The sequence below is a fragment of the Liolophura sinensis genome, chromosome 3 (genome assembly GCF_032854445.1).
Source record: "Liolophura sinensis isolate JHLJ2023 chromosome 3, CUHK_Ljap_v2, whole genome shotgun sequence".
Taxonomy (NCBI): Eukaryota; Metazoa; Mollusca; class Polyplacophora; order Chitonida; family Chitonidae; genus Liolophura; species Liolophura sinensis.
Genome location: NC_088297.1, coordinates 27,355,214 through 27,489,247, shown reverse-complemented (window position 1 = coordinate 27,489,247; position 134,034 = coordinate 27,355,214). Strand labels below are relative to the sequence as shown.

General features: G+C 42.0%; 7 protein-coding genes across 13 annotated transcripts; 3 read left to right on the top strand and 4 right to left on the bottom strand.

Annotated features, from left to right (window-relative positions):
• Positions 1–5,688: 5,688 nt before the first annotated feature.
• On the bottom strand, positions 5,689–16,806 carry LOC135464200 (uncharacterized). The gene is made up of 5 exons (XM_064741704.1): positions 16,665–16,806; positions 11,123–11,282; positions 7,798–7,928; positions 7,203–7,356; positions 5,689–6,127 (listed from the first exon to the last, which is right to left on the bottom strand). The coding sequence occupies exons 1-5, from the start codon at positions 16,708–16,710 to the stop codon at positions 5,887–5,889; spliced, it is 732 nt and encodes a 243-aa protein (XP_064597774.1). The 5' UTR covers positions 16,711–16,806; the 3' UTR covers positions 5,689–5,886.
• Positions 16,807–20,717: 3,911 nt separating this feature from the next.
• LOC135463531 (angiopoietin-related protein 7-like) lies at positions 20,718–28,307 on the top strand. The gene is made up of 7 exons (XM_064740790.1): positions 20,718–20,856; positions 23,858–23,919; positions 25,625–25,792; positions 26,301–26,414; positions 27,045–27,150; positions 27,539–27,703; positions 28,060–28,307. Exons 1-7 carry the CDS (start codon positions 20,718–20,720, stop codon positions 28,305–28,307), a joined length of 1,002 nt encoding a protein of 333 aa, XP_064596860.1.
• Positions 28,308–44,851: 16,544 nt separating this feature from the next.
• LOC135464065 (APOBEC1 complementation factor-like) lies at positions 44,852–67,834 on the bottom strand. Of its 3 annotated transcripts, none has more exons than XM_064741547.1 (11): positions 67,755–67,834; positions 53,556–53,984; positions 52,870–53,050; positions 51,812–51,867; positions 51,355–51,450; positions 50,243–50,316; positions 49,112–49,208; positions 48,490–48,597; positions 48,076–48,211; positions 47,479–47,584; positions 44,852–46,518 (listed from the first exon to the last, which is right to left on the bottom strand). In XM_064741547.1, exons 2-11 carry the CDS (start codon positions 53,955–53,957, stop codon positions 46,407–46,409), a joined length of 1,368 nt encoding a protein of 455 aa, XP_064597617.1. In that variant the 5' UTR covers positions 53,958–53,984; positions 67,755–67,834; the 3' UTR covers positions 44,852–46,406. The 3 variants fall into 3 exon arrangements, with proteins under 3 accessions (XP_064597617.1, XP_064597616.1, XP_064597618.1); XM_064741546.1 differs by lacking the exon at positions 67,755–67,834 and adding an exon at positions 67,595–67,660; XM_064741548.1 differs by lacking the exon at positions 67,755–67,834 and adding an exon at positions 67,595–67,660 and having other exon boundaries at positions 49,112–49,205.
• LOC135463530 (zinc finger protein 862-like) lies at positions 63,728–64,579 on the top strand. Its single transcript, XM_064740789.1, has one exon. It carries the CDS (start codon positions 63,728–63,730, stop codon positions 64,577–64,579), a length of 852 nt encoding a protein of 283 aa, XP_064596859.1.
• A 270-nt stretch (positions 67,835–68,104) lies between the features above and the next one.
• Positions 68,105–80,839, bottom strand: LOC135464066 (uncharacterized). 3 transcript variants are annotated; one of them, XR_010443625.1, is made up of 7 exons: positions 80,669–80,839; positions 77,037–77,196; positions 72,743–72,873; positions 72,149–72,302; positions 70,627–71,069; positions 69,255–69,349; positions 68,105–68,711 (listed from the first exon to the last, which is right to left on the bottom strand). XR_010443625.1 is itself a non-coding variant. In XM_064741549.1 (5 exons), the coding sequence occupies exons 1-5, from the start codon at positions 80,712–80,714 to the stop codon at positions 70,829–70,831; spliced, it is 732 nt and encodes a 243-aa protein (XP_064597619.1). In that variant the 5' UTR covers positions 80,715–80,839; the 3' UTR covers positions 70,554–70,828. The 3 variants fall into 3 exon arrangements, 1 of the variants encoding a protein (XP_064597619.1); XR_010443626.1 differs by lacking the exon at positions 69,255–69,349; XM_064741549.1 differs by lacking the exons at positions 68,105–68,711; positions 69,255–69,349 and having other exon boundaries at positions 70,554–71,069.
• Positions 80,840–84,380: 3,541 nt separating this feature from the next.
• LOC135464064 (exostosin-like 3) lies at positions 84,381–104,532 on the bottom strand. 3 transcript variants are annotated; one of them, XR_010443624.1, is made up of 11 exons: positions 104,411–104,532; positions 102,186–102,330; positions 100,787–101,037; positions 97,756–99,459; positions 96,352–96,453; positions 93,044–93,198; positions 91,707–91,834; positions 91,202–91,346; positions 89,912–90,040; positions 88,876–89,560; positions 84,381–85,026 (listed from the first exon to the last, which is right to left on the bottom strand). XR_010443624.1 is itself a non-coding variant. In XM_064741544.1 (10 exons), the coding sequence occupies exons 3-10, from the start codon at positions 101,004–101,006 to the stop codon at positions 89,351–89,353; spliced, it is 2,793 nt and encodes a 930-aa protein (XP_064597614.1). In that variant the 5' UTR covers positions 101,007–101,037; positions 102,186–102,330; positions 104,411–104,532; the 3' UTR covers positions 86,376–89,350. The 3 variants fall into 3 exon arrangements, 2 of the variants coding, with proteins under 2 accessions (XP_064597614.1, XP_064597615.1); XM_064741544.1 differs by lacking the exon at positions 84,381–85,026 and having other exon boundaries at positions 86,376–89,560; XM_064741545.1 differs by lacking the exons at positions 84,381–85,026; positions 102,186–102,330; positions 104,411–104,532 and having other exon boundaries at positions 86,376–89,560; positions 100,908–101,002.
• Positions 104,533–121,885: 17,353 nt separating this feature from the next.
• LOC135463529 (angiopoietin-related protein 7-like) lies at positions 121,886–129,167 on the top strand. The gene is made up of 8 exons (XM_064740788.1): positions 121,886–121,931; positions 124,608–124,841; positions 125,641–125,777; positions 126,392–126,559; positions 127,068–127,421; positions 127,782–127,887; positions 128,277–128,441; positions 128,798–129,167. Exons 1-8 carry the CDS (start codon positions 121,886–121,888, stop codon positions 129,043–129,045), a joined length of 1,458 nt encoding a protein of 485 aa, XP_064596858.1. The 3' UTR covers positions 129,046–129,167.
• The last annotated feature ends 4,867 nt before the right edge of the window (positions 129,168–134,034 follow it).

The window sequence follows — 134,034 nt, the reverse complement described above, 5'->3', positions numbered from 1 at the left end:
TTTTCCAATAACCCTCAATTTCTAATGCCAGTGTCCACTGCATCTTGTAAAGTATTGGGTTTACTCTGTTGAACCTGCATTCCTCATTTTATAATCTTCCAGAGCATCAATGAAGTGAATTTTAGCCAGTCTATCCTGGTGCTCAGGCGGACATACCAGGATATGCCATAGTGGGGAGTTTATGGATGGCCTGCCCTGACTCTCGTAGACCCTCCCTTTCACCACGCCGCCTTCCCCTTAATTCGGCTAAATACAGTTCAGCTTGACCTCTGGACCAAATCTGTCATCCAGAGCAGTGACTAAGCTATCATAATCACGTTGCTTCCTTTCAGATAAAGTACAAGCCAGTTGTCTGGCTGCTCCTGTTAAATGGGAAAACCAATAATCAGCCTGTTCATCTTTACTCCAACAGTTAATTCTGGATATGGTCTTGAATACTTTCAGGTATTCTTCCCAGTTAGAATCACCACTTAAAACCTCAGTTTCAGGTGCTGACGATTTCGGCGATACATGTGGGGTGCATCGCCATTACCAACCCCACATGGAGATGACCTTGGATGCCTATCATTAATGGTTTCAGCTCGACGGCGAAATGATATGTCATCATCACTGTCCCGGGTATACATAAAGATCTGTATCACGTTCCATGACACTGATCCAAAGAGTTCCAGATAATTTATACAACTGTAACAGGTTTGTTCTCTGAGTATGAGTCGAGAAAAAATCCCCCCGCTGCCACCAGTTGTAGCGGTTCAGATGTTGTTTGGTAGGTATTTGTCTTATGTGCTTTTGTTTCTTATGATGTCTTCTCAAGCATGCAGGTACCTATGCGTGCGGACACCATTCAATCACTTTAATCCTGTTTGATATTTAACGTGCCGAGCGAAGCTTGTTAAATGAACAAATGAATCAGGATTCTTTCCCCTGAACTCGGAGACGCCGCTACTATTTGGATCCGATTTCATAACATTCCCTGAACTCGGGCTATTATCCAGTATGACTTACGCATGAGATTTGAAATTCCTCTACGAAATGAAAGTTCTCCAACAACAGATTTTCAGTAAATCAGATGATGGAATATTTATTATGACGAGGGAGGAACCAGCAGTTGACACAAGTACCAAACAGTTGAGTGTCATATGATACAGATCTCAGTTAAGTGTCATATGGTACAGAGTCCCAGATGAGTGTCCATATGAGGCAAAGTCTCACAAGACTCTGTCTCAAATTATGATGCCAAAGTTCAATTGATTTATTCTGGTATGTAGTCCACTGTGGTCCACTTTTGATATCTCAGATAATTTCTACCTGCATGGCACTGGAGCTGGATTCCCAGCTTTCGTGAGACTGGAGGGTCCCAGAATTTTGGGACTGGGAAAAGTCTCATGAGACTCCTGCTTCAAATTATTGGTACCAAAGTTCAGTTGATTTACTCTGGTATATAGTGGTCCACTTTTGATATCTCAGACAAGTTCCACTTGTTTGAGCCTGGAGCTGGATTCTCAGGTATCGTGAGACTGATGAGTCCCAGAATTTTGGGACTGGGAAAATTCCGAGATTTTTTGACACTGTATTCCCGGCTTCCTGGGACTGATTCCCACCAAGTGTCAACTGTCTCTCAATTCTCAAACTGGATCACAATCACTTTTCCTCATACTGGGACTATTTCCCAATTCACGATACAAGAATTTTCCCACTCTTAATAAAATACCTACTTACTGCGAATGCTTATCAGCAATTTGGTGGGACTACTCTCGGCAAATTCAAGGCCATCTGCAGACGCGGAAAAATCCGCCTATTTATACATTTCCACATGGTGTGGGAGGAGCCATGAACCGAATCAGGAGACTCTGATTGGTCACAAGAGACATTTCCCACAGTTTGTAAACACAGATGACACGATGACATCATCGCGATCGCAACCAAGAACTCCAAAATAATGGCTTTGTTTTGAAGCCAAAATGTAAATGTCAGTGTCTTGAAAAGTCCATATTTTTATCCATATTACTCAAAAAGTATAAGCAATTTCCACACAAGGGGTATTAAAATGATAAATTCCTTTTCAACTGTGGTGGGAAAAATCCTGGTCCGCTTTCTAAAAGCCTATAAGTGCAGGTTCTACAGACACCCTAATGACCATAAATGTACAAAAATGGCGGCAACACAAACTTCTGCTTTTCGAGGTTGAACTGAGGACAATGCATATCATATTTTATGTGTGAAAACAGGAACGAAAATAGAAGGTAAATACTTTCCAGATAAGGCAATAGCATAGAATTTCGTAACTTCTACATTATCATCATTACATTGCTGAAAAAAAATATTTATAATTAATCCCAAATATGTAGGAACGCCGATACTACTACAACAACAACAACATCACTCGTCCATGAAACAGATAAACGTAAGTTTAAAACTTCCTACGCGAATAAATGAACGCTATATTGTCAAAATATTGACTTTGTAAATTAATTAGTATGGCCTCAGATAACTAAACACCCTGTAAACTAAACACCTGCCTAAACATGCCTCGTATGAGAAAGGTTTGTATTATAATGTGTTATAATAAAGACCGCATATTTTGACAAATCGAGTTAATTTTTTTTTTCTTTTTTCATTTTGAATTTCACTTTAATTTTCTTTCATCTGTATCGATCAATTATACTGCTGGTTTAATATACAGAACCTGTTAAGTATACATGACACGCCTGAGAAAAAGTCAGACTTACCTGGTGACCACACCCGCCTTGATTACTACAGGCTTGATTCTGGGATCGATCATGGCTGTAAGGAATCAGTGCTCACGTGTGGATGCAGTGGGCGCCTGCGATCAGTATAATATGGAATACGGGAGGTAATTGCTCCGTCTGTTGTTGATGTACATCCGGCCTTATGAACGTCTGCTGTTCGGTACTGTTGCCATGTTGCAGAAGGACACTTTCATCTCAACAACAATATACATGGGGAAACTGAAAACAGGCCTAAAGAAATACTGATTTCTCTGAGACACGCGTCCATTTTTTTCTTACATACCCTCTTCTCGCGCGGTGATTGGTCCGTTTTGGGGGCCATCCATTGGTCCGTTTTGGGGCAAATCCCGCCTCACCCATTGGCCCGTTTTTGGCGACAAAGCGCTGCCACACTCAACTTTACAAGCCGACGTTTTGCCTCTTTTTTTCACTCCCACTACCACCACTACTAGCCTATACTGTACTTGCGACACTCCACTCTAGTATACACACCCCGTCGTGGAAAAAAACCCACCATCACCACTACCTGACACACACCTGACACGTCAAAGGTGTGACCCACACAAAAAACACCCTCCTCAAAACCACAAAAACTCACTCCTCAATGCGACACCAAACGCGCATACTCTACTACTGAGGTAGAGCTCTTGCTCTAGAGCAGGTCGGTTTTGAAGCATAATTGTTGTCAGCTTGGGGGAATCTGGCTGATTTGTATGACTTCTGTTTCTCCTACCCACTGCTACAAACAAAGAGGGAGAAAGCGTATGCATCGAAGATGTAGAGTGTATATGAGTAAAAGTCAATCTTTTAATTTTGGACGGCCCTACCTTATGAACTTATTATTAGAGCTCCCACAATGTTTGCAGAGAACAACATAAAATTCTTTCCTGTTTAATTCTCTCAGCTTCATACAGCAATGGGTTACAACTCACGTTCTTTCAGTCACGTGACCTCCAAAACGCGAAAAAAGAAGAACCGCCACAGTTTCCCCTTTGGGGTTTCTGTGCCCATTAGGGAGCGGCACATCATTATAACTGTTGATGTATGCATCTGGTGCAAAATGATTTCCTGTGTCGACTGCATATCTAGTGAAATAAAAAAATGAAATGAAAATTTAAAAATTAACAAGAAAACTAAATCGCGGTCACAAAAATAAAACCAGATTCGTATTCAATATGCCAAACCACGCCCCCGCTGCATAGTTTTATTTAAAGATTCAAATGTAATAGGTCGTTTTTAAGCCGAAGCTTCAACAGTTTTCAGACCATTTGATTAGGTTTGCACTTGCACATTATATTTAAGACGACCAGATAAGCGGTTTTTTAAAAGAATTTCTCCAAGGATTTCTATGTAGGCCTATATGTCTTTAATATGGCGGTCAACGGTACTTAAAACTTCCATATACCATGGCCTATAGCGCAAGATATTTGGTAATAGAACAGTGTAAATGAATACCAGGTCTGGTCTACAGTTTTCCACAAAGAAGACAAAAATCAAATTTTGAAAAGAATAATAATCCGACCAAAAACAAAAGGCTCCAGCTTTCAGTTTGGCTGCCTGAAATTCAGTTGTACGATGGCGTTCAAATTTAATGGTGCAGGAAAACGGAGTGCTCGTGCTAAACCACCTACCTTTTGTAAGTTACTGACGAACTTTCCGACCTTTGACGAGCTGACTTGTTTCAGTATTTATGGAAGATAAGTGTATCAGCGATGGTATAGATTGGCTAAAGGGGGGAGAGAGGGGGAGTGTGTAAATTGCCTGTCTGAGGGTATCATTGAACACGCGTTTAGTACTTGATTAATTTTACAAACAATACATTGCAGCCAAATCAGCCAGGGATAGATTTGATCTCACGTCTCACTGATCACGAGTTTACAGTCCACGAGTGCAGATAGCACTTTAAACCTCTCTACCTTTCAGCAAAAGTTTATTTCAATAGATGACAAAACTAACAAAAGCACCTTGTACAAAAGTAAACATTATGTAATCAAATAAAAGTTATGCTACCTAAAATTTATCGTACAGAAGTTGCACTCATGTAAAGACGTTTAAGGCTATATATGCACAAATAGTTTTGTAATATTTTCAGAAGGTCACAAAACCAACAAAAATTCATTATAAACAAAGACAACACTAAAATGATGTATAGATATAGAAAATGTTGGATTTATTTTGTTTGAATTTGTTCAAGATGGTAAAATGCTTATTAAACATTAGATTCTATGGTGACCTTCATCATTTAAAATGCATATATAACATTATAGATCTATGAATACATGTCCGGAACATTCCTTGAAACGAGTTTTTTCACACTACCATACAATCTAATCTTATTACATACTTTTAATCTGTAAGAAAATCTTTAAAGAAAGAAAAATAACTATTTTCCTGGAAAGTTTTAAATGGTTTTTCATCTGATATACACTTTATTTTTAGTGTTTTTTGTTTCTCTTGCCTTAAAAATATGAGTGATGATTAAAAAAAACATATTCTACATCAATACATAACACAGTCGCTGCATCAGTCTACCGCTAATGTTATTCTCAAGTAGATAGTATTCATGACATGATGTAAAAACATGTAGCATTTAGAGCTAATGGAAGTCGACTCGGATTTTTTAAAAGAGCATAAGATGGAAAATTATTGAAATATGAACTCTACATAACACTCCAGTGAAAAGTAGACTGTATATTCTTTTGGAAGCAATCTTTCCGTATTAGTAGATTAGATTTGCCTTCCAAACGTTTGTTTTAAGCCATTCATATTGTGTCACTTAATCTTCGTTGTCCGCAAGTCGGTTGTTTCCTGGTCACGATGTTTACCTCACGGGGTGTTATATATATATATATATATATATATATATATATATATATATATATATATATATATATATATATATATATATATATATATATATATATATATATATATATTTTCCCGTACATTGCTGTAAACACCTTCAGTTTCTTGAAGTCAACCCTATGTCTCATTGGAATTCGGAGCCCCTGATTAATTCTGACTTTTGACAGCTCATATTATTTCCGTGCATCAACATTTGAACCCAAAACGCAGGATACTATGAAGACTTTCCACTTGTATGAAACAATTTACCTAGGATGGAACGATATTTTTTTTAAAGTGCGATTTTTGACGTAATGCAAGTAGCAGCAGCAACCAATGCGACTCGAAGAATGGAAGAACCAGGAGTAGCCCCCTTGTTTGGGTCATCCGTGACGTAGCGTGACGTCAGATCGTATAACTGGCGGCAATAGGGCGTCAGCAGAGCCACCTGGTAGTCTTTGAAGTAAAAATAATAGTCCCGACAGTTGGCGTATATGACGTTTTCTGTACATACTTGGAAGGAGCGCTGAACACTGGAGACGAAAAAAGACAAAAATTTATGCATTACTGAGATCGATCCATCGATTAACATTGTAGGGTTTACATTGTAGTACATGCAAATACAATATCATTTTCACTGAATATTTCATATTAGGAAAGAACAATTCAAAAGTACTTAGAAAACGGAGAAACATTTATTGTCACCATTTATGTAATCGTCGGTGATTTATGTCGAATATTTCACTTATACGACGACGGCCAGCATTGTAAGGGAAAAAACTGCAGATGAAAATAGGAGAATGGTTCCTTTCTAGTATATCTCAAATCGTCTCCCTCCGACGTCAGTTGACCCATTTTCAGAAGTCCTTGCTATAACACTGTTAGGGAATGAGCCCAAGACGACCGACGTAATGATAGCTAACTAGTCTGACCTATGGGTCATCCTCACCTAGTACATAGGTCTCAAATAAAGATACAACTCGTAAGTCTAATTAAGGAAAGTTCCCTCGCTATGGTGACTCGGTTCCAAGCTGCAAAGCATGAGTACTGCATGTATAAACGTTATCAGTTTGCCGACAAATCATCGCCAAGGCATGAATAAATAGCATGACTACACAACTTGGACCCGAATGCACTTTAAGTGGGAAAGTTTTAATCATTCCAGTTAGTCTGAAACTCATGTAACATGCAACGGGCCTTCCTCCGGGGATACCTAATTACCCACAGGGCACGTTACTCCAGGAATAACTAATTACCCGCAAAGAGCGTTCTTCTGGGGAAACCTAAGTAACTGCAGGGGTAGTTCCTGGGATACTTAATTACCCGCAGGGAGCGTTCCTCCAGGGATACGTAATTACCCACAGGGAACATTCCTCTGGAGAAACCTAAGTACCCTCAGGGGACCTCCTTCCTGGGATACTTAATTGCCCCAGGGAGCATTCCTCCAGGGATACGTAATTACCCACAGGGAACGTTCCTCTGGAGAAACCTAAGTACCTGCGCAGGACCTCCTTCCTGGGACACTTAATTACCTGCAGGAAGCGTCCCGCCCAGGATACTTAATTATATGTACCTCTGGGAAGTTTTTCTAAGAGAATACTTAATTACCCGCATCGCGCATTCCTCCTGTCAAATTCCGATTTGTACATTCCGGAAAACTCCGTTCTAGTGAAATTCTGTTTGTTGAGATAATGCTCCCGTTGGCAAACAGCGATGGCGTCCAGCAGCTGAGCCTGCAAACAGCCTTTGTATTTCTGCCACACTGAAGGTGCCAATAATAATACAATGTAATATAATTATAAAAAATAATAAACATGATGGTCATGATAATTATAACAGTGATGAAAAATAATACAAATGGGAAAGGTAACTACAATAATGACGCAAATATCCACCACCCAATAATAAATGTAAAAAAGGTAAACAAAAAGGTAAACAGAGAAGCCAGCTAATGCATTGGTGAGACGCTCCTGGTTATTGCGCCGTGCTGAGGTGCTAACCACCTAGGCCACAGTGGTCATGGTAACCACAAATGTTGTAAGTAACACAAAAGGCATTAATTTCCAACGTACCTAAAAATCTGCATAATGCATGTCAAAATGTGCTCTGTTTAAGTTGAGTATTTACAGTGAAAAAATAACGATGGAATGTGAAAATTGTGGCAAAACTACAATAAAAAGTTACTATAAAACTACATGCATACCGTCTATTTCACGACAGAACCCCCTGAGGGCGTTCACACGTGCATGGTGCATCTCTTCTTTAACATCGACTCCCTCACATTGGTGATCCGTTCCGCTCTGGACGGCTTTTACGCACTGCTCAAACCTATTCCTAAGGACAAAAATGGATTCGTGATTCTACATGACATATAACTTATCCTACAGTTCAAACTTTTTCACGAATGGAGAAATGCGATAATGTATTGTGAATCTCAAATGATCTTCTAGAAAGACAAGAACGTTCGAACTGACTGTAATGATCTAATGCGCTCTACAAAGACAAAATGACTTAAATAATTCCAAAAGTCTAATGTGTTCTACAAAGACACAATTGCATAACTAATTGAAATCGCCTAATGTTTTCAACAAAGACAAAATGGCATAATTTATTACAAAGGTAAAATGACGTAACTAATTAGAATGGTCCAGTGTGGTCTACAAAGACAAAAAGGCGAAAATAATTAGAATGGCCCAATGTGGTCTACAAAGACAAAAAGGCGAAAATAATTAGAATGGTCCAGTGTGGTCTACAAAGACAAAAAGGCGAAAATAATTAGAATGGTCCAATGTTGTCTACAAAGACAAAAAGGCGAAAATAATTAGAATGGTCCAGTGTGGTCTACAAAGGCAAAATGGTGTAAATAATTAGAATGGCCCAATGTGGTCTACAAAGACAAAAAGGCGAAAATAATTAGAATGGTCCAGTGTGGTCTACAAAGGCAAAATGGTGTAAATAATTAGAATGGCCCAATGTGGTCTACAAAGACAAAAAGGCGAAAATAATTAGAATGGCCCAATGTGGTCTACAAAGACAAAAAGGCGAAAATAATTAGAATGGTCCAGTGTGGTCTACAAAGGCAAAATAGTGTAAATAATTAGAATGGCCCAATGTGGTCTACAAAGACAAAAAGGCGAAAATGATTAGAATGGCCCAATGTGGTCTACAAATGCAAAAAGCGAAAATAATTAGAATGGTCCAGTGTGGTCTACAAAGGCAAAATGGTGTAAATAATTAGGATGGTCCAATGTGGTCTAAAAAGACAAAAAGGCGAAAATGATTAGAATGGCCCAATGTGGTCTACAATGAGGGAACAAACTCGTCCTGGTACAAGCAGACAGAGTATTTGTACACACACCTATAGTCTGTTTCTTTTAGACAGTTGCCTGTATTCAGCTGCCTGTAAAATCAGTCATACACCAAAAAAAACCATTGTCTCGGGTGACGTCATAAAAATTCAAAAGCAAATTACATGCAGGACAATGGGCGTGGAGAGTAATTTGTTTTACAATGGCTGAACCAACAAGCGGTTAGAACAAACCCCACGCAGTAACACAGCCTACACCACTGTCTCTGTGAATTGACTACATGGCTTTAATTTCCTAGCTTCCATCTCCAAAAAATCCCGCCGTGAGATCATATACTACACGAGATAAAATAAAATTCATCTGTTACGGTTATATTATCCTAAAACGTGTAAACATTTTCAAATATGGCTATATCAGTGACAGGGTTTACGGTTAAGTCCATAGCAGTTTAGGTAAGTGGTGTCGCCCTCCGTCAAAACACGTTGAACTCCGACCAATATCCAGCATGCCATTGTTTTTTCTTTTAAATAATTATGACGTCACCCGAGGCAATGGGTTCTTGCAGTCAAAACCGAGCTTATGGACTTATGGATTAGAAAAAATGTTCTAGCTTCACTTTTCTTTGCAATAATATAGATTTCCAACATAACCATGTGTAGAGCTTGTGTTGTTACGTGTTACTGACTAAAGGCAATTTTGGCAGCGAGTATAACTGAATTTACAGAGAGCTGAATATAGGCCACTCTCCAAAAGAAATAAACTTTACTCCCCATCGTCATATGACTGAAAAAATGTTAAGTACCACATAAAGTCTACCCTTCTGTTGTTAATAAACATACTCATTTACTTCCGTTGACTTGTTATGTTTTTCGTTAGCATTTAATTGCAAATCGTACAATAGGCTTTCTGAGGATATGTTCTATTAGGTATTATAAGAGATTATGCGTGGCCAATACTTCATACAGTTATAAATATTGGCAGAGACTAAGGGTTACCTTCCACATTCTGTGAGGGCTATTAGGTTTAGTCCTAGATTTCTCTGATATTAGGTTTGCCAAAATTTTGTTCCGCCCAGGATGGCTGCAAACCAACCCCAGAACGCGCTCCATTTCAAAACCTGATGCTGTTGCCATGGCAGTGTGTAACGGCGTTTGAGACAACAATTATCTATCAAGCAAATTTCCACAGCCTTAAATTTGCATACACTCATGTTCCTTATCTTCTCGTTTGACGATTTATCGTAAGCATGGGTCTGAGATTCCTTGGTGATGTTAAAAGCGAACGACTGTACTGACAGCCTCGACGTATTTGACAAAGGACGGGTAACTGCATCAGGATTTTAAATGCAGCGCGCTCTGACGTTGGTTTGGGGCCATCCTTGGCCCAGCAAAAGTTTGCCAAACTTAACGTCAGAGAAATCTCGAACCTGGGAGGACCACTTCGAACTAAATTAGGTTGAGAGTTGATCTGTCAGAACGAAGATACAGTTTCCTGCAGAACGAAGATATAGATATAGAACGAAGACATAGTTTCCTGCAGAACGAAGATATAGTTTCCTGCAGAACGAAGATATAGATATAGAACGAAGACATAGTTTCCTGCAGAACGAAGATATAGATATAGAACGAAGACATAGTTTCCTGCAGAACGACGATATAGTTTCCTGCAGAATGAAGATATAGTTTCCTGCAGAACAAAGATATAGTTTCCTGCAGAACGAAGATATAGATATAGAACGAAAACATAGTTTCCTGCAGAACGAAGATATAGATATAGGACGAAGACATAGTTTCCTGCTGAACAACGATATAGTTTCCTGCAGAACGAAGACATAATCTCCTGCAGAACGAAGATATAGTTTCCTGCAGAACGAAGACATAGTTTCCTGCAGAACGAAGATATAGTTTCCTGCAGAACGAAGACAATCTCCTGCAGAACGAAGATATAGTTTCCTGCAGAACGAAGACATAGTTTCCTGCAGAACGAAGATATAGTTTCCTGCAGAACGAAGACATAATCTCCTGCAGAACGAAGATATAGTTTCCTGCAGAACGAAGATATAGTTTCCTGCAGAACGAAGACATAGTTTCCTGCAGAACGAAGATATAGTTTACATGCCAAATAATGAACATGTTCAAGCTTATTATGTGTTTTTTTTTAAAACGCCCATACATCTGAGTAATAGGTGAAGTACTTGTGTTATAAATGAAGAAATCCTACCTGCAAAAGTCTTCTCTATTCGTCTGTCCGTCCAAAGGGTCCTTCAGTATATCAGACATTATAAGTATGTCGAGCTGGCATCCCAGGGCCGCTTGATTAATGTCGTACGTACACACTGGTTTACTATCTAACTGGCCGTCACAGAGACAGACCAGTATGGCTGTGAAGAAATAAGACGAAATTGGGAATTGGATGAATTCATGAGAGACTAGACCGTCAAGAGATTGCTGCCGTAGCTACACACGTTTCTAACTAGCTCTGTAATGCTGTGATTACGTATACTTGATTATATCTTGAACACCTCTGTGCTTCCCTTGCTGGCTTTAGTATACTGGCTTTAGTTGGAGTTAGAATTTATCCAGATTCCAGTAGTTTCATGCTTGAGTGCATTTACTAGAGATCACACTTGGGAACATGTACTTGGAATTGATAGCTAAGACGACTGTGCCTTCGGACAGACAAGCTATTTGGTACCCAGCAGTAGTATACTAAAGCCAAACTAAGGGTTGGGGCGTCGGGGGGGGGGGGAGGTTCATGAGAGACTAAACCTAAATGAAAATTGATCGTGGTAAAATCATAGGCGTCGGATTGACGGATTGTCTCACTGACCGTACTGATTGACGGATTATCTCACTGACCGTACTGATTGACGGATTGTCTAACGGATGCTACTGATTGATAGATTGCTTAACTGATCGCATTGATTGGCGGATTGTCTGACTCATTGCACTGATTGACGGATTGTCTCATTCATTGCATTGATTGACAGATTGTCTAACTGATCGCACTGGTCGACAGGTTGTCTGACTGATCGCAGTGGTTGAGGGATTGTCTAACGGATGATACTGATTGATAGATTGCCTAACTGATAGCATTGATTGGCGGATTGTCTGACTCATTCCACTGATTGACGGATTGTCTCATTCATTGCATTGATTGACGGATTGTCTCTTTCATTGCATTGATTGGCGGATTGTCTAACTGATCGCATTGATTGGCGGATTGTCTCATTCATCGCACTGATTGGCGGATTGTCTCATTCATTGCACTGATTGGCGGATTGTCTAACTGATCGCACTGGTCGACAGATTGTCTAACTAATCGCAGTGGTTGAGGGATTTGTCTAACGGGTGACACTGATTGATAGATTGCCTACCTGATCGCATTGATTGGCGGATTGTCTCATTCATCGCACTGATTGGCGGATTGTCTCGTTCATTGCATTGATTGGCGGATTGTCTAACTGATCGCACTGGTCGACAGATTGTCTCACTGATCGTACTGATTGACGGATTGTCAAACGGATGATACTGATTGATAGATTGCCTAACTGATCGCATTGATTGGCGGATTGTCTCATTCATCGCACTGATTGGCGGATTGTCTCGTTCATTGCATTAATTGGCGGATTGTCTAACTGATCGCACTGGTTGACGGATTGTCTCATTCATCGCACTGATTGGCGGATTGTCTCATTCATTGCATTGATTGGCGGATTGTCTAACTGATCGCACTGGTCGACAGATTGTCTAACTGATCGCAGTGGTTGAGGGATTTGTCTAATGGATGATACTGACTGGTAGATTGCCTAACTAATCGCATTGATTTGCGGATTGTCTCATTCATCGCACTGATTGGCGGATTGTCTCATTCATTGCATTGATTGGCGGATTGTCTAACTGATCGCACTGGTTGACAGATTGTCTGACTGATCGCAGTGGTTGAGGGATTTGTCTAACGGATGATACTGATTGATAGATTGCCTAACTGATCGCATTGATTTGCGGATTGTCTCATTCATCGCACTGATTGGCGGATTGTCTCATTCATTGCATTGATTGGCGGATTGCCTAACTGATCGCACTGGTTGACAGATTGTCTGACTGATCGCAGTGGTTGAGGGATTTGTCTAACGGATGATACTGATTGATAGATTGCCTAAATGATCGCACTGATTTGCGGATTGTCTCATTCGTGGCACTGACTGACGGATTGTCTAACTGATCGCACAGGTCGATAGATTGTCTGATTGATCGCATTGATTGGCGGATTGTCTCAATGATTGCAATGACTGACAAACAGTGTGACTGATTACACTGATTGGCGGATTGTCTGACTCATTGCACTGATTGACGGATTGTCTAAATGATCGCAGTGGTTGAGGGATTTGTCTAATGGATGATACTGACTGGTAGATTGCCTAACTGATCGCATTGATTTGCGGATTGTCTCATTCATCGCACTGATTGGCGGATTGTCTCATTCATTGCATTTATTGGCGGATTGTCTAACTGATCGCACTGGTTGACGGATTGTCTGACTGATCGCAGTGGTTGAGGGATTGTCTAATGGATGATACTGACTGGTAGATTGCCTAACTGATCGCATTGATTTGCGGATTGTCTCATTCATCGCACTGATTGGCGGATTGTCTCATTCATTGCATTGATTGGCGGATTGTCTAACTGATCGCACTGGTTGACAGATTGTCTGACTGATCGCAGTGGTTGAGGGATTTGTCTAACGGATGATACTGATTGATAGATTGCCTAAATGATCGCATTGATTGGCGGATTGTCTCATTCGTGGCACTGACTGACGGATTGTCTAACTGATCGCACAGGTCGATAGATTGTCTGATTGATCGCATTGATTGGCGGATTGTCTCAATGATTGCAATGACTGACAAACAGTGTGACTGATTACACTGATTGGCGGATTGTCTGACTCATTGCACTGATTGACGGATTGTCTGACTGATCGCACTGGTTGAGGCATTGTCTCACTGATCCTACCGATTGACGAATTGTCTGATTGATCCTATTAATTGACAATTGTCTGGATGATCGCACTGATTGACGGATTGTTCCGCTGATCGCACTGATTGACGGATTGTCTAACAAATCGCACTGACTGACGGATTTTCTAGTTGTTCGAGCTGAATAAAAGATTGTCTAACTGCTCTCACTGACTGACGGATTGTCTGACTGATCCTATCCATTGACGGGTTGTTCGACTGATCGCACTGATTGAGACATTGTCCCACTGATCCCACTGATTGTCCCACTGAATGCACTGATTGACGGATTTTCTGGCTGATCGCGCTGATTAACGGATTGTCTGACTGCTCGCAATGACGCATTGTCTAACTGATTGTTCGACTGATCGCACTGATTGAGAGATTGTCTGACTGGTCGCACTGATTGACGGATTGTCCCACTGATCGCACTGATTGTCTGACTGACTGCACTGATTGACGGATTTTCTGAGTGTTCGCACTGATTGACGAATTGTCTGGCTGATCGCACTGATTGACGGATTGTCCCACTGATCGCACTGATTGTCTGACTGATTGCACTGATTGACGGATTTTCTGAGTGTTCGCACTGATTGACGGATTGTCTGGCTGATCGCACTGACTGACGGATTGTTTCATTGATCGCACTGACTGACGGATTGTCTCACGAATCGCACTGACTGACGGATTGTCTCACTGATCACACTGATTGACGGATTGTCTCCCTGATCGGTGGATTGTTTGGCTTATCGCACTGATTGATTAATTGTCTAACTAAGTCTGCGTCGATTGACAGACTGTCTCATTGATATTGCACTCATTAACGCCGCCGTGTCTTACTTACTGCTTGTTTGATTTACTGATTGAATGCTTGATAGGGTGATTGAGTGTTTCAAAACCTAGGAGACTACATGAACCATCATTTGTCATGTTGTCATTCATTTATAACCTATTTAGTGCCGATAGGTAAATAGCAAGCTGCGGATGGTCGTGGGTTTCCTCTCGCCATAATGCTAGCGGCCGTCATATTAGGGAGCTTTTCTTGAGTATTTCGTAAAACGCCAATCAAATAAATAAATAAATAAATCAAAACGTATTACACTGATGTCAGCTCCACTTCAACCTAACCCACGAGACCTTCATACCTTGACTGAGAAAACTGACGCCCCATCGTTAAATTGTGTCTCACCCGAAACGTAAACCAGTAATAAAGAGGGGCTAATGATTTTCAGTTTTTTCAGTATAATTAATAAGAATAATAATAATCCTTGACATAGAGTCGCAGCTAGTGAGAAAGAGCTGTGGATTGTTCGTCTATAACTATCATTGCTAAAACAGTTGATGTGCCGAGCACTCCATCGATATTCGTTCGGTTTAGGTGCATGCGCTGTGAGGAGTATGTGTTTTCCCGTCATTTTGTGAGTCAGCCCGCCCAGGTGCGAGCTAAAAACCTGTATGTGATATTTATGACAGCACACCGCACATGAAACATAAAACAGATAATATAATCTGCGCGAGACAAGCTTGTATATAGGCCATGCTGATATGACGGTATTTAGTCAATGCTAAACGTATCATGTTTGCAGCGCACAGGACAGTGCGTAAACTGTCCTATTTTCCGTTAATACACAGCATAGGTGTGCTTTGTGAGAACTGAGCAGGCTAACTGTAGTTTGAAGGAGAAGGAAGGTGCGTTAGTTGTATTACACTTCCTAGAGAAGACATCGAATGTTACACCACATTTAACCACCGCATATCCATATCGGGGGTTTCATCCTTCGGAAACCATCAGTTTCCTCTAAAGGTCCCCTACCAAGTGATGGGCATCGCGATAAAAAAGGGCATACCGATATATGCCTTTCTCAATCTCACTATTTCAGTAGTGACCCTCCCCCCAAACAACAAGAAGAAGGGAATTCGGGGTTATAGAAAAAAGGTACAGTATCGATTTCATCCTAGATGATGTCTTTATGTGAGGAGCTGACCAATCAAATGCAGGATTGTCCAGTTCAATTTTTCGGTAGATCTTGTCATATCAGGAAAGAGGATGGTCGTGCAAATGGAATGAGTCGTGCTAGTTGGAACACCTGTGCATTGTACCACTAGTGGTATACGGTCTTCGGATTTAGTGCTTAGATTAATTGTGAAGTCTTGGCATTACTAAGACAGCCCAAGGACATCTTCAGCAATATTGCTATCCAAACAACTAGTAGACTGAAGTCAATATCGATGCTTTGCTGGAGATGTCGATATTTCTAAAGCGAGTATCTTCCAAACATTGATAGCCACTTATACGTTCGACGGTGTTACTCGTGGTTCAGTTATACGATGGCTATCAGATAAATGGGTGTTGATAAACCGGAGGGTGTGTGTGTGTGGGGGGGGGGGGGGGGGGAGAGGGGAAGTGTAGGGGATGAAGGCTGCACGCCGCAGGGTACCCTACAAACCCCATGATGTAAGTCTGCAGCCATACTTTAGAGAGAAGAAATGCGACTCTGCGCCAGATTCTGATCGCTCTTTCTTCATATTTTGGACTAAACGGGATAATCCAGTTTTAAATAGGGCAATAGCTGGAGAACTTCATTGATATCTTTCATATTTGAACTGTGCCTACATCTACCTATCCAAATCCCATATCTTTTTGACCTATAAGACATACAATATTAAAGGGATGTGCGTTATAGTTAAGTGCGGGTCATAATGAAGAATATGGACTTATGCTATATATACTCATATTACATTTACCTGTGATACCGACAAACAGTTGTATATTTCCGACTCTCACAGCCATGGTTCTCGCACCCACAGGCCTACATATATACACGTATATATCATACGTAATCCCTGTGTTGTAGTCCGCCTCGGATCACGAAACTCTCTCTGTTCACTCTACAGACTTGACGACCTACATATATCCGTACCTCTCACCTGTGCTGTGGCGGGCTTGGTGTTTTGCTCAGGTTAAAAAAAAATCGATTTAACACGGTCGCTGTGGGATACCGGTACTGATATCATATCCGCGTCATATTTTGGTTGTTAGCAAATAGTATGATCTCACCGCCTATCTTTTCGTGTGGAATGCCCCATGTGACTTTCTTACACTCAAAATATTCATCTGCTAATTTTAACAGGAAGCCTGTTGTCTTGAGTGATGTTAGAATTTATTCTGTTATTATAACACAATATACTGTCATATTCTACATAATATTATGTTAAATTAATAGCATCTTTTTGTTGAATTACTAAAATATTTGTATTATACTGAGCAGAGCAATCCCCTGTAATAACAAATACATTTTGGCATCACTGACAAACTTAACAGATGAAGTTTTTGAGTGTATGTCGTTTTTTGTCTATATTTCTGTGAGAAAGGATAGACTTAATCCGCGAGAAGAATAAAGGATTAGCACAAAGTGTAGGAAATTAGCGTCCGTGTTATAAAGACAAAGAAAACACTATCATGAAGTACATGTCACGTTAAAGACCATAAAGTACTGTTAAGGGAAAGAGTCCGCTTCATTTTCTTTTATAGAATTTTTCAACCGAGTAAAGTGGATTTACTCATTATGTATGATCATATCAGATATCCTGATAATCATGTTTTCAGGATAAAAACATTCAGCTGTGTACATACTGCTTGTTTCCTTTACAACTTTCTTCTTTCTGCATGAGAATCTACGCATGTTAGTGCTATTGTCTTCTTTGATTTATCGGAAGCCTTTGATACAGTGAATCACACCTTGTTCCTACAGAAAAGAAGTAAAAATGGCTTCATTGTGGCGTCTAATGTTTATTGTTTTACTTGTTTGGTGTTTTACGACGTACTCAAGAGCATTTATTTCACTTACACGACAGCGGCCAGCATCATGGTGGGAGGTGGCTGATAGACCTTCCCGGGAACACCCGGAGAGGAAGCCAGAATTAACTGGATTTGAACTTACAGCGACCGCATTGGTGAAAGGCTCCTGGGTCATTGTGCAGAGCTGGCGTGTCAACTGCCTCGGCCTCGGAGGCCCCTGCATTTTATGATTTGTTGCCGGGTTACTTAGCTGGCAGACAATAAACTGTCAAATTTGAAGGATTTCTGTCTCCATTTACACCAACACACTAAAAAAAATTTACCTGTTTCTTTTAACGGAAAGTCTGTTGACTGAGTGATGCTACAATGTAATCTGCTATTGCAGCAGATTGTTCTGTTAGATACAGCACACACATTCCATTAATTCAACATAAAGATTCTACAAGACTAACAGAATGTTTTGTGGAATATGACAGTATATTGTGTTATAATAACAGAGTACATTTTAGCATCACTCAGACAACAGGCTTTCCATTAAAATTAAGACAATTTTTTTAGGGTATTATATGGTGTCTCAAAGGGCTCAATATTGGGTTTTCTTCATTTTTTTTAATGCACCAATGACATGCGCTCATACAGTATTTTGAAATTAGCCTACTCGCTGACCAGTGCCTGTTCGTCCGCTCCATCTGAAGACGTCAGAGTTTGCCAAGATCTCACAATTGCTGTGTAGCATCCATCTTCCTCTTAATAATAAAACTATTTGCACAGAATTAGCCGAAAGTCTTGATTGTTAGGACTGTCCTCAAACTTCCTCCAGGACAATCAATCAGCCTGGACGGGGCGTCCGTGGCCAAGGAAGGTTAGCAGGCACACCCCTCATTAATGTGGTCGCTGTGAGTTCAAGTCCAGCTCATGCTGACTTTCTTTCCGGCCATACGTGAGGTCTTTCACATGGTCGTGAGTTTCCCCCGTGCCCTGTCCGCTTTCCTCCCACCACAATCAGTGCTGGCCGCCGTCGCACAAGTGAAATATTCTGGAGTATGGCGTAAAACAAATAAGTAAATAAATAAATAAATATATCATGCTGGACTGAGCTCTTCTGACCGTGGTGAGCGAGCACAAATTCCTTGGCCTTATTTTCAACAACAAACTTTCGTGGCTCTTTTAAATTTCACGTGCATGAAAGCATCTCAAAATATTGGGATGATAAAGCCTTCACATGAGAAAGCCTTTTAACAAGAAGATCAATACTTTACTCTTTTCTTGATCTTTTCCTGCCTGAACGACGACAACGCACTTTGGGGAAGTATAGATACCAAACTCACCTGCTGCCACTTACTCAGCCTCAAAAACGTAAGGTGCGAGTCGTTCCCTTTTTGCACAGGCTGGAACACACTTCTCATTTTTAAAGCCTCTGAAGGTCCTTCCTTTGCCTAAATTAAATATTTATTCTTCTTTTCTTACTGCCCATAAAGCTATGCGCCACCCATATCTCCTACCCTATCACTTTTTTTTTACAGCTTTTTAAGCCACAATCTGCTATTCATAACTATAACATAGACCTTTCTGACTTTTTACACTATCTCAAGTCCAATACAATATGGCTGACGGTGGTAATGCAGAACTACGAAAATTAGGGTTGGCCTCGAAGTCCGGAGGCCCGGGATCAAACCAAGGTCGGGTCACGCCAAAGATTTCAAAAAATGGGACTTGTTGCTGTCATGTCTGGTGTCTTCGGTATGATACTTCACCGACGGCAGCACTTTGGCAGCATGGACTCACCCTGCCACAAGAAGACACAGTATATATAAACACATCGGATGCCTCATCGTTGTCACATGACAGCAAAATTGTCAAGCACGACCGAAAAATCCCGAGCATACATGCACATGTGGTTATATACTCAACGCCATTCACAACACCTGTCAACACCTCAATGTAAAAAAGAAAAGAAAAAAAAATCGTTTTATTTGACACCAAAATTGGCAAGCAATTACAACCTTGACGAAGCATAATAAACGATGACTGCTGTTTGTGTAAATGACACGGACTTTTGTGTTGAAGGAACAACAACCAAATTTAATATGTGTCTAATCCAGTCAACTGGGTTCCACGTACACAAATGTACGGTACATGTGTATACGTGCACAAAATACACAAGCGTAGGTGTACACGTACATGTATTTACAAACATGAGATTCAAAACGATGACAATAAAATAGGCCAAAATAAATGGGAGCTACGTTACATTATAAAGGCAAAGAAAACACAAAAATGAAGTATATCACATGACGGACCGTTAAACAGTGCCCAGGGAAATAGTTCGATTTATATTTTAAGAATTCTTCAAACTCAATAGGGTGTTTTTAAAACATTATATTCTACAGTGGTCTGTAATGACCCAGAGGGTATCATATGCATATTTTTGCTGTTTCTTGAATATTGAAATTTACGCCTGCCATGCGTGTTATGTGGCAAACAACCCTGGCCCCAATAAGGTCAGAAAATGTCCCTATAGAGCCCAATGTTTCAAATGCATATACCTAGGTTGAACATTTTTTAAAAAATATAAATCTAACTATTGTAATGGTCTTTCATCAGACATATGCTTCTGTCGTTGCCTTTAAAAATCTATGATATATTGAATAGATAAGTACAAGCAAATGGATCTTTGGTGATTATACATTGCGTACATGTAAAGGAGTTGGAATTCACTATCACACTACATCTTTGCTGACTAGAATATGTACAAGCTTTGGATGTTTAAAAGTGAGAATTTGTTTAGAAAGTACAATTACCACATTATTCAATGACCTGCAACAATCAACAACTTTTCACGGATGCCGCGAGTCTGAGGAAAACGGAGTGCCCACGTGGTAAACCACTTACCTATGGCAACTAACTGACGACACGTTTCCCACGTGCGACAAACTTGTATGCCTTCAATACTCTGGTGGAAGACAAGCGGCCTACAGCGAACAGAAGACCGGGCAAAAATGCCATCGTCGATCCTTTATTGTCACCAAGGCCTAAAGAACAATGAGGACTTGTCCAAGGCCGGGATTGAACCTTCCCCTCGTGTGCCTCGTCGTTACGGGAGTCCCATTCACAGAGCCACGTCCCGCTATCCATTTCGTAAGACAGGAAGCCTGAATTTCAAGCTCAAAATTCGTTTCTGGAGACACACCAAGGGACTAAGTGAAAAAAACAAAAACAAACAAAAAACAAAAAACTAACGCAATTTAAAATTTAAAAAAAGGTTTAGATGATTATTTCAAAATTTAAGACACAGGACAAAGAACGCAGTAGTCTAGATAACGCTTCATTTTAATTCTGTTTTAAATTTCAGTTCAAACCCCTCGTTTCTCTTGTCTCAATCGTTATGATTGTGTGATTGGCCTGTTACAGCTGAACTTTTACAGAAAAAGCGGTATTGCTATGCGGCAGAAAGTTTCACCCAACAGAAGCCCTAGTTACATAATGCCTCACAGGAAAAATTATTATAGCGATGAATTTACAGTCTCTCAGATGTAATGTACAATGTAGACCAAAATAATACAAACAGGTCTCAAAAATTGGGATGTTACAGTCAAAGAATCTGGTGAAATCCTCAGGGAAATGTAATGCAAATTTCATGACTTGCGCAGCGGGAAAAAAAATACATCCGGTTGACTTTGGGAGCTGTTCCAGCGGATATCGAGGTCATTATAATGTGCCGAGTCGTCTGTAAGCCAGAGGCTGAGTTTACGCACACTACCTCAGTGTAAAAGCTTATAAAATTTTAAGCACCACTCCAAATGAATGACGTTACATGATGCAGGATGATGTTACATGATGCAGGATGATGTTACATGATGCAGGATGACGTTACAGGATGCAGGATGACGTTACATGATGCAGAATGACGTTACATGATGCAGGATGATGTATGTATGGTATGAAAACAGCACAGCATGTCAAGTACCGGTACCCAGTAGTACTAAATATCTCCCCCATCCCCCAAAGATATACCTCCAAAACTCCTCTAGGGCCTGTTACAGAGTTCTACTCAGGGGTTTTCTGCACAAGGCGACCAAAGGCCAAGTCGATTCTAACTACCATGGCATCATCTATTTTTTTCTTAGCCCAGTTACAACATGCAGGAAACACAATATCATTGCACTAATTTGTTTTCCGCAAATACGAATTGGTCGGGTGCAAGACTTGAGGGAGTAGTATACTATCTGTATTGCCACATATCCCGTTCAAAGCATAACAACACAGCGACTGCAGTAAAATCCTGGATCTGTTCAAGTATCCAGCGACCTGACATACAGTACAGTATACATATGGTGGCCGGCTAAAGATCTCCTGAGAGCTTCATGCGTGCAAGACATGTAAAACATGTAAAAGCACCCCTGTGCTGGGGTTGTAGCAAAAGAAACTTACTAAGGAGCAGTTCGACTAAGATACGTTAAGTTGTATCAAAAAGCCAATTGTAGCAAACACGTTGTCGGACGATAGGCGTTGTAGCAAAAGTTGTGTTGTCGCAAAGGTGATCTTTGGCTATAAAGCGAGTTGTAGCAAACGCAACATTAGACTATAGGGGATATAGCAATGGGTGATCTTTTGCTATGACAGCTGTAACACAAGTGACTCATGGAGTCCTTGTAAAGTTGACCTCACACAAGAAGATTGCAGCAGTCAAGTTAATATTTCGCTATAAAGAACGTAGTTCTGTTCTTTGGATGGAATATTTTTATAGCAATGATGCCTGCATCCTTATGATGAAGGTGATCTTGGGTTAAAAGAGTTGCAAGAGGTGAAACACCTACTGGACATCATATGGTGTACTCTCGGAACTAGGTCAGAGGAGAAATTGCCAACACTACTCTAATTCCTCAACCTTTTCGCATATGAAAGAGCAACTTTCAGCACGATTTATGCACATTTTCAGTTCCACTTCACAGACAAAACTACATACGATCTATAGTTTTCTCGCTAGAAATATTTAAATGACACCACCCTACTTCAGACATAGACATGTAAGCCTGTCCATTTAACATATGCTGTAGGTAATCTGCACCATAGATCGGCCGGCTGTCACTCAAAGCGAGAATTGAACAACTCTCCTTACAGTCTCCACAGTTATCAATGAACAATTTTCAATGTTTGCACGTAAAGTCAGCCCAGTTCGCAATGCATCATGGGTAATCCGCAACAATCCCGACGGCATTCCCCCATACCCCGTGCTATCACCAATATAACTCCAAAGCCAAGGCGAAATATAGGAAAAATGTCTATCCACACAATACCTTGTGTCATGACAAGCCGAAAACATGGTTCTCTTATTTGACCAAAATCAACCGTTAAAGAAATATCGCGGATTCCAGTTTCTATTCAGGTCTAGACCTTACACGTTCGTAAGGAAGAGTCGGGCTTTAGAATGCCGCACAGAACCAGGTGCGGTGATCGACAAGACCTAACTCAATAAACACGCTGTGGTGATTTTCATCATTAGACGTATTTTATATGATATGATATCTGGTGGGGTTCAAATCCAGTCGATCATCTTTCATTTTTGTCATGCTTTTTCTCCATGTTGCCTGTTTTTGTAAATACTGTTACAATTTGTACATGCAGGTTGATTGTGTCGAATTTTCCATTGTCTATGTACTTCGGCAGTTGAACAAAGCTATTCGTCTTTATGTGTGTTAGCATCTGTTGGTTTTCTTTTTTGACAGTCAGCTGGGCCTTGATGCTTGGCCACTGGTATCGCTTTATGGAACATAACAGCCATGATTTTGTTTGATTTTGTTTGTTCTAAAAAAATCAAATCGTTTACAATCTCCTGGTTTTAACTTGTTCTCGCCACGATATGGCTGAAATAATAGAGAAATAATTTATTTAGAACTCCAACTTGTAACTTCTAATTTCCAACTAGAACTAGCTTACCTGTTCTATAGTTTTAAGTTACAAGTTGAACGACATGTAGATCTATTGCCGCAGTGGCGTTAAGCTATAACCACTCCATGTATACTCATGTGGGTATAAGCCTATCTCATCATACTTCATACTTTGCCCATTGTAGAATGAGTAAGGTATGTCCGTTGGTATTATGACTGCGTAACCATTCCCTTATGCATTTTTTGTGTAGCCGTGGAGAAGTTCTTTGTCGTGCGGAACTCGGTGATTGACGCCCAGAACGACCTTGGGCGTGTGAATGACGCTGAGCCAGAAGACTAAGCCGCTAGGTGTTTGGAACTTGACACCTGTCAATCATTTGAGTACAAGGCGGAGCACCGGAAGTGCGACCTGTCGTCTGCTCGCATCGAGGACAATGAGCTGATCCGCAGCGTCCACGGCTGGGAGATTTACGCCATGTTTCCAAGTAAACCATTAAGTTAAATAAAATAATAACAAAAGAATCTCTAATAAAAAAATAATAAATAAAATGCAGGTATAAATGATGCTAATAACACCTTTTCATCCATGACAGCAAAATTTGATTAGTCGCATCACATGCAGATTTCAATGAGAAATCAAGTTTTGTCATAAGCAAATCAAAAGCGGATTTAAATCTTAATGCTAGTGACATCTTAATGCCAAACTAAAGCTGTCCTGAAGACTTTGTTGAACGACTGGACATGCATGTTTTCAGCTTCGAAAGTTTATGAAATCACGTACAACTTGTAGGCCCTATAAGACTTCTGCTCCCAGATCGATTGCAAAATGACGTCATTATTTCTCAGCACGCTGTGTATTTTGGGATTAAAAGTGAAGTAAAAGTTAATTGTAACATAGGGGTGCTTTAGACACAATTGTCAATATTCTTCATGAGAACTTGAACATCTCACAGGGTTTCAGCGTTGTTTGGGAGGTTGGTATGGTGTTTGGTTCATCATGTGCTGATAGCGCATGTTCGAGTTTCCGTTTGTCACCAACCTCTTCCCTTGTATTTTTGTCGTTGAAAGTCTATTGTACAATTTGTGGGATAATCTGGGACGTTGCAGTTTATCTTGTTGGTCAGATCTAAACAACCAACCATCTGCTGTTGTTTTTGTGGATTGTTTGGAATACGCCATATTTCTTTACAGTTTGCCACTTTCCTTACTTCAGTCTCACAATACATTGCAGATTTTTGACACTATATTCTAGGTATAAAGCTGACATGTTTCTCAAATTCCTAGACAGAGCTCAAGTCGCCAAACTCACCAAAGACCATCGATTCTCACGTCAGTGAAACTTCAGGCAGCCCTGGAAAGCGTCCAAGCTGATATCAAGAAAACGGAACGCCTCCTTCAGAACGCAACTGCGCAGGTTAGGAAGTCATATAATTATTTCCGCTTATGACGTTAAATGGTTAAGTAAGATATTGCACTGCTATTGTGCGGCGATGAAACATTTGCGCAGTTTCATGATATTTTTCACTAGGCTTGACTGTGTTAAAATCGGATTGCTTATAAAAAAACGAAAAGGTGAACTCTGTATCGTGGGTTTAAGTGACGACATATTTTCTATCATATTTTATTTATTTATTTATTTATTTATTTATTCGATTTTGTTTAACGCCATACTCAAGGAGTTTTAACACACCTCGCGGCAGTCAGTTTAATGGTTAGAGGAAACCTGACTGCCTGTAAAGTGAACCAAATACTTTTGGCAACGTACTGACAGACATTTCAGCGTCTGACGTGCTTACATAGACGCCATATAGTAGCTGAAGACAAGTTCAGAGTTTATAAAATGTCCACAGCATAGGGCGAACCATTTATGTATGCATGCTCAGGGTTTTGAGTGGCACTTAACAATTTTTCAGTCATCTAGCGACGGGGAGTGATTAGGTGTGTGTAAATATACTGTACACGTGGCAGGGCGAGTCCAATCCTGGATGAATAATGGCCCTGGCGTCTCTGTTTTTCAGGTTGACACCATGATGGACGAGCGGGACGGGTTGGCTCAGGATATGGACACCCTCGTGGCTCTGCTCCAGTCCTCTAACGACACTCTTGCCGAGGTGATGGCATCCTACGAGGAACTGACCCAGGCACGTGACGATTTGGAGGAGACCCTCAGCCAACAGGAGGCTCAGGTAATACTCATTCGTGTCGCTGATTGGACACTACGTGGTTTCGTGTGGCATGCCAAACTTCTCATCAGTATCTCCCATCACGCTGTCTCGGGGATTGGTCAGTACGAGGTTTCGTCCGACTTGCAAGTCAGTGCCTCAGCGATTGGGCATGATGTGAAATCCCCCGTGTTTCATCTGACTTGCCTCACCTATCACGTTGAGCCTTTCATCAGAATCTCCCGGTGAATGGTCGGCCAGTTAAACCGGCGACAGCTATTTTTCATCTCAGCAAATACTGAGAGAGCGAAATTGTATTTTTAAACCATCTGTATTTAAAAAAAAAGAAGTATTCACCGGTGAAAGATTAAAAACTGGGCTACATTGCATCTTCAGTAAAGATCCATATATGTTTGAGTGTAAATGAGTGGACTGGCTAAATTCAGCGCTGTTCCAGTTGATAATATTCTGACAAATTTTATAAATGAAACTTTACGATGTAGTAGCATACATATACACTTTATGTTGTCAGATCACCGACTTGGAATCCTCTGCCGAGTCGGTCGGGTTCAAGGACGATACCCTGAGGAAGATCTACGCAGCCAAGGCCGATACTGAGGCCGAGCTTGCAGAGGTCAATGGCGAGGTCAGCATCCTGCAGTCACGTGTCACGAGCTTGAACCAGCAAATACTCTCGAGACTGAGCTAGACGCCGCAGACGACCCGGAAGTGTACACTGCACGTGACTGTTACGAGTTGTACAAGCTTCATGGCGTCAGGGAGGATGGTGTTTATGACATCTATCCATTCGGCCTCACCGGCAAGTCTGTGAAGGCTTTCTGTTACATGGGTGACGGCGGTGGATGGACGGTAAGACGTCAGTTATACTTACCATCCAAATATTTTTCGATTTCAAACACTAATCAGTCTTTTACGGTAAACTGCGTCTGTCAACTGAACCTGTTAAATGGCAATTTATCAAACTTTATTTTTGTAATGATGGCAATAACATTGCTTGGCTTAACAACAAAATATAACGTTTACTACTTCGGGAAAGAAATGCCCTCAGAATTTCTTTTAACAACCATACCAGGAAAACATATGAAAGGATTTAGCAAATAGAGTATAAATATACATTGTACATTTCCATGTTAAATATTGCTGTGGTAATTATAATCAATTTAGTGAAAGATATACATGTATTTGTTGATCTCTAACTGCTTCATATGATGAATCAAATAAGGATGCCTCGATTCCATATTGTTTTTCCACACAGGTTATTCAACGCAGAGACATAGCAAGTGGATTTGCCCAGAAATTCGACAAATCTTGGAATGAATACAAAAACGGATTTGGAGACGCCTGCAGCGATTACTGGCTGGGTAAGTTGTTCTGGTCGCCGGTCTTCTTGTTCTGTATGCGAGGTACCAACTATTATTTCGGCCATTTCACAAGAGCAGACATGATTCTAGACTAGAAAGTCATGGTGCCGCCTCACTGGTAAGGCATGCCGCTAAGTATTCTAAAAATGTTCAATGTTTGTCCTAGGCGTGACTTGACTCATGAACTAAGAAATAAGGTGATAACTGGTTTCTATCATGCAGACAGTTGCCAATAGGAAAACAGAGAAGAAGTTTTAAACCACTCCACTGAGTAATTTTTGGTCTCTCTCTTTCTCTCCAGTCATGACGTCAGTGATTACACATATGTCCTTGGCTTGACTCGGCCTAAAGTATTAACATGGTGATTTATCCCTCTCTTCTCTTTCAGGTAATGACGCCATTTCCTCCCTGACGACGCGTCACTCCGAACTGAAGGTGTACATCAAGACGAGTGTTGGTCAGCTCCGATACTCGCATTACAGGGATTTCCAGATGGATTCCAGCAGCCGCAACTTTAAGCTGAAGTCAGTTCGCTACACCGCAGGAAATGCAGGTGCGATATAAACAAACATAGTGTGTGCCACTATAGTGGCAAATTCTTTTCACAGAAAACAACCACATAACAAAACTATAAAAACAAAGCTCTGTTTGAGGAAAAGGTTCAGTGTTAATAATTATTTATGTTTCTTTGAAAAGTCACAACGTCCAGCTGAAATATGGTACATTCGCTATTAGCTAAGGGGAGTAAGTTTTGCCCTAAATATTCCATAACGGGGACGTTATATTTTTGACTTCCTATATAGATCTATGTCTGTAGGTTTTGTTAACCTATGCTAAACCTATGTAAAACTTCACGTGCTAATTGTTTTTAGTACAACTGTTCTTTATGAAGGTTTATTTTATTTGCAGGCGATCAATTGACTTACCTGCGAAACTACAGCTTCGGCACAAAGGACAGAGAAAACAACAACAACAGATGTAGTAGTACACAAAATGGCGGCTTTTGGTTTAAGACCACGAGATACTGCGCCAAATCTGGCTGGTGGGGATCCTGTAGTCGCTATCAGTACAGCTGTTCTACCACCAACGTGAACGCCAGGACGCCATCTTGGTCCCAGGCCTCTAACTGGTCTCTCATGAGGATCCGCACTCAGTAAACAGCTACGCTGCGCGGGAATACCGAACTACTTTTGATCGACAAGTGCTAAAGGCGCATTCGTCAAAAGCGAAACGTTGGCGAGTGGATTTGTATATCAGTTGTTAACGCCGATGGTGATGAGAGATATGCCTTAATTTCCATCAATAACTGGAAAAGTTTCACTTCAGCTCATTATACCAAATGTTTATGGTGGTTATGTGTGAGTTTTTTTGTTTGTTTAATATTTATCAGTCGAGGTATACGGTCTTTCTCTTTCCTCTCCTCTTCCTCTTAATGTCAGCCGCCGAGATATGAGCGAAATATCTTGAGTATGGCATAAAAACACCAATCAAATAAATAAATACGAAATATTGCTGAATTTGAGGTAAGTAGTAGAGTATGCACGATTGGTGTCGCATTGAGGAGTGAGTTTTTGTGGTTTTGAGGAGCGTGTTTTTTGTGTGGGTCACTCCCAGCCCGGAGGTGTGTCAAGTGTGTGTGAGGCAGTGGTGATGGTGGGTTTTTTCCACGACGGGGTGTGTATACTAGAGTGGAGTGTAGTATAATAGAGTACAGTATAGTAGTGGTGGTAGTGGGAATGAAAAAAGAGGCAAAACGTCGGCTTGTAAAGTTGAGTGGGACAGCTCTTTGTCGCCAAAAACGGACCGATGGGTGAGCGGGATTTGCCCCAACACGGACCAATGGATAACCCCCAAAACGGACGAGAAGTGGGTTATGTAAGAAAAAAAGGACCAATCAGCGTGTGGTTGAGTTCCGCGTGGATAGGATAAAAGCCGGTGAAGACGACGACCAGCAGCCTCAGATTTACCTGACGCCCTACCTGCCTGCCAGCCTCCTGACGACCCGACCTACCGACCTACCGAGAGAGAGGAGAGAGAGAGAAGAGAGAGTCTGCTACACTACCTACCTGCCTGCCGAGATGAAACGCTCTACGACCGTGAACCCCCTGCATGCTGCCATCAGAATGAAACGCTCAGCTTCTGTATCACCTACAAACCCGAACGCTCCACCCAAACGCGTCAGGCTTGACGGGGAGGGGTGGATCCGGCTCAAGACCCTGGCTGGTGATCTACCTGAGGCGGGTTTACCAGTGCGGGAGCCGTTATCCAACGGGTACTTTCTGTCCACGCTGACGACCTCGGAGGGTGTCCTGTATGTTTATGTGAAGAAATGGCGAGCCTACCGTCCGAACGGTCCACTCTACCCGACGAGTACTCTATCACGCTCAAGTACCGGACTTACTGGCAAAAACTGGTCCAGTCCATCCCCGACATCGACGCCTTGTTGCTGGTGGTGGTAGAGGCTGGAGATAACGACGACAACCAAGAGCCGGGGATGGAGATGGAGGAGGAGGAGGAGGGGAACAATGGAGAGGTGAGTGTTGCTGTGAGTGCCGCTTTGACTGCTGCTGTGACTGCTGCTGTGACTGCTGATGATGAGACTGCTGCTGCTACTACTGCCCCCATCATCCCCGACGTCCCAGTGGAAAAGGTGGAAAAGGCGGAGCCGTTAAAGCCAGAGCTTGAGACGGCGCTAACAGCCTTGCTATGGCAAACTTACGATGCGGCTCTCCAACCCCACCTCCTCAAGTTACAGCGCGATGTGTACGGTCAACAACCCACCAACACCACGAATGATCCATCTCCTCCCCGACCTCCCTTGCTGGAGAACCGAGAGCTGGCCCTGAGTATCGTGGACGAGGCTCGTATGCGTTACCTGAAAGAGGGAGCTGTGTTGGTCAAGTTCATGCGCCAGGCCCGTAAGGCAGCCTCCCTCCCGTGGGCTGTGGAGAAGAGTTTGAAAGACCAACTGCGGCAGTTTTTAAATGAGACGCCGATCAACAGATCGGACCCGGCATTCGCCCAGATGTACGTGGAGTATTTGATGACAGCCAACAACCTCCCTGTACCTGACGATAAGCCTACAATCCTACCTAACAACCAAGCCACCCAGGCCGCCCAGGCCACCCAGACAATGACTGAGTGAGTGTTTTTTTTTAACCGCACCACCCTTACCCACTTTTACCCACTTTTTGTTTTGTTTCTTTTTTCCCCTCTCCCTTCATTCATTCTTGTTTTTTTACCTATGTGTTTTTACAGGGAGGTGACTAGGGTGGTGTGCGTTATAAACATTGACCAGTGTCGGCACCATCATTTTGGTGATTCAACCGTCATGACGAGACATATCTCACCGTGAAAAAAATAATGGACACATACAGCATGCATTTATTCATTCGTTGATTCGTTCATGCCTTCACTGTTCGAGTTCGAAAAAAAGTTTTCAGGTTGAAATTTCACCCTGGTCTTTTGTGTTGGTTATGTCTTACCTGTTGTTAAGTGATATCTATCTATCTATCTATCTGTCTATCTATCTATAGTTTGATTGATGTGGATAGGGTTCGGTCGGTGACGGCATTAGAATGACGACGGTGTCTTCTTTATGTCTTTTCTAGCCTGGCGAAGCTCCGTACAACGCCTCAATGGAAAGACTGGGTAGCTGTCGTCACCGACCTACAAAGCTACACGGGTGTACTTCGTAGTATGTTTGCGGATGGTAGGGTCAATGAGGGGCGACTGCAGGTGCTGCGAGCGTACACTGAAGACGTCTGTCAGCATGTCAAGGATTCCCGACCCATTCGAGCGTATTACGTAGAGATTGTTCGTCCCACGTTAATGTACGAAGTCCCTCCCAACCACACAGAGGTATATCAACGCTCCGTGTTACATACCTGTACATTGCTGTAAATAATAATACCGTTTTTTTTTGGAGTCAACCCCGGCTTTTGTGTTTCTTTTTTTATCGACTGGGCCAGTGTGTCAGTGTGTCATGCTAGGGCTGATATCTATCCAGATAGCTCCTATGTATTATGTATTAAAAAAAATTTAGGTTCGCCCATCGGCTCCTCATTGAGGGGATAGGGTCTACTCCATGTAGGTGGTATGTAGATGTGTTTTCTATCACATGTAGATGGTGTGTAGATATGGTTTCCACTCCATGTAGGTGACATGTATAAGGGTCTACTTCCCAGCTGGCTGGCTGGCTGGTGCACCGGCTGGCTAGCTGGCTGGCTGGCAACAATGTATACAAGGCGCAGCCGATCAAAACAAAAACCACGTGTCAAAACAAAGTACAGCTGACAACATTGTTGGCCTGACTGCGGGCCGGCTGGTGGGTAGGATCGCTCAGCGTGTCTTTGCAACACTGTTCGCCCAGGAAGGCTCACTGCTGCAGGGAGAGGGTCGGTGTTATGAACCGTAGAGCCTGTCGGTGGGAGCGTTATGATGGAATTTTTAGGGAGGGTAAGGACTAAGCGGCCCGTGGCTTCATTCAATCCCAAAGAAACCCCATGCGGGCGGAATATGTCCTTGTCCAGCGTACAGACATTGTAGTAGCCCGTCAGCACTTCCACACGTTTGCGCTCAAGCAAGAAGCCCACTCCGGTGGGGATATTCACCCAGGCCTGGTAGAAGGTTATCTCGCGAAGGGCGGTTTTAAGACGGCCGTCGAGGTTGTTAAGGGCATGAGGCAGCGTGTGCTGTGCCCCGTTTAGAATGTCAGACAATGTGATGAACATTTTAGCCACGATGAACAGCGACGCTTACAGGTTCAATAGAGAGGCCACTTACAAGGCCGGGGCATTTCATAGTATCCAAACCCACGCAGAGCAGCTCACGCGATTTGACATCTACATCGATGAAAAGAAGGCCTTTCCAGTCCAGTTCACAGATATGTTGGCCAAGTACCGGCTGCCACAGATAACCAGCAATGACATTGTTCGGGCCTGGAACATCAATCCTATGCAATTCTGGCAGAACCAAGTGAACTTCGCGGTCTGGTGCGCAACCACGGGCTGCGGCGTCTCTGTAAAAGACCATCTTCTCGCCCCCGACAAACAAATAAGGGCTCTGTACACGTTCCATGTGTATTACCAAGTTAGGCGGACCTTGGAAGAGATCCAGGCCCCACTGCCGCAAGACAGAGCGTGGGCGGCATTCAAAAACCCCCACGACGAGAGGGCCTATGAGAGGATTTGTAGGGAATTCCGCGTAGATAAGCACACAGACTGGAGGCGCAGGGGGGTGAATCACGGCCTCGGAGTGGCATATTACTATATCACGAGAACGGGTTACAGCCCCGTTGGCGATGGGGCCTTCTATCCGAGCAGGATGTCGTTCTCTAGAAAGCCTACAGCGCTCCACGTCGACTACATCCAGCAGGACGCCGAGGAGGCTTGGGCGTCGCTCATTGCCGACAAATCCCAAGGATTCACGCAGCTGGGCGTAGAGCGCCTAAACGATTCCATCTGGACATACGTGCGGGCTTTTCTAGGCGCCCAAGCGCATACAAGGGCGCGTATTCTAGGCACGGGCACAGCCTTTGACGCGCAAAAACAGTTTGCCGCGAACGTTGAAGACGCTATTTCCTCTTCGATCGACCTTCCGTCTGCTATCAAACGCTACCAGAACGTGCTACAGTATGCCGGGAGCGCTGTAGACTTTGTGTATGGCATAGGCCTATATATGGCCCCCAGCGACATGCTTCTGCAGATCGGCCATGTGGCGAACTACAACAACAAAATCGTCGTGGCCACAGAGGACCAGAAGCTAGGCGCCAATGAGGGTGTCAACGCTAAAGTACCGCCCACTTTGCACAAGCGCGCACCTTTCCACGGGATCGTTAAGCCACAAGAAAGCGTCCCACCACCTTTCCACGTTAAGCTGCAAGAAAGCGTCCCACCACCTTCCCTCGTTGAGCCACAAGAAAGCGTCCCACCACCCACCGCCGCCGAACCCCTAAAGAATCACGATGCGGAGAAGACAGCCATCGTCGTCGCTAGGGTTGGTATCGGCTTACTGCTTCTGCAGACTATGCGTTAAATAATTGCGAACAGCCACGAGCATTAGGCCACCTACTGCAATGACTAGAGCCCAGACAATATCGGCCAGCCACCCAGCTGCTTTCCCGAGAAGGTTCAGTAGCCAGGACACGATACTGCCAATAATACCCGGAATCGCAGCGGCAGCCTTCCCAGCCAGCTTGCCAAGGGCGCGCACCAGGGACTGGAGATGCCTTATCACCAATTCTTTAAGACCACGCCCGTCGGGTGGAGGTGGTGTTGGCTGGATGCCCCCGCCGGACCCGCCAGTCAGCGCCAACTTTATCGCTAGCCCCAGTGTCGAGATCGCCATCCCAAATGCCGTGAGAATGGAGACCACTGTTATTCCCTGCTCCCGGAAGAGGGTGCGGACGCGCTCGGCCAGAGTGGTATCCTTGTGTAGGATGCGATCGATCGTCTGCTTGATGCGGTGTATTTGCGTGCGCAGGGCTTCAGCCGTTAAAGAGGTTGCTTCAAGCCGGTTCACCCTATCGTCCTCGAGATTTTTTATCCGGGCTTCGATCCGTCTCCGCAAGTCTTTATTATTATCATCATTAGGGGCCTCTCCCAACTTCTGTTTTTCTTCTGCGATTTCCATATCTAATTTTGACAGCCTGGCGTTGTTATACGCGTGTTCGCCTTCCAAGGTCTGCAGTGCCTTGTTAAGCCCCAGAAGTTCTCCCATGGGAAGAGGAGGGTCGTTCATCTCTTGTATGGGAAGAGGAGTGTTGTTCATCGTTTCAATAACCCGCCCGACCTCACTATCCGTCAAGCTTGTTTCCAGTGTGTGGACTGCATCAGCGACCTTTTTCGCTGCTTGGTTTAAATCCTTCAGCCGCGGCACCGAGTTCTAAACTCGCTGTCTCCAGAGCTGCAACTGCTGCTGGATGCAACGATGGCTGTTTTCTGTTTTTTACTCTGCTTTCTCCATTCCAGTCTACAAAGCCCAGCCCATCCACACTCGTAACAGTCCTTCTCCCTCCTCCTCTCCGGGCGATTGTTGTGAGGGCTAGTGGTTCGCCATTCTTTTCGTTGGTGAGTTCCAGTTCTGGGTAATTCACGAGTCGCAGACGCCCATTGACAAGTATAAACTTATTTTCTTCGCTAAAACGGAGTGGGGGGAAGTCGGGATACCAAGAATCCTTCGCCATGATTTTGTAATAAGACATCACGGCGTTCTGGACCAACCTTGGTTTTTGAGCTTCGTAGATCGTACCCAATATTGGTGCCTTGGGAACAACATCACCTGTAAAGAGAGAGGTCTGTTCGACGACGTCGTCTTTGGCGTAGTCCTCTTGGGCTTCGAACGGATCATCAACGTCAAAGTCTGCCATAATCCTCGTATTGAACATTGCAAGGTATACCTTCAGTACACACAATGGATGCATACGGACGCAAGCTAAACCCCTTCAGAACACTCCGTAAGCCTCGGGGGGTACAAGGTGTACGGCAGTCCTTAGTCGTCACCAACAACCCGAGTACGATCGACAAGAATCAACAACTCTTGGTCCGCTTCCCCAACCTCGGCCCAAATGACGTCATTGTGCCCGGCACCGTGCGCTTGGCCTTCTCGATCACGATCAATTCATCCGACCCGAACGCCACAGTGGTCGGGAATCTCGGACGCGCAGTAGTCAAGAAAACCACGATCAGAATAAGCGGGAATGAGGTAATGTCCATCGACGACTCTGATGTGTTTCATTGCTACGACGACTTATGGCTGACCAAAAACGAACGGAGGAATGCGGCCTACCAAGGCATCGGCAGCGAAAACATGCTTAAACTTCGAGTCGGAGCGGAGGACGCAAGTGACGACAATGCTGGAGAAAAAGCCATCGCTCGTGCCTTTGGCAGCCGGTTCCACATCCCGCTAGACATTGAGCTTCTAGATGGCCACATGCCATTCTACCACGACTTACACCATCGACAACATCAGCCTGGAGTTCGATATGGTCACCGATGAGGAGCTCGCTAGACAGATCCGCACCCAGTTTGCAGGGGGCGTCTCTGTTCTGTATGATTGCGTCCTCCGCCACCGAAAGTTTGTTAAGGACAAGTCTGATACTCTCTGGAACATAAACCTGAACACTCGAGAGAGCAATGAAGGGCATCCTCATGCTGTTCGAGGCTAAAAGAACCCCGTGGGGGAGGAGGTCGGAATCCTTCTACAACCCGAAGATCACCAAAGTAGAAGTCACAATAGAAGGGATCCCCAATCAGCTGTACAGCCAGGGCATGCGGGCGTACCAGCAATGGGGCGAGGTCCAGAGGTTCTTCGCCAGCTCACCCCATAAGAAGCGGGACCCTGACGTGGCCAGGGTCGTAAAAGACTTAGGCCTGGCAGATGTCTCCCATAAAGAGTTCTTGACCCACAAGCACGCCTTCTGGCTTGACCTTCGGCCAAGCGACGATGACGAGCTGCATGGCAGTGGGAGGCGCGTTCAGAACGCCAGAGAAGAGATTATGATACAGGTGACAAAAGAAAGAGAAGATCCCGGCGTGTTGAACGTATATCTCTATGTGATTATGGACGCAATGCTGCACATCCAGAATGGTTGATTCGTTAACGCGTTTTATTGATGACGCCCACTGCGCGATTATCTGTGGGCAGACTATATCTCTATGTGATTATGGACGCAATGCTGCACATCCAGAATGGAGCACATCTTGGGGCGCAGACCAATGTATTCGGTGATCTGCCGCCCCACGCAGTCGTCCTTCATTTTCCCCAAGACCTTCATATTTGCTACGCTGTGCAGGGGGTGGTCTTGTGGGTAATCTGAGGTGTCGTACAGGTTTGCATTCTCAGCTATATCCCTATAAACATCCTCAGTCTGAATCTCGAGTAGCAGACTATCCGTGTAAGTGTAGAGGAGCTGGCATCGCTCTCCGTACTGGGCCTTCATGTGGTTGTAGTAGAAGTCGTACATCAGGTGCTTGGAGAGATCTAGAATGCTCATGCCCACGTAGATAGGTCGGTTTAGGACTAGACGGGTCGTGAGCATCTGAATCGCTGCGAGGTCATCATCAAATATGTTCGCCCGTGCGAAGCTCGGGCTGGCTATCAAGCGCCGGATCTTATCGTCTTCTCCAGAGCGTACCAGCTTGACGCCCACCCGCTTTCGAAGGTTCTCCATGGTTTTTCCGAAGACCGAGTTGTTCATTAGCTTGTACAGGTTCTCGAATTTACTCGCGGCCGTTTTTCGGAGCTCGGTGTTCATCCTGATATAAGGTTCCATCCAAGGGCTCTGGGCGAATCTCAGGGCCCGGTGAACCTTGGTCAGGCGTATTCCCAGAGATAGATACAGCTGTAGGTTCCGGTAGTGCAGGACGTACCGTTCCTTGTTGCGGAGGTTGGGGACCAGCTTTTCGACCTCGGTAGACCTACCGAGAAGGCCGTGCTGATAGTCTGACATCCACTCCTTCTGGACCACCAGACGCTCCGGGGCTAATGGGTAACTGTTATGTGCGTTATGTAGGCCGGCCGGATACTCTAGGTCGACCTCGAGGATGTAACCGGAAGGACTGTCGTGAGGGTGGGTAGCAATCGTTTCGCCGAGACGCCGCGCGTCATCTACCCACTGGAAGACGCCCGTTGGAAGGAACTGACTTATAGCCCAGCCATATACATTATTGGCGTCTAGGTATTGGATGTAGCTGTTTGGACTTTCTGGGTTGTATCCCTCCACCTGCGGATTATTGGCTTTGGCGTATCGCTTACTTACCATGGAGATACCTCCGCGCAACCCCTTGTCAACGAAGAGATGTTGGTCGTAGTCTGTCAACAGCTCCAGCTCTACCCCGAACAGCGCATCCAACAAGAGACCTGGGCTCGTAAAGTAGTGTGCAGGGTCCAATCCATACTGCCGTAAACAAGTCTTCCGGAAGGCCTCAAACACATCGGCCAACAGGAGCACGTCTTTGCGGCAGTAAAGGTCTGTGTAGTCTCCCAGATTGGTGTAGTCAATACCTACCTACCTGTTGAGCGTGGATGTAGTCCTCATCGCTAATGCCTCTGACTTTGAGCTTACTGTAGAAACCCTCTTTGGGTGGGAGGCTTGACTCGTCGAAGCGCTCCCAGGAGTCCATATACTCACAGGGGTAGACACCCTTGCGCATGAGTAGCTTTCGTTTTTCTTCGGCGGGTTCATACCGGAAAGCCTCAGGTTTGTTGGCCTCTACCAGATTGTCAAGGGAAGTCGGCAAGAACGCTGTCGATGAAGCGGAGCTGCCCCAGCGAGAAGGAGATGTACTTTTCCGTGTTGTTGGGGATGCAGGAGATGCGGCCCTCCGCCTTACTTATGGCTTGCATCAGGAGGTGCCCGTCGTAGCCCCGTAGGTTGTGGAAGACTACTGGTATGGCTGTCTTGGGACCCAGCCGCAACCTTAGGTTGCATGCGTTATGGGCCGCGCCTCTGTACTTGCCGGTGATATGGCAGTGATCGCGCACAGAATCGGCGCCTAGAGGCTTCTCACACACGTGGCAGGTTGCGGCGTTGTTGTGGGTCTGCCAGTCCTGGGGAGTCATATTCATGGCTATAGGGTTGGCTAGAACATTTTTGATTTCCCGCTCCTCCTGTTGGAGAGCTCTGAGGAAGTGTTCCGTCGCGTTAGGGCCTCTGTATTCCACGGGGCGTTTTGTGCGGCCGTCGCAACGCACCACAACATAGCAGTAACTGCAGGGCTCGTGGTGCTGAGTCTTTTGAGTGCTGCTCTCTGTAGGTGACGGCGGCGGGCCTTCAACCTTTCTGTTCAGAGCCTCGTATATAAGTCGGCATATATGATGAACGGAGCCGGTAGCTATTTGTGGTGGTTCTGAAAGGTGAACTTATTTTCCCCCTCCTGGGGGATTTCCACCCTCACCGCCGTCTGGCCAATCCCTCAGCATTCCGGCTTATGCGCCTTGAGAAGATCCTCCCTTGTGTAACCGTGTAGGCAGCGCTCGCAGAAGTGTTTGCAATGGTGTGCCTTACTCTCTTGGAACAGGAGACGGTTGAGGTCTTTTATCCACGTATAATAGAAATTGCCTGCCTTCCCAATCAGCAGCAGATTGATTCGCGGCATGTCGCCGGGCTTCTTGCTGAGGCTGTGCACGATCACGCCCTTGTCCCACCCGAACACGTTGATGGCGAGGTCGTTCTTTTCCTCCACTTTAGGGATCTGAGAGATGGGCGTGGGGGTGTCGATCCCCCCAAAGTCAAGACCATCATTGGTGGGGTACTTTGTTGGTCTCTGAGGGTGCCCGGCGGCTGGAAATAAGGCAGACCGGAGTGCCCATCGGAGGCAGTCGTCGTCTTTGTGGCTCAGTGGCTGATACCTTGCAATGTCAAGCCAGAGTGTTTGCACGCTATTGACAATCCACCCTGACCCTCGCTGTGTCCATGTTTCTAGCACCTCCTGGATGGTGAGGAAGGCCTTTTCTAGAGCCCCGTCAATGTCACCGGCCTCTAAGAGGGCCTCCTGTTTGTTGTGAAGTACTGGGCTGGTAAACTCTTCATTGCCATCGGCGTTGTCCTTTCGCAACTGAACCCTGAGGCCTAGTTGGAATTGAACCCTGTTGAGTGCTAGGATCTCTTCTTCTAGCTTCTGGCGAATAATAGCTCGAATTTCTTCTAAGAAGGCTACTGGGTCCGTCCAAATGCCTTCGGGTACGCCCATCTGCCAGGCCCGGAGGAGATTCCTTATAGCCCGGCCGGTGTTAATGAATTCTAATTTCTTTTCACCTAGCAATTCATCCAACTCCTCGTTACTGAGGAGGTTCTTGACGTCTTGCTTGAACTCCTCGTTACTGAGGGGGTTCTTGACGTCTTACTTCAACTCCTCGTTACTTCGGGAGTTCTTGCTGTCTTGCAGCCGCTTCAACTCAGCCACAGCCGTTTTATACCTGTAGAGGATCCCCTGCAGTTCTTCCAAGGCAATGCGGGACCGTGGGTACTTGGGCCGCACACCTAGGAGCGTCTCAAACTCCTCCCGTAGTGCTTGCGTTTTTTGATGATGCTTCATTGTATGCCTAGTGGCGGTGCCTATCCAATATGAAATTTCGATAGCCGTTTGTATTCGTCGTTGTGCAATATCATCACATGCCTTGTGGTGGTGTCTCTCTAATATGAAATTTCGATAGCCGCCAGCTGTTTGAACTCGTCCAAGAAAGCCTTGTGCCTCTGCTGCATTTCACGCGTCTGGACATTATTATATCCGCAGGCCCCCCAAAGCTGAAATCGGTTTTTAACGCCCCGACCACAGCCAATACATGGCTGGGTGCCAGGACCCTTCCGCAGACGGTATAGGTGGAAGCCGTAGTACTCCCGCAGACAACTCTTACCACAGAGCTCTGTAGAGCCGATGAGAAGCCACCGGCACATATTGAGACTCTTTGACATGTTGTCTTCCTTCCCTGTCGTTCTATACCTGTCGAGGAACCCCTGCAATTCTTCCAAGGCAATGCCTGACCGTGGGTCGAACCCGTGTGTCGGCTTGGCTGGCTCAACAGGACACGTACACACTCCACCGACCTGCACGCCGCCATTACCCGCGTACCGAGTGGTGGTTGGGGATATTGACAGTCAGTGGCAGGCGGACCCGGTCGACATGACAGCGTTCGCCAAAGAGAATGACAACAACCGTTACCTACTGACCTGCATCGATGTCCTCTCCAAGTATGCCTGGGTGATGCCACTCCGGGCCAAAACCGGGGCTCGTTTGATCGAGGCGTTTCAACAGATTTTCAAGACGGGTCGCCGACCGTTCTACCTGCAAACGGACGAGGGGAAAGAGTTTCTGAACAGACCGTTTCAAGCCTTTTTAAAGGACAACGGGGTGTTTTTCTTTCACACGTTTAACGAAACCAAAGCCTCCGTGGTAGAACGGTTCAACCGCACTTTGAAAGGTCGCATGTACAAATATTTCACCGCTCACAATGTAAACCCCCAGGTCAGATCTGCCCAAATCTCCAGGCCAGATCTGCCCTGGGTGTTCACCAGTAAGCTAGTCACATCAGTAACCAAGCCTTATGCTTGTGGGGGAGTGCCCATGGCCTGAGAGGGAGTGGGAGGTCACATGACCTCCACACCCCAGCCTTGCCATGCGGCCCTTTGTTTTAGCCCCATTCCCTCCAAGACAGCCGAGCAGTCAAGACGTGTTTTGCCAAGATCACAGCCAGTCTTCATTCATACATTTCACCCAGGTAAGAATTTAACCCTTGTGGTCTCAGAACACTTCCATAAATTGATATATGTAATTGTTGTCACATATGCAATTATCTGACTGTGCCATATAGGATATATTATGCACATCTTTTTGAGTAATTTAAGTTATTACTTTGGTTAGCCATTCACAAGTTAGTGTGATCTCTGCAAAGAGATACACACATTCTAAAAGGATTGGCTGAATAGATTTCAGGAATTTACACTAAGAAACAGGTGGGATAACTGCTTCTCCCATCAACTTGTTTACAGTGAAAATATTTGGTTAGCTGTGTTAGTTTGGGATAAACCCCCACATTGGAACCATTAACCCACTTAAGTTCACTAGTTTTAAAAAGTGACCACTGTTTACTTAAATTAATCTGGAATTTAAGGATTATATGTATCAATTACTAGCTTTTGCCTAAACTTAACTTGATCTCCAAACTTCCAAAGCAGATAGTGCCTCTTACACTGGTTAACACATGGTCAAGCCTAATTCCTTTGTTAGAGCTGACCATGCCAGCCTCCAGTAGCTACAGACATGTGTATTATCCCAGTGTATGTAAGCAAGGTGGCAGCACATCTGGAAGGGATTAATTTCTTCTTGGCATCTATTGCCCCTGATGACCCCTGCTGGTTAATCTCATCCTATCAGCCCAGCCTTTATCAAGTGGCTAAACAAGATGGCTGCACCAGCAGTACACAAGCCAAATGAAAACTCAGTACAACAGCAACCACTTGTAACTGTTCTGAGTTTTTGTATTTAGTTATGCCTGGGATTGTCTTAACACAACACAGTCCTCCGAAATTACATATCACTGCAGATGCACATATACTGGAATTTATCATGCTTTTGGACTTTGACATTTTGAGTCCAGTGTACATGTTCTCTATGGCCAGTCAGTAAGCATTTGTTATTATTGTTGATAGATACATATATATAGATATTAACTTTGTATATACAGTTAATAGCATTTAGGCTATCGCGTGGTAATATTGTATTTAGTTTATAGATATTATCAAAATACCCTGCGTGACCCGTATCATTGTTCCTCATGCGGTAACCGTTCTGGGTTGTACAATATGTATACAGCCCCTAGCATAAAAATGTACCACTCAGATTATTATTGCATACAGTAGTCTACACTATTGATTTGTAACCTGCATGTTAAATGATCAAAAGAGTAACTTACGAATGTTATGTTTTGGTTGGAGGTGAAGGTCAGCTGGCATAGACCAGTATGTCTATATATATGAGATATGACCTGGCATCATAAAATGCATTTGTACCCATCATGTGGATACACTGAGTCATCTAAATTTCTAATGCGAGCCTGGCCCCTTATTAGCCTGGCAACGTACTCGACATTATGTTTAGATGCCTCTCTTAAACAGGATACCGGTAACCCTGTGACCCTTGGCCTCTCTAGTATTGACTATATTGCAATCATTGTTAGCATGATGTCACTTGGTTTCTAGATGCCATGCTTAAACGTTACATGCATTATGGTCTGACTGTCAGGCGGACCTCTCAACTTCAACCTACCTTGACCTACATGTATGTGTACAGGTCGCTGTGTATACATGTGGACACACATGTAACATGTCTTATATAATTGGGTTAATAATCATGTCCAACACCTTAACTTGTTTAACTTACCTGTTATGATCATATGGCACTTCTAATAAGTCTTTAAAAGCTAAGTTCTAAATTATTTACTCATTAATACTTGAAAGCTCTAGTAGCTCTCCCCATTCCCTCCAAGACAGCCGAGCAGTCAAGACGTGTTTTGCCAAGATCACAGCCAGTCTTCATTCATACATTTCACCCAGGTGCTGTACCGTCTTGACTGCCAGACGTTACCCTCTAGGCTGCTTCTCCTTGTGAGCCCCTCAGCGGGAACACTATCCAAACTCGGAAGGAAGGAAGGAAGGGAAAGGAACATATTTACAGATACTCCTACTTTTATACTGATTACCTCTGTCTAACATAATAAATTCTCAGGCTGTGGCACGTGTGAAAACCCACCAGAGCATTTGCGTTCTTTGTCCAGCATATATTTAACACTTGTTTCCCCAAAAGCCAGTCACGTGTCCACCCGACAACGTAAGATAGTCTCGCAGGTGATTCAACCGCAGACAAACAGGTCTTACAACAACACTCGGCGATACCTGGACGCCTCACCGGCGCTGGTCCGCGGTTACAATCAAGCCTACCACCGAAGCATACGACGAGCCCCTATCGACGTCACCCCCCAGAACCAGAAGGAAGTCCGGCAAGTCTTGTACGGTTCACCCACAACCAAACGCTCGGTCCACCGTTATCGGGCCGGTGATCTCGTGCGTATCAGTAAAGTGAAAGGGAAATTCGAAAAATCATACCTCCCGAATTGGAGCACGGAAATGTTCCGCATTGTTCGTTCCCACCCTCGACAGCCTGCTGTGTACACACTGGAGGATTTGAACGGGGAACAATTGCTAGACCGAAATTTGTTTATTTTACTTTGTCAGAAAATCGAAAATCTTACTATGGCCGGAAGCTGATTCCCCGAATTGTTAAGCAGATAAAGCACCCGGTACAGTAAGGCGGAGAATCGGTCCCAGAAAGGTACGATAAGAAAGTGCAAATTTCAGCCCAGCACAATTCTGTGAATTTCCAGATCAGAAGTATAAATCTCGGTCGAAGCACAAATAGAGCTTATATGGCCATAAAAGAAATGGTTTTTAGTAACACCCCGCCAAAAGTGCACTCTCGATCAAAAACCCCAGTAATATAGCTAGCGTTGCGAACTTGTCGTTTTGAGGAGCCGAGTCTGGGGTGTCGTTGAGTCCGCGCTCTGTCTCCGTTCGCGTCAACACTGAGTAGAACAGAGCAGAGTAGGGCATTGCCTTGTGTACTGTAGTATGTGGTTTGTCAGGCTGGCTGACCGGCTACGTCAAAAGGTTGGATAATAGGCTGGAATGAACTCAAGGGTCCACTGACGACCCAGTTGTCTACTCTTGGATCAGAAAATCTCGAAGCTTATAAGAAACTTGGAGGAGATCAATGTGATGGTATTTCGCACATATTTTCAGCATCTGTATTTTCACCAACATCCACATATTTAAGCAAGATATGTAACAGCCATTTCTTAAACGGTTAAATCCAATTATTCTTTATCAACTAATCTTAACACATATATACAAGACAACCAAATGACCATGAAGGAGAAAACAACTACCAGGTTATATTAAAGATTTCTTTTTTTTTTTTTTTCAATGTTTTATTCTTTTCTATCAAAAATCTGAAATACGAAAGGATATACTGAAACATACTAATATCTTCAACAGAAACTTGCAGTACTTGCTATGGGGAGCAAGTCTATCTTTTCTATCAAAAATCTGAAATACGAAAGGATATACCGAAACATACTAATATCTTCAACAGAAACTTGCAGTACTTGCTATGGGGAGCAAGTCTATCTTTTCTATCAAAAATCTGAAATACGAAAGGATATACCGAAACATACTAATATCTTCAACAGAAACTTGCAGTACTTGCTATGGGGAGCAAGTCTATCTTTTCTATCAAAAATCTGAAATACGAAAGGATATACCGAAACATACCAACATACTGAAATACGAAAGGATATACCGAAACATACTAATATCTTCAACAGAAACTTGCAGTACTTGCTATGAGGAACCTAACAGAACCCATACGTGTAAATGATAAATACATGATATTGAAAATAAATGATAAATGGTTGCACTGAACAGCTAATTAGACTTTGAAAAGACAGGTCAAAGCAGGTGTCAAAATGTCTGGCTCTATTAGTACAGATGTGGTTTCCTAAACATCTGTAATCAGAGGCCAGTAATGGTGATAAATGCACAGATATGCAGGCAGCGAAATTTGGCCTGCCGGCGAAACCCAGAAATTGGTTACGTCATTTCCGCCTCGCCTAACCGATCATTCGGTTACGCCACATATGTTTATCAACCCGATCGGTTACGCTAATTGTTTACGTGGTTTATGTTTCAGGCATCATTCTGGATCATTAATAAAAGTATTCAGCTCAATGTTATGTTTGTTTTTCTTTTCTATATCTAGCAGCTCATACCGTAAGGTTGGTGAACAAAAGAAAGAGAAATTTTACACTCACACGATGTTTCAACGTTGTGTGTTGCCTGGTTGGTACTTGACTCCTGTGGCACATTTTTACGTGAAATTCCGTTATACAGGCTTATATGTTTGCAATATGCCCTGTCCAACATTAAGTACTTCCAGTAAGTGTCATTACGGTATTGGGGAGCGAGTTTGGTATCCCTGATTACTGATAATTAACGCAGTTTCCAACGCACGTGGTGGGAGTCTTACCACAGTAATATATATATATATATATATATATATATATATATATATATATATATATACTCGCTACAGGGCCAGGAGAGACCTTGACGTCACAGGCCTGTGCTCTAAATCAGAACGCAGCCGGTGAGGTCCCGTAAGGGTTCCATCAATCTGTACGGTAGACTCGACTAATTTGGGCTGGAGTAGCAGTTAAACTACATGTACATGAAAAGGTAACCTTGTTTTATTTACTTGCGTGATCGTGAAAAGATAAGTCAAAATAAATAATTTGAGTATTATCTCAAAGCCTGTAAAGCATATATGAATGATTACATTTCCATGTGACCAGCACAGGCAGCTGGCTGTGGCTGAAATCGATGTTTCTATTTTTAGACGCGTTGCCATACTGGCCGCGTTGTGATTATGAAAGCTGTTCAGTCCAGTTTATCTGTAGTTACCTAATGCACACTGACTCTAAGGACGTTCTCGTTGGACAGTTGGCCTAACCGATTTTCCGGTTAGCCAAATTGAACCGCACGTAACCGTTGCGCGACCGACGGTTTCGTTCGCCGCCAAATTTCGCTGTCTGGATATGTACACTCACAGGGACAGACCCTCAACATGAGACAAAAATGGAATGAAATGCTCACAGCACGCCATTTAAAATACAACAATGGTTTTCCAACACAAACGTCAACTGTACACAGTACATGGGTCTCGCACTCAAAAAAATCACAGCCACTGTTTGTCGTAAGAAAAAAAAATAAAATGCTACACAAAAACTAGTCTTCTTGCAAAATGAAAACGTCAAGCAAGCTGTTTTCTTAAATGGATTAAAAATAGTAAAAAAAAAGATGAATCTTTTAACAGCAAGAAAATGGAAACAAACAAAAACAACAACTTTCAAATGCTTGATGATAAAGAGTTCCAGTTAAATCAATGCGAGCAGCGAAGTCCCATACAGTTAATGTTAGCACTAATACCCAAGTAGGGCATGTATGAAATTGCACCATAAAGAACAACTTCTCTTCAATAATGGAAATATATACCTCTGCAAAATGAAAATCAAAACGAGTTCACAACATAATGAAACAATCAGTCAGTCCTGTTAGTGGTAAAACCCCTACCGCTTGTGGTAAGCTGGGTAGCAAGGCATGGTAATAATGGTAACCAAGTATCACACTGTGATCGCTTCACGCCTCTCCGTCTTGCAATGACAATCACATGAACACAAGGGCACGACGACAGGTAATGTACAAGCTTTCAACACTGTAGTAACCGCAGCTTTCCAATAAGCTGCTAATTCGCTCTCTCTGTATTTGCAGTTCTGTCAACATAACATTTTGCTTCGTAGTTAATTCATGAATGTGGTCTGTGGCTTTTTTCAATATAACCACTCTTGGTACCCTTTCCTGTTGTATGAGCGCTGGAACTGCGTCTTTTAATTCCAAGAAGCTTTGTTTCAAGTAATTCCTTAGTTGCCTTTCTCGGTTCACGTTGTTGGGACAGTATTTGACGGTGTGTGCGTTATCCCCGACTGCCCCACATATAGGACAGGTGTAACGCCAAAGGATTGGACATGTCACACAACCGGAGTCATCCTGCAAAACGTGCATACCATACACCGACAGCATCTCGCCATTATTCTTGCATAACACACAAAAGGTGTGCTTTGTAGGATTGACCTTTCTCTTGATTCTTTTATTTTCCATTGTCCTCACAGGTTCCGCCTCCTGCTCCAAGGAACACGGCTAGGAAGTCAATTTCTTCTGGCTGATCGAACAAGTGATATCTTGAAGTTGCCATGTTTAAACTGAAATAAGAAAGAACATAAATTGAAGCTGGTTAAGTAACCAAAGCAATGTCCAGATGTTCAACATTTTACATTGATACAGTAACGCCTGATTGAATTAAAGCTCTGACATTCCTATGTTTTGCTCCATAAAATTCAAAGGGAAGTAACTAATTATACCATGATACTACACCCCCAGATTTATTCCCCTTGTTAAAACTGTCCTAAATGTTTCGCTCCATAGGCCTACTAAACATGTTTGAGCCTTATCATCAGTGCTTTAAGATTCAAACCACATAGCAAAACAACTGCGGACCAAGAGAATGGCTAGAACATTATATCCAAACCATTCTGAGATTTATTTATTTATTTGATTGGTGTTTTACGCTGTACTCAAGAATATTTCACTTATACGACGGCGGCCATTTTGAGACTTCAGGAGATAGAAGCAATCTGGTGAAACAGGACTCTCCGTGCCGGGTGAATTAAACCCATGTGAAAAAGTCATGTTTGCCTGTCAAGCCCATGTACACGGCTGTCAGTTACACACAGTAGTTCAGATGATCAGGGATCACAAGATGTAATCGACCAAACAAAACTATTCGCTACATACTTGGACAAAATGATAACTTTTCTGTGTGTGAAGAAACAACAGCTTCGCTCCGAATTTGCTTCTTAAACCCCAAGTTTGGCGACTCACTGATATCGCTCAGGCGCTTTGACTTTCCTGCAAGGCCGCTTTTACGCACCTTGGTTTTGAAAACTTTTGGCGATCAATAACAATATTATAAGACGCAAATACTTCAGCCATTCAATTAATAGCACAAAACATGACCGGTCAATATGCGGTCTTTATTATGGCACATTATAATACAATCCTTTCTCACGCGAGCCGTGTTTAGGCAGGTGTTTAGTGTCCAGGCCCTAATCTAAGTTATACATTGTCTTAGAGATTGAAGTGCCTGATCAATATACATGTACCTTAGGTCCATCCATGGCTTTTCACATGATCTGTTGGAAGGTGGGTCGGGGTGGGCGACATAGCTCGGCTGGGTGTAAGGATATGGTGGGCCAATGTACTCTAGGGCTGCAGCACAAAACAATAAACTCTGACAATTCTAGTTATGCAAATAGTTACTTTCCTGGCTAATATTCATTCAAAATATACTTGGGTAACCGCATGCATGTATGTATGTGAGTATTTAACCATTCATTCTTCAAACGAGTTGCTAAGACACAGAATACCTGATGCATGTCACAAGTGCTTACATAACGGCAAACAGCTCAGCTATGAATAGTAATTTTCAGCAATTAAGTTTTTGCAGCATGTCTTATTACATATTATCCAGTAAAGAAGTTTTTTTATACTTTTCATATACTGTTACAAACATGTAAAATGAGATAGCTCTTACTTTCTTAAATTAACTTTCAAGAAGCAAAGCTGGTTCAGGAAAGAAAGAAGAAATCAAAGCATACAATGGCCACTTATAAAATGATGTATCATTTGGGAAAAAGGGTAGAGCTTGGGCTGTGAAGCATTTGTTTGTCTTTCCTTTTTTCTCTGGACACTAACTTTACCTTCAAGAGGCACACCTAACTGCATCAAAGTGTACTCTGCTGCAAAAACCTTTGCCCCCTCAACAGTAGAACACAGTTTAATTGGGGTAAATGGGTTAGGATTTGGAAACCGAGTACCGAGAGCTGGTATGGTGATCTGAAAGACAAATGTACTTTACCATAGATTACCAATGTAAATGTCTAACATCAACTTCTACATGACACTTATACATGTATAAATCACAACCACGAAATTCTTTTTTTTCGATTTACTTCAGATCAATTATTTTTATAAGATAATTTACTTCTTATTCTTTCTGGTACACATGGACATGATTAATTGTATAAAAAAAGTTACATTCCAGCAAAAAAACTTGATTCTTATCTCTTCAAACAAGTTTCTTATCAACATTTTGTTGAAACCTATGGTAGTACCTTGTACAAAAAGAGCTGTTGGGCACCACTTCCATCCCCTACCATGGGAGACTGAAGCTCGTATACAGGACTTCCCCATCCATTCTTCTGGCAAAGGTCATCGAGCACCTATAGTGAACATCGTTACATGCATACACTTTTTGACACTCTTGATTTACTGAAGCCTCACTCGGGCAATCAGGCTATAAATTAAAGGTAATTAGTAAAACAAAAATTCTTCCACAAAACAAAATCATGGTCAAAGGTTAAACACAGAGCCTTGCATTATGACAACTTTCAATGATAACAAGACAGCCAATTTTTTTTTGGCTATTAACACACCTGATTAACGAAATTTAATTCAAAACTCATTACATGTATAGGAAATATTAGATAAGAATTAGTTTCTAAGTATGTTACCTGTTACTTCAAAGTTTAAACAAACACCCATCTTCAACGAAACTGAACTAACTCACCTTCTGGTTAATTGCACAATCGGTTCATGTCTTTTAGTACGGCGTAGGCAGATTGTAGACTTTATGACTGCATAGTCCTTTTAAGCATGCTTCAGAATATGTTGCAATGCGCAACTTTTTAATGGGATATGGGACCAGAAACCTTCTGCATTGACAACGATACACACCTCTGCTGGATGTTTCCTAAAGCCCCACCCACTCATCATCCCTTGGCCTCCCACAGGGCTTCTGATGCCCATGGGACCTTGCTCTGCCAACCCCCTGCTAACAGTACAAAAAGCACAAATATTCAAGCTATTTCATGGTAAAAATTATGTGACTGAGCCTTCTTAAAGTTTCTTCTTCCTGCTTTTCCTACTGAGATGTTCACATAAAATCAAATATATTGAGCTATTAAGGTTCGGTTGATGAAACCTAATGCTTCTTTGTATACTTACATGTAAGAAGTTCATAGAACGTTTTTTTTTTTTGAGGACATCGCATGGATAACACATAAATGCAACTTCTTTCACGTCAAATGACTCTATCAGCCACAATGGCAAAACCACTAAATATGGTAGTGTACCTTTCCTACATGTATGCTGATGAATGGAAAGCTACAGAGTGACAATTAAAGAATATAGGTCACAGGTGGTACGAAGTTCATATTAATTCTTGGCAAAAAGCAAGCCCCTACCATTCAATAAAATCGCCTGTTTTCAATAAAGCTATGCCTTGCACAGTCTTGCAAATATTTCTGCTCCCTGTGAAGCACCTTCCAACTGAAATCCGTCATTACCTCATTTTGGATTTCAGTTTCCAAAGTAGACTTGCCCGTGTCATTTTTCTAGTTCTCACTCTGTACTCTGTATCCATTAACATATCAGCAGGAGAGCTACAATACTGTACTTTGTAAAACCCACTTACCTATGCTTATTTACAGTTACAGTTATTACAGACAAATCATAAGGTAAAATATAATCTTAGGTTATCTAAGATTTCATCTTAGATGATCATAACTGAAATGATTTAAAACCAAAGACAAATATCCTGTCCCTGGTCTGAAGCACACAAATGACGGAGCATCTGACAGTTCTGAGAACCCTGATATTAAAAAGACAAACTGGACACACACGGTGGAATATGACAACCTATGCTCCTAATTCTTCAAAAATTGTTCTAAGCTAACCGATTTTTTATAAAAATTCCAAGAAAACAACTCTTTTCTGACTGCAAGATCATCTGCTGTGCTGGATTCTCATCTGTATTCTTATATTGGGTGAACAGAGTTGTGGATTTCAGGCCAAAATAGTTCTTACCTTGCGGGTGGTGGAGACATCGGGTTGTAAAACGATGGTGGAGAGTAACTAGGATCAAAATCATAGCCATAGCCCTGAAAAATTTGTCACAGTATCAAGTACACTTGTCATACAACCAAAGCATGCATAAAAGCAGATTCGCTCAAACGGTTGAACAGCTGACTTGCTTCCACTTGACCTATAAATTCATGTACAAATCCAGGTCTTACTCCAATTTCCTCCATCCATAAACCTGATTGTGGTGGAATAATGTGACAATTCTTGAATATAGTATTATACACCGATTAAAAAAGTTATTATAAAAGATTTTTAGCATGTAGTTCTAATCATTTTTTTAATCAACTGCCCGAAAGGCTAAGGCACTATACTACACATATGAGCCTTCAATATTACTACACACTGGAAAATTTCAACATCATAAGCCATCAGTGGCATTCCCTACCCTTGCATACCGGATCTGAAACCCCTATGCTTACATACCAGAAACTCTTATGCTGACATATGAGAACCCCTTACCCTAACATATGAGGAACTCTTACCCTGACATATGGGAACCCCCTACCCAGGTATACGAGAACCCCCTACCTTAACATACGAGGAACTCTTACCCTGACATAACAGAGCCCACTACCCTGACATACGAGGAACTCTTACCCTGATATAACAGAGCCCACTACCCTGACATATGAGGAACTCTTACCCTGACATATGAGAACCTCCTACCCAGATATATGAGAACCCCCTACCTTAACATATGAGGAACTCTTACCCTGACATAACAGAGCCCACTACCCTGACATATGAGGAACTCTTACCCTGACATATGAGAACCTCCTACCCAGATATATGAGAACCCCCTACCTTAACATATGAGGAACTCTTACCCTGACATAAAAGAGCCAACTACCCTGACATACGAGGAACTCTTACCCTGATATAACAGAGCCCACTACCCTGACATATGAGGAACTCTTACCCTGACATATGAGAACCTCCTACCCACATATATGAAAACCCGCTACAGATATATGAGAACCCCCTACCTTAACATAGGAGGAACTCTTACCCTGACATAACAGAACCCCATGTCCTACCATATGAGGAACTCTTACCCTGACATATGATACTCTCTGCTTCCAAGATTCCAATGCTTCCTGGCCTCTGTTGTATGCTCTATCAACCTCATCCAAGTGACAGTCCTGATTAGCCTGCAATAAAGAATTTTCATCAGTAGTAAAATTCAATTATTTACCAGATATAAATATATATAAATAATTTGGTGTTTATATGCAAAGCTTACTTCACACATACACGACAGATGAGTTTACAATGGTGAAAGAAAGCTGATGGGGGAAAAATGTGGACAGGTCCCGGTTCCCGACCAAATACCTTCCACAAACTCTCAATATGAAAACATTTGAACCCTTCCAACTTAACACAGTTTACTTCACATACTATGTTACAGACAAACTTAACCTATGGGAGAGGATGATCGCTGGGCTGTCCTGAATTACACATTTGAGATGACTTTCACGATGTGGCAGTAACATTGACCAAATCATTTCTTACCTGATTTCTTCCTTTTGCCCATACAACCTCAATGCAAGTGCCTTCAACATTCATTCCTAGAGAGAAATATATATGACTTATTATATAATGCCTTCTCACCTTGATCTTCCTTTAGTTTTATTTCTTGAAAGAATGAGGACGTAGTACAAATGCTACACATCAGTTAAAAAGTGTTCCAGATACAGTCTACCTAGAGTTTTTCCCAAGAAAACTTCTTATTTTCTCAAAAAATTCCTGGCAAAATGGTCCTGGGAGCTTGGGTTCAATATTCAGCCTATTACATGTAACTGTTGAAACAACTCCCCTCTTTTAAACATTTGATCATTTAATGTTCAACAGCTTTTTTTCATGCTGAATGATTTATTGATTGGCGTTTTTACGCTGTACTCAAGAATATTTCACTTATACGACGGTGACCAGCATTATAGCATGAGGAAACCAGGCAGAGCCTGGTGGAAACCCACAACCATTCACAGGTTGCTGGCAGACCTTCCCATCCATGTTGAATGAGGGATGATATTAAGTTAATAATAAGCTAACATAAAATCCAATTTATACAGAAATTTATCCAAACAAATATTCTAGACAATGCCCACACCTTATGCTTTGAAGTGTGAATTTATACTGTATGTGCTCTTCTGTAAATATATGTAAGTCTGTCCCATAATTGTGAGCCACTTCCTGTACGTAGTTGGAGTATTAAACATCCTATAGGCAAGCGATGTGTCAGTTATTCACTGTTTCATCTTAATTACTCGAGTTAGCATGTTTTCCAAATACTCTCCCTTAGATGTTGGTGGATATTCTATCATGTAATTTTCTGTAAACATCAATCAAGTGAAAAACTAGTTAAAAAAATGCGACCACATGCGACTGACAAACGAAAATGAACTTTTACTTATCAGAAACAGAACTATCAGAATGGAAATATATCACACTCTATAAATGCACACAAAAACTACATTCGCCTACCGATAGAAGAAATATACTTCCATTAATGCATTTTGTATTTATCCAAAACCAATCAACACAACTCCAAAATAAATAATTTTTCTCACCATTAAGTTTAGTCATGGCCATAATAGCATCATCTCTGTCTCTAAAATGAATGAATGCAAAACCTCTTATCTTCTTTACTCTTTCCACAACATTGTCTCTTCCCACAACTTGACTGCACAGCTCTCTAATTTTGTCTTCTGTAATTCTCGACGTAAGGTTCCCCACGTGCAAAACTCTCCTCTGTAATACAAATATGCACAACATAAATATTATTCCAGCCATACAAATATGCACAATATTAATGGACAAGATGACGATGCATCAGTGCTTTCAAGCCATAAGTGACCATATTAATTATTACCGCAGCCTCCCACACAAAAGAAATCACTTGTTGTAAGAAATGTTGCGCGCGCGCGCGCACACACCACCTTCTCGTGACAGAAAATGAAAGAGCAGACGATAAGAAATTTCAAGAAGTTACGCAACATTTTACACATATCCACCCTCACAAAATACCCCTTTCATACAAAAAACTTTAGTTCAATTATAACTTTTCAAATAACGGCTTACATAAATTCAAATTTGGTCAAATTTGTTTGGACTGTGATACATACTCGTGAATTTTACAACTAACCAACCAATATTTCCGACGTCTGGTGCTGTCTACATTGGCAATTAAATGTGTTTTAATTTGCAACGAAGAGACAACCAATAAAGCTTCTATAGTGGAAATTACATGACTTACGGCAGATTTGCAAACACCCAAGAGCTGGCCTTTACGAATTTCGTAGTTGTTAAGCTCCTTTACCGCTTGATTCGCGTGTTCTTCGTTAGTGTATATAACAAATCCATATCCTCTATGGGATCCAGAGAGGTAGCTCATTATGAGTTTCAGTTCGTAAATCTTCCCTATCTTCTCAAATACTGGAACAAGCTCGTCTTCGTAACAGTCTCTTGGAATACCTCCGATGTAAAGTTCGCAACCCTTTAAAGGAGGCGGGCTTTCCCAGTCGGGAGGTGGACCGCCGTACTTTCTTTGCCCTTTTTTATGCCGTATGGTGTATCCTGTTCTTTCCATAAGTTTCAGCAAGGCTTCGTTTTGCGCCCAGGTCACACGATACGGCAAAGCCTTCTCCGCGGATGCCATACTTACACCTTGTTGCTGGTCTCACTGCTGCAAAATAAAAGTAGGAAAACTGGACTTTACCACACACGTGAGTGGGCTTAGAAGAGCAATACAGCGCCATGTATGATGTCCAATAATTATTGTTTTATTCCAATTTACATAGAAAAGGCACCAAATCCAGAGAATATGACCGCAGAATCGTGTAAGGCAACATATAGGTAAAAAAATAAGCTGATAACTTGGAGGCATACGGTTATGTAGCACTCGCTGTGCCACTGCGAAAGCAGTTCACCTAGGGGTCTCATGTATCGAAAATTGAACCATTCATAGTACGAAATATGGCATGTGTTTATACTTCAGTGAGTGTTCGGTTATACCAACTTAAACAGGTGGGCTTCGATTAGCCATTCAGTGCCAAAGGCTGTTCCCCGTCTATAGTCGTGTCAACAAGCGGCCCAGAGTTATTCCCCCTGAAATTCGCTGAACGAGTAGTATACAGAATAGGAGTTCTGGCACACCCTCCCCCTGGGCCCTCCCCAGAACAAAATAGAGGCCCCCAGCCCCCCCAGCGGAGGGTCTGGCCGCTATCGAAATTTCTTATTAGGTATACAGCGAATACAATGAATAATCATGGGATCTCCCGCGATGGAAACGACCAGCCAGCCTATTTGGGCGAAGTTAGTCGGCACAGTGCAAGACTTGCGAGGCTCCAAAGAAGTCACCCACAGCATGTTTGAAGACAGACGCGTCAATGCGGGCTGGCTGCTCGTGCTGAAGCTCTTCACCAACGACGTGTGCGCTTCGGTGGATCACCCCGAGCCAATCCGGCAGTATTATGAAAACCGGCTGTTGCCCGAGCTAATGAGGCAACAACCCTAACGCCCAGAACATCATTCGGAAAGAGCGTTTTTCAGCTCTTGCCGAGCTAGTTTTCGGCCGAGATCTATAAGCTGTTTTTCGAGCTTTCATCGATCTCTACGGCGGTGAATGTCTTACGAGACTTAGCACTGTCTCCTGCTTTGGATCAGAGTAGTTCTGGTGTTCCTGAACGACTTGCGTGTACTCTACGTCCGAAATAACACCATCAGATAATGCCGTAGATACCTGCGCACAGATGCTGTTAAGTTTAGCCTCAGCCGTATATCGTTATGTTTCTTGGCCTTTGCGTGAAGTCGGCGGCTAACGAATTTTACGGCGGTATTTAAGACACCGCAAGCTATGGCCGCAGCTTCCATAGCCAAGACAGCAGGGGCTGCAACTATTGTTGTGAGTAGTCCCACACCTGCAACCCCTAGTCCCAAACCGGCCGTAAGCATGGCCGAATCAAGGGCCTCGGCGGCTAAGACACTGCGCTGGTACTTAATGAGCGGAAGATCCCTGAGGGTGTTGGCGCTCGTTATCTCTATCAGCCTGGAGAGTTGGAGGGCGACCGCCGTCGCGCGACTGACCCTGTCTGGTCTCTAGAGATATATCGGCTTGGGCGCTCTGTCACAAAGCCTAATGAACCCGTGCTGTACTATCTAGACGATACGTCGGATGGTTCGCGACGGGGATTCGTTCGTGAGGAGTTGCTTATAGTGCCTCCTGATACTCAACTTCCCCCGGATGGGCTTCTACGGTAGTTCCTCGAAGTCCCATCCTGCTGTCAAGGAGGCGCATGGCCGTGAGCCAAAGTGTGGACACAATCTTCGGCTATCCAGCGCTTACTATCGAAGGGGGACAGTGAGACCTTATTCAGGTGCTGCCCATAGATATGGTGGCGCTCTGATCGCAGCACGTCCATACTGCGTTGGAAGATCTTTTTCTCGAAGAGGGCCTCTTTGTACTGCTTATGGCGGGTGCGCTTTTCCACAACTCCCTTTTTCACGCCCTTGGCCTTCTTAATGTTGGCTCCACCTGCCTCCAGAATGGAGTACATCTTGGGGCGCAGACGATTCATGCATTCGACGATCTGCCGCCCCGCGCACTTGTCCTTCATATTTGCTACGCTGTGCAGGGGGTGGTCTTGTGGGTAATCTGAGGTGTCGTACAGGTTTGCATTCTCAGCTATATCCCCATAAACATCCTCAGTCTTAATCTCGAGTAGCAAACTATTTGTGTCAGCGTAGAGGAGCTGGCAGCGCTCTCCGTACTGGGCCTTCATGTGGTTGTAGTAGAAGTCATACATCAGGTGCTTGGAGAGATCTAGAATGCTCATGCCCACGTAGATAGGTCGGTTTAGGACTAGACGGGTCTTGTGCATCTGAAACGGGGTCATCATCAAATATGTTCGCCCGTGCAAAGCTCGGGCTGGCTATCAAGCGCCGGATCTTATCGTCTTCTCCAGAGCATACCAGCTTGACATCCACACGCTTCCGAAGGTTCTCCATGATTTTTCCGAAGACCGAGTTGTTCATTACCTTGTACAGGTCCTTCTCGAATTTACTCGTTGCCGTTTTTCGGAGCTTGGTGTTCATCCTGATATAGGGTTCCATCCAAGGGCTCTGGGCAAATCTCAGGGCCCGGTGAACATTCCCAGAGATAGATACAGCTGTAGGTTCCGGTAGTGCAGGACGTACCGTTCCTTGTTGCGGAGGTTGGGGACCAGCTTTTCGACCTCGGTAGACCTACCGAGAAGGCCGTGCTGATAGTCTGACATCCACTCCTTCTGGACCACCAGTTATGTGAGTTATGTAGGCCGGCCGGATACTCTAGGTCAACCTCGAGGATGTAACCTGAAGGACTGTCGTGGGGGTGGGTAGCAATCGTTTCGCCGAGACGCCGTGCGTCATCTACCCACTGGAAGCCGCCCATTGGAAGGTATTGGCGTCTAGGTATTGGATGTAGCTGTTTGGACTTTCTGGGTTGTATCCCTCCACCTGCGGATTATTGGCTTTGGCGTATCGCTTACTTACCATGAAGATACCTCCGCGCAACCCCTTCTCAATGAAGAGATGTTGGTTGTAGTCTGTCAACAGCTCCAGCTCTACCCCGGTCTTCTTGAACAGCACATCCCACGAGAGACCTGGGCTCGTAAAGTAGTGTGCAGGGTCCAATCCATACTGCCGTAAACAAGTCTTCCGGAAGGCCTCAAACACATCGGCCTACAGGAGCACGTCTGTGCGGCAGTAAAGGCCTGTGTAGTCTCCCAGATTGGTGCAGTCAAATACCTTCCATACCTGTTGAGCGTGGATGTAGTCTTCATCGCTAATGCCTCTGACTTTGAGATTACTGTAGAAAGCCTCTTTGGGTTGGAGGCTTGACTCGTCGAAGCGCTCCCAGGAGTCCATATACTCACAGGGGTAGACACCCTTACGCATGAGTACCTTTCATTTTTCTTCGGCGGGCTCATACCGGGCTGTGATGTGGAAAGCCTCCGGTTTGTTGGCCTCTACCAGGTTGTCAAGGGAAGTCGGTAAGAATTGAATGCTGTCGATGAAGTGGAGCTGCCCCAGTGAGAAGGAGATGTACTTTTCCGTGCTGTTGGGGATGCAGGAGATGCGGCCCTCCGCCTTACTTTATGGCCTGCATCAGGAGGTGCCCGTCGTAGCCCCGTAGGTTGTGGAAGACTACTGGTATGGCTGTCTTGGGACCCAGCCGCAACTTTAGGTTGCATGCGTTATGGGCCGCGCCTCTGTACTTGCCGGTGATATGGCAGTGATCGCGCACAGAATCGGCGCCTAGAGGCTTCTCACACACATTGTTGTGGGCCTGCCAGTCCTGGGGAGTCATATTCATGGGTATAAGGTTGGCTAGAACATTTTTGATTTCCCGCTCCTCCTGTTGGAGAGCTCTGAGGAAGTGTTCTGTCGCATTAGGGCCTCTGTATTCCACGGGGCGTTCCAGGGTCAGAATTTCGTGCGGAGACGCGAGAGTCCAGGTGGACTCCCACTACTGCCATTTGCGAGAGCCTAAAGAGTCAAAACGAAAATTCTCAAAATAAATGTATATACATGTAAGAAACAACTAAAATTCAGTTTAACTCTTTTAATATTTAGATTTATCAAAACTTTAAACACAAACGGTTTGGTGACAAATTAACCTAAATCGACTTTTATTGATGGCGAGCCCTTGTCACAAGTGCCATCTAACAATCCGGCAACAGGACACAATAAATGAATACCATAATTCAGCATATGATAAACATATGAGAAAACCTTATTAACTGATGATACAAAGTTGCGTTTTTTAGTTTGATGTTAAAACCAGTGTTGAAAATTTCAACAGATTTATTCATTAGGAACAGAGGCACTCAAATAACAACATAAATGTAAGCAGACTGCATGTTACAGCCACTACTTTCTCTCCTCCATCATCCAACGTAAATTCAAAATTTGATTTTAAATCGTCCTCCCAAAGAGCAATGGACCTTTTCGATATGCATTTCCCACGGGACGCCATTTTTGTAAACAGTCATTCGGCCCTCGTGTGAGTGTCCGACAGAAAACAAACTATTCCTCTGCCATACAAAGATACATTTTTTTCTGCACAAACAGGGCGAAGTTTTGTTAACCAGTAGTTTCTTCACAGTTATATCTTTAAAGACACTAAATTCAGTATAACTGCCTTCAATGTTAAGACTGAACAAAATACTTATAGTCAATATTCTCCCGCAGATGCTTAGCCGATATCATGCTGTCAAAAAACGAGGTGAGGAGTTTGGCAGCGGCCGTCAACCTCAACAGAGTTAAAACGGCATTGACTGGTTGACACATTTCTGCATGATCAATCAGCAGCAGATTGATTCGCGGCATGTCGCCGGGCTTCTTGCTGAGGCGGTGCACGATCACGCCCTTGTCCCACCCGAACACGTTGATGGCGAGGTCGTTCTTTTACTCCACTTTAGGGATCTGAGAGATGGGCGTGGGGGTGTCGATCCCCCCAAAGTCAAGACCATCATTGGTGGGGTACTTTGTTGGTCTCTGAGGGTGCCCGGCGGCTGGAAATAAGGTAGACCGGAGTGCCCATCTGAGGCAGTCGTCGTCTTTGTTCTTCACACCGATGACTGCTTTCTTGTTACTCACAGCTGCGGGTAGGGGGATGTAGGACCCGCCTCTCAGTGGCTGATACCTTGCAATGTCAAGCCAGAGTGTTTGCACGCTATTGACAACCCACCCTGACTCTCGCTGTGTCCATTTTTCTAGCACCTCCTGGATGGTGGGGAAGGCCTTTTCTAGAGCCCCGTCAATGTCACCGGCCTCTAAGAGGGCCTCCTGTTTGTTGTGTAGTACTGGGCTGGTATACTCTTCACTGCCATCGGCGTTGCTCTTTTGCAACTGAACCCTGAGGCCTAGTTGGAATTGAACCCCGTTGAGTGCTAGGATCTCTTCTTCTAGCTTCTGGCGAATAATAGCTCGAACTTCTTCTAAGAAGGCTAGTGAGTCCGTCCAAACGCCTTCGGGTACATTCATCTGCCAGACCCGGAGGAGATTCCTTATAACCCTGTCGGTGTTAATGAATTCTAGTTTCTTTTCGCCTAGCAATTCATCCAATTCCTCGTTACTGATGAGGTTCTTAACGTCTTGCTTTAACTCCTCGTTACTGACGTCTTGCTTCAACTCCTCGTTACTTCGGGAGTTCTTGCTGTCTTGCAGCCGCTTCAACTCAGCCACAGCCGTTTTATACCTGTCGAGGATCCCCTGCAGTTCTTCCAAGGCAATGCGGGACCGTGGGTACTTCGGCCGCACACCTAGGAGCGTCTCAAACTCCTCCCGTAGTGCTTGTGCTTTTTGATGATGTTTCATTGTACGCACTGTTATACCAACATCATCGTTATACCTATTGACAGTGATTCTCTAATACAGGGTTCGTACACCTTAGGTATTATGAAAATTAAAGACTTTTTAAAGACTTTTAAGGCTGTCATTCTCCAAAATTAAAGACCAATTTCATCAAGTTGTTTGTAAAGATCTATTCATTTAATCTTTGTCTTACACCACACAAAGAATTTTTCACTTCTATGATGGCGACTAGTGTATTGCGGCTGGAGGAAGGCAGAGTACCCGTGGTAAACCAGCGACCTTTAGTGAGTTATACCAGCTGAACTTGTATGACTGACTCGACATATTGATGAACTGCATGCGATCTGTAATGAACTTAATGCGAACGGAAGTCACAACATCCATGTAAAGCCATATAAATAGCAACACCGACTGCATATTGCGATCAAGGCCTCACACAGTGAAAGCATGAGGATCATGAAAATCCCTTGACACAGGTATTGAAACCACGCTCGTGCAGCCTCAGGTTGATGGACAAGCACCTATATTCGAGATAGCTACACCATCAGCGACCATACTGAATACGAAGCAAGCCAGAGAGTTAAATTGTAACACTTTTAATTGGGACAAATTCCAGCAGACACAGATTTTAATGTTGAATGAGTCAGTTAAGATAACTGAACACATTTCAAATCTCAAATGCCAATTTAGGCAAACACACATTAAGGTAACAGGCAATAAAACAAGACGTTCAATCACACAGTACGTGTTCAGATAATGGTTTAGAGCACAGTTTTAATGAGGTCCATTAGGTCTCACTCAGTTTAGATAACTCACTAAAGTCTCTAAAATTTCAGATGCCTGTAGCCTAATTCTTAAGATTTTTCAGGATTTCCTCTATTTCTCTGTCAATATCTGTAATACTGTTGGATTTCTCCTTAGCACTTCTCCTGAGGCTGTTGGCTCTTGCCACATAGGTAATGTCCCCTGTTGCCTCTGCCCTCTCTGAAAACTCTTCTGATGACTTGTATAAACCTGCTATGTTCTGTTCGATTCTCCTTTTCTTCATTTTCAATTCCTCTAACTGGTCCATTGTTGACTTTCTTTTCTGTGCTTGTTTATGTGATTCTTTCTGTCTTTTCACATCATCTAGGTGGGCCATATACTTCTGCCTTGCACTACCTACAGCAAGCACTAGAGGCTTTGTAAGGTTTACACCTGAAATACCACCAACTGCTGAGAGGTGATCAAGGACTATTCTCTGAGCCACGAAAGATCTTTCTTGCAAGTTGTCTGTTGCAACTTCTTTATTCACAGAGAATCCCTGCTCCACACTTGCCTGGCCATGTGACAAAATAAGAAGGCTTTTGACAACTCGCCATAACTTTTTGGCTTTGTGGGCAAGATGGTCATGCAAAAAAACATCACCTCTCTGGGTATCAAGCTTTGGATTAAATTCACTAAAGCTTGCCTCTGCCATTGGAACTTCTTGATCCAAGAACTCTTGGTACTCTCTAATCACATCATCACAATTTGACTCAATGATTTTCTTACTGTCCACCAGACACTTTAACAGTCTCTTTATCTTTGCTACACAGCCAGATTTGTCCAGAACCATCTGTCTCGGATCTAAACACTTCATGTTACGAACAAGAGTGTACCTCAATAGTGATTTGTTTTGAAGTTTCTCGACAACGCGAAGTAATGCTTCACGGTGACCCTGTCGCAGCTCAATGAGTTGACGATCTGAAATTTTCTTCTTTGAATGCAACCGCTTTACTTCATTTTCTGCTGAAAACCCGAGATCTACTGCTGATACTTCTTTCCACAGCTTTTTGTCTCTTACATCAAGCTTAATTAGTTTAAGTGGGGTATCAATTTCTTTTAGAACATCTGCTTTGATCACTGACTGAAGCAGGCTTTTTAGCAAGTAGGAGAGGTCATCTGACATGAAGGGTAGCAGTGGTCTTTCTGCTTGATACATGGTCTGGAATGGTGTCAGCAGTTTGCTTACTGTCAGGAACATATGGATATTTGCATAAAGCAAAACATTCTGACATCCTTCCTGCACAGTTTGAAATGACTTTGTCCCAGGGTCTTTCACTTTTTGTCTTGATCTGCCTTAACAAACATTTTCACATTGTCGAACATCTCCAATGCTCTTTCAGCAACAGGGACATTTTCCACCCACCTGTGCTTACAAAACATCAACGGAAATGTGTTGGAACCTGTCAGTTTTGAGAAGTCTTCTCGTCGTGCAGGGGAATCTTTAAACAGCCAGTACAAAGATGAAAGGAAATTGTGAACACCATTGTCAGATTTAAAGAACCCATCTTTCAGGGCACCGTGGATAACATGAAGTCCACAACTGCCAATGTTCAGAAATTTGTTTCCAGTGTCTTTTTCAACCTTGTCTTGGAGCATATCAAAAAGTTTCCAATTTACGGATGGCCCATCCATTGATACCTGTTGTAAATTTGAAAGATTCATCCTCTCAAGATCTTCACACACACTCTCAAGTAGGGCTTCAGCATTTGTATGGCCCAAGAACTGTGATCCCAGATATCTAGTGGAAACACAATTTGTGTCCCAAAATCTTACATGTAGGTCAAGCTGCTCATTCTTTGTTACCTTATTGAGGCTTTCATCGAAGCAGAGCACAAATTGTTCTTGTTTTACACGACTTTCCAACAAGGATTTGAAATGTGGAGCAAGTCCAAAACAACACAAATATGCTGTTTTCTTCTCACCACATGTAAATCGTTTCGCAATTTCACTATCTGGAAACACGGTTTTGAAAACAGCTTGAATCCCTTCGTTGGATTTGTAGGAATGGTGATGTTGTACAGTGTGAAGCGTCCATATCAGGGATTTACCGGACGCAAAAAACACGCGTCTCTGACGCGTGTTTTTTGACTTGGACGCAAAAAATGCATCGGCAGGGGTCCCATGGGACGCAACAAAAAAACCCCCCAAAATTTACAACCACATCCAAGTGCCCATGGAAGCTGATTTAGTCACTAAAATAATTCATGTATCCAGTTATTTTCATAAACCAGCATCCACGTGTTCTACGGTAGCAACATGGCACATCCAGCGCTAAAAATAGCATGCGTGGCCTACAATTGTGACGTATGCTGCTAGAGGGGGATCAATGAATTGACGCACTGCTTCAATGCACACGGCACGCGCTGCAAAGTGTAAGCGGTCCGCTGAGCAAATGGGCTATCATTCAAAGCAAATCATGAGCAAACAGTCCAAGTTGTCAAAGTTTTTCGGCGGTGGATCCGAGTCTAGCCACACTGTTGTCATGCGTGATTCTGAATCACCTGAGCCGGCTGAAGCTGAAAAAACTTCACACACTGAAACAGACGCGGTATCGGCACCTAAACGGGCTCGCACTCGATCGTTTCAAACCGAATGGCAAATGAAATTTCCATGGTTGAGTAGGGCCAACTCCGAATCCCAGGCCTCGGGTATGATATGTAACACTTGTAAAAGTGCAAATTTTGACTATTCCTTCGCAACAAACCAGGGCTGTTGTAACTATCAACTCAGTGCATTGTCCCGCCATCAAGATTCTAAACAACACATCGAGGCTGTAAAGATTTTACATATGCGCTCTCACACAGATGCGGCCATGAAAAAAGTTCGCGAAGTCAGCCAAAATACGTACGACGAAAAAATGAACAGCGAAATGATTCAGCTAAGAACTGTTTTTGTGATGGCCAAAAATAACATTGCCGCTGATAATTTTCGAGACCTAATGGACTTGCAAGTTTTGAATGGTGTAAAAGTGAAGCAGTACTACAAACGGCCGCAAATTGTCTCCGATATGGAGGAGTGTATAGAACAAGTCGTGGAGGAAAGCATTCTTGACAAATTACAGGCAAGTGACTTCACTGGCATAATGTTGGACGAGACCTGTGATGTATCAGTGGAAAAAAAAATGCCATTTATGTTAGATACATTGACAATGGAGAAGTGCATGTGTCGTTTATAGGCAATGAACGTATAACAGACGGTACCGCTGCTGGTATTGAAACTGCCATTATCTTAGTTTTGGAAAGGAAAAACATTTGCCAGGATGACATGCAGAAAGTCCTTGGTCTGGGAACTGACGGAGCGGCTGTAATGACTGGTCGTCACAATGGGCTCGGCGCAAAACTGGGCCGTCGAAATAAGAATATTGTCCATATCCACTGCGTGGCTCACCGTTTGAATTTAGCTGTATCCCAGGCAGGAAAGTCGATTGAGTATTGCAAGAACTATCACGCCATGATCCACTCACTCTATCAGTTTTACAGGGATTCTTCTGTCAGATACGATAAGCTAAGACAGCTACAAACTGTTCTTAACGGCAAGGCAAAACAAATCGTGCAACCCACATCTGTTCGTTGGCTTTCTATTGAGTCTGCTGTGAAAATGATTCTAGACAGTTATTGTGCCATTATGCTCTCCCTTGATGCGGAAAAATCACCGAAAGCAGTAGGACTATCGAAATTTATTGGCAATTCATTGTTCCTGTTGTTCACAGCCCTCCTCATTGACATTTTAACAGCCATTGGAATTCTAAGTCTTACGTTCCAGAAAGATGCCGTCAACCTTTCTCATATCAAACACAGTGTTACTTCTGCCAAGAACACATTGACTGACATGAGAAAAGGGTCCAGCAAGGTTACGGAAGTCCTCAATGCTTTGGGTGAGATGCCAACAACAGGAGAGGCCGCCAAGTACCATGATGTGAATGTTACAGATAATAACATTCTCAGGCAAAGGTTTAATGATATCAGAAATACCTACCTGGATAAGCTCAGCAGTAACCTTGATGACAGGTTTCCCAGTGACATGTTAGACAAGCTTGAATGTTTTGATGTCCTGTTCAACCCAGGGCGATACCCTAGTGACCTTAACCTCTTAGATTATGGCGGTTTGGTGTGTTAGTAGAGTTTTACCAAGAGCTTGTTAACAAAGAGAGAATGGAAGCTAGCTTTCTACAGTTCAAACACTTAGTTAAGTCATACCAAGTGCTTTCATTTGAAGCTTTTGTGAAAGTGTTGATCAGAGAGTTCAATGAAGAGTTTCCTGACTTTGTGTTACATGGCAAAATTGCATTGGTGCTTCCAGTTTCCTCTGCCCCATGTGAGAGGGGATTTTCCATCCAAAATGCAATCAAGAACAAATCCAGGAACCGGATAACCCCAGAACGTCTAAACAGGCTGATGTTTATCAAACTGAATGGTGGCAGTGTGGAGCACTTTGACTTTGCCAGAGCAGCCAAAATTTTCACTGACATGAAAAAAAGACTTCCTCATTAATAAGTTCTCTCAGTGTACAGTTAGTCAGACTGTCACTCAAGGCCACTCAGTGACTATATAAGTGATAATCATAACATAAATTGAGAGTTTGACTTTCATGATAGAGAAAAAGTCTTTGTAACATTGAAAAAAATAAACAGATCACAAAGGTCATTAATATATATATATATGTGTTTTTATAGGTCATTTATATATTAAAAATTCATTGGACCCCCATTATGGTATGTGGGACCCCACTTTTTTTCTGAATGGGGTCCATTGGACCCCACAAAAATTACAGCCAGGTAAAACCCTGCATATGATCTCTGCTTTGACAGTCTCCTCTCTCTCCACAAATGATGTTAATGTTGAGCTGATTGGTCGATTTGAAAAACATGAATTTAAAAATAATTACAACCTGTTAATGATTTTCTTTCTCTTCCATTAAAATCTGAAATATTAGATAGATACTGAAAAACAAAAAAGAGGAAGGGAACAACTATTGACAAACTTAATTCGATGGTGCCTTCCCTGAATAATACAAATTTGCTACTGTGCACAAATACAGGGCATGCAGAACCCAGAACTGTTTATAATATTAACGTATAGTTGTTATGTGAAACTGTATTATTAAGGGGGGACTACTCATGTATTTACATCAAGTTTGTCATAAGTTGTCCCCCCTGATTCGAAATATAACCAGCATGGACCACACATTACCTTGTTGTTGTTGTTGTTGTTGTGGCATCGGCCGTGACGGACCAGCAGCTGCAGAAGGTTGACTGCTACCTGCCTCATCTGTTGGCCTCTGGGAACTAATAAAATCCGTTATGGATGGGGTCCGCAAGGACATTTTACTGCGCATCAGAGCAATGTGCTTTTTGCCAGACATGTGGACTCGTAATGCTGCTTCCCCCATTGTGCCCAGGCCAAATGATTTGACACAAACTTTACATCTCGCCTTGTGTTTATCTGGATCTTTTTCCAACCACCCGACATATTCACTGTTTTCCAGCCATATTTCGTGGAACAAACAATAGCCAGGCATGTTTAACATTGTTAGCAAGTTCACATACTACGGCTTCCTCGATTCAAACCAATCCCGTCAGAAAACTTTCCTGAGAACCCGCGCAATTTCCGGTTTCGGAAACCAGCTTTTTCAATGACTACTTATGATGTGGTTCTGTTTCCGATATTACAATCTGCAACACTCGGCAATTTTCGTGTGAAGGGGCTCAAATGGGGTTTCTGAAATATGGTGTCTAACCGTATGATTTTCGTGGATGATTCTTAATTGTTAGCTTGTAATATTAATTACTCAGCAATAATTTTTTTCACTGGTTGCAGTTTATAATTTTTAAAGACTTTTAAAGACCCTGATCTCACTTTTATCAAATTTTAAGGTTTTTAAGGTCCTTAATTAAACACAACGAATATTAAAGACTTTTAAGGAAATTAAGGCAGCGTACGAACCCTGCTAATAGGGAATTTTGATAGCCGCCAGCCGTTTGAACTCGTCCAAGAAAGCCTTGCGCCTCCGCTGCCTTTCACACGTCTGGACATTATTGTATCCGCAGTCCCCGCAAAGCCGAAATCGGTTTTTAACACCCCGGCTACAGCTAATACATGGCTGGGTGCCAGGACTCTTCCGCAGACGGGCTAGGTGAACCCCGCAGTACTCCCACAGACAACTTTTACCACGGAGCCCCGTGGAACCGATGAGAAGCCACTGGCAATTATTGCTACCCTTTGGCATGTTGTTGTTGAATTTATCGACGTATACCTGGTGCAATTGGTATGTCTAATAGAACATGAGAAGGGGCTGGGGGCCTCTATTTTGTTCTGGGGAGGGCCCAGGGGGAGGGTGTGCCAGAACTCCTATTCTGTATACTACTGAACGAAATACGGCATGTCTTTATACTGCATGCTCGTATGATAAATGTCAGTTTTAGTCGACGGCCTGCATGTCTAGCGTTATGTTGTACAAAAAAAAACATCACATGAGTTCTGCAAAAAACACTAAGGCTATCTGGGTGGTTGAAAATGACCCAAATCCAATCTACTATCGCTGACATCGATTTGACAACAGGCATTGTCCTGTGTAATATTCAAAAATAGAAAAAACAAATTTTGTTTTCGCGTGGTTCTAGCTTCTGCATTGTCTTCTAGAACAGCTTATCATGTTCCAGGCAAACCTTCGCACTGCGACGTCCAATGAGCGAGGGACATGACAGACCAATGAGCGCGACAAGGAGCAAAACGTCGGCTTGTAAAGTCGAGTGGAGCAGCTCCAACAGCTCCATGCTATGCCAACCACTCCGACCCACCTGTGGAACTCTTCCAACAGATCATGTGATCAGCCATGGATGACCTACGGTACAAGTATATTGATCCGGCACTTCAATCTTTCAGACATGGATATACATGTATAACTTAGATTAGGGCCTGTAAACTAAACACCTGCCTAAACATGCCTCGTATGAGAAAGGTTTGTATTATAATGTGTTATAATAAAGACGGCATATTTTAACAAATAGAGTGAATTTTTTTTTTCTTTTTTCATTTTGAAATTTCGTTTAATTTTCTTTCACCTGTATCTGCTGGTTTAATATACAGAACCTGTTAAGTATACATGACACGCCTGAGAAAAAGTCAGACTTACCTGGTGACCACACCCGCCTTGATTACTACAGGCTTGATTCTGGGATCGACCATGGCTGTAAGGAATCAGTGACCTGAAGACGCCGCGTTTGGGCTTACTCTTCAGTAGATGCACTTACAATTTCTGCTTTTCTGGCTGCTATGTATATGTATTTGCTCACGTGTGGATGCAGTGGGCCTCTGCGATCAGTATAATATGGAATACGGGACGTAACTGCTCCGTCTGTTGTTGATGTACATCCGGCCTTATGAACGTCTGCTGTTCGGTACTGTTTACTGACTTCTCTGAGACACGCGTCCATTTTTTCTTCCATACCCTCTTCTCGCGCGGTGATTGGTCCGTTTTGGGGGCCATCCATTGGTCCGTTTTGGGGCAAATCCCGCTCACCCATTGGTCCGTTTTTGGCGACAAAGAGCTGTCCCACTCAACTTTACAAGCCGACGTTTTGCCTCTTTTTTCCACTCCCACTACCACCACTACTATACTGTACTCTATTATACTACACTCAACTCTAGTATACACACCCCGTCGTGGAAAAAACCCACCATCACCACTATCTGACACACACCTGACACGTCACAGGTGTGACCCACACAAAAAACACCCTCCTCAAAACCACAAAAACTCACTCCTCAATGCGACACCAAACGCGCATACTCTACTACTGAGGTAGAGCTCTTGCTCTAGAGCAGGTCGGTTTTGAAGCATAATTGTTGTCAGCTTGGGGGAATCTGGCTGATTTGATGAACTTCTGTTTCTCCTACCCACTGCTACAAACAAAGAGGGAGAAAGCGTATGCATCGAAGATGTAGAGTGTATATGAGGTAAAAGTCAATCTTTTAATTTTGGACGGCCCTACCTTATGAACTTATTATTAGAGCTCCACAATGTTTGCAGAGAACAACATAAAATTCTTTCCTGTTTAATTCTTTCAGCTTCATACAGGCAATGGGTTCCAACTCACGTTCTTTCAGTCACGTGACCTCCAAAAACGCGAAAAAAGAAGAACCGCACAGTTTCCCCTTTGGGGTTTCTGTGCCCATTAGGGAGCGGCACATCATTATAACTGTTGATGTATGCATCTGGTGCAAAATGATTTCCTGTGTCGACTGCATATCTAGTGAAATAAAAAAATGAAATGAAAATTTAAAATTAACAAGAAAACTAAATCGCGGTCACAAAAATAAAAACCAGATTCGTATTCAATATGCCAAACCACGCCCCGCTGCATAGTTTTATTTAAAGATTCAAATGTATAGGTCGTTTTTGAGCCGAAGCTTCAACAGTTTTCAGACCATTTGATTAGGTTTGCACTTGCGCATTATATTTAAGACGACCAGATAAGCGGTTTTTGAGAAGAATTTCTCCAAGGATTTCTATGTAGGCCTATATGTCTTTAATATGGCGGTCAACGGTACTTAAAACTTCCATATACCATGGCCTATAGCGCAAGATATTTGGTAATGAACAGTGTAAATGAATACCAGGTCTGGTCTACAGTTTTCCACAAAGAAGACAAAAATCAAATTTTGAAAAGAATAATAATCCGACCAAAAACAAAAGGCTCCAGCTTTCAGTTTGGCTGCCTGAAATTCAGTTGTACGATGGCGTTCAAATTTAATGGTGCAGGAAAACGGAGTGCTCGTGCTAAACCACCTACCTTTTGTAAGTTACTGACGAACTTTCCGACCTTTGACGAGCTGACTTGTTTCAGTATTTATGGAAGATAAGTGGTATCAGCGATGGTTAGATTGTCTAAAGGGGGGAGAGAGGGGGAGTGTGTAAATTGCCTGTCTGAGGGTATCATTGAACACGCGTTTAGTACTTGATTAATTTTACAAACAATACATTGCAGCCAAATCAGCCAGGGATAGATTTGATCTCACGCCTCACTGATCACGAGTTTACAGTCACGACAGCAGATAGCACTTTAAACCTCTCTACCTTTCAGCAAAAGTTTATTTCAATAGATGACAAAACTAACAAAAGCACCTTGTACAAAAGTAAACATTATGTAATCAAATAAAAGTTATGCTACCTAAATTTATCGTACAGAAGTTGCACTCATGTAAAGACGTTTAAGGCTATATATGCACAAATAGTTTTGTAATATTTTCAGAAGGTCACAAAACCAACAAAAATACATTATAAACAAAGACAACACTAAAATGATGTATAGATATAGAAAATGTTGGATTTATTTTGTTTGAATTTGTTCAAGATGGTAAAATGCTTATTAAACATTAGATTCTATGGTGACCTTCATCATTTAAAATGCATATATAACATATAGATCTATGAATACATGTCCGGAACATTCCTTGAAACGAGTTTTTTCACACTACCATACAATCTAATCTTATTACATAATTTTAATCTGTAATCTTTAAAGAAAGAAAAATAACTATTTTCCTGGAAAGTTTTAAATGGTTTTTCATCTGATATACACTTTATTTTAGTGTTTTTTGTTTCTCTTGCCTTAAAAATATGAGTGATGATTAAAAAAAACACATTCTACATCAATACATAACACAGTCGCTGCATCAGTCTACCGCTAATGTTATTCTCAAGTAGATAGTATTCATGACATGATGTAAAAACATATAGCATTTAGAGCTAATGGAAGTCGACTCGGATTTTTTAAAAGAGCATCAGATGGAAAATTATTGAAATATGAACGCTACATAACACTTCAGTGAAAAGTAGACTGTATATTCTTTTGGAAGCAATCTTTCCGTCTTAGTAGATTAGATTTGCCTTCCAAACGTTTGTTTTAAGCCATTCATATTGTGTCACTTAATCTTCGTTGTCCGCAAGTCGGTTGTTTCCTGGTCACGATGTTTACCTCACGGTGTATATATATATATATATATATATATATATATATATATATATATATATATATATATATATATATATATATATATATATATATATATATATACGTAGGTCTTAATTAAGTAATTATGACCTGAGCTGGGCAAGAAATTTACTAGATTTCAGACAACACACAACGAATGAGATATGCTCACATTTTCCCGTACATTGCTGTAAACACCTTCAGTTTCTTGAAGTCAACCCTATGTCTCATTGGAATTCGGAGCCCCTGATTAATTCTGACTTTTGACAGCTCATATTATTTCCGTGCATCAACATTTGAACCCAAAACGCAGGATACTTTGAAGACTTTCCACTTGTATGAAACAATTTACCTAGGATGGAACGATATTTTTTTTATAGTGCGATTTTTGACGTAATGCAAGTAGCAACAGCAACCAATGCGACCCGAAGAATGGAAGAACCAGGAGTAGCCCCCTTGTTTGGGTCATCCGTGACGTAGCGTGACGTCAGATCGTATAACTGGCGGCAATAGGGTGTCAGCAGAGCCACCTGGTAGTCTTTGAAGTAAAAATAATAGTCCCGACAGTTGGCGTATATGACGTTTTCTGTACATACTTGGAAGGAGCGCTGAACACTGGAGACGAAAAAAGACAAAAATTTATGCATTACTGAGATCGATACATCGATTAACATTGTAGGGTTTACATTGTAGTACATGCAAATACAATATCATTTTCACTGAATATTTCATATTAGGAAAGAACAATTCAAAAGTACTTAGAAAACGGAGAAACATTTATTGTCACCGTTTATGTAAATCGTCGGTGATTTATGTCGAATATTTCACTTATACGACGACGGCCAGCATTGTAAGGGAAAAAAAAACTGCAGATGAAAATAGGAGAATGGTTCCTTTCTAGTATATCTCAAATCGTCTCCCTCGGACGTCAGTTGACCCATTTTAAGAAGTCCTTGCTATAACACTGTTAGGGAATGAGCCCAAGACGACCGACGTAATGATAGCTAACTAGTCTGACCTATGTGTCATCCTCACCTAGTACATAGGTCTTAAATAAAGATACAACTCGTAAGTCTAATTAAGGAAAGTTCCCTCACTATGGTGACTCGGTTCCAAGCTGCAAAGCATGAGTACTGCATGTATAAACGTTATCAGTTTGCCGACAAATCATCGCCAAGGCATGAATAAATAACATGACTACACAACTTGGACCCGAATGCACTTTAAGTGGGAAAGCTTTAATCATTCCAGTTAGTCTGAAACTCGTGTAACATGCAACGGGCCTTCCTCCGGGGATACCTAATTACCCACAGGGCACGTTACTCCAGGAATAACTAATTACCCGCAAAGAGCGTTTTTCTGGGGAAACCTAAGTAACTGCAGGGGTAGTTCCTGGGATACTTAATTACCCGCAGGGAGCGTTCCTCCAGGGATACGTAATTACCCACAGGGAACATTCCTCTGGAGAAACCTAAGTACCCTCAGGGGACCTCCTTCCTGGGATACTTAATTGCCCCAGGGAGCATTCCTCCAGGGATACGTAATTACCCACAGGGAACGTTCCTCTGGAGAAACCTAAGTACCTGCACAGGACCTCCTTCCTGGGACACTTAATTACCTGCAGGAAGCGTCCCGCCCAGGATACTTAATTATATGTACCACTGGGAAGTTTTTCTAAGAGAATACTTAATTACCCGCATCGCGCATTCCTCCTGTCAAATTCCGATTTGTACATTCCGGAAAACTCCGTTCCAGTGAAATTCTGTTTGTTGAGATAATGCTCCCGTTGGCAAACAGCGATGGCGTCCAGCAGCTGAGCCTGCAAACAGCCTTTGTATTTCTGCCACACTGAAGGTGCCAATAATAATACAATGTAATATAATTATAATGATAATAAACATGATGGTCATGATAATTATAACAGTGATGAAAAATAATACAAATGGGAAAGGTAACTACAATAATGACGCAAATATCCACCACCCAATAATAAATGTAAAAAAGGTAAACAAAAAGGTAAACAGAGAAGCCAGCTAATGCATTGGTGAGACGCTCCTGGTTATTGCGGCGTGCTGAGGTGCTAACCACCTAGGCCACAGTGGTCATGGTAACCACAAATGTTGTAAGTAACACAAAAGGCATTAATTTCCAACGTACCTAAAAATCTGCATAATGCATGTCAAAATGTGCTCTGTTTAAGCTGAGTATTTACAGTGAAAAAATAACGATGAAATGTGAAAAATGTGGCAAAACTACAATAAAAAGTTACTATAAAACTACATGCATACCGTCTATTTCACGACAGAACCCCCTGAGGGCGTTCACACGTGCATGGTGCATCTCTTCTTTAACATCGACTCCCTCACATTGGTGATCCGTTCCGCTCTGGACGGCTTTTACGCACTGCTCAAACCTATTCCTAAGGACAAAAATGGATTCGTGATTCTACATGACATATAACTTATCCTACAGTTCAAACTTTTTCACGAATGGAGAAATGCGATAATGTATTGTGAATCTCAAATGATCTTCTAGAAAGACAAGAACGTTCGAACTGACTGTAATGATCTAATGCGCTCTACAAAGACAAAATGGCTTAAATAATTCCAAAAGTCTAATGTGTTCTACAAAGACACAATTGCATAACTAATTGAAATCGCCTAATGTTTTCAACAAAGACAAAATGGCATAATTTATTACAAAGGTAAAATGACGTAACTAATTAGAATGGTCCAGTGTGGTGTACAAAGACAAAAAGGCGAAAATAATTAGAATGGCCCAATGTGGTCTACAAAGACAAAAAGGCGAAAATAATTAGAATGGTCCAGTGTGGTCTACAGACAAAAAGGCGAAAATAATTAGAATGGTCCAATGTGGTCTACAAAGACAAAAAGGCGCAAATAATTAGAATGGTCCAGTGTGGTCTACAAAGACAAAATGGTATAAATAATTAGAATGGCCCAATGTGGTCTACAGACAAAAAGGCGAAAATAATTAGAATGGCCCAATGTGGTCTACAAAGACAAAAAGCGAAAATAATTAGAATGGTCCAGTGTAGTCTACAAAGGCAAAATAGTGTAAATAATTAGAATGGCCCAATGTGGTCTACAAAGACAAAAAGGCGAAAATAATTAGAATGGTCCAGTGTGGTCTACAAAGGCAAAATGGTGTAAATAATTAGAATGGCCCAATGTGGTCTACAAAGACAAAAGGCGAAATAATTAGAATGGCCCAATGTGGTATACAAAGACAAAAAGGCGAAAATAATTAGAATGGTCCAGTGTGGTCTACAAGGCAAATGGTGTAAATAATTAGAATGGCCCAATGTGGTCTACAAAGACAAAAAGGCGAAAATGATTAGAATGGTCCAATGTGGTCTACAAAGACAAAAAGCGAAAATAATTAGAATGGTCCAGTGTGGTCTACAAAGGCAAAATGGTGTAGATAATTAGAATGGCCCAATGTGGTCTACAAAGACAAAAAGGCGAAAATAATTAGAATGGCCCCAATGTGGTCTACAAAGACAAAAAGGTGAAAATGATTCGAATGGCCCGATGTGGTCTACAAAGACAAAAAGGCGAAAATGATTAGAATGGCCCAATGTGGTCTACAAAGACAAAAGGCGAAAATGATTAGAATGGCCCAATGTGGTCTACAAAGACAAAAAGGCGAAAATAATTAGAATGGCCCAATGTGGTCTACAAAGACAAAAAAGGCGAAAATAATTAGAATGGTCCCAGTGTGGTCTACAAAGGCAAAATAGTGTAAATAATTAGAATGGCCCAATGTGGTCTACAAAGACAAAAAGGCGAAAATGATTAGAATGGCCCAATGTGGTCTACAAAGGCAAAAAGCGAAAATAATTAGAATGGTCCAGTGTGGTCTACAAAGGCAAAATGGTGTAAATAATTAGAATGGCCCAATGTGGTCTACAAAGACAAAAAGGCGAAATAATTAGAATGGCCCAATGTGGTCTACAAAGACAAAAAGGTGAAAATGATTCGAATAGCCCAATGTGGTCTACAAAGACAAAAAGGCGAAAATGATTAGAATGGCCCAATGTGGTCTACAAAGGCAAAATGACGTAAATAATTAGAATGGTCCAATGTGGTCTACAAAGACAAGAAGGCAAAAATAATTAGAATGGCCCAATGTGGTCTACAAAGACAAAAAGGCGAAAATAATTAGAATGGCCCAATGTGGTCTACAAAGGCAAAATGGTGTAAATAATTAGAATGGCCCAATGTGGTCTACAAAGACAAAATGGTGTAAAAAATTAGAATGGCCCAATGTGGTCTACAAAGACAAAATTGTGTAAATAATTAGGATGGTCCAATGTGGTCTCAAAAGACAAAAAGGCGAAAATGATTAGAATGGCCCAATGTGGTCTACATTGAGGGAACAAACTCGTCCTGGTACAAGCAGACAGAGTATTTGTACACACACCTATAGTCTGTTTCTTTTAGAGAGTTGCCTGTATTCAGCTGTCTGTAAAATCAGTCATACACCAAAAAAACCATTGTCTCGGGTGACGTCATAAAAATTCAAAAGCAAATTACATGCAGGACAACGGGCGTGGAGAGTAATTTGTTTTACAATGGCTGAACCAACAAGCGGTTAGAACAAACCCCACGCAGTAACACAGCCTACACCACTGTCTCTGTGAATTGACTACATGGCTTTAATTTCCTAGCTTCCATCTCCAAAAAAAACCCGCCGTGAGATCATATACTACACGAGATAAAATAAAATTCATCTGTTACGGTTATATTATCCTAAAACGTGTAAACATTTTCAAATATGGCTATATCAGTGACAGGGTTTACGGTTAAGTCCATAGCAGTTTAGGTAAGTGGTGTCGCCCTCCGTCAAAACACGTTGAACTCCGACCAATATCCAGCATGCCATTGTTTTTCTTTTAAATAATTATGACGTCACCCGAGGCAATGGGTTCTTGCAGTCAAACCCGAGCTTATGGACTTATGGATTAGAAAAAATGTTCTAGCTTCACTTTTCTTTGCAATAATATAGATTTCCAACATAACCATGTGTAGAGCTTGTGTTGTTACGTGTTACTGACTAAAGGCAATTTTGGCAGCGAGTATAACTGAATTTACAGAGAGCTGAATATAGGCCACTCTCCAAAAGAAATAAACTTTACTCCCCATCGTCATATGACTGAAAAAATGTTAAGTACCACATAAAGTCTACCCTTCTGTTGTTAATAAACATACTCATTTACTTCCGTTGACTTGTTATGTTTTTCGTTAGCATTTAATTGCAAATCGTACAATAGGCTTTCTGAGGATATGTTCTATTAGGTATTATAAGAGATTATGCGTGGCCAATACTTCATACAGTTATAAATATTGGCAGAGACTAAGGGTTACCTTCCACATTCTGTGAGGGCTATTAGGTTTAGTCCTAGATTTCTCTGATATTAGGTTTGGCAAAATTTTGTTCCGCCCAGGATGGCTGCAAACCAACCCCAGAACGCGCTCCATTTCAAAACCTGATGCTGTTGCCTGATGCTGTTACCTGATGGGTCTGAGATTCCTTGGTGATGTTAAAAGCGAACGACTGTACTGACAGCCTCGACGTATTTGACAAAGGACGGGTAACTGCATCAGGATTTTAAATGCAGCGCGCTCTGACGTTGGTTTGGGGCCATCCTTGGCCCAGCAAAAGTTTGCCAAACTTAACGTCAGAGAAATCTCGAACCTGGGAGGACCACTTCGAACTAAATTAGGTTGGGAGTTGATCTGTCAGAACGAAGATACAGTTTCCTGCAGAACGAAGATATAGATATAGAACGAAGACATAGTTTCCTGCAGAACGAAGATATAGTTTCCTGCAGAACGAAGATATAGATATAGAACGAAGACATAGTTTCCTGCAGAACGAAGATATAGATATAGAACGAAGACATAGTTTCCTGCAGAACGACGATATAGTTTCCTGCAGAATGAAGATATAGTTTCCTGCAGAACAAAGATATAGTTTCCTGCAGAACGAAGATATAGATATAGAACGAAAACATAGTTTCCTGCAGAACGAAGATATAGATATAGAACGAAGACATAGTTTCCTGCAGAACGAAGATATAGATATAGGACGAAGACATAGTTTCCTGCAGAACAACGATATAGTTTCCTGCAGAACGAAGACATAATCTCCTGCAGAACGAAGATATAGTTTCCTGCAGAACGAAGACATAGTTTCCTGCAGAACGAAGACATAGTTTCCTGCAGAACGAAGATATAGTTTCCTGCAGAACGAAGACATAGTTTCCTGCAGAACGAAGATATAGTTTCCTGCAGAACGAAGATATAGTTTCCTGCAGAACGAAGATATAGTTTCCTGCAGAACGAAGATATAATCTCCTGCAGAACGAAGATATAGTTTCCTGCAGAACGAAGATATAGTTTCCTGCAGAACGAAGACATAGTTTCCTGCAGAACGAAGATATAGTTTACATGCCAAATAATGAACATGTTCAAGCTTATTATGTGTTTTTTTTTAAAACGCCCATACATCTGAGTAATAGGTGAAGTACTTGTGTTATAAATGAAGAAATCCTACCTGCAAAAGTCTTCTCTATTCGTCTGTCCGTCCAAAGGGTCCTTCAGTATATCAGACATTATAAGTATGTCGAGCTGGCATCCCTGGGCCGCTTGATTAATGTCGTACGTACACACTGGTTTACTATCTAACTGGCCGTCACAGAGACAGACCAGTATGGCTGTGAAGAAATAAGACGAAATTGGGAATTGGATGAATTCATGAGAGACTAGACCGTCAAGAGATTGCTGCCGTAGCTACACACGTTTCTAACTAGCTCTGTAATGCTGTGATTAGGTATACTTGATTATATCTTGAACACCTCTGTGCTTCCCTTGCTGGCTTTAGTATACTGGCTTTAGTTGGAGTTGGAATTTATCCAGATTCCAGTAGTTTCATGCTTGAGTGCATTTACTAGAGATCACACTTGGGAACATGTACTTGGAATTGATAGCTAAGACGACTGTGCCTTCGGACAGACAAGCTATTTGGTACCCAGCAGTAGTATACTAAAGCCAAACTAAGCTTATGGAATAAGACAGAGCTGTGTGTGTGTGTGGTGGGGGGGGGGGGGGGGGGTCATGAGAGACTAGACCTAAATGAAAATTGATCGTGGTAAAATCATAGGCGTCGGATTGACGGATTGTCTCACTGACCGTACTGATTGACGGATTATCTCACTGATCGTACTGATTGACGGATTGTCTAACGGATGATACTGATTGATAGATTGCCTAACTGATCTCATTGATTGGCGGATTGTCTCATTCATTGCATTGATTGGCGGATTGTCTCATTCATTGCACTGATTGGCGGATTGTCTCATTCATTGCACTGATTGGCGGATTGTCTAACTGATCGCACTGGTCGACAGATTGTCTGACTGATGGCAGTGGTTGAGGGATTTGTCTAACGGGTGATACTGATTGATAGACTGCCTAACTGATCGCATTGATTGGCGGATTGTCTGAATCATCGCACTGATTGACGGATTGTCTCATTCGTCGCATTGATTGGCGGATTGTCTCATTCGTGGCACTGACTGACGGATTGTCTAATTGATCGCACAGGTCCATAGATTGTCTGATTGATCGCATTGATTGGCGGATTGTCTCACTGATTGCAATGACTGACAAACAGTGTGACTGATTACACTGATTGGCGGATTGTCTGACTCATTGCACTGATTGACGGAATGTCTGACTGATCGCACTGGTTGAGGCATTGTCTCACTGATCCTACCGATTGACGAATTGTCTGATTGATCCTATTGATTGACAATTGTCTGGATGATCGCACTGATTGACGGATTGTTCCGCTGATCGCACTGATTGACGGATTGTCTAACATATCGCACTGATTGACGGATTTTGTAGTTGTTCGAGCTGAATAAAAGATTGTCTAACTGCTCGCACTGACTGACGGATTGTCTGACTGATCCTATCCATTGATGGATTGTTCGACTGATCGCACTGATTGAGACATTGTCCCACTGATCCCACTGATTGTCCCTCTGAATGCACTGATTGACGGATTTTCTGGCTGATCGCGCTGATTAACGGATTGTCTGACTGCTCGCAATGGCGGATTGTCTGACTGATTGTTCGACTGATCGCACTGATTGAGAGATTGTCTGACTGGTCGCACTGATTGACGGATTGTCCCACTGATCGCACTGATTGTCTGACTGACTGCACTGATTGACGGATTTTCTGAGTGTTCGCACTGATTGACGGATTGTCTGGCTGATCGCACTGATTGACAGATTGTCTGGCTGATTGCACTGATTGACGGATTTTCTGAGTGTTCGCAATGATTGACGGATTGTCTGGCTGATCGCACTGATTGACGGATTTTTTCATTGATCGCGCTGACTGACGGATTGTCTCACGAATCGCACAGACTGACGGATTGTCTCACTGATCACACTGATTGACGGATTGTCTCCCTGATCGGTGGATTGTTTGGCTTATCGCACTGATTGATTAATTGTCTAACTAAGTCTGCGTCGATTGACATACTGTCTCATTGATATTGCACTCATTAACGCCGCCGTGTCTTACTTACTGCTTGTTTGATTGACTGATTAAATGCTTGATAGGGTGATTGAGTGTTTCAAAACCTAGGAGACTACATGAACCATCATTTGTCATGTTGTCATTCATTTATAACCTATTTAGTGCCGATAGGTAAATAGCAAGCTGCGGATGGTCGTGGGTTTCCTCTCACCATAATGCTAGCGGCCGTCATATTAGGGAGCTTTTCTTGAGTATTTCGTAAAACGCCAATCAAATAAATAAATAAATAAATCAAAACGTATTACACTGATGTCAGCTCCACTTCAACCTAACCCACGAGACCTTCATACCTTGACTGAGAACACTGACGCCCCATCGTTAAATTGTGTCTCACCCGAAACGTAAACCAGTAATAAAGAGAGGCTAATGATTTTCAGTTTTTTCAGTATAATTAATAAGAATAATAATAATCCTTGACATAGAGTCGCAGGTAGTGAGAAAGAGCTGTGGATTGTTCGTCTATAACTATCATTGCTAAAACAGTTGATGTGCCGAGCACTCCATCGATATTCGTTCGGTTTAGGTGCATGCGCTGTGAGGAGTATGTGTTTTCCCGTCATTTTGTGAGTCAGCCCGCCCAGGTGCGAGCTAAAAACCTGTATGTGATATTTATGACAGCACACCGCACATGAAACATAAAACAGATAATATAATCTGCGCGAGACAAGCTTGTATATAGGCCATGCTGCTATGACGGTATTTAGTCAATGCTAAACGTATCATGTTTGCAGCGCACAGGACAGTGCGTAAACTGTCCTATTTTCCGTTAATACACAGCATAGGTGTGCTTTGTGAGAACTGGGCAGGCTAACTGTAGTTTGAAGGAGAAGGAAGGTGCGTTAGTTGTATTACACTTCCTAGAGAAGACATGGAATGTTACACCACATTTAACCACCGCATATCCATATCGGGGGTTTCATCCTTCGGAAACCATCAGTTTCCTCTAAAGGTCCCCTACCAATTGATGGGCATCGCGATAAAAAAGGGCATACCGATATATGCCTTTCTCAATCTCACTATTTCAGTAGTGACCCCCCCCCCCCCCCCAAACAACAAGAAGAAGGGAATTCGGGGTTATAGAAAAAAGGTACAGTATCGATTTCATCCTAGATGATGTCTTTATGATAGCCACTTATACGTTCGACAGTGTTACTCGTGGTTCAGTTATACGATGGCTATCAGATAAATGGGTGTTGCTAAACCGGAGGGTGTGTGTGTGGGGGGGGGGGAAGTGTAGGGGATGAAGACTGCACGCCGCAGGGTACCCTGCAAACCCCATGATGTAAGTCTGCAGCCATACTTTAGCGAGAAGAAATGCGACTCTTCTGCGCCAGATTCTGATCGCTCTTTCTTCATATTTTGGACTAAACGGGATAATCGAGTTTTAAATAGGGCAATAGCTGGAGAACTTCACCGATATCTTTCATATTTGAACTGTGCCTACATCTACCTATCCAAATCCCATATCTTTTTGACCTATAAGACATACAATATTAAAGGGATGTGCGTTATAGTTAAGTGCGGGTCATAATGAAGAATATGGACTTATACTATATATACTCATATTACATTTACCTGTGATACCGACAAACAGTTGTATATTTCCGACTCTCACAGCCATGGTTCTCGCACCCACAGCCCTACATATATACACGTATATATCATACGTAATCCCTGTGTTGTAGTCCGCCTCGGATCACGAAACTCTCTCTGTTCACTCTACAGACTTGACGACCTACATATATCCGTACCTCTCACCTGTGCTGTGGCGGGCTTGGTGTTTTGCTCAGGTTAAAAAAAATCGATTTAACACGGTCGCTGTGGGATACCGGTACTGATATCATATCCGCGTCATATTTTGGTTGTTAGCAAAAAGTATGATCTCACCGCCTATCTTTTCGTGTGGAAGGCCCCATGTGACTTTCTTACACTCAAAATATTCATCTGCTAATTTTAACAGGAAGCCTGTTGTCTTGAGTGATGTTAGAATTTATTCTGTTATTATAACACAATATACTGTCATATTCTACATAATATTATGTTAGATTAATAGCATCTTTTTGTTGAATTACTAAAATATTTGTATTATACTGAGCAGAGCAATCCCCTGTAATAACAAATACATTTTAGCATCACTGACAAACTTAACAGATGAAGTTTTTGAGTGTATGTCGTTTTTTGTCTATATTTCTGTGAGAAAGGATAGACTTAATCCGCGAGAAGGATAAAGGATTAGCACAAAGTGTAGGAAATTAGCGTCCGTGTTATAAAGACAAAGAAAACACTATCATGAAGTACATGTCAGGTTAAAGACCATAAAGTACTGTTAAGGGAAAGAGTCCGCTTCATTTTCTTTTATAGAATTTTTCAAGCGAGTAAAGTGGATTTACTCATTATGTATGATCATATCAGATATCCTGATAATCATGTTTTCAGGATAAAAACATTCAGCTGTGTACATACTGCTTGTTTCCTTTACAACTTTCTTCTTTCTGCATGAGAATCTACGCATGTTAGTGCTATTGTCTTCTTTGATTTATCGGAAGCCTTTGATACAGTGAATCACACCTTGTTCCTACAGAAAAGAAGTAAAAATGGCTTCATTGTGGCGTCTAATGTTTATTGTTTTACTTGTTTGGTGTTTTACGACGTACTCAAGAGCATTTATTTCACTTACACGACAGCGGCCAGCATCATGGTGGGAGGTGGCTGATAGACCTTCCCGGGAACACCCGGAGAGGAAGCCAGAATTAACTGGATTTGAACTTACAGCGAAAGCATTGGTGCAAGGCTCCTGGGTCATTGTGCAGAGCTGGCGTGTCAACTGCCTCGGCCTCGGAGGCCCCTGCATTTTATGATTTGCTGCCGGATTACTTAGCTGGCAGACAATAAACTGTCAAATTTGAAGGAATGAATGAATGAATGATTATGGCTTTACGCCACATCGGCAATATTTCAGCCATATCGTGGCGAGAACATGTTTAAAACCAGGAATCAGTATTCAAATTTGAAGGATTTCTGTCTCCATTTACACCAACACACTAAAAAAATTTTACCTGTTACTTTTCACGGAAAGTCTGTTTACTGAGTGATGCTACAGTGTAATCTGCTATTGCAGCAGATTGTTCTGTTAGATACAGCACACACATTCCATTAATTCAACATAAAGATTCTACAAGACTAACAGAATGTTTTGTGGAATATTACAGTATATTGTGTTATAATAACAGAGTACATTTTAGCATCACTCAGACAACAGGCTTTCCATTAAAATTAAGACAATTTTTTTAGGGTATTATATGGTGTCTCAAAGGGCTCAATATTGGGTTTTCTTCATTTTTTTTTAATGCACCAATGACATGCGCTCATACAGTATTTTGAAATTAGCCTACTCGCTGACCAGTGCCTGTTCGTCCGCTCCATCTGAAGACGTCAGAGTTTGCCAAGATCTCACAATTGCTGTGTAGCATCCATCTTCCTCTTAATAATAAAACTATTTGCACAGAATTAGCCGAAAGTCTTGATTGTTAGGACTGTCCTCAAACTTCCTCCAGGACAATCAATCAGCCTGGACGGGGCGTCCGTGGCCAAGGAAGGTTAGCAGGCACACCCCTCATCCATGTGGTCGCTGTGAGTTCAAGTCCAGCTCATGCTGACTTTCTTTCCGGCCATACGTGAGGTCTTTCACATGGTCGTGAGTTTCCCCCGTGCCCTGTCCGCTTTCCTCCCACCACAATCAGTGCTGGCCGCCGTCGCACAAGTGAAATATTCTGGAGTATGGCGTAAAACAAATAAGTAAATAAATAAATAAATATATCATGCTGGACTGAGCTCTTCTGACCGTGGTGAGCGAGCACAAATTCCTTGGCCTTATTTTCAACAACAAACTTTCGTGGCTCTTTTAAATTTCACGTGCATGAAAGCATCTCAAAATATTGGGATGATAAAGCCTTCACATGAGAAAGCCTTTTAACAAGAAGATCAATACTTTACGCTTTTCTTGATCTTTTCCTGCTTGAACGACGACAACGCACTTTGGGGAAGTATAGATACCAAACTCACCTGCTGCCACTTACTCAGCCTCAAAAACGTAAGGTGCGAGTCGTTCCCTTTTTGCACAGGCTGGAACACACTTCTCATTTTTAAAGCCTCTGAAGGTCCTTCCTTTGCCTAAATTAAATATTTATTCTTCTTTTCTTACTGCCCATAAAGCTATGCGCCACCCATATCTCCTACCCTATCACGTTTTTTTTTACAGCTTTTTAAGCCACAATCAGCTATTCATAACTATAATATAGACCTTTCTGACTTTTTACACTATCTCAAGTCCAATACAATATGGCTGACGGTAGTAATGCAGAACTACGAAAATTAGGGTTGGCCTCGAAGTCCGGAGGCCCGGGATCAAACCAAGGTCGGTTCATGCCAAAGGTTTCAAAAAATGGGACTTGTTGCTGTCATGTCTGGTGTCTTCGGTATGATACTTCACCGACGGCAGCACTTTGGCAGCATGGACTCACCCTGCCACAAGAAGACACAGTATATATAAACACATCGGATGCCTCATTGTTGTCACATGACAGCAAAATTGTCAAGCACGATCGAAAAATCCCCAGCATACATGCACATGTGGTTATATACTCAACGCCATTCACAACACCTGTCAACACCTCAATGTAAAAAAAAAAAAGAAAAAAAAATCGTTTTATTTGACACCAAAATTGGCAAGCAATTACAACCTTGACGAAGCATAATAAACGATGACAGCTGTTTGTGTAAATGACACGGACTTTTGTGTTGAAGGAACAACAACCAAATTTAATATGTGTCTAATCCAGTCAACTGGGTTCCACGTACACAAATGTACGGTACATGTGTATACGTGCACAAAATACACAAGCGTAGGTGTACACGTACATGTATTTACAAACATGAGATTCAAAACGATGACAATAAAATAGGCCAAAATAAATGGGAGCTACGTTACATTATAAAGGCAAAGAAAACACTAAAATGAAGTATATCACATGACGGACCGTTAAACAGTGCCCAGGGAAATAGTTCGATTTATATTTTAAGAATTCTTCAAACCCAATAGGGTGTTTTTAAAACATTATATTCTACAGTGGTCTGTAATGACCCAGAGGGTATCATATGCATATTTTTGCTGTTTCTTGAATATTGAAATTTACGCCTGCCATGCGTGTTATGTGGCAAACAACACTGGCCCCAGTAATGTCAGAAAATGTCCCTATAGAGCCCAGTGTTTCAAATGCATATACCTAGGTTGAACATTTTTTTAAAAATATAAATCTAACTATTGTAATGGTCTTTCATCAGACATATGCTTCTCTCGTTGCCTTTAAAAATCTATGATATATTGAATAGATAAGTACAAGCAAATGGATCTTTGGTGATTATACATTGCGTACATGTAAAGGAGTTGGAATTCACTATCACACTACATCTTTGCTGACTAGAATATGTACAAGTTTTGGATGTTTAAAAGTGAGAATTTGTTTAGAAAGTACAATTACCACATTATTCAATGACCTGCAACAATCAACAACTTTTCACGGATGCCGTGAGTCTGAGGAAAACGGAGTGCCCACGTGGTAAACCACTTACCTATGGCAACTAACTGACGACACGTTTCCCACGTGCGACAAACTTGTATGCCTTCAATACTCTGGTGGAAGACAAGCGGCCTACAGCGAACAGAAGACCGGGCAAAAATGCCATCGTCGATCCTTTATTGTCACCAAGGCCTAAAGAACAATGAGGACTTGTCCAAGGCCGGGATTGAACCTTCCCCTCGTGTGCCTCGTCGTTACGGGAGTCCCATTCACAGAGCCACGTCCCGCTATCCATTTCGTAAGACAGGAAGCCTGAATTTCAAGCTCAAAATTCGTTTCTGGAGACACACCAAGGGACTAAGTGAAAAAAACAAAAACAAACAAAAAACAAAAAACTAACGCAATTTAAAATTTAAAACAAGGTTTAGATGATTATTTCAAAATTTAAGACACAGGACAAAGAACGCAGTAGTCTAGATAACGCTTCATTTTAATTCTGTTTTAAATTTCAGTTCAAACCCCTCGTTTCTCTTGTCTCAATCGTTATGATTGTGTGATTGGCCTGTTACAGCTGAACTTTTACAGAAAAAGCGGTATTGCTATGCGACAGAAAGTTTCACCCAACAGAAGCCCTAGTTACATAATGCCTCACAGGAAAAATTATTATAGCGATGAATTTACAGTCTCTCAGATGTAATGTACAATGTAGACCAAAATAATACAAACAGGTCTCAAAAATTGGGATGTTACAGTCAAAGAATCTGGTGAAATCCTCAGGGAAATGTAATGCAAATTTCATGACTTGCGCAGCGGGAAAAAAATACATCCGGTTGACTTTGGGAGCTGTTCCAGCGGATATCGAGGTCATTATAATGTGCCGAGTCGTCTGTAAGCCAGAGGCTGAGTTTACGCACACTACCTCAGTGTAAAAGCTTATAAAATTTGAAGCACCACTCCAAATGAATGACGTTACATGATGCAGGATGATGTTACATGATGCAGGATGATGTTACATGATGCAGGATGATGTTACATGATGCAGGATGACGTTACATGATGCAGGATGACGTTACATGATGCAGGATGATGTTACATGATGCAGGATGATGTATGTATGGTATGAAAACAGCACAGCATGTCAAGTACCGGTACCCAGTAGTACTAAATATCTCCCCCAACCCCCAAAGATATACCTCCAAAACTCCTCTAGGGCCTGTTACAGAGTTCTACTCAGGGGTTTTCTGCACAAGGCGACCAAAGGCCGAGTCGATTCTAACTACCATGGCATCATCTATTTTTTTCTTAGCCCAGTTACAACATGCAGGAAACACAATATCATTGCACTAATTTGTTTTCCGCAAATACGAATTGGTCGGGTGCAAGACTTGAGGGAGTAGTATACTATCTGTATTGCCACATATCCCGTTCAAAGCATAACAACACAGCGACTGGAGTAAAATCCTGAATCTGTTCAAGTATCCAGCGACCTGACATACAGTACAGTATACATATGGTGGCCGGCTAAAGATCTCCTGAGAGCTTCATGCGTGCAAGACATGTAAAACATGTAAAAGCACCCCTGTGCTGGGGTTGTAGCAAAAGAAACTTACTAAGGAGCAGTTCGACTAAGATACGTTAAGTTGTATCAAAAGCCAATTGTAGCAAACACGTTGTCGGACGATAGGCGTTGTAGCAAAAGTTGTGTTGTCGCAAAGGTGATCTTTGGCTATAAAGCGAGTTGTAGCAAACGCAACATTAGACCATAGGGGATATAGCAATGGGTGATCTTTTGCTAAGACAGCTGTAACACAAGTGACTCATGGCGTCCTTGTAAAGTTGACCTCACACAAGAAGATTGCAGCAGTCAAGTTAATATTTCGCTATAAAGAACGTAGTTCTGATCTTTGGATGGAATATTTTTATAGCAATGATGCCTGCATCCTTATAATGAAAGTGATCTTGGGTTAAAAGAGTTGTAAGAGGTGAAACACCTACTGGACATCATATGGTGTACTCTCGGAACTAGGTCAGAGGAGAAATTGCCAACACTACTCTAATTCCTCAACCTTTTCGCATATGAAAGAGCAACTTTCGGCACGATTTATGCACATTTTCAGTTCCACTTCACAGACAAAACTACATTTGTCTTGGTTGGTCAATTTCTAGTTTTATCAATCTATAGTAAATCTTCAATGTTTTCAACCAATGAACCACTTTTTTCAATACTAGTTATGCATACAATAATTATGAAAAAGGCACTAAAAATGATTTGTTTGTGTGATTAAAGATACAAGACTGATAAAAATTCTGAACTGTGCAAACTATCTCTCTATACAGCTCTCTCAGAATGTTTCAAAATGTTGTTTGCTAAGCAGGTTGAAAAAGTTGAAAAAAAAAGGGTACATAGAATAATGCCCTCGGAATAAGCTTGAATAAACAGCAAGTTGCAAACATGTGAAAAGGTTGAAGAATTACAGTAAGTTACATACCACTCTGAAAAACATCCTCATAACAAGTGGATTCTCTTATAAGACATAAATGGAAAGATGCTAACTCAAAAGTATTCCCACACGGAATGAATGATAGGCGTTGTAGCAAAAGTTGAAAAGTTTGAAAAGCACCCCAGACACAAACAGCTTCTAAAAACACAATGTGACTAAAAATGACTATAAAAGTTTCGTGCAGGTACATCTCAGAACTTTCTGCTGAACTTCAAATGGTTGGCACAACTAATGTAGGAGAAGAGAAGTTTTCAAGATACAGGTAATCAACAACCATATACCTCTGTGTCCTGATGCATATCAGACCTAGTCTATGCTCACCAGAGCCATGTACCTCTGCTTGTGTCCTGATGCTTATCAGAGCTTGTCTATGCTCACCAGAGCCATGTACTTCTGCCTGTGTCCTGACGCTTATCAGAGCTCATCTCTGCTCACCAGAGCCATGTACCTCTGCTGGTGTCCTGATGCTTATCAGAGCTCGTCTATGCTCACCAGAGCCATGTACCTCTGCTGGTGTCCTGATGCTTATCAGAGCTAGTCTATGCTCACCAGAGCCATGTACCTCTGCTTGTGTCCTGATGCTTATCAGAGCTTGTCTATGCTCACCAGAGCCATGTACCTCTGCTTGTGTCCTGACGCTTATCAGACCTGGTCTATGATCACCAGAGCCATGTACCTCTGCTTGTGTCCTGATGCTCATCAGAGCTCGCCTATGCTCACCAGCGCTGCAGGCATAACATGAGAACATTAACATTTCTGTTCAATACAACTGATATTCCAGCTGACATTCAATCCATAATTATGGAATGTACCCTAGGCTAATATTAACAGAATTAATGAGCGATGCAATGGATTCCATGATCAACTTTTGTCAGTCATATTGGTGCACAACTGCTATACAAGTAATGGTAACATTCCTCCAAAATGGCTGCTGATTTACCCTTCTGCTACAGCAGACACAACAGGACTGATGCATGTACATTGCCAATGTGATATCAACATGGCAAACTTATTCACTCATCCTACTTAGATGTGCGTAGGTCGTGTGAGAGCCTACCTTACCTGTATATGAGACACCCACTGTTGCACAAGAGACAACCAGCACTACCTCTGGTAGATTTAATTTGTTTGATTGGTGTTTTACGCTGTACTCAAGAATATCTCACTCATACGACGCCGACCAGCATTATGGTTTGAGGAAACCCAAAACCATGCACCGATTGCTGCAGATCTTCCAATGCATGGGTGGAGAAGAAGCCCACCTCTGACAGATGTGAGACAGTTGTGTTCATGTACAGATTGACAGGTAGGGGAGACAAGCACATAGGGGAGATAACTTAAGAGAGTAAATACAACGATGGATGATGAAAGTTTACTCTGAACATAAGTGAAAGTCCTGAAACTCTCACAATATATCCGTGATCATATATTTATCAACTGTAACAACACCACATGTAATGTAGGTTGGGATGAATCCTTCTCTCAAAATCCTTGTGTGCTTTTCAAACTATAACACACATGTATTCCAATTCAATTTCGCTGATGACCTGAAAGCTCTTGGCTGATGAAACAGTTACACGTGTGTGAAGGTATGAGCTAAAACATCTTAAAACAAATACTTGACCAATTTTGGTGCCTATTGCTGAACTCAAGCTTGTAATTTAAAAAACAACGGAAAGATGCAACTTTTATACCAGTGTCATACCACTGAACTGTCAACATCTTGTCCATTTTGGTTAGCCTTGTCTCTGTTCTGCTGTATCTTGGTCCCTTCCATCTCAGCCCTGGTCACTTTCTCTTGAAGTTTCTCTTCTCTGTAGTTATAGTTTTCCATACAAAAGCCACAAGTAGTTCCTAGTTCGTAACTCATGTCTGGTTCAGCATGCACACCCTCATGTTTTCCCTCACCTCAGTCTTGTTGAAATCAGTAGTCCAATGTTCCCAAACTCCATGCTTCCTGAATCCAGTTTATTGGGGACACCAAGTGTGGAACTTAGCTTACTGGTGATACCAAGCCTGGCACTTAGCTTACTGTTGACACCAAGCCTGGCACTATCCAGCTTATTAGTGACACCAAGCCTGGCACTATCCAGCTTTTTGGTGACACCAAGTCTGGCACTTTCCAGCTTATTGGTGACACCAAGTCTGGCACTTTCCAGCTGATTGGTGACACTACAGCCTCAAATGTATCTGAAACACTTTTGTTTGTCGTGAGGCAGTCGAGTTTTAAACAGGACCGAGTCAACACGATACTGTGTGTATAACAGCGGCATGTAGCCGTACACTTCCACAAAAAAGTTAATACACTTGTGTCTCTCCTCAAAGTGGGACTCATCACCTGACAGAGCCTGTGGACAGCCAGGGCAGCGAAACGTCCAGCGTGACGTCACCTACAACAACAACAACACATACACATTTTGTCTGTTTCACATCTTGCTCAAGACTGTTTCACTTCTATTACAGCAGCCAGCATTAAGGAGGGAGGATACCGGGCAGAGCCCAGGGCAAATCATTCGCAGGTTGCCTACAGACCGGAGAGGATGCCAGCATAAGGGTTAATTACGTCTTGAAATTACTGTTATTTTCATCAATAGTCTGGTCTCCATGTGTCTTGTATTGTTTATATATGTATATAATTTGTACATGTTTAGGGAGGAAACCATTCAGCATATACATAACCTGAACTCGATGGGTGGTTTATCGTTTAGGTAGGAACCCATTCAGCAAGTGTAAAACCTTACCTTGACAGGTGGCTTCCTCGTGAGATGGGAGACTAGGAAGTTCATGGCAATGTCTTCACAGTTCATGTACTCATCCACTTTGTCTCGGATGGCCTGAGGCATGATGTGACTGTACATGTAGGCGTAATACTGTCAGAGAAACAAAACACACATTAGTGAGCCATTTACACGAAGGCGTGGTTTATAGACACAAATGACACATGTATGTCATTCTCTACAAAGTCACAAAGATCCACACTTACATTAGGCTGTTACATGCCACATTGTTCCTCACACATGACACAGGTACGTCATTCTCTACAAAGTCACCATGATCCACACCAATACTAGGCTGTTATATACCACATTGTTCCTCACACATGACACAGGTACGTCATTCTCTACAAAGCCACCATGATCCACACCTACACTACGCTGTTATATGCCACATTGTGCCTCACACATGACACAAGTATGTCATTCTCTACAAAGTCACCATGATCTACATTTAAACTAGGCTGTTACATGCCACATTGTTCCTCACACATGACACAGGTACGTCATTCTCTACAAAGTCACCATGATCCACACTTACACTAGGCTGTTACATGCCACATTGTTCCTTACACATGACACAGGTACGTCATTCTCTACCAAGTCACCATGATCCACACTTACACTAGGCTGTTACATGCCACATTGTTCCTCACACGACACAGGTACGTCATTCTCTACAAAGTCACCATGATTCACACCTACACCAGGCTGTTACATGCCACATTGTTCCTCACACATGACACAGGTACGTCATTCTCTACAAAGTCACCATGATCCACACTTACACTAGGCTGTTACATGCCAATCCTTTGCTGAATTTGTCACATTCTGTCACAGCAAACACAAGATCCAATATCATCATTTTGTGGCTTTGCGATTTATACCTAAGCAATGCGTTTTGTAGTCACTTTATATATTACACTGTAATTTTTAAACTTTTGAAAAGATGGACAAATTAAAATGCTGACATATAATTTGATTTTGTGACAGCCAGGCACTGTTCTTCCTATTCTACTTAAATGGAATAGTAGGACAAAGGATTAAGATGACATCTTCTGACCGACGAGCAGTAATAATGTGAGACAGATAGCACAGGTGTGTGACATACCTTATGGAAGAATGCTGCCTCTGTCAGAACCATGGAGAGCTCACAGCAATAGTTAGAGTTGTAGAGCAAGGACTTGTGAGACAAATCTCAGTTGTCATTAAGAGCGTCATCATGTGACACGTACATTTAGCACTGATGTGACATACCTTATGGAAGAAAGCTGCCCCTGTGAGAACCATGGAGAGCTCACAGGAATAGTTAGAATTGTACAGCCAGGACTTGTGGGACAAATCCCAGGCATGGAAACGTCCCGGGAACCCTACAATCCTGTCCCTTTCCTCTCGCCACACCCTATATAACATAAACACATTTCACAAATCACACCTGTTTTTGTCAAAACCTGCAAAATACTACATTTCATCTAAAATTTCATACGTGACTAACTTACCCATGTTTGCCCAATTCTATTGATCTTAAAAATGTGCTTTGAGGTTCTTTCTTTTGGTGAATTTTTAGAGCGAACACAATAATTATATTTACATATATTTGCATAATTCTTTCAGTTCATAAGTGGTTTCCAAAGGTCCTGACCTGATTACCCAGTTCTTCTAAAATTTGGGACAGATATTAATGGTGTTGAAAGCAAGATACACGTCAGAAAATTTTCCATGAATCATCCATTACATCAGGTAAATCTGGCAAAAAATTTACCTGAAACCAAAAATAATCTCATCATGGCGTAGATGGGCGTCATCGTCTATACTCAACACGGCCTCTGTTTCTATGGCATCGTATGGCAAGAAGCGGTTATTCAGACTGTTCTTGGCTGCTTTCACAATCTGCAGACAAATAATAATAATAATAATAATAATAATAATAATTTATTTTCTGAGGGAGATCAATTAGTTTCACAATCAAGTCCCTTGGGAACACACCATCACACATGAAGTCATTTACAGGTGTATACAGTGTATATAAGATATAAATGTACAGGACAGACGATGATCACTGACTATATACAACGTAATGTATCATAGACAATTCTAAATTTAATCAACAGAGGCATATTTTCACATAATAAACATTTCCATTTTTTTTTTTTTAAACACTGACAATTTGTGATTTTTTTACACAGTGTCACTGTGTTACCTCAGAATATCTAAAAGAATGTTGAAGGGCATTAGTACAAGGTTTAGGAGGCATGAGGTTCATGGGTGTGGCAGATTTATTTATTTGATTGGTGTTTTATGCCGTACTCAAGAATATTTCACCTATATGATGGTGGCCGGCATTAAGGTGGGGAGGAAACCAGGCATAGCGCGGGAGAAACCCACAAGCATCCGCAGGTTGCTGGCAGATATTGCAGATCAAAGGTTATTTTGATAGACACACACAGTAGATTGTTAGACAGTAATCTCTTCTAACAACATATTAATCACATTGTACCTCAGGTATTTTTTAAATTTCACTTTGATCGGTGTTAAGCGGCGACTTTCAAGAATATTTCACATGCATAAAAGTAAAGTTCATGAGTTGAGGAATCCAAGATGGGCCTGGAGAAAATCACTGTCATTTGCCAGATACAACCAGCACAGGTGTGTAACATACAGAATGCTGCCCCTGTCAGAGCCATGGGAGAACTCGGAAGAATAGTTTAATAGAGTTGTACAGCCTGGACTTGTGGGACAAATCCCAGGTGTCTGAGAGTGTCCATGGTTCTGACAAGGCCTGCCAAGCATGAACTGTATCTGAGCAAGACAAACAAAAAAAGCTGCCTTAAGGCACAACTGGAAGCTGTATCTATACAACAAACATTTACATGTACCTATAATAATTTCTTGATTTCTTAGATTATTTGACCACATTTGTTTTCTTGGCTGTTGGTGAAATCACAAAGACTTTTCTCTTTGCGAATAAATTGTTTGGATATTGAAAAAAAAATTCTTATCAAGGCATTGTGTAATATGTACTTATAATGCAGACTCCACTTTTGTGTTTTATTTTCATTTTATTCAAAAGAGAAAGCCCTCAGAATATGTTTCACTTACATGGACTTTGACTCCAATTTCAGGCCATCTCATTTCAACTGGAGGGAGTGTAGGGTTGTTCCAGACCACAATGACCTTGTTAAGATGAGGTAGACCTTTGAACCTTTGAAGGGCATTGATGAGCACAGCTTCCCTCTCATAAGTTAGTATCACAACTGTAGGTCAGAAAACAAAGAAAATTTAGAGCTATGGTCCAGCACTAGTAATTAGCGATGGCATAATGTAAAACTTGTCTAAAATTGTGATGCAATGTTTTTAGGTCAGCATTTTTTTTGGAGTCGCCAAATGAATGAAACCCTAGTGTGCTGTTTTGTTGACATTGAATACAGCTGGAATGCTAAAGGATATGGAAAATAACAAACCCATAAGTCATAAGAAACACACACTTAAACTTTATGAGGCAACAATTTAATAAACTTCCATCACAATTTGTAGTTTATTACATGTAAAACTGTTGTCATTGCCACTGCTGTCACCAATGAATTTATGCCGTGGCAATTTTCCCTCCATAAGAGGACAGTGCTCAAGTATTTAACATCTCCATGAACATGAAGACAATTCACTCCTTCCCAGTCAAAAAAATTACTCTGCACAACAACCCCTGTCTTAGAAGTGGATGTCCAATTAGTGCGATCTTTGTCTTCTGTTTGTGTACAGGTTAATCTCTTTCGGAGCCAGACTGAACACAACCTAATAATTTGTTAAGATGCATTTGTTAAGATTTGGTGTAAGATGCATGTATGCAGTTTTATCCTGCATCAGATGAAGTACTCCGCTTTTCACTGGACAGCAATGGTCACGAGGGATGTGTACATTCCAGTATAGTGCAGCCGATGTCATACATGTATGTGTTTGCTAACTAGGTTATCTCCCTTTGTTTGCTTGTGCCAGAAACGGTCACATCTTTGAAGTAAGACACTGCCACAAAGTAACCATGTATTTCTGAATCCTGCCACAAAGTAACCATGTATTTCTGTATCCTGCCACAAAGTAACCATGTATTTCTGTATCCTGCGACTGAGTAACCATGTATTTCTGAATCCTGACAATGAGTAACCATGTATTTCTGTATCCTGCCACAAAGTAACCATGTATTTCTGAATCCTGCCACAAAGTAACCATGTATTTCTGTATCCTGCCACAAAGTAACCATGTATTTCTGTATCCTGCCACAAAGTAACCATGTATTTCTGAATCCTGCCACAAAGTAACCATGTATTTCTGTATCCTTCCACAAAGTAACCATGTATTTCTGTATCCTGCGACTGAGTAACCATGTATTTCTGAATCCTGACACTGAGTAACCATGTATTTCTGTATCCTGCCACAAAGTAACCATGTATTTCTGAATCCTGCCACAAAGTAACCATGTATTTCTGTATCCTGCCACAAAGTAACCATGTATTTCTGTATCCTGACACTGAGTAACCATGTATTTGTGTATCCAGCCACTGACTAACCATGTATTTCTGTATCCTGCCACTGAGTAATCATGTACTTTTGTATCCTGACACTGAGTAATCATGTGCTTCTGTATCCTGCCACAAAGTAACCATGTATTTCTGTATCTTGCCACTGTGTAACCATGTATTTCTGTATCCAGCCACTGACTAACCATGTATTTCTGTATCTTGCCACTGTGTAACCATGTATTTCTGTATCCTGCCACTGACTAACCATGTATTTCTGTATCTTGCCACTGTGTAACCATGTATTTCTGTATCCAGCCACTGACTAACCATGTATTTCTGTATCCTGCCACTGAGTAACTATGTATTTCTGTTTCCAGCCACTGACTAACCATGTATGTCTGTACCTTGCCACTGTGTAACCATGTATTTCTCTATACAGCCACTGACTAACCATGTATTTCTGTATCTTGCCACTGTGTAACCATGTATTTCTGTATCCAGCCACTGACTAGCCATGTATTTCTGTATCCTGCCACTGTGTTACCATGTATTTCTGTATCCAGCCACTGACTAACCATGTATTTCTGTATCCTGCCACTGAGTAATCATGTACTTTTGTATCCTGGCACTGAGTAACCATGTATTTCTGTATCCTGCCACTGTGGAACCATGTATTTCTGTATCCAGCCACTGACTAACCATGTATTTCTGTATCCTGCCACTGAGTAATCATGTACTTTTGTATTCTGACACTGAGAAACCTTCTGGTGTAGGGTCACAGCCGACCCTGTGGGAGATGCCTGTAAAAACCCTGCCTAAGTTGGTCAAGGGTTTGATGTGACACATGCCGTAATGTGATTACTCCAATCTCGTCCATAAGGGCCACCTTGTATACATGTACCTGACAAATCTGGGGTAGGGTCACAGCTGACCCTGTGGGAGATGCCTTACAAAAGCCTGTATCAGTTAAGAGTCAAGGGGTTTATGAGATAGACATGTACATGTACATGAATGCACAGTTCTGCAATCTCTGTTCACAGGGACTGGGGACGGATTGCAAAAAGGCCAATCTGTGTTCACTGAGACTGGGGACCGAATGCACAAGGCCAATCTCTGTTTACTGGGACTGAGGACCAATTGCACAAAGCCAATCTCTGTTCACAGGGACTGGGGACCGATTGCACAAGGCCAATCTCTGTTCACAGGGACTGGGGACCGATTGCACAAGGCCAATCTCTGTTCACAGGGACTGGGGACCGATTGCACAAAGCCAATCTCTGTTCACACGGACTGGGGATCGATTGCACAAAGCCAATCTCTGTTCACAGGGACTGGGGACCGATTGCACAAAGCCAATCTCTGTTCACAGGGACTGGGGACCGATTGCACAAAGCCAATCTCTGTTCACAGGGACTGGGGACAGATTGCACAAAGCCAATCTCTGTTCACTGGGACTGGGGACCGATTGCACAAGGCCAATCTCTGTTCACAGGGACTGGGGACCGATTGCACAAAGCCAGTCTCTGTTCACAGGGACTGGGGACCGATTGCACAAACCCAATTCTGATTTAAGTCACAGTTGTAAATACAATTTTAAGGCTTATGTTTGGGCTTTAGAAATGTTGTGCGCCTCATCAATGTTATCTTAAGACAAAGTCCACATTTCAACTTTTAGTATCAAAAACTACGGACTGTAGACAGAATTTAAATTTTGACTTTTAAAAAGTGAGAAACAGCTTTGTGGAATCGGCCATAGTTTTACAGCCCTTACTGACCTTTACTGCAAGTATACAAAACATCCACGTACAAGTGTGCATTCCCCTGGGTCCAGTCCACGTCAGTAGATCAGCAAACCCAACGTCTCTAGATTCCTAAACAACTGATGTAAAAACTCACCTGTAAACTGTTCCCTGGGGTAATTGCCACCCAGGGCTTCATTGAACTCCTTCCCTGCTCCACCCTCCCCTTTGTTGATGGGCCGAAATCCTAACCCAGAGCCTGAAAAGATGAAATGCAGAAGTATATGTACGACAGGTTGTTGTCAATTACATGGACAACAATTACTTACATGTACATGTGTTGATTTATTTATATTTTATTAATGCATAATGCCAGGGGTTTGAAATTAGCAGTAATCCAGTGGCCCAAGGCCTGTCACTTTCTGACATACATGTACCAGTAGATTTTGTAAGGTACAATGTACTGTGTGCCTTAGGCCAGCAGAAAATAAAAACTTCACAGAGAAAGTCTTAGTCATTAACATTTAGAAAGGAGGGTGTAAAAATTATTGGATAATTAAAATTTTGAAAGTAACATTCAATATGACCGTGAGCATCAGCATCAGGCCTATAAAGTGTTGCCGATAGATTGTGGAGGGGTAGTTGCTTCACTACAATGCCGAAATCCATACTATGACTTACATGCATGTGGTGTAGGAATTTTAAATCAGCATTCACTGACAATGAAAAGCAATCTTGGTTCTCGGTTAGCCATTCCAAATTGATTCTATATTTTGTGTCAGGACCAGTAAACTTGTGGGCAGAGCAGTGGAATTCACAGAGTACTGAGTCCAGTTTCACAAAGATGTCATAAATGTTCATGTACCATATCGCACATATTGGACAATGATATGGTGATAATGATGTACAAAATATCGTACGACAAATGCACGATAAATAAATGTTGTATGCTGTTTTGTGAAAGTGGCCTCTGGTCCTGGTGTACAGTTTGACTTTTAGCTTAAATTCCAACCCTGAATGCCATGATCAATAGCAACATGTATTTCACTTATATCACAGGCATTACTGAGTAACCGGCAAGTCCAATGACTTGATGTAACTGTTCAGGTTAAGAGGGTAATAACTCTCATGCCAATGGGGATTGGTGAGTTATCTCCCTTGAATTTAGGACATAGAGTACAGAAGAGCTATTAGATACTAATACATACATATATTTACATTTATGAGTACAAATAAATTTTAGTCATTATTTTACTCCAAAACGTGTACATGGAGTAAAACCAACAAACCAAACACAAAACTTCTGTGCTCACCCATAAATAAAAACGATGTCATCAGAGAAAAACTTTTACTTGCTAAATTATACTTTTCCCTGTATACCTGCTACCAATTTTGTGAAAGAGTGAAATAAAATATTCAGCCGTCTAAGTTTCAACCGTACTACATTGTACTATGTGGTTAAAAATGGGTTCTGAATCAGGTGAGACTCCAATGCCCATAATGAAGGGGAAACTGTGCGAGAGCTTCAATACATTTATTACTTGTTCCACAATGGACTTACCCAAAAACTTGGCCTCGGAGGACAGCTTTTTGTCGAATGGGGAATTAGGGTAGAGATGGAAGGGGTCACGAGGATGATTAAACTCCTCAAATGTCACTGTGAAGTTCCTACGGAACATGGGTGAAGGAAATGGCTGTTCAATCGGGCCCAACACGTCGTCAGTCTCAGGGTCCAAATCAGGAGCACTTAACTTAGGGGGGATAAACGAGGTGTTAAAAATACTAGGGCTGGGGGAGTCCATGACTGGTACAGGGGGGATTTGTAGTCTGGTCCGTACAACAGCCAGTAAAGTCTCTACAAGCCGCTCTGTAGAGCCGAAGTACGTCTCCCAGAGAAAACGTCCCTGATGCCTCAGAGTGTAAATCTCAGTGTCTGTGTAGGTGCGCACAAAAAAGTGTAGCTCGGTGAGACGTGCCTTCGGAAGGATAATGGATGCACGGCGCCAGTCAATGGCCTCGGAGAACGGCAGCTCAAGGTGGTCACCGAGGATGACAGGAACAGCACCATACCTCAGTGCCTCATAAAGACGGATCTGAGTTATAACAGTGGACACGAGACTAGTATTTGTGGGAGTCAAAATAAGTGTGAAGGTAGAATCCTGCAAGAAGTTCTGCCTTGACTGGTCAGTCCCGCATAGCGACCACTCGCTGACCGCACCCAGTAACTTGGAACCCTCACATGCAAACTGAAAGTTAAACCCGTCTTCTGACACAGACTGCATTCTCTTGAGCGTGTCCACGACTGTCTTTTCAAGACTCAACAAATTAGCCACTTCAGAAACACTTTGAAGCTGTCTTTGATTATTTATTTCTTGCAGCACATTATTCTTGTTGGCGTTGGTCTTAATAGAGGCTGGCTGCGGAGCGAGGTACTCACCCTGGAATGTTAACAGATATTTCCGTCTCAGTGGTGACAGGGGAGGCAAACCCTGCCAGACTTCACCGTTGGCCACACCGAGAGCTGGTGAAGACACTATGTCAAACCCACGTCTGAAATTCCTGGAGGTAAAAGTGGACTGAACGAGGAAAGCTCTTCCTGTATCCACGTCATCGAAGATGTCCACATTGGAATGCGTCCTGGCGACATTTAACAGCACATGGTTCCTGCCATCCCCGTGCCAGTAAGGCAAACTGCGCAGCGTCTCCTCCAGCGTAGCTGTGCTGAACAACGCATCTTGCAGTTCTCCAATCAGAACAACGTACAAACATGCGAGATCGCCATCGCTGACGGCATACGGCGTCACACCGAATGCCTCGCTCACAGACCTCTCAACGAAGTGCTCTACTGGCGATAACCCCATGCCATAGTCACTGGGACTGTAGAAGTAGACCGGGAACTCCGACAGCAGTGAGCAACGTGAGTAATCAAAGCATGAGTGCATTCTGCAGGACAGCGGGGAGCGCGGCGATGCAACATTCACGTTATCCTCCAGGCCTGCCAGGATGCGCTGCGGGGCTTTGATGTCCGGCAGAGTTTTCATGAAAGCTTCCTCTTTCTCCATATTAGCCTGGTTGATGGTGATCTTGAGCATCTGAAGGTCCTTGGTCAACCGCTCATACTCAGACTTGAGGCTGTCAATGTGGGTAGTGTACCCCGAGATCTCTGTCTGCAGCTTCTGGCGCTTACTCTCCAAGTCCCGTAACTCCTTGGCCACCGAGGATTTGATTCGTTTCAGCTCGTCTACATGGTACTCCAGGTCGGACCCTGGAAATGACCAAAAAAATAAAACCCTATATCCAGTGCCAGGTATTACAATACACATAATCCAATACTGATTTATTTGATTGTGGCAAGAGGAAACCGGGCAGAGCCTGGGGCAAAGTCACTATCATTTGCAGGCTGCTGGAAGATCATCACCCGCACGACCAGAGAGGAAGCCAGCATGAGCTGGACTTGAACTCACAGCGACTGCATCAGTGAGAAGCTCCTGGGTTATCGCGCCATACTGGCACGATAACAATCTCAGCCATGTGGAGGACATAAACCAATACTGAGAAACACATCCGCAAATACTGGGTAATAGTCCAGGCCTTCTCTCAGTGTAATGTTTAAATCCAAAGAAAATTGGTTAAGAGTAAAATTTGATAAAAATGAAAAACAAAACCTTAAGATTTGGTAGCAAGGCTACCAAACAGCTGATCTACAGGAGACACATCAATACAAAACTTTAGCTCAATACATAAGGAGCTGAAGACCATAAAATTTAAGTACTGAAATTAATACATGCAGTGCTTTTTGAGGTACATGTACCACCCCTAGAGCATGTACTGAAACATTGCTTTCCCTGTCACGCCTGCTATTCTACGCCGACATCAACACTAATGCTCAGGGTATTAGTACGAAATACATGTAAGTTCTACTTGTACTTTGTACAGGACAGCTTAATATAAAGCAATGTTCTTGACTTTTTCAAAAATTACTATGTGGTAAGAAAATAAACACAGAATTTGAACAGTTTTACTTGTCCTAAATCCTCAACTAATTCCACTAATAAAGTCTACCTTCATAAAACACATTTACTTAACAATATGTCTAGTACAGGGAGTGGCTAGGCTGACCTTTGGCAAGTTACTTTCCCACGAGGGTTGTAAAAAATGCAAAACACTTTGCTGAATGACAATTTGTCATCAATGAATGTTACACTTTGCAAAAGGCCATGGGGGATTCGTGCATTACTTACTATCACCAAGATGAAACATACTACTGTCAAATGTCATAGGCTATAGGCTCCTTCCACCAGCCCAGACCCTCCCCCCACCCCCCAACCCCCCATGAAGATATAAGTGGGGGACCTAAGTGCCCCTTGAAATAATTTTTTTTTACAGACCAAATGAAATGTCTAGGCAGCCCCTGGACTCTCGCCTGATTGGGTGGGATACTACTTCCGCTGCCTCAGCCCCCTAAAATTTGACGTTTTGCTGCCAATAAATGTAAATAATTCTCTACAGATATAAAACTTATGAACTTAAAATACAGTTTTAAGGCATGAAAATGACTGAATACTGAGAGTGGCATTAAACCTCCGCAATACCTTTGATGAGATCTGGATCAACGATGGCATCTCCAAGGGGTTTGCGTCTCTGTGAGCCTTCCCTGACAGGCTCTGTGCTCATGTTGGACAGGTAATAGTGGGTTATCAAGGCCACGCTTACCAGCACAAGGAGCAGGACGGCAATGACCCGTGTGATCCGCAGCGACTTGAGCCAGTGCATCAACCTTCCTCGTGGTGGAAGACAGTCAAACCTGGCCATGCTCGGCCTCTCACGCTCATCCCGCGCACACCTACAGAAGGGAGATAAGGTTAACATATCTCATGTTTATATCCAAATACAGGAGTCTCTGTGGCCAAGACAGTCAAACCTGGCCATGCTCGGCCTCTCACGCTCTTCCTGCACACACCTACAGAAGGGAGATAAGGTTAACATATCTCATGTTTATATCCAAGTAGAGGCGCCTCTGTGGCCAAGACAGTCAAACCTGGCCATGCTCGGCCTCTCACGCTCTTCCCGCGCACACCTACAGAAGGGAGATAAGGTTAGCATATCTCATGTTTATATCCAAGTAGAGGCGCCTCTGTGGCCAAGACAGTCAAACCTGGCCATGCTCGGCCTCTCACGCTCTTCCCGCACACACCTACAGAAGGGAGATAAGGTTAGCATATCTCATGTTTATATCCAAGTAGAGGAGCCTCTGTGGCCAAGACAGTCAAACCTGGCCATGCTCGGCCTCTCACGCTCTTCCCGCGCACACCTACAGAAGGGAGATAAGGTTAGCATATCTCATGTTTATATCCAAGTAGAGGAGCCTCCGTGGCTAAGACTGTCAAACCTGGCCATGCTTGGCCTCTCACGCTCATCCCGTGCACACCTACAGAAGGGAGATAAAGTTAACATATCTCATGTTTATATCTAAGTAGAGGAGCACATGATGAAGGAGCTGCTATGTAGCTGACCTTCTGACTTAAAGCTGAAGTCATACTACCAAACCCCTGATTCAATGTCCACTTCTCAGCACAAACATGGGTACACAAGTCCAGGGATTCACACACAGCCGTAAGGCCAGCATTTCATGGGTCGGACGATATAAAGGTGCTTAAATTTTACATGAGGTTCGTGCACTTGTGCAATGAGCAATGTCTATGATGCAGGAAAACAAATTTCTCCACGATAAAGTCAGCCTACTGAAAGCTGCTACATATCAGCTGTTCTGATCTCTATTAATCAGCCATCAGCCAACATTAGGTGTGCCTTATTCTCAATTTCAATGCCTTTCCAGGTTCAATCAAAAATTAAAAGTGCCATGATTTTTCACTCTTTTCAAGACCTGGAAAAATTACTTTCAATTTGACCTGGCATGAATTTTGTTTACATGTATAGTATGTATTTTCAGAAGTAAAAACTTTGTCCAACAATATGAACATCTCAATTTACCTGTTGTTAAGTCATGATGACGGACAAAGTTTCTCCAGGCCTGAAGACGTCTACTAGACGAGGTTTCGAGAAGTTAACCTTCTGACAGTCATAGTGTCACAGTTCACCCACCCCTTTCAGAGTTGTCATCACATTTTGGACATACCTGAAATCACGAAAACAATCAAATAAATAAAAACATATAAATTCATTCTTTCATGTATCTGGGGGAAAAAAGACAAGAATAACAGAAAAAAAAGTTTTACCTGTCTGTTACACAGTACCGTGAAAAATACAACACTAATATACGTACTTATACACTGTAACTTGAACTGATTCCCACACAGTTAAATAATATACAGATTTGTGCACAGTGCACATATACGTCTCTTTACTGCCACTGTTCACTAACTACTGAAATGAAAGATGCACATGTACAAACATTTATATTCTTTTCATCACATTGAAACAAACCAATGATTCAAAACTATTTCGATGCAGTTGAGAAGAGCTTTGCACACCTCCTTTCTCACAGTCTTAGATCTATTCGTGGTTATAAGTGGTACAAACTTAAGACAGAAACACCTGTTCCCAGAAAAGCACTTGCTCATTTCCTTCTTGTGGGGGTGTCAGGCTGTAGAGATGTACATGTGTGCATTCAACTGTCTCAGCTGCACCTTGTTTACAGTATACCACAAACATGTCAATGTTGTTTGACATTTCCCCTGTAAATGTGTATATTTTTAATTTGTGTAAATTTTATTATTTTCATGCAAGTTCACAGGGATTGTTACTTTACTTGTCTTAAAAATTTTAGCTGTAAAAAGTGCATTTTCAGGAGCAAATGAAGGGCACAAAAATATAACACACAAAAAAACTTAAAACAACTTTAACAATAACAGAGCTCTTGGAATCATGCAAAATTAGAAATCTGACCAAGGACAAAATTTTCAGTGAAATACACTATACTGGGTTTAATATTCACCAACTGCATCCTAATGTGCCTAATTCTATACACATAAATTTTTGAAATCACTGCAGTGCTGGTGTCATACTATCAGTGTAGCCTGAGTTGAAGTGTAAGGGGGATGAGGGGGAGGGGAGAGGAGGACAATCGACCCCTTCCTGACTATCCTGTTTGGCCTCAGCCATCTAACAACAAACCACTGACACTTGGCCTTTAACAGATATATGGTTTAACGCAGGATAACATTGAAACATCCGAAACTGCACTTAATCACACGCCAGTGTCAATATTATATCAGATGTGACAGTTCCTGTCAAACTGGAAAAGAACATAAGGTTCAGGTTGCCCAATTTATAAGGCAGTGTAACAGAACAATACTCAGGGAATACCAGAAACATCCCTAGTTAAGGGCTAGACATACTGTTTATAAACGGAGTGACAACCTGGTGTTAGGGTTTGGATTACCCTAAATGACCTAACAAAACTGTATTGTTAGTGGCAAATAAATGTCACAAAATATTACTTTTGGTGCTGAAACTTACAATCTTCCAGTAGAATATCATCCCATGCTCCAAACAAACGTCAAAAACATCCATCTAAAGTCAATAGAACTCTCAGAATCTGGCAGAATGGGCAAGTTAGTCATGAACGAAATTTTAGGTCATTTAGGGTAAGTGGCAAGGTGATGCTGAACTAAGTGGCAAGGTGATGCTAGATTAAGTGGCAGCATGATGCTAGACTAAGTGGCAGCAAAGGTGTTAAAACTATGTGGCAACATGTGTGTGAGTTAAAATGTGTTGCCTTTATCACATGTAACTACACGTGTACATGTATGTATTAACTGTGGAGAAGTGAAATTCTCCTTTGTCACCATGCATTGACCCATGTGCTTGTATATGAATATATCTGTTAATACTTTTTGTGTTTTCAAGAATCAGAACAACACTACAATTTAGAGCTGAAAGCATAAAAGCCATAGGCCAGTTGTTTATACGTGAATTACATGTTAATGTTGTAGTAAAGCAGGGACAGAAATAACACCTGTCTACCTGTCGGTGACAGGTCACAAAAAAAATTCACCTGCTGCAGCCACAGGTAGGCTCAATAAGTTTCCAATCATGTTTAAGTCAATATCCATGCAGGTCTATGTTTGTGAAGTCTGTATATTTACTTGGCGTTCCCGCAATCAAGTGTTGTCACAAGACAACATTGCTACTACGTCATTTAGTGGACAAGGTTGTCATCATATTTGCGCTTTCAATTCCAAGACCAAACGTACCTTCAATGTTGAAGAAGCCATTTTCACAGGAAACAGTGTGAAACACCAGTCAAATAAATAACCAATAAAAGGACATTAATATTTATTGTCCCAACCTCTTCCTATCGCCCAAAAGTGTACAGTTTTAGGGCTGCATTGCTAACTTTTCCCGCTCAAGGTTTGGACTATACGTGGCGTTGCAAGTGTAAAGGGGAGCAACTCAAGACACACACATATCAATCTAAACGCACACACACTAGATGCTTTTCCTTGGTTGTTTCTCTGTAATGGGAAGCGCATGCATACACAGGTACAAAATGAACTTTCATCTTGATAATTGACAGTGCAGATGTCACGGTCCTGACAGAATATTGAATGAAAAGAAACTTGCTTCTGAAACCCAAAATTCTTGTAACACTGTGGACCGATATTGCTTTGCCAAGGTAGTGATGATGACGAAAAATAATTTTGCCAAACTGAAATTGTATGTTCACAAAATGGGACAATGCTGATTGGCAGTGCTAGACTTTCTAAAAGTCAGACTGATGGGGACAGGTAGATACCTGAAGGTGACAGGTACCAAAATAATCTACATGTCACAGGTGGTTTTAAAAAAACCTTTCTATGCCTGGTAAAGCCATGCATTTACATGTACTTAATACTGAAGTCCCAGGCACCTCTCATTTCTCAGTGCTGCATTGCATGTAAGACTGGCATTAAGATTAAGTCTCACTTCTGGGATATGGTAACTTTGGACAATAATGTCCATGTACTCCAACATGTTCCAGCTCTTTGACTTCCTTTTTAATCCGGTGTGTCATTATCACACTCCTTACCAAAGGCCGAGAGTGTGATTTGCACTCCTTCTCACCACATTCTTGATTTTGTCAGGTGTCTCTTATATGTTGTACCTCACCTAGATTTTAGGTCAGGGCTGTGTTATGCGTGGGAGTGTGATAGCACACCTCAAATTTGGAGGCCAGATCTTCATTTATTTACACAACACATATGTGTTTTTTTCATGTAAAAAAAATTTCTCTACAAAAGTTTTTGTAATTAATTATAACACCTGTAAATTTGCACATTAACATGCATGTACAAATAAAACAGTAGCATCTCATACAGAGTGTGAAGGAGCAGCTCCATGTACATGTACACGTAACACGCGGCCAGCCTGCTTACATACCTACATGTACATGTACACGTAACACCCAGCCAGTCTGCTTACATACCTACATGTACATGTACACGTAACACCCCGGCCAGCCTGCTTACATACCTACATGTACATGTACACATAACACCCGGCCAGCCTGCTTACATACCTACATGTACATGTACACGTAAAACCCAGCCAGTCTGCTTACATACCTACATGTACATGTACACGTAACACCCCGGCCAGCCTGCTTACATACCTACATGTACATGTACACGTAACACCCCGGCCAGCCTGCTTACATACCTACATGTACATGTACACATAACACCCGGCCAGTCTGCTTACATACCTACATGTACATGTACACGTAACACCCCGGCCAGTCTGCTTACATACCTACATGTACATGTACACGTAACACCCGGCCAGTCTGCTTACATACCTACATGTGCATGTACATGTAACACCCGGCCAGCCTGCTTACATACCTACATGTACATGTACACGTAACACCCGGCCAGTCTGCTTACATACCTACATGTACATGTACACGTAACACCCGGACAGTCTGCTTACATACCTACATGTACATGTACACGTAACACCCCGGCCAGCCTGCTTACATACCTACATGTACATGTAACACCCGGCCAGCCTGCTTACACAGCCACATGTACATGTACACGTAACACCCGGCCAGCCTGCTTGCATACCTACATGTACGTGTACACGCAACACCCGGCCAGCCTGCTTGCATACCTACGTGTACGTGTACACGTAACACCCGGCCAGCCTGCTTGCATACCTACGTGTACGTGTACACGTAACAACCGGCCAGCCTGCTTGCATACCTACGTGTACGTGTACACGTAACACCCGGCCAGCCTGCTTGCATACCTACGTGTACGTGTACACGTAACAACCGGCCAGCCTGCTTGCATACCTACGTGTACGTGTATACGTAACACCCGGCCAGCCTGCTTGTATACCTACATGTACGTGTACACGTAACACCCGGCCAGCCTGCTTGTATACCTACACGTACATGTCTTCAAAAAGTTCTTCATTTTTTACTGGGCTTTTTTTCTCTATGCTAGTGTCATTTGCTACAATATACATGTAAAAAAAAAACCTTTCCACACAAACCTACTCTTATCATTTTCTCTGGAAGGGTCAGGTTACACATAAACAAGGAATTTTTTGTGTATGTCTTGGCCTTTTGCTGACTTGGTGGAGTTCAAACCGCCTAACGTTAATAGACCTGGATGAACATCTGTCAAACTATAAATGGTTTAAGGGTTTACACGGCCGCAGCGGTGTTTGTTGTGTAACCCGATGCAGCTGAGCCTTGTTTCGTACCTAGTCAAATCTTTTCTACTTCGTCAATAGGTAGAAATGATAGAGGGTTACACAACAAACACAAAGACAAAGGTGTTCAAGTCTATTCTAACCCCCACCCCCCCCCCAAAATGAAGAAAATGAAGCAAAATGTCTCATTGTTGAGTGATGTAGGAATGTAAAATTGCACTGTACGTGTATCATACCGCTGAGCTTAGATTGGAAGGTCATTAAACAAATGTTTCTTTTGTCGCGTCATGGCGTTTGGGTGTAAACCATCAAAAATGCAAAGACAGAAGTGATATCTACAAACTGTGCGAAATAACACTTTTATCACTGAAGGAAATTCCAATAGTTCACCTTTATATAAATCATAAAAGCAAATTTAACAACTAAACAAACTCAATTCTTTAATTTGTAGACATAAACAACATGAAATGATATTACTCCGTGAGGTAAATGTACTGGGCGGTGCGTTGCATGACACACTCGATGTTGTTTGAAAGGTCATCTCTATTTAATATGTATATTTGCACACCGCCCACAACTAACAGCAGGGTAGAATACTATGAATCCACACACTTACTGATACATAATGTACAACACATGACATGGTACCCATACATACAAATATACATGGACATGTGTTTTCAGGATCTGCATGAATGAAGACTTTCATAAAGCACTAGATGACCAAAAAAAAAAAAGACCTAAAGAAAAACAGGATGCTGAAGTTTCGGAATTTCCTAGGCCACAAGCACATGGTTACTGTCCATTTGTACATATCAGGCTCAACAATGTGTGTTGATCATGTGCACATTTTGTAACACCTCTGAGTAAAGAAACCCAAGTGTGTACATGTATGTATATGGTAAGTTACTTCGGGCTACAGTGCCTAAATATAATTCACTTCCCACAGCATAGTCTTGTATTCATTCCATACATGTACATGCCCTGTCCTTCTACATCAGTCAGAAGATCTCTGTTCACTAGTTACTTGCAATAATTTTTAAATGCCCATTCAATTTATGCCATGTGACAAGTTGGTTTTTCTTTGGGGTTCCCTAGATTGTCCTCACATATACATGTACATGAGCTCTAGCTTCTCCACACTTGTACATGGGTCCTCGCTTCTCCACACTAGTACATGAGCCCAGGATTCTCCACACATGTACATGAGCCCTAGCTTCTCCACACTTGTACATGAGCCCTAGCTTCTCCATACATGTACATGAGCCCTAGCTTCTCCACACATGTATATGAGCTCTAGCTTCTCCACACATGTATATGAGCTCTAGCTTCTCCATACATGTACATGAGCTCTAGCTTCTCCACACATGTACGAGCTCTAGCTTCTCCACACATGTACATGAGCCCCAGCTTCTCCACACAAATATATGAGCCCTAGCTTCTCCATACATGTACATGAGCCCTAGCTTCTCCATACATGTACATGAGCCCTAGCTTCTCCACACATGTACATGAGCTCTAGCTTCTCCACACATGTATATGAGCCCTAGCTTCTCCACACATGCACATGAGCCCCAGCTTCTCCACACATGTATATGAGCTCTAGCTTCTCCACACATGCACATGAGCCCCAGCTTCTCCACACATGTACGAGCTCTAGCTTCTCCACACATGCACATGAGCCCCAGCTTCTCCACACATGTATATGAGCTCTAGCTTCTCCACACATGTATATGAGCTCTAGCTTCTCCACACATGCACATGTAACATGTAAGTTCCTTATGCATGTGAACGTAGCCTAAGTTAATCTTACACATATTCTGTTGTATAACCCATGAATATGCTCCTTACATGTACCTCACGTCACAGATGTAATGGTTTGTTTAGAAACACAAATGCACAGTATCCCAGCTGCATGAACATGTTTGTCACCCGATATATCTCACTGGCCAAACAAGGCGTACATTTGTATGCAAATAAATGTAATTGTAACTGCAAGACTGAAACTAAGATGTTTATATGTGTAGCCAAAGATTACATCAACACTGGACATATTTGTGCAACTTAATAGCTTATCCAGCCAAGCACATTTCTTTGATTTCTTCACACATGAAATGCAATACCCTTAAGTGCTTTCCCACATGTATGCAAGTATGATGGACTCCTAAGAACATAACATAAGAGCATTAGGCATCTTCAAACACTATACTTCACTTTAAGTCTGACCTGGAAAAATATGTGCACATAAATAGTAAAATTTGATTATTGTTATGCCAACACCAACGTTCTTCTGACAAGAAATTAATCAAACACGAAACTCTTAATTAATCCTATAATTTGGATCAGTTGAACAGAATAAAGGAAAAAGTGACACTTGACAAAGGTTGAACTCTAGGTAAAATACAGCACAGGTGCTGCACACAGCATTTATAGATATTTGACATGTGTATACATTAATGCTCAAATCATGCTCCACAGACAAATACTCGTCACAACCATGCCCTGGTTATGTACTGACTAGTTATGTTAGCTCTAGTATTTCCCCAGTTCATCATTGCTCCTACCTGCAGTGTTGTCTAGACTCGCTGTCTATAAATGCTAACACAAGATACACCTCCGGGTACATGCTCAGCAGCTGTGTGATTTGCACCCTGGCTCTGACAGCCCAGCAGGCGAAATCTTGATGGCAAAAATGCCCTTCCAACCAAGGGGCTAGGCCTTGGGGAGACAGTCTGTTTAGTAAGGGGAGGGGTGGGGGTAGGGTATATCCCCTAGGTTTCTATCAGTACTAATGTCAAGGCCTATTACCAGCTCTCCTCACTACTTCCCTAGACCTGTCAAGTTTCTAACTGAGCCTGTTTTTTTAAGCACAGACAGGGTTCACACTGCCTGACCTAGGCATTCTTCACAGTCCCTCTTTTGCTTGTTTAACTTCACCTCACCTACCATAATTCCTCAACCTTTTCACATCTGAAAGAGTAACTTTCAGTTCCATTTATATACCAATTTAATCTGATTTTGGAGACAGAACTACATTGGACAGTTTGGCCAATTTCAGGACTTCACAAAAAGTGTTAAGTTTTACTGTCTATCATTCACACTGCTGAAATATACTTGAATAAACATCTTGCAAACATGCGAAAAGAACACCTCACAAACAATGACAGCAGGGGAAATCTACAAACTTCCTGTGCAAGCATGGTAATTAGGAGTTCAGCAAATGACCCAGTGACATAACTGAGCCACGTTGCCTTGTGTTGCAATTATAGGATTATGCAGGTAACAATTTCAGATACAATATGTGTATGAGTATGCATGTGCAACTGTACATGTATGTTAATGTATGTATGCTGGTATAGAGCTTTGATGTGACATCATCACTCTACACTCCAAAAATTAATCTCTTAAATTTAACAGAAATTCTGTTACCTGAGTGATGCTATAAAATATTCTGTTAGAGCAGCCGATTATTCTGTTAAATATAACACACATGCATCTAGTCTGTCAATTCAACATACCCTTTCTATTACACTAACAGGATGTTATGTTGAACATGACACAATGTTGTGCTGTTATAACCATGGTCATATCTAGAGTGATTTCAGTTCTGGAAAACATTTCGGCCCCCAAACTGTTGGCTGCACAAACTAAACAAGCTGTATTAAAACTAACAAGTAAATTAAACACAAATATGATGGCTTACCACTAAATAGTAAAGTTTTCATACAAATTTAAAAGCTCTTAGAAAACATCATAATAAGTTGCGTTTTTGAAATTTTTGTCAAAAAGTTTTTTTACTTATGGTACAGATAACACAATACATTCTATCATCACCTCAGGTAACAAACTTTCTGTTAAATTTAGCAAATTAATTTTTTGAGTGTAACTTGACAATACATTACAGTACATATAACAAAACTGTTCAATGATATACATGTATGACACAAGAGGTCAGAATGTATGCAGACCTTTCTTCCTGAACAGATGACTTGCACATACCGGAATATGTGTCAATACATGTATTATCAGATGAGTGTGAATATATCAGATGTGTTATTTAAATTAGCACATGTACATGTATGTAGACTTCGTTTTCGTGTAAGTGTGTAGGCATGGGGGCTAGTAATAAGTCACATGTACATGTATGTAGACTTCGTTTTCGTGTAAGTGTGTAGGCATGGGGGCTAGTAATAAGTCCCATGTATCTGTATGAATACACGCCCTAAAGGCATGAGTGTGCCAACCTGTGTCTACAAATAGAAAAAAACAATAGTTCGTAAACTTCACACATCAAATTATATTGTTTACTAATTTGGCTAAAATGTGCGGCGTACTTCTTCACACATTTACATAACCTACAGGATTTGACGTTTATAAGATACTGTTTGTATGCTCGTCTACATCTGCTTAATTTATCAATATAGTAAACTTAGACAGTTGTGACAGGGTTTATCACCTTTTTCAGGCACTGCTTTAGACTCAAACCTTAGTTATTTCCCTTGCAAGGTGACAGTTCTGTTTACAGGATGTGGAACCCTAACACAGAATCAGGACCCTACTAGGACGCAGACCCCCATTAGAACTCCCGTTTTTCGGAGGGGGGGGGGGGAGGGGGACAAATGTAATTCTGTGTATTTTTTTGTGTAAAGTCTTTTCTTGCTGCCAGTCTGCCATTTTTAGTGTTCAGGTGCAGGCTTGGTATCAAAATGCTGGAAATTGTCTAAGCTTTGGGGAGGTATGAGTTTTAATGATGAAAGTTTGAATTTCTGGGTGAGAGGACACAAGGAGAGAGGTGGTGATGAGGTTTCAAGTGATGTCCCCTTGGTGTTGCTGTGAACCCCTCCCAGCTGTCGGCATAGAAAGGTCCAGATTTTGACAGTCAACCTATGTCAAGATTTTTATGGCTTCTTTCTCACAGGCTGGGCGACGTATGCACCAAAGCTTATTAGCCATGGAATGTTGGGGCTGAGCTACATCGCTAAAGGTTAACATTGTCACTTATGGAAAATTAATGGGGGTCTGTGGCCTGTACTAGGACACAAGGAGACAGGTGGTGATGAGGCTGTGAGTGACCTCCCTTTGGCATTGCCAGGCACCCCTCCCAGCTTCCAGAATAGAAAGGTCCAGATCCAGAAGGTCAACCTATTTCAAAATTTTTGTGGCTGCTTTCTTACAGACTGCTTTCTCACAGACTGGGCCAGGTATACACCAAAGCTTTTTGGCCACTGAATGTTTGGGACTGAGCTACAGCCTAAAGGTTAACACTGTCGTTTATGGAAAATTAACTTGTCATCACAAATGAAGAATTGATCCACTTTAGGAGTAAAAAAAAAAAATCTGAAGAAAGTTAAAATGCAATTATTCACAAGACTTCAAATGCCATATCATGTACGCACACATCAGACACATCAGAAATCAGATATGTCCATTTTTTCTCGTACCAAGGCAGCTTAGGTTATTAAGACTTTTAAAACTTCTGGTGCATGTATGCAGTCTGTTATGTACATATACATGAACAGAGATTAATTATCTTGGCTGTCTACTGTATGTAAAATTGTACATACACAGCACAAAACCTGACATTATGACAGGTTACTTAATACTGTAGCTCTGTGTCTGATAACACTAAGTCAAGTCTCTATATACTGTTAATAACACATGTATGTTTTTCTTCCACTAAGGAAAAAAAACCCCAGCAACCAAACATTTGCTAACTTCACAGGATAGATCAAAGGGATAGGAGGGATTTAACAGTGATAAGAGGTATATTTAAGCATTTACGTAGAGGCACATTAGATGACGTACCAAATTACACCCATCAGAAGTAACCTTGTTTCACGCTATTATTCCTGCGCTGTGATCTGATGTTCTGCAATGGCTAGGCTACAATATTAGCTTATATAGGATACATGCGTATAAACTGTGAGCAAATACAGTGTATACAGTCTGAAGAGGAGTAATCTCTAAAGCGATGTTTGAGGTCCTTTTTTGTGATTCACGAAGTCCGCTTTTCATGTAAATGTACCTTCGCTTTAAATGAATGAATGGATTACATTTCAGCCATATCATGGTGAACGCTTTAAAATCACGATGACTAAAAATAAGTGAGGTTTTCACTACTGGCACAAACCAACGTGTCTGTGGTCAGCTTGTATCAGAGAATGCTACATGCATATTTTCTGTCTTATGCTTAACATATGTTTACAGTCATATTAATTTTTCTCAACTTTAAAATGTTGCCCTATGTTAAACACATTTTTCCCACGCATAACTCTAAAGGATTTGGCTGACACATGTATGTCTTACAACTCACATCACAACACTCAAAGTCATTTCACATAGTGTGGGATGGGAGGGGAGGGGAGGATCTGGGGTGGTCAAGGAGGTGTTTAACCCACGCGGCTATTAAATCCATTCACACACACGACAATAAAGTCTTACGACTAAATGAACAACACAACAAGACCACACTTATACAAGAACTACTAAGAAATTTTCAAGCTGGTCATTTTCAAATTCTTACGCACTTGTTGATAGCTGCAGAGTAAATGAAGGAGAAAACGGTTGTTTAATTTGTGCTTCAATTGCGCAGTTTCCCTAATAAATCTCTGAAAGTTTAAAGTAGGCATAATAGAATAGAAATACTGACTTTTTATCTATTCATTTTGTTCATTTTAGCCCGGTAAATGTGGAAGAGTTCACATGCCTACGGCGCTCATTCTAAAACTTCAACTATAATGCCTTTTCCACTGTTAATATGATAACTCAAACTGGCTTCAGCAAAATATGCAGAATGACATTATCAAACAAAGACAACAGCAACAATGGCTTTAAGAGACATGTTGTTACAGGCTACTAAACAAAATTTTCCACCGTTACTTCTCTTCAGTCATGCTGTCTTCCTCTCCGGCCGTACGTGAGAAGGTCTATAAGCAACTTGCGGATGGTCGTAGGTTTGCCTTAGGCTCTGCCCGGATTCCACCCACCATAATGCTGGTGTCTGTCGTATAAGTGAAATATTCTTGAGTACGTCGTAAAATACCAATCAAATTAATCAAATAAATCAAATAAATTATAAGTGAAAAATTGAGTATAGTAATAAACAAAACACAGAAAAATCAAGAAAATCTCACATATAAAGATGATATTGTTATAGGAGCTCTACCCGCTGAAACAATGACGCATTTTGTCTAAAGGCCAGTTGAAGGTCAGTAAATAGGTCTATAGTACATCGTTCATTGCACAAACCACCTAACCGTGAAGTACTGAACGATCAACGTGTACCTTTACCCGTTTTGACCATTTTCTTGCATAACCTTCCTGTACTGGAATTAGCTTACCATTTTCTGTTCATCAGGGCCCAGTTTCACAATGCATCACTGTCCTATATATGCGATTATAGTACCTGTACGACATCTCGCACCACTGTCCTATATGTGCGATTATAGTACCTGTACGACATCTCGCACCACTGTCCTATATATGCGATTATAGTACCTGTACGACATCTCGCACCACTGTCCTATATGCGATTATAGTACCTGTACGACATCTCGCACCACTGTCCTATATGTGCGATTATAGTACCTGTACGACATCTCGCACCACTGTCCTATATGTGCGATTATAGTACCTGTACGACATCTCGCACCACTGTCCTATATGCGATTATAGTACCTGTACGACATCTCGCACCACTGTCCTATATGTGCGATTACAGTACCTGTACGACATCTCGCACCACTGTCCTATATGTGCGATTATAGTACCTGTACGACATCTCGCACCACTGTCCTATATGTGCGATTATAGTACCTGTACGACATCTTGCACCACTGTCCTATATGTGCGATTATAGTACCTGTACGACATCTCGCACCACTGTCCTATATGTGCGATTATAGCACCTGTACATCTCGCACCACTGTCCTATATGTGCGATTATAGTAGCTGTACGACATCTCGCATCACTGTCCTATATGCCATTATAGTAGCTGTACGACATCTCGCACCGATGTCCTATATTGGATTATACTACCTGTGCGACATCTGTCTGAAACTGGGCCCAGCTCTATGTACATCGTAACTCTCACAACCTGATACCAAAGTTCATCATTTCTCCTTGTTTAACGCTAATGTTATGCGTCCAAATATAACTTGGCCTTTATGGGTGGTGAATAAAATCTATCCTTTCCCAATCACAGCTCTACATATATCGGAAATGTACCCAGACAAATCAAACTTTTTGACTCTTGTCAATTTGTAGAAGCGATGTGCTTAGTGAATTGTTATCGCAGCGCCTACACATAGCAACAATATCTTGTGATACATTCATAGTCACCGGGCTTTTGCTTTAGCATGTTGAAGATTAGATGGAGAAAAATCTATGGTGATAGAATGAACAAATTCTATGATAGCTGTAATACCCTGCAAAAAAGGTCATGTCTAATACTCGACAAGGGCATTCGTAACTAAAATGTATGGAGAATGTTAAAAGATAGGGTATAAAAATACTAGACAAACGATTCCTTCAGAATATAAGCTGTTTTAGGACAGTGCGAGTCAAATTTGAAAATATTGAACATATAAGTTCTATAAGCTCTTAACCAGAGTAATATATACAGTGGCTTAACATTAACATTTTGTCAATGGCCAGACCTGAAACGTATAAATGACTGGTTTCCTCGACATGGACAAATGAAATTTGTTATGATCTATTGCTGATTTTTCTTTTGAGAGAAATTTTAATTGGGTAACCATCAATATAAACACACCAGCATGCGTCCGTTATCCAGTGGTTTATTCATAATCATCAAAAAATTAGTCTGTTTAAGGAAAAACAGGTGTAATAAAACGTGCCCACAAATATTGTAAACCAGAACAAGTAAACTGTTGTAAATAAGCCACTCAGTAAATTAAAAAGTGATGCACATGGCCGTCATATTGGGTGTGTCTGAGTGTGTGCCGCTCTGTGAAAAACCTTACCGAAAACTTTGCCAAATGAATTTACTGTTATTGATTAGACTATTGGTCGTCTAAAATATATGTCTTCGATCTTAAATATCCTCTAGACATTGTTTCGTCGCTTTGGGTGCTCCGGGAGTTGAATAATTGAACAGACTTCTGATAGTTCGAACGAGTCAACTGTTTTACTCAAGATAACATCGGAACCCTACAGCAGGGTCCTGCAACGTCGGACCAGGGGAGTATGTAAAACTATACTTGTTGGAAACGGACTTACGTTAGGCCAATTACGTGACATCCCCCTTTTCAAGTAAAAGAACAACTGTGAAAGAAATTACAGTTCTTTGAAACACGACGACTTAAACCAATGTTCTGGATGTTCAACAGTCTCTGAATTGAAGATGTGGAAGAACCTCTGAAAAGAAACATTTAACAACATGATATAGTGAGTGAAAATTGAAATTAACTCTTCACGGGGACTGTCCAGGGCATACACAACCGGTAGCAAAGTCACTGATACGATAAAGTCAAAAAATACAACTTCTCACTGAGATATATAGTCCTGAAAACGTGCTGGCTTTCGCACCACTCGTCCATACGAAGTACGCGTAACCCCGGTGCTTGGAGTTTCTGGGTTTACTTCCTGACGCGGTGGACTTGTTGTCCTGGTATCCACGGGGCGATCTTCCTTTTCTGGTACTTAGGCTGGAGTATATACCTCGGGCATTCTTACCTCTGGGCAGTCTTCCTTTGTCGTTCTTAGATCACGGCGGTTTCTTCTGAACCGTCTACCATCTTCAGTGTGAATGCTGTAGGAGCGTATGTCTACTTGTTTGTCAACAACTGCTTTCTGCCACTGTTTGTCTCTGTTGTGGGACTTAAGTCTTACCACATCTCCAGGTTGCAGATCAGCGAGATCACGAGCGGAACGATTGTAGTATCGAGCTTGTTTCAGCTTTCTACTTGCCAGTTTATCGGTGACTCTGTCAACAGTTTTCGGCTTGAGAAGTTCGTTGGTTGCTGGTAGAAGAGTCCTTGTTCTTCGTCCAAACAATCTCTGTACTGATGAGCTACCAATTCCTTCTGCTGGTATGTTTCTCCATTCTAGCAAAGCAAGGAAGGGATCTGTTTTGGCATGTAGAGATTTGGCCATGAGCTGCTTCACGGTTTTAACTGCGCTTTCCACTTTGCCATTTGATTGCGGATAACGTGGCGAAGAAGTAATATGTTCAAACTCATACTTGTCGGCAAACTTCTTAAACTCGGTCGAATTATAGGGAGGGCCATTGTCTGACATGAGCTGGACAGGAATTCCATGACGGGCAAACTGTGATTTCATCGTTTTTATCACTGTAGTAGCCGTTTTGTCATGTAGTCGATCAATCTCGAAGTAGTCAGAGTAATAGTCTGCCAGTATCATATAATCCTTGCCATCAAACTCAAATAGGTCACAACCCACTTTTTCCCATTAGGAGCTTGTATATTGTTAGCTTGTTCTTCCGCCATGGGAATCTCATGGCTGATGAGAGTCTCTTTCGGCTGGTTGTTCTGTAAGGCGTTGCACGTGTCACACTTACTTAACAAATCGGTAATGTCCTTTATCATGTTCGGCCAGTATACTAGCTCTCTGGCTCGTCGAATGCATGACTGAAGACCAATGTGCGATGAGTGGAGTCGGTGCAAGATTTCTGGTCTGACACTAACAGGAACGATAACTCTCTCACCTTTAAACACTATTCCATTCTGAACGGAGAGTTCATCTCTGAATGGGAAGTATTGCTGTACTGTAAAGGGAGCATCTTCCTTCCTGTCTGGCCTTCCACCCTGTATCATTCTCTTCAGTGTTGACATGGTTGGATCCGATGACGTGGCTGTTTGGATCAACTCTATCCGCTGGTCAGAGATAGCAACATACTCAACCATATTGATGGATTCTGTCTCGATAGCTGTTGGACACCTGTCGTCAATTAGCATGACATCTCCATGTTCATTTGTAGCTGTCTTGGAATATGGTAAGTATGCGCGACTGAGTGCGTCGGCAAGATACATCTCTGTTCCTTTCTTGTAGGTCACTTCATAATCAAACTTCTGCAGCCTCAATAGCATGCGTTGTAGTCTCTTCGGGGCGCTGTGTAGGCTTTTGCGGACGATTGATTCCAGTGGTTTATGGTCGGATTCAATCCTGACTTTCCTTCCATAGACGTATTGTTCGAACCGTTCCATTCCAAAGACAATGGCGAGCATTTCTCGCTCAATCTGTGCATAATTCTTCTCTGCAGAAGACAAGGAACGCGATGCATAGGCCACCGGCTGGCCAATTTGCATGAGACATGCTCCCAGTCCATCTTGGGAAGCATCGCATTGAAGTACTGTTTCAGCTTTGTCGTCAAAATATCTCAAAACAGGAGGACTTGACAAGATATCCTTCACTTCCTGAAGACATTTTCCATGGACTTCTTCATCCCAGAGAAAGTGATTCTCATTTTTGAGAAGTTCTCTTAAAGGGGCAGTTGTCGATGATAGTTTTGGGGCAAATTTCTGGAGGAAGTTGACCATGCCTAACAGATGTTGTACACTTTTCTTATCCGTCGGGGCTGTCATATCCTTGATTGCCGTCACTTTAGAAGGATCAACTTTCAATCCAGAAGAAGACAAGATGTGTCCAAGGTATGGAACATCCCGGCACTTGAGTTGAGACTTACTCTGATTCAGTTTAATGTTCTTCTCACGACATCTGTCCATGAAGGCAATCACCTTTCTGTCGTGATCCTCGTCAGCTTCTTGGTCAGTGTCTCCAACACCAAAAACTAGAACATCATCGTGTACTACTTTCACACCATCTAGACCTTCCAGTGCTTCGTTGAGTCTACGCTGGAATTCTTCCGGTGCGGTAGAAATACCAAATGGCATACGGAGCCAGCGGTACCGTCCCCAAGGAGTTTCAAAAGTGGTCAGGTGGCTGCTCTCTTCATCGAGCTCAACGTGCCAGAATCCATTCTTCGCGTCAGCGTGGCTAAAGCATTTAGCATTGGCAAGATCAGGAAGGAGATCATCGATCGTGGGGGTTGGGTAATGGTTTCGTTTCAGAGCAGAGTTCAGAGGTTTTGGATCGATACACAGACGAAGTCGTCCATCGGGTTTAGAAACCACAACCATTGCTGAAATCCAGTCAGTAGGCACGGTGACTAGCTTAATTATACCTTTCTTGGTCAGAGTCTCTAACTCTTCTTTCAGTTTAGGCTGAAGAGCAACAGGAACTTTGCGACATGGCAACTTAACAGGTTGCACTTTGTCGTCGACTTCAAGATGTAGCAGTCCTTCCAGTTTTCCTTCTCCTTGAAAAACATCTCTATAGGAAGACTTGATTTCATTCATGGTAACACCAGGCTGTTTCCTTGACTTCACATCATCACTGTGCTGATGCGACAGCAGCATAATACTCTCAGTCTCTACGGTTATAAGATTCATCTGTTGAACCGCTCTGGCTCCCAACAGAGGTCTGTAATCACCCTTCACGATGACAAATTCAACGCTGTATTTCCTCCCATTCTTAGGATTTTTCATTGAAATGCGGCGTTTCCCGACAGGTATAGTTTCTGTTCCATTGAACATAACAAGGGTTGTTGTGGATTTTTCCACTTTCTTCAGTTGTCTGTCATTGTAGATTTCAGCGTAGAGATTCTCAGGGAGAATATTGATCGTAGCTCCACAGTCCAACTGGAAAACAATAGTTTTGCGATTTAGAATCATACGGGCAAAGATACGTTTTGGAAATCCTTTGCCATTGGTGTCAGTCTGTTTTCCTTTTGAACTTACGGATAGCACATATTCCTCTTTCCCCATCTGATGATTCCTCATCAGTGTCCACTTGATGAACTTTATGCTGTCTCTGTTTGCCTTTATTTGGACATTTGGACGAAAAGTGATTGGGTTTATCACAGTGGGAGCAAACTTTACCCAGGCAGGGCATTTTTCCTTAACAAAAGGATGACGTTTGCCACAGAATTTACATTCCAGCTCTGAATGGTTCTTCTGTTTCCCTTTATGTTGCTTCTGCGTTTTCTGTGTGTGTTGGGTTTTGTTCTTATGTTTGTCCCTTACCTGCTGAACTTCGTCAACAGAAGCCATAGATTTCATTTGCTGAGAAGCCGATTCATGTGCTCTGCACACATCAATGCAAGATTTTAAAGTCAGTCTCGCATCCTGCAACAACCTCTTTCGAGTATTGTTGTCACGAATTCCAACCACAATTCTGTCTCTTATTAAGCTATCTTCCAGCTGTCCATAATTGCACGTCTTTGCAAGTGTACGAAGCACTGCAACATACGAGTCAACAGTCTCTGATGTCTCCTGGTCTCGGCGATTAAAGCAGTATCTCTCGTAAGTTTCATTGGTCTCTCCGACACAAAATGTTTCAAACTTCTGCAGTACAATGTCTATATCCTGTTTATCCTCTTCCTGTGTGAAGGTTAAACCATCAAGAATATCCAATGCATCCACGCCTATACAAGTCAGTAGGGTAGCAGTCCTGTATTTACTTTCCGAATCACAAAGTCTAGTTGCGATTTCATAATTGTCCCACATCCGCCTGAATTTTTTCCAATTCGTCGCCAAGTTTCCTTTCAGATCCAGTTTGGTTGGCAGTGGAATGTTTGTAGGGACATGTACAACATTAGGAGCTTGTATATTGTTAGCTTGTTCTTCCGCCATTTTCCAGGAATTACAATAACACAAGTCAGTGTGTCACATACTGGGCTTCCGTAGAAAATGCAGCACATCTATATAGAGCACAAGTGTCATGGAGCTTCACCAGAGTAAACTCGATTGTCCTATACGCGACATCGTAGAAATCCAGCTTACAGTGCAAAGGCCAAATGTCCGTACGGGCTTCCATACTTTTTTGCTCCAGCGTTGGGGAGAACAGTCAATCACACTAAAAATCAAGCTAATGTTCACAGAGTCCACTGTTATTTCCGTTTGCAATGTTCAGAATCGATTATTTTCACAGTGTCCATTCACAAAAATCACAAGTTTTGGCAAATAATGCGAATCTCAGTTCAGAAAGTCACTCACTGTCTGTAAACAACACTCCCGCGCGAGTCGAGCCACCTGCACGATCAGCGCACAGAGAAAATACGCCCAATGTCCGTTGGTACAGAGTTTCAAATTTACCACACGACTGGACGGGAATCTTATCCCAGTTCTGACACCATGTTTCGTCGCTTTGGGTGCTCCGGGAGTTGAATAATTGAACAGACTTCTGATAGTTCGAACGAGTCAACTGTTTTACTCAAGATAACATCGGAACCCTACAGCAGGGTCCTGCAACGTCGGACCAGGGGAGTATGTAAAACTATACTTGTTGGAAACGGACTTACGTTAGGCCAATTACGTGACAGACATGATATACCTGGGCAGCTGCTTCTGAAGTTAAAAGCCTTCAATGACCAATTACCCTGATTCGACAACAGAGATAAAGCAATTATCAGACAACCGTCAAAAGCACATGTCATCAGAGATCAGGTTTCAGCCCGTAATCAGAGATTATTGCAATAAAGACTATGAATCGGCAGAAGTTTACTGCTGCTTGTTTTGGACGGCTCCTCATCGAGGTATAAATAAGGCTGAGATGTGTGTGTTTGAGCATAAGACGACTCACTGCAGTCACGATGAAGACGTTCATCTGCCTCTGTGAGTATGCGACTAAAACTTTTAATTCTTCAGTGTGCCGGTTGTATCTGTCGCTAAACGAACCGTGTTCTCTGTACATGTATGCATACAACATACTCAGTCATAGTCACTGTGTTGGGTCGCCCGTTCGAATCTAGTTAACGCGGGTATTTTTCGCCTTACGTCAAGAAGTTCATACTTCTTACAGCGCACGCGCCGCTCTCTATGCACGCTTTACATCGATGTCACCACCAGACAAGCTTGATCTTTGGAGCCTGTACGACGCACGTAGGCATGTTCGAATCTAGTTAACGCGGGTATTTTTCGTCTTACGTCAAAAAGTTCATACTTCTTTCAGCGCATGTGCCGCTCTCTATGCACGCTTTACATCGATGTCACCACCAGACAAGCTTGATCTTTGGAACCTGTACGACGCAAGTAGGCATGTTTATGCTAAGCTTCACTACTGGTGTCCTCGCGCGGAACTATTTAATCAGTAATCAGTAATGAAATTATTACACGTGTTGGTAAGAATCATGTTGTGCATACTTTAGATAAAGGGAATACATATGTATGAAGTATTATAAGAAACAAAGGTTAAAGTGACGGTTTTGTGCTTTCTGGTATCACTTCCTGTCTCATCACCGTGACCCCAGTGACCTTAGAGTGGTTCAGGAATTTTATGCAAAATGTGCTCCTGGCGATGAAAATCGAACGAACAGAAAGCGGCGGACGTGCTGTAACGAGTACGCAAGAAGTTTCCATCTGATGTTCCGATTGAAATATGACAAATGTTTATAACCATTGTTTAAGTAAAAATATTCTTCACCTCAACATAAAATATCATTCAATTAAAAATGAACATGAAGACGATGCTTGTTCTGAAGTCTGTAGGTCCTCCACCTTCTCTTACCTCTACATGTAGTCTGGTCGCATTTATCGAACATCCACGGCAAAGCAGCTGTATTTCTTGTTCATGATAAAACATTGAAAAAAACGATCTCACTGATCAGGCAAGGAAAAATTAAAATTAATTATTAATTATTTTGCAGGTCTCTTTGTCATTTCTAGCCAGGCGGGTGAGTTTTTGCTTTTATTACCACTGGTTTCTTCTCCTGATTAGGACATGGCATCTGTGTTTATCTATAGTCCATTCACGTGTACTCGAAACTACAGAATTAAACAGGTTTACATTAAATCTAGTCATCTCCGTTTTCTATATACAATTCTTCTGATATACCAGTATAGCATATAGTATAGTATATACTGCTGTTACTGCAACCGTATGAGTTCACCATGAACCCGTTGATCTCTACTGTTTACACATACAGTTCCGTACTTGATAGACTGGTATCGCTGGTGTCGTTATTGCTGTTATTGTAGAAGCATGACTTCACACTGAACCTGTTCACTACATCTATTACTGTAGAAATTGGGGTTCAAACGGAACTTATTCATTTCTTGATAATACAAATAACTCTTGTCATAGCCAGGCTTTCACGATGTCGCTACATCTGCATGTGCAGAAATATAGGTTTTTGAAATGTGCGTCTAATTAGTTGGCCTAGCACTCCGTGCTGGAACACCTATTGAAATCGTTCGGATTTTTATTATTTTTTGGATGGGGGTCGGGGAGCTTTAAGAGCTGTAAAAAGAAAAGTTTTTATTGGGTGTTGTTGAAATTTTGTGATTTTAGAAACAAGGATCAAAACCTTTAAAAATCGTCTTCTCAAGAAGGAAGGAACGGATTCTTTTGAAATTTGATGTACTTTGCAGAGTGATCCCAGTTAGAACAAGTTTTAAAATTGTTAACTTTTTTCATTCACTTAATTTAAAAGGCCTCTAACTCGAGAACTCGGAAAGCTACGAAAATCTGAGACTTGCACCAAATTGTAGCCCAAGACATGTAGTTTCTGATGCATGTCAACAGATCTGAGCTACGATCTATAGTTTTCTCGCTAGAAATATTTAAATGACACCACCCTACTTCAGACATAGACATGTAAGCCTGTGCATTTAACATATGCTGTAGGTAATCTGCACCATAGATCGGCCGGCTGTCACTCAAAGCGAGAATTGAACAACTCTCCCTACAGTCTCCACAGTTATCAATGAACAATTTTCAATGTTTGCACGTAAAGTCAGCCCAGTTCGCAATGCATCATGGGTAATCCGCAACAATCCCGACGGCATTCCCCCATACCCCGTGCTATCACCAATATAACTCCAAAGCCAAGGTGATATATAGGAAAAATGTCTATCCACACAATACCTTGTGTCATGACAAGCCCAAAACATGGTTCTCTTATTTGACCAAAATCAACCGTTAAAGAAATATCGCGGATTTCAGTTTCTATTCAGGTCTAGACCTTACACGTTCGTAAGGAAGAGTCGGGCTTTAGAATGCCGCACAGAACCAGGTGCGGTGATCGACAAGACCTAACTCAATAAACACGCTGTGGTGATTTTCATCATTAGACGTATTTTATATGATATGATATCTGGTGGGGTTCAAATCCAGTCGATCATCTTTCATTTTTGTCGTGCTTTTTCTCCATGTTGCCTGTTTTTGTAAATACTGTTACAATTTGTACATGCAGGTTGACTGTGTCGAATTTTCCATTGTCTATGTACTTCGGCAGTTGAACAAAGCTATTCGTCTTTATGTGTGTTAGCATCTGTTGGTTTTCTTTTTTGACAGTCAGCTGGGCCTTGATGCTTGGTCACTGGTATCGCTTTATGGAACATAACAGCCATGATTTTGTTTGATTTTGTTTGTTCTAAAAAAATCAAATCGTTTACAATCTCCTGGTTTTAACTTGTTCTCGCCACGATATGGCTGAAATAATAGAGAAATAATTTATTTAGAACTCCAACTTGTAACTTCTAATTTCCAACTAGAACTAGCTTACCTGTTCTATAGTTTTAAGTTACAAGTTGAACGACATGTAGATCTATTGCCGCAGTGGCGTTAAGCTATAACCACTCCATGTATACTCACATGGGTATAAGCCTATCTCATCATACTTCATACTTTGCCCATTGTAGAATGAGTAAGGTATGTCCGTTGGTATTATGACTGCGTAACCATTCCCTTCTGCATTTTTTGTGTAGCTGTGGAGAAGTTCTTTGTCGTGCGGAACTCGGTGATTGACGCCCAGAACGACCTTGGGCGTGTGAATGACGCTGAGCCAGAAGACTGCGCCGCTAGGTGTCTGGAACTTGACACCTGTCAATCATTTGAGTACAAGGCGGAGCACCGGAAGTGCGACCTGTCGTCTGCTCGCATCGAGGACAATGAGCTGATCCGCAGCGTCCACGGCTGGGAGATTTACGCCATGTTTCCAAGTAAACCATTAAGTTAAATAAAATAATAACAAAAGAATCTCTAATAAAAAAACAATAAATAAAATGCAGGTATAAATGATGCTAATAACACCTTTTCATCCATGACAGCAAAATTTGATTAGTCGCATCACATGCAGATTTCAATGAGAAATCAAGTTTTGTCATAAACAAATCAAAAGCGGATTTAAATCTTAATGCTAGTGACACCTTAATGCGAAACTAAAGCTGTCCTGAAGACTTTGTTGAACGACTGGGCATGCATGTTTTCAGCTTCGAAAGTTTATGAAATCACGTACAACTTGTAGGCCCTATAAGACTTCTGCTCCCAGATCGATTGCAAAATGACGTCATTATTTCTCAGCACGCTGTGTATTTTGGGATTAAAAGTGAAGTAAAAGTTGATTGTAACATAGTGGTGCTTTAGACACAATTGTCATTATTCTTCATGAGAACTTGAACATCTCACAGGGTTTCAACGTTGTTTGGGAGGTTGGTATGATGTTTGGTTCATCATGTGCTGATAGCGCATGTTCGAGTTTCCGTTTGTCACCAACCTCTTCCCTTGTGTTTTTGTCGTTGAAAGTCTATTGTACAATTTGTGGGACAATCTGGGACGTTGCAGTTTATCTTGTTGGTCAGATCTAAACAACCAACCATCTGCTGTTGTTTTTGTGGATTGTTTGGAATACGCCATATTTCTTTACAGTTTGCCACTTTCCTTACTTCAGTCTCACAATACATTGCAGATTTTTGACACTATATTCTAGGTATAAAGCTGACATGTTTCTCAAATTCCTAGACAGAGCTCAAGTCGCCAAACTCACAAAGACCATCGAGTCTCACGTCAGTGAAACTGCCGAACTTCAGGCAGCCCTGGAAAGCGTCCAAGCTGATATCAAGAAAACGGAACGCCTCCTTCAGAACGCAACTGCGCAGGTCAGGAAGTCATATAATTATTTCCGCTTATGACGTTAAAGGGTTAAGTAAGATATTGCACTGCTATTGTGCGGCGATGAAACATTTGCGCAGTTTCATGATATTTTTCACTAGGCTTGACTGTGTTAAAATCGGATTGCTTATAAAAACGCACGAAAAGGTGAACTCTGTATCGTGGGTTTATGTGACGACATATTTTCTATCATATTTTATTTATTTATTTATTTATTTATTTCTTTATTTATTCGATTTTGTTTAACGCCATACTCAAGGATTTTTAACACACCTCGCGGCAGTCAATTTAATGATTAGAGGAAACCTGACTGCCTGTAAAGTGAACCAAATACTTTTGGCAACGTACTGACAGACATTTCAGCGTCTGACGTGCTTACATAGACGCCATATAGTAGCTGAAGACAAGTTCAGAGTTTATAAAATGTCCACAGCATAGGGCGAACCATTTATGTATGCATGCTCAGGGTTTTGCGTGGCACTTAACAATTTTTCAGTCATCTAGCGACGGGGAGTGATTAGGTGTGTGTAAATATACTGTACATGTGGCAGGGCGAGTCCAATCCTGGATGAATAATGGCCCTGGCGTCTCTGTTTTTCAGGTTGACACCATGATGGACGAGCGGGACGGGTTGGCTCAGGATATGGACACCCTCGTGGCTCTGCTCCAGTCCTCTAACGACACTCTCGCCGAGGTGATGGCATCCTACGAGGAACTGACCCAGGCACGTGACGATTTGGAGGAGACCCTCAGCCAACAGGAGGCTCAGGTAATACTCATTCGTGTCGCTGATTGGACACTACGTGGTTTCGTGTGGCATGCCAAACTTCTCATCAGTATCTCCCATCACGCTGTCTCGGGGATTGGTCAGTACGAGGTGTCGTCCGACTTGCAACTCAGTGCCTCAGTGATTGGGCATGATGTGAAATCCCCCGTGTTTCATCTGACTTGCCTCACCTATCACGTTGAGCCTTTCATCAGAATCTCCCGGTGAATGGTCGGCCAGTTAAACCGGCGACAGCTATTTTTCATCTCAGCAAATACTGAGAGAGCGAAATTGTATTTTTTAAACCATCTGTATTTAAAAAAAAGAAGTATTCACCGGTGAAAGATTAAAAACTGGGCTACATTGCATCTTCAGTAAAGATCCATATATGTTTGAGTGTAAATGAGTGGACTGGCTAAATTCAGCGCTGTTCCAGTTGATAATATTCTGACAAATTTTATAAATGAAACTTTAAGATGTAGTAGCATACATATACACTTTATGTTGTCAGATCACCGACTTGGAATCCTCTGCCTCGTCCTTGACCGAGTCGGTCGGGTTCAAGGACGATACCCTGAGGAAGATCTACGCAGCCAAGGCCGATACTGAGGCCGAGCTTGCAGAGGTCAATGGCGAGGTCAGCATCCTGCAGTCACGTGTCACGAGCTTGAACCAGCAAATACAACGTCTCGAGACTGAGCTAGACGCCGCAGACGATCCGGAAGTGTACACTGCACGTGACTGTTACGAGTTGTACAAGCTTCATGGCGTCAGGGAGGATGGTGTTTATGACATCTATCCATTCGGCCTCACCGGCAAGTCTGTGAAGGCTTTCTGTTACATGGGTGACGGCGGTGGATGGACGGTAAGACGTCAGTTATACTTACCATCCAAATATGAACCTGTCAACTGAACCTGTTAAATGGCAATTTATCAAACTTTATTTTTGTAATGATGGCAATAACATTGCTTGGCTTAACAACAAAATATAACGTTTACTACTTCGGGAAAGAAATGCCCTCAGAATTTCTTTTAACAACCATACCAGGAAAACATATAAAAGGATTTAGCAAATAGAGTATAAATATACATTGTACATTTCCATGTTAAATATTGCTGTGGTAATTATAATCAATTTAGTCAAAGATATATTTGTTGATCTCTTACTGCTTCATATGATGAATCAAATAAGGATGCCTCGATTCCATATTGTTTTTCCACACAGGTTATTCAACGCAGAGACATAGCAAGTGGATGTGCCCAGAAATTCGACAAATCTTGGAATGAATACAAAAACGGATTTGGAGACGCCGGCAGCGATTATTGGCTGGGTAAGTTGTTCTGGTCGCCGGTCTTCTTGTTCTGTATGCGAGGTACCAACTATTATTTCGGCCATTTCACAAGAGCAGACATGATTCTAGACTAGAAAGTCATGGTGCCGCCTCACTGGTAAGGCATGCCGCTAAGTATTCTAAAAATGTTCAATGTTTGTCCTAGACGTGACTTGACTCATGAACTAAGAAATAAGGTGATAACTGGTTTCTATCATGCAGACAGTTGCCAATAGGAAAACAGAGAAGAAGTTTTAAACCACTCCGCTGAGTAATTTTTGGTCTCTCTCTTTCTCTCCAGTCATGACGTCAGTGATTACACATATGTCCTTGGCTTGACTCGGCCTAAAGTATTAACATCTGTGATTTATCCCTCTCTTCTCTTTCAGGTAATGACGCCATTTCCTCCCTGACGACGCGTCACTCCGAACTTAAGGTGTACATCAAGACGAGTGTTGGTCAGCTCCGATACTCGCATTACAGGGATTTCCAGATGGACTCCAGCAGCCGCAACTTTAAGCTGAAGTCAGTTCGCTACATCGCAGGAAATGCAGGTGCGATATAAACAAACATAGTGTGTGCCACTATAGTGGCAAATTCTTTTCACAGAAAACAACCACATAACAAAACTATAAAAACAAAGCTCTGTTTGAGGAAAAGGTTCAGTGTTAATAATTATTTATGTTTCTTTGAAAAGTCACAACGTCAGGCTGAAATATGGTACATTCGCTATTAGCTAAGGGGAGTAAGTTTTGCCCTAAATATTCCATAACGGGGACGTTATATTTTTGACTTCCTATATAGATCTATGTCTGTAGGTTTTGTTAACCTATGCTAAACCTATGTAAAACTTCACGTGCTAATTGCTTTTAGTACAACTGTTCTTTATGAAGGTTTATTTTATTTGCAGGCGATCAATTGACTTACCTGCGAAACTACAGCTTCGGCACAAAGGACAGAGAAAACAACAACAACAGATGTAGTAGTACACAAAATGGCGGCTTTTGGTTTAAGACCACGAGATACTGCGCCAAATCTGGCTGGTGGGGATCCTGTAGTCGCTATCAGTACAGCTGTTCTACCACCAACGTGAACGCCAGGACGCCATCTTGGTCCCAGGCCTCTAACTGGTCTCTCATGAGGATCCGCACTCAGTAAACAGCTACGCTGCGCGGGAATACCGAACTACTTTTGATCGACAAGTGCTAAAGGCGCATTCGTCAAAAGCGAAACGTTGGCGAGTGGATTTGTATATCAGTTGTTAACGTCGATGGTGATGAGAGATATGCCTTAATTTCCATCAATAACTGGAAAAGTTTCACTTCAGCTCATTAAAACTTCAATAAACCAAATGTTTATGGTGGTTATGTGTGAGTTTTTTTGTTTGTTTAATATTTATCAGTCGAGGTATACGGTCTTTCTCTTTCCTCTCCTCTTCCTCTTAATGCCAGCCGCCGAGATATGAGCGAAATATCTTGAGTATGGCATAAAAACACCAATCAAATAAATAAATACGAACTATTGCTGAATTTGAGGTAAGTAGTAGAGTATGCGCGATTGGTGTCGCATTGAGGAGTGAGTTTTTGTGGTTTTGAGGAGGGTGTTTTTTGTGTGGGTCACTCCCAGCCCGGAGGTGTGTCAAGTGTGTGTCAGGTAGTGGTGATGGTGGGTTTTTTCCACGACGGGGTGTGTATACTAGAGTGGAGTGTAGTTTAATAGAGTACAGTATAGTAGTGGTGGTAGTGGGAGTGAAAAAAAAGAGGCAAAACGTCGGCTTGTAAAGTTGAGTGGGACAGCTCTTTGTCGCCAAAAACGGACCAATGGGTGAGCGGGATTTGCCCCAACACGGACCAATGGATAGCCCCCAAAACGGACGAGAAGGGGATTATGTAAGAAAAAAAGGACCAATCAGCGTGTGGTTGAGTTCCGCGTGGATAGGATAAAAGCTGGTGAAGACGACGACCAGCAGCCTGAACTGAACAGGTCACCGAAGCGTTTCGCCCAAAGCCCTCCTACAGGCATTGTTAGCTTTATAGCAATTATTCACAGTTTAGTGAATATGAGGGCTAGCCAATTCCCTAAACAGAAATTAGCCCAAGACCTGAAAAAGAAAGCTGGGGATGTCCACAGCGTTACTGAACTACCTGGCGGTGACCTTAAAATCCGTTGCAGATCCGAAACGCAATTCCAGAAACTTTTACATGTTGACCTTCTGGCAGACAAACCAGTAAATATTAAACCTTATACACCTCGAAGAACACAATGTAAAGGTGTAATATATGGCATTGACCTAAATACCAAAATGGAAGATCTGATAAATAAGCTCAAAGATCAAAATGTTCTGCATGCAAAACGTCTTAGTAAGGGAAACACACTAACAACAAGCGTAATGATTGTCTTTAAAGGATTAAAATTACCAGAAACAATCCAGCTGTCCCTGCACAACATTATTGTGAAACCTTTCTATGAAGCGCCTAGACGTTGCTACCAGTGCCAAAAATATGGTCACACAAAGAAAGTTTGTAAATCCGACATAAATTGCCCCAAATGTTCAGGAAAACATGAATATCAAAATTGTACAGAAACAAAGACCACCTGCGCAAACTGTAAACAAAACCACTCAGGAGGATATAAAGGGTGCAGCGCATACAAAAGAGCCAAAACAATCGAGTTTATAAAGGCAGACAAAGGAGTAAGTTACGCCGAAGCTGTCAAACAAGCCAGGCAGACACAAAACCCACCTCTAAGGACAAAATGACAGCGCAAAGTGAACTAGAAAATCATGCACAGGAAACCGGAACCGAACAAACCGACCAAATTATCATGAGTAAACTGGAATTTCTGGGTTTTATAAATATAGTGATCAACTCCGTTCACAATCAACGGACAACAAACAGAACCAAAACTGACATAATATCCAATATCGCACATGACTTTCTAAATTGGAAATTCACCCCAAAAGAAATAATTGAATGGGGAATGAACCCAAAATTTACCCAGAAGGCATCTACTCCAACCAAAATATCAGAACGACTAAATACTTCAATATAATTACAGCCCCAACAATGATCAACCGTATGGCTCCAAATTTCGATCAATAAATTCAATCAAAATCACATCAAAATCCTACAATGGAATGCCCGCGGCATTCAAAAAAACGGAGACAACCTTAAAGTACTTACCTCTGAAACTAACCCCGAGGTTATTTGTATTCAGGAAACCTTCCTCAAACCAGGAAACAACCCCAACAACAAATTCAATATCCCCGGCTATAAAGCATACCGATGTGATAGGTTACAAGACCGTCTGGGTGGAAATCTTATCCTTGTCAAGGAAAACATCATACACCTGTATATGGGCTCGAATAACGTAAATGACTTACTTGAATGGCAAGCTATTCAAATATACCACGAAAATAAACCAATCCACATTATAAACATATACTCTCCCGGAAGTATGAGGAAAATATCCAAAACAGAACTGGACAATATTATTTCCATGTTCAGCCCAAGTGCTATTATCTGCGGCGATTTCAATAGCCATAACCCTTTATGGGATGCAAAGTGTAAACACAGTGACGATCGTGGCAACACAGTACAAGCATGGTTAAAAGAACACAACCTAGTCTTCCTAAACGAGTGCGAGGGAACAACAATAGACTTCGTCACAGGCAACACTTCAGCAATAGATCTCACTATTACCACACCCGATCTCGCACCTAAATCAAGCTGGAATGTTATACCAGATACACTCGGGAGTGACCATTTCGCTATCATGACAGAACTTGGTATGTCACCTCAATCTGAAGTAAATCTCAACAACCCCAAATTTCTGTTCCACAAAGCAAACTGGGAAAATTTTAACAAAGATTGCCAAAATATACTCATTGATGATGACTGCCTCTCCGATATAGACCTATTCAACCAAAAACTTACTGATAATATACTCAGGATTGCAGAACAATACATCCCTATTTCCTCCCAGCATAAAAGGCCTGCACATTTCTACAACTAGAGCCCGACGATCACGTTGAACATGACCTTAACAAAGATTTCTCCCTACAGGAATATCACAAAGCCATTCACTATAAAAAAGAAACCTCACCAGGCGAAGACAAATTAGGCTACAAAATCCTGAAACACTTACCGCTAAAAACACAAAATATAATACTAAAACTCATAAATACAAGTTGGAGGAAAAAACAGCTGCCACAAAGTTGGAAATCGTCCATTGTCATTCCCATCCAAAAGACTGGAAAAAACCCATCAGATAGTTCCTCCTACCGCCCAATATCACTCACGTCATGCCTATGTAAACTAATGGAAACTATGGTCAAAAACAGACTAGAATTTCATCTTGCTAAAACTAAAGTACTAAATGAAACACAAAGTGGATTTAGAAAAGGACGAAGTACATACGACCATCTAACAAAATTACAACATCAAATCCAAAAGGGGATAAGTAGGCGCGAATTCACTCTGGCTGTTTTTCTACATATTGAAAAAGCCTTCGACCTCGTTTGGCAGGATGGAGTTATACTCCAATTCGATCAACTTGGGATAAAAGGAAGAATCCAACATTGGATATATGATTTCCTACGAAATCGGAACTTTAAAGTCAGACTTGGACAAACTTCATATAAAAGACACACTCAACAAAATGGTACACCTCAAGGGAGCGTACTAAGCCCGACGTTATTTAGCATTCTGATAAACGGTTTAGCAAATACAATAGACAGTAACCATCCAAAAATAGAGCAGTCACTATTTGTTGACGATGCGGCAATATGAAAAACAGGCAAATCTATAAAGAAAATAAAAGATGCTATACAGAAAACATTAAACACCATCTCGAACTGGGCCGACCACTGGGGATTTAAATTCTCAGCCACTAAAACGACAGGTATTGTTTTTACAAACAGAAGAAAAGTGAATATTGAACTTTTCTTAGGTAAAAAGAAAATTGAAATCAAAGAAAAAGTGAAATACCTAGGTATGATTCTTGATTGTAGATTAACATGGAAAGATCATATTGATGACCTCACAATTAGATGCCAACGCGATCTCAATCTTATGAGATGCATTTCAGGCACTAAATGGGGAGCCAACAAAACCACACTCATAAAAATGTACCAGTGTCTAATTCGCTCCAAAATAGACTATGGTGCAATAGTCTATCAATCCGCGTGCAAAACTCTACTACAGCGAATTGATAGTATTCAATATTCTGCCTTAAAAGTAGCAACAGGAGCCTTCAAAGGCACTTCGCTTTGCAGTCTCCAAGTAGAAACACTTGAAAAACCCCTTCACCTTAGAAGAGAACAACTAACCCTCAAATATGCAGGAAAAATAAGCGCTTACGGTAATACACATCCATGTTACAATTTAATCCTCCCATATTCTGAATATGAATATCTGGGAAAAAAATGGACAAAACACTCAGCTCCAATAGGATATGAAATCAACAGACTACTTTGCACATATGACATTGCCTTGCCAAAGCAACAAGAAAATGTATATCAACAACAACCCCCGTGGCTATTGCAAACTCCCCAAATAGACATTTTACCCCACGACCAAATTTCAAAACTGGAAAACCCAGTATATATCAAAGCTCAAGCCTTAGAACACTTCCACGAACACTACAACGGTCATCTAAAAATATATACTGACGGATCGAAAAATGTGCAGGGTCACACTGGATCATCATTTGCAATACCAGATCTAAACATAGTTAAAAACTATAAACTACCCAACCACCTCTCCGTCTATACTAGTGAATTAGTTGCAATTACAATGGCACTACAATGGATTCTTGAGAACAAACCAAACCGAGTAGCCATACTAAGCGACTCCCTCAGCGGAAAAATTTCCATCCAAAACTCCAAAACTTTCCACAATCAGTGGAAAGAGGAATGGGATAAAGAATCCCGCGGACGGTGGCACTATAAAATATTAAACGGAACGATTACAAAATTAAATTCGTTCCAATTATTGAATAACCAAGATGACAAAAACATATCACGCCTGAGACTAGGGAAAACAGGGCTCAAAGCACATCTAGCAACTATAATCCAAAAGTCTTCACCAACTTGCCCAGTCTGTCAAGAGCATGATGAAACCATAGAGCACTATTTGCTACAATGTA

Coding starts and splice junctions, on each gene's coding strand:
- LOC135464064 (XM_064741544.1), bottom strand. CDS start 101,006: ATGGCCAGGTTTGACTGTCTTCCACCACGAGGAAGGTTGATGCACTGG. Junction 96,454..97,755: donor CTCCGAGGCCAAGTTTTTGG/GTAAGTCCATTG, acceptor TCATCTTTTCAG/GCTCTGGGTTAGGATTTCGG. Junction 91,347..91,706: donor GAGATTATTTTTGGTTTCAG/GTAAATTTTTTG, acceptor TATGTTATATAG/GGTGTGGCGAGAGGAAAGGG.
- LOC135463530 (XM_064740789.1), top strand. CDS start 63,728: ATGCAGAAAGTCCTTGGTCTGGGAACTGACGGAGCGGCTGTAATGACT.
- LOC135464065 (XM_064741547.1), bottom strand. CDS start 53,957: ATGGCATCCGCGGAGAAGGCTTTGCCGTATCGTGTGACCTGGGCGCAA. Junction 50,317..51,354: donor AGAGAGTATCATATGTCAGG/GTAAGAGTTCCT, acceptor CAAATTTTTCAG/GGCTATGGCTATGATTTTGA. Junction 48,598..49,111: donor TTAGGAAACATCCAGCAGAG/GTGTGTATCGTT, acceptor TGTTCACTATAG/GTGCTCGATGACCTTTGCCA.
- LOC135463529 (XM_064740788.1), top strand. CDS start 121,886: ATGTCACCACCAGACAAGCTTGATCTTTGGAACCTGTACGACGCAA. Junction 121,932..124,607: donor TTGGAACCTGTACGACGCAA/GTAGGCATGTTT, acceptor TTTTTTGTGTAG/CTGTGGAGAAGTTCTTTGTC. Junction 127,422..127,781: donor GTGACGGCGGTGGATGGACG/GTAAGACGTCAG, acceptor TTTTCCACACAG/GTTATTCAACGCAGAGACAT.
- LOC135463531 (XM_064740790.1), top strand. CDS start 20,718: ATGCCATCGTCGATCCTTTATTGTCACCAAGGCCTAAAGAACAATGAG. Junction 25,793..26,300: donor TCAGCCAACAGGAGGCTCAG/GTAATACTCATT, acceptor TTATGTTGTCAG/ATCACCGACTTGGAATCCTC. Junction 26,415..27,044: donor TTGCAGAGGTCAATGGCGAG/GTCAGCATCCTG, acceptor TTTTCCACACAG/GTTATTCAACGCAGAGACAT.
- LOC135464200 (XM_064741704.1), bottom strand. CDS start 16,710: ATGGCTGTGAGAGTCGGAAATATACAACTGTTTGTCGGTATCACAG. Junction 11,283..16,664: donor ACTGTTTGTCGGTATCACAG/GTAAATGTAATA, acceptor ATTTCTTCACAG/CCATACTGGTCTGTCTCTGT. Junction 6,128..7,202: donor AGGAGGAATGCGCGATGCGG/GTAATTAAGTAT, acceptor TTTCGTCTCCAG/TGTTCAGCGCTCCTTCCAAG.
- LOC135464066 (XM_064741549.1), bottom strand. CDS start 80,714: ATGGCTGTGAGAGTCGGAAATATACAACTGTTTGTCGGTATCACAG. Junction 77,197..80,668: donor ACTGTTTGTCGGTATCACAG/GTAAATGTAATA, acceptor ATTTCTTCACAG/CCATACTGGTCTGTCTCTGT. Junction 72,874..77,036: donor AATAGAGAAGACTTTTGCAG/GTAGGATTTCTT, acceptor TTTTGTCCTTAG/GAATAGGTTTGAGCAGTGCG.